The 140954-nt window shown below is 38.2% G+C and overlaps 15 protein-coding genes and 1 pseudogene across 25 annotated transcripts; 4 read left to right on the forward strand and 12 right to left on the reverse strand.

The window, feature by feature from the left end:
* Positions 1–10442: 10442 nt before the first annotated feature.
* Positions 10443–11805, reverse strand: LOC103331358 (uncharacterized; annotated as a pseudogene). The gene is made up of 2 exons (XR_016126890.1): positions 11411–11805; positions 10443–10925 (listed from the first exon to the last, which is right to left on the reverse strand). The product of XR_016126890.1 is annotated as an uncharacterized LOC103331358 (transcript).
* Positions 11806–17253: 5448 nt separating this feature from the next.
* LOC103331360 (uncharacterized) lies at positions 17254–19736 on the reverse strand. The gene is given in 4 exon segments (XM_008233979.2): positions 17254–17703; positions 18348–18408; positions 18411–18700; positions 19445–19736. Coding segments are annotated over 3 exon segments (549 nt in total). The 5' UTR covers positions 18684–18700; positions 19445–19736; the 3' UTR covers positions 17254–17488.
* Positions 19737–21005: 1269 nt separating this feature from the next.
* On the reverse strand, positions 21006–23016 carry LOC103331361 (uncharacterized). Of its 2 annotated transcripts, none has more exons than XM_016794229.2 (3): positions 22773–23016; positions 21833–22131; positions 21006–21556 (listed from the first exon to the last, which is right to left on the reverse strand). In XM_016794229.2, exons 2-3 carry the CDS (start codon positions 22092–22094, stop codon positions 21339–21341), a joined length of 480 nt encoding a protein of 159 aa, XP_016649715.2. In that variant the 5' UTR covers positions 22095–22131; positions 22773–23016; the 3' UTR covers positions 21006–21338. The 2 variants fall into 2 exon arrangements, with proteins under 2 accessions (XP_016649715.2, XP_088908116.1); XM_089051990.1 differs by having other exon boundaries at positions 21833–22135; positions 22773–22982.
* A 964-nt stretch (positions 23017–23980) lies between these two features.
* Positions 23981–26165, reverse strand: LOC103331362 (Pentatricopeptide repeat (PPR-like) superfamily protein). The gene is made up of 2 exons (XM_008233984.2): positions 24341–26165; positions 23981–24166 (listed from the first exon to the last, which is right to left on the reverse strand). The coding sequence occupies exon 1, from the start codon at positions 26109–26111 to the stop codon at positions 24417–24419; it is 1695 nt and encodes a 564-aa protein (XP_008232206.2). The 5' UTR covers positions 26112–26165; the 3' UTR covers positions 23981–24166; positions 24341–24416.
* Positions 26166–26411: 246 nt separating this feature from the next.
* Positions 26412–29833, reverse strand: LOC103331363 (tRNA (guanine-N-7) methyltransferase). The gene is made up of 8 exons (XM_008233985.3): positions 29468–29833; positions 29237–29293; positions 29060–29135; positions 28571–28650; positions 28372–28421; positions 28204–28288; positions 27999–28097; positions 26412–26952 (listed from the first exon to the last, which is right to left on the reverse strand). The coding sequence occupies exons 1-8, from the start codon at positions 29726–29728 to the stop codon at positions 26728–26730; spliced, it is 933 nt and encodes a 310-aa protein (XP_008232207.2). The 5' UTR covers positions 29729–29833; the 3' UTR covers positions 26412–26727.
* A 2494-nt stretch (positions 29834–32327) lies between these two features.
* Positions 32328–36289, forward strand: LOC103331375 (alpha/beta-Hydrolases superfamily protein). Of its 3 annotated transcripts, none has more exons than XM_089052978.1 (8): positions 32328–32597; positions 32766–32938; positions 33050–33102; positions 34155–34269; positions 34475–34597; positions 34981–35152; positions 35353–35556; positions 35865–36289. In XM_089052978.1, the coding sequence occupies exons 1-7, from the start codon at positions 32463–32465 to the stop codon at positions 35536–35538; spliced, it is 957 nt and encodes a 318-aa protein (XP_088909104.1). In that variant the 5' UTR covers positions 32328–32462; the 3' UTR covers positions 35539–35556; positions 35865–36289. The 3 variants fall into 3 exon arrangements, with proteins under 3 accessions (XP_088909104.1, XP_088909103.1, XP_088909102.1); XM_089052977.1 differs by lacking the exon at positions 35865–36289 and adding an exon at positions 35734–35836; XM_089052976.1 differs by lacking the exon at positions 35865–36289 and having other exon boundaries at positions 32330–32597; positions 35353–35735.
* A 263-nt stretch (positions 36290–36552) lies between these two features.
* LOC103331364 (protein TRI1-like) lies at positions 36553–38933 on the reverse strand. The gene is made up of 2 exons (XM_008233986.2): positions 38471–38933; positions 36553–36956 (listed from the first exon to the last, which is right to left on the reverse strand). The coding sequence occupies exons 1-2, from the start codon at positions 38792–38794 to the stop codon at positions 36831–36833; spliced, it is 450 nt and encodes a 149-aa protein (XP_008232208.1). The 5' UTR covers positions 38795–38933; the 3' UTR covers positions 36553–36830.
* A 3791-nt stretch (positions 38934–42724) lies between these two features.
* On the forward strand, positions 42725–47905 carry LOC103331365 (chromo domain-containing protein LHP1). The gene is made up of 6 exons (XM_008233987.2): positions 42725–43323; positions 43522–43547; positions 43980–44066; positions 44302–45075; positions 47400–47460; positions 47562–47905. Exons 1-6 carry the CDS (start codon positions 42967–42969, stop codon positions 47607–47609), a joined length of 1353 nt encoding a protein of 450 aa, XP_008232209.2. The 5' UTR covers positions 42725–42966; the 3' UTR covers positions 47610–47905.
* Positions 47906–50545: 2640 nt separating this feature from the next.
* On the forward strand, positions 50546–52728 carry LOC103331367 (flavonoid 3',5'-methyltransferase-like). 2 transcript variants are annotated; one of them, XM_008233989.2, is made up of 5 exons: positions 50546–50717; positions 51043–51128; positions 51633–51777; positions 51865–51996; positions 52253–52728. In XM_008233989.2, the coding sequence occupies exons 1-5, from the start codon at positions 50658–50660 to the stop codon at positions 52544–52546; spliced, it is 717 nt and encodes a 238-aa protein (XP_008232211.2). In that variant the 5' UTR covers positions 50546–50657; the 3' UTR covers positions 52547–52728. The 2 variants fall into 2 exon arrangements, with proteins under 2 accessions (XP_008232211.2, XP_008232212.2); XM_008233990.2 differs by having other exon boundaries at positions 50558–50717; positions 52256–52728.
* A 365-nt stretch (positions 52729–53093) lies between these two features.
* Positions 53094–55343, forward strand: LOC103331366 (flavonoid 3',5'-methyltransferase-like). The gene is made up of 5 exons (XM_008233988.3): positions 53094–53231; positions 53635–53720; positions 54243–54387; positions 54515–54646; positions 54901–55343. The coding sequence occupies exons 1-5, from the start codon at positions 53178–53180 to the stop codon at positions 55189–55191; spliced, it is 708 nt and encodes a 235-aa protein (XP_008232210.2). The 5' UTR covers positions 53094–53177; the 3' UTR covers positions 55192–55343.
* A 1079-nt stretch (positions 55344–56422) lies between these two features.
* On the reverse strand, positions 56423–57526 carry LOC103331369 (Ribosomal protein L3 family protein). Its single transcript, XM_008233991.2, has one exon. The coding sequence runs from the start codon at positions 57379–57381 to the stop codon at positions 56545–56547; it is 837 nt and encodes a 278-aa protein (XP_008232213.1). The 5' UTR covers positions 57382–57526; the 3' UTR covers positions 56423–56544.
* Positions 57527–59526: 2000 nt separating this feature from the next.
* LOC103331370 (UTP--glucose-1-phosphate uridylyltransferase-like) lies at positions 59527–67492 on the reverse strand. 4 transcript variants are annotated; one of them, XR_514068.3, is made up of 21 exons: positions 66800–67488; positions 66602–66690; positions 66416–66506; positions 66193–66253; positions 66012–66089; positions 65878–65928; positions 65713–65756; positions 64050–64119; positions 63829–63886; positions 63654–63700; positions 63363–63425; positions 61911–61943; positions 61669–61706; positions 61495–61570; positions 61350–61376; positions 61171–61254; positions 60955–61053; positions 60762–60866; positions 60278–60349; positions 60087–60191; positions 59527–59981 (listed from the first exon to the last, which is right to left on the reverse strand). XR_514068.3 is itself a non-coding variant. In XM_008233992.3 (20 exons), exons 1-20 carry the CDS (start codon positions 67429–67431, stop codon positions 60165–60167), a joined length of 1845 nt encoding a protein of 614 aa, XP_008232214.2. In that variant the 5' UTR covers positions 67432–67486; the 3' UTR covers positions 59527–60164. The 4 variants fall into 4 exon arrangements, 2 of the variants coding, with proteins under 2 accessions (XP_008232214.2, XP_088907853.1); XR_514067.3 differs by having other exon boundaries at positions 60081–60191; positions 66800–67487; XM_008233992.3 differs by having other exon boundaries at positions 59527–60191; positions 66800–67486.
* Positions 67493–68802: 1310 nt separating this feature from the next.
* Positions 68803–76685, reverse strand: LOC103331371 (MLO-like protein 1). Of its 3 annotated transcripts, XM_008233994.3 has the most exons (13): positions 76547–76685; positions 73953–74486; positions 73083–73199; positions 72922–72982; positions 72638–72729; positions 72250–72324; positions 72049–72137; positions 71853–71902; positions 71633–71673; positions 69908–70117; positions 69740–69807; positions 69555–69615; positions 68803–69204 (listed from the first exon to the last, which is right to left on the reverse strand). In XM_008233994.3, exons 2-13 carry the CDS (start codon positions 74376–74378, stop codon positions 69028–69030), a joined length of 1467 nt encoding a protein of 488 aa, XP_008232216.2. In that variant the 5' UTR covers positions 74379–74486; positions 76547–76685; the 3' UTR covers positions 68803–69027. The 3 variants fall into 3 exon arrangements, with proteins under 3 accessions (XP_008232216.2, XP_088907954.1, XP_088907955.1); XM_089051828.1 differs by lacking the exon at positions 76547–76685 and having other exon boundaries at positions 73953–74494; XM_089051829.1 differs by lacking the exons at positions 68803–69204; positions 69555–69615 and having other exon boundaries at positions 69736–69807.
* A 3765-nt stretch (positions 76686–80450) lies between these two features.
* On the reverse strand, positions 80451–83422 carry LOC148917097 (uncharacterized). Its single transcript, XM_089053216.1, has 2 exons — positions 82823–83422; positions 80451–81565 (listed from the first exon to the last, which is right to left on the reverse strand). The coding sequence occupies exons 1-2, from the start codon at positions 83420–83422 to the stop codon at positions 80633–80635; spliced, it is 1533 nt and encodes a 510-aa protein (XP_088909342.1). The 3' UTR covers positions 80451–80632.
* Positions 83423–116484: 33062 nt separating this feature from the next.
* Positions 116485–119258, reverse strand: LOC103331421 (uncharacterized). The gene is made up of 2 exons (XM_008234045.3): positions 118665–119258; positions 116485–117631 (listed from the first exon to the last, which is right to left on the reverse strand). Exons 1-2 carry the CDS (start codon positions 119256–119258, stop codon positions 116663–116665), a joined length of 1563 nt encoding a protein of 520 aa, XP_008232267.2. The 3' UTR covers positions 116485–116662.
* A 7328-nt stretch (positions 119259–126586) lies between these two features.
* LOC148917098 (uncharacterized) lies at positions 126587–130185 on the reverse strand. Its single transcript, XM_089052366.1, has 4 exons — positions 130119–130185; positions 129471–129677; positions 127003–127458; positions 126587–126915 (listed from the first exon to the last, which is right to left on the reverse strand). Exons 1-4 carry the CDS (start codon positions 130183–130185, stop codon positions 126587–126589), a joined length of 1059 nt encoding a protein of 352 aa, XP_088908492.1.
* Between the last annotated feature and the right edge of the window lie 10769 nt (positions 130186–140954).

The raw sequence follows: 140954 nt of genomic DNA on the forward strand, positions 1-140954 counted from the left end.
CAAAATACTTCGCTACTTAGTCCATTAACGCATAATGCTGAGATAATGTTCCAAATCCCCCAAAAATCGAAGTCCAATGCCTCTCGATTTGAAAACCCTAGAAGTGATTTTCCCTTTTGCTCAAACTGTCATTTCTGTGTAACTGTCGTTCTCTTCAAAACCAAAAGATTCATTTTAATTAACTGAAAATTCAGATTTGACCCTCACGAATCTATGAGATTCTCACAGATTCTTGCCACGTCATCATTTTAAATGGAAAAAACTAATGGACTTGATGAAAGGACTACTGGTGCAACGAAACACACAGTTGAGTAACCTCTGCAACTAATAATTGAGTTCAGTGACCCAAATGCAACTACGGGTATAGTTGAGGGACCATTGCTACGAAAAACTCTAATAAATAAAACTAAAAACAATGGGGCTGAAGATAATTATAAAAGATATAAAATTGTGACATAAATGAGAGTATATATACAAAGAGCTTCAGTTCAGGGACACTATTGTAGGGGGTCCACCACACATTATATTTTAATGATCCAAACTATCTAGTTTTTAGATATTCCTTCAAAAATCATCTCTACAAAAAATCACTTGAATCCAAAACCATTTGGCAACTTAATTAGCTGGTTGTTATTATATTCTTTTTTTGAAGTACTGTGTTTGTCTAATTTGTTGGTCTCAACTAGGTGTCTTAATGATTTTTAATTTGCTTAATTTTTCGCAATGATGATCTATGAATGAAGACTTGAAAAATAGACGGTTTGGATCATTTTTTTATATTAAAAAAAATTGTAGGGAACCCTAAAGGGTATCGCTCAAATTAAATTATTTGAGGATCACTCAATATATGATAGGACTAAATAACCTCATACACATATAAAAAGTTTACCATTTAAAGATTATCTCTTTGAAAAGCTTCAACTAAATCAACAAATGTTTACCTATTTAACTTTCAACATAAAAAGATTGAGAGTAACATAATGTAAGGACATAGAGAGTAGTTATGGGGCAGAGGAAATCATAAAAATAATAGGGGTGGGAAGATAGATATGAGATATAAGTTATAACATGGTGAGCCTAGCTAGTTGTGGGGATCATTCTCTCGCACATGAGTAGAGTCGCTCGATTAGGGTTAGGTTTTTCTTCTCACTTGGAGTAGTTGCTATCATTTGTCACTCTGACTCCAAGGTCTCGTGTGTTTTTCTTCCTCTCCTTACGCTGATTCTTGGTGTTCTCCTTCGTGCGCCGATAGAGGGGATATCATCTAGTCTCGTTGGTCTCATCTGGTTTCATTGTGACTTTCTAGAGCAACAACACCAAGGGTTTCGTCTGGTCCAATGGTTTCATCTTCTTCTTCCCCCTTTGTGTCTCGTCCTAATCATGCTTGCCTTATGGTGTTGTTGGTTCGCTTCGACAAATTGAGGATGAAGGCTAAGGTTCCTCGATTCTCTGCATGGATGTGGGGTTGGTTTTTTGAGTGGTTGTTTCGTTCTTGTATGGGAAAGGCTTTTGATGCGAGTTGCTAGTAGTGCAGGCGGTGGGTCCAAAGGTGTTTGAAATTTAGGGGTTATGGCTTCGATCCTCCTTCTCTCAATGTTGGGCAAGGTTTTTGGCCGCTCGGGTTATCGGGTATCATCTTTCTACCCATCTCTATGGCCTTGTTTGATTGCTATGCGATGGGGATTGCGAAGCTGAATGATGTTCAATTCTTTAATGACCTTGAGAGATTCCTTGTGCTCTTGTTTTCTTCTAGTGAGAGTATTGGTGATAAGGTGTAGGAGACTAGCCTTTAAGGGTCTCCCAGATCTCCGTGAGGTGTTCGTTGGAATATTTGTGGGCTTGGCATCTAATAAACGTTCCTATTATGATGACTTTCGTTGGAATTTTGTCATACTAAGAGGCTGATCTTGGTCATTCCTGCTTTGTTAAGGGCTTGGATTAAGAAATAAGGAAGCATTGTTCACCTATCTGTATATTCTTCAATTATTAGGCTACCCAAAGGACTATGGTTTTTTCATAAGAGCTTTTCTTTGACAGTTTCAGGATGTGGTAGTGTACTCATTTAGGTTTTCTTTGTTGTGTTTTTCTGGTTTGTTCGTAGCGTTTTTTTTTCTTTTGTGTTGCCTCTTTGCAAATTGTCTCACCTCTTTGCCGACTAAAGCACTATGCTTGGTCATAGGTGGTTTTTCTTTGTCTGGTTCGGGCCGAATTGGTGTGCGTTATTGAGGCTCTTCTCAGTTGTAGGCCATGTTGTCTTTCTTGCTAGTGTTCGTGTTTATGCCCTATGGAGTGCTATACAATACTTGTGATGTACAAAGGACTATGACTTCTCATAGCAAGTTTCTTTTGATAGTTGGGATGCGTTGGTGTGCTTTTCTTATGGTCTTCTTTATTGGTTCTAGTAATCATTTCCTGGTTGGGTACTTTGTAGAGGTCCAATGTGACCTAAGTCAGACTCTCTTGTTAGTCAATGGTATGTGTAGACTCTTTCCTACCCTGGGGGTTAGTCCCATGTGGTTGTCCTAAGAAGGCTTTAACGAGACTACTGTATTCGTACCAATATTTATATGCCTTTTTTATTTATAAATAAAATCTTGATCCTATTTTCAAAATTGGAAAGAAAAACAAGAAATTTAAGAAAGATGTCACGTGACAATAATGAAAAATACATGTGAAAAGCATCTGATTGGCTATTGTCAACTTCTCAAAGTTCTTATTTTCTTTTTTCGAGTAGCATTCTAGAACTTCATAAATTTTTCTTTTGTTTCGATTATCCACGTATCATTATAATCAACCCAATAAACATAGAGTTAACAGCAAATTACTTCAAATCTTTATGTGTCAACATCAAGCATTGGCACTATGAAATGATGTTCCATTCTTTTCAACTAATTTAAGGGGAGTTTTATAGCAATCCCAAGGTTTTGTTTTTGTTTTAGTATAAGCGATTGGGGAGGGAGATTTGAGTTTTTATCAAAAATAGCCAAAATTTAACTCCTAAATTCATAAATGTCAGCTTTTATAAAAACTCTCAAATATAGCCAAAACCCCACTTAAATATACTCAAATGCCCTTAAAATTAAAAATCAAATAAATCTACATAAAAAGAGGAAAGGAAAAAAAAATGCATCTATAGCTTGTATCACTGGTCATCAAATCCAACTATAAATAAAACAAATCATTTTGGTCTTCCTTGAATTGGTACAAAGAATGTCTTATCTAGAAGAAGGCACACCATTGTTCCATAGTTCCATAGTTTCATAGTTTCAACCCTAAGTTCAAAGTATAAAATGGAAAGAAAGCCTGTGGAAGAAGGCACATCATTGTTCTATCCATCACGAGAGACTATTACCTCGTGAAGGCGGCGGTGTGAGGAGGTCTAACATGGTTTGCTTCTCATTTGGGGTCAATGGAACACCTCTAACACCAGCACAAGCAGCAACCAGAAGCGGTGATACTACAAGTACAGTCTGCAGATCAAACTTTAGGGAACAAAGTACTGTCTCCCCAAACTCCATCTTCAAGTTTCTTATAAATCTCTTTGTCATTCTTCCCATCATTGAATCTCAACATGAATTAGTTTCTAAGAAAGATGGCAATATAAGCTTGTAAAGCAGATACATTGAATAAAAACTAATATGGTGTGAACAGATGGTCCTCATAGAGATGAACTATGTTTTTAGGTTATTTAAATTTTACAGGCATTTTCGTCTATTTACGTGGATTTTTGGCTATATTTGAAAGTTTTTATAAAAATTGAAATTTATAAATTTGGGAGTTAATTTTGGCTATTATTGATTAAAAAAAACTCGGGATTTACACAAATATTCATTAGCTGCATAGGGGTTTTAAACCTCTGCTCACATGAGTGGAAGTAAAAGAGCTCAATCAACTCAACTATACCCTAATAACATAATCCCAAGTTGTTGATGGCATTCCTTAAAATATTAATATAAACATAAAATTTGTCGTAACACAAAGTGATTATTAAGGATAAGGTAGTCTTTAAATATAAAATTATTTGTTGATTACATCCCCAAATTCCACTTTTGGTGACTCATAGTTCACCCATCATCTTCTTCAAGTTTACATACTCAGTTTCAAAATCATCGTCCACTGTTAAAACCCTGACAAATTCATTAGATATTGTTCAAAATCTCACAAATTGATAAATAAAAAATGTCATTTTTGACAACTTGAACAATAGATCCTCTTTTTTGAGTCTTAAAATAAAATTAAAGAAAATTTTGGGTACCGTTAGGCTGATGCACTCGATAGATTGAAGTGGTGGCAATAAAATTTCTCATTATTTAAAAGAAGAATAATTGCTATTCTTACTAAATTTGTATATTACATTTTTATACCACCTTATGTGGCAGATGAGATAGACAATATATCAATTAAAATTAATTTAACATTTGCTATGATTTATTGACACTTTTTAATTGATGTGGCTGTCCATTTTATCTACCATATAAGATGGTATGAAAATGTCATACACCAATGTGGTAAGATTAGCATTACTCCTAAAAGAATCCAACTCATCTTTCATGTCCTATTCGGGGAAAATGCCAATACATATAGCAATACTACTTGTGGCAAAATTTGTACACCCAACTCATGTTTCATGTCCTATTCAGGGAAAATGCCAATACATAAAGCAATACGGCTTGTGGCAAATTTTGTACACCCAACTCATCTTTCATGTCCAATTCAAGGAAAATGCCAATACATAAAGCAATACGGCTTGTGGCAAACTTTGTACACCCAACTCATCTTTCATGTCCTATTCAAGGACCTATCTCTATTAGAGGGGTGGTCAGCAAAATAGTCTATAAGAGCCCTTCCATCCGTTGCCTCCAACCCGGGCATGACAGGGCCCAAGGCCAAGGAAGCGCTTCCAAGGGGCCAAGCTTGCAAGGGTAAGCTATGGGACCCACACAACCGGGCCAGTCTGTAGGCCAAACAGCCTGACCTCTAGCTTGGGGTTGCTGACGTCATCGATGACGTCAGCAACAACAAAAAATACTAAAAATTTCAGAATTTTTTTAATAAATACTTAGTCATATTCTTCACTTCCCACACCAAAACTCTATACAAATTCCTCCTCATAACTCATGTGAATAATGGTTGTCATGGCAATAGGTGAAAACACCACAACCTTTTGCAATGGCTACCACTATTCACATGAATAAGTAATAGTCATTCCCTTGCCCTTACCCTTTGCCATGACAAATGGGTGGAAGTGCTCTAAATGTGGTCTAATTAGCATTATTATATTTTTATATCACATATGAAAACAAACCGGATATTGTGACAAGTGATGTATACATGCTATCCTATGTCGATTAACAAATTAACAAATCAATCTCACTAAATGTTGATTGCATCACTTGCTATGTCATCATTTGGTATTCAAATGTTGTGAAAATTATAATCTCTCTAGCATTGCCTTAATCCTAAATCTACTTATAGTGTGGAAAGAAATGCATAATCTGCAAAGGGCCATTGTCACCAAGTAGTTGAATTAACAGAACTAAATGCCCAAGTAGTCAACAAAACAAAGTACATTCAATGGTTTAAAAGTGACATGCACATAGGACAACTATAGTGCATGTGGGAGTAGGAGCAGGTGGCCCTCATGTAAACCACTCAAGTTCCAGGAACATGCAAACCAAAAAGTTGTGCAATTTTACTTTTTATTCTTATGGATAAAGAAAGGGGGAAATAAGGAAAATAAAATAAAAATATATTAAAACCAGCAACAACAACATAACAAGGGACCAAAATCCATGGGGAGCCTGTTGCAGAGTAGGTGAGCAATGAGTTATTCTACTATGGCTGGTTCTTGACTTTTGACTGCATGAGTTGTTTTTCATTTGTATTTTTTTAGATGAATTATTTTTGTGATATTTTTCTTGATTTGAGAAGATTTGCACAAGTGATCCAACAACCAAGACTTTGGCTGGAAAACTCTTTAACTAATAATATATAGCTTAATTAGATGGTTGATATGCTTCATGGTTCACGTTGGTCTGAAATGGATCCAACCAAAACGGTATCCTTCTTAGCTACTATTTAATCAAATACTAAGCTTAATTTAAGAAAATTCATAATGGCCAAAAGAAATTAAGAAGAAAAAAAATATCATAGGGCCATTCTCTTCAAAACCAACACATGTCTTGTAGATTAGAACTTCATCATTTCCGCCAACGGGAGTTTAGTCTAGGGAAAAAAGGCATTGATTGGCAAATTAGTGGTCTCAGGTTTGAACCCTTTTAACACCTTAGTGATGTATGTGTGAGAAACCCCCTCATCTTGTAGGTTAGGTTATCGCTTGTATTCTTTTTTTATAAAAAAATTCACCATTTTCAAAGGGTTCCTCCATTACTATTTTGATTATAAGGGTTAGGAAGGTGACGATTGAAATCTTTTTTTTTTTTTTTTTTTCAAGTGATTTTCCTATAAAATTCTCAGAATATGAACTTTTGGACTACAATGTCGCAGAACCAGTGGACCACCATTATGCTTTTCACATGGATGGCCCAAATTGAGAGAAAATATGTTGATCCTTTTAAGTAAGGGTGAGTACGGTCCGGATTGGATCAGTTTCACTTCAAAATTACGACTGAATTAATTACAACATAACAATTTGGTTTGATTTTGACAAAAGTTATGAAAAAAAGGGAACCGAACCAAACCAAACTAATTTAAAATGGTTTGGTTTGGTTTGGTTTGGTTCGGCTAGTTTGGGCCTAAACCCAATTCTCTTTTCTTTTGCATTTTTTCAATATTGTTAGCCCAATTACAACCAACAAATTCACAATTTGCTTCATACTTAAATCATGTTCTAGAGTACGAAACCATCTAGAGCTCAACATGTCATAAAACTTCAAATCTCAATTACTAATATAGCTCAATTCAAATATTCATATATAGTTTTTACCTAATTAGAGCATTACATATATAAAATATACACATAAACAATCCGGTTTGGTTTAAGCCAATTTACAAAAGCTCAAAATCAAATCAAACCAATCCATATACGATATGATTCGATTTTAAATCGTTTGACTTCTTCTTGGTTCGGTCGGATTGATGCCCACCCTTACTATTAAGTTGGTATCCAAAATAGCAAATCCAAGTTACAATCCAACCCCTTCTACCTAGGAAACAAAAAGTCTCAAATATGTAAACACGGTAACAGACCATCATCCTTCATTTAATTTTGCCTTCATTGCATTATCTATTACCAATATTAATTTTTGCCTTCATTACATATTTCATGGACATTGCTTATATTAACACTTTATATTTTTCTTTTTGGAACATATGAGGCCCCAAGGCCCAAAACAAACAAAACCCAAAACAACACAAAACGCACTACTTAAACATATAAACACACCCAAAACCCATCATTATACACACTCAAAACTCATTTATAAACACACCCAAAAAGTTGACTTTATGGTTGATTTTGGGTGTGTTTCTATGTTTAAATAGTACTTGGGTTTTTTTATAAATACATGTCTAGATTGGGTTTATTTATAATAATCACTATAAGCTACTATAAATTGAGGTTTCTATTGCGTTCACAAAATCGTTGGTTAATTTTCCACTTAAAAATTATTGATGTCATCAAAATAATTTCTCTAAATGACAATGTTGACTTTATAGATTAGATTGCACATATACTATGAGGTTTAATTATTAAGGTTAATATTGTCATTTGAAGAATTTTAAATTTAAAAAAATTAAATCATCAATTTTTTTCTACAGAAAATGAAAAAAATGTGTTTGGTGAAAACAATTAAAACCTCATAAAGTGATAATGTAATTTCTAAAACCTCCAGAGATTGTGTCACAACACCACAAACCTCTCATAATATATATGTGGTAAGCTTGCTTTGGGCCCCTTCTCTGCCCTCACGGTTTTGTTTCTGGGAGCTCACGAGCAACTTCCCGAGGTCACCCATTCTGGGATTGCTCTAGCCCCCAACTCACTTAACCGGAGTTCTCATGACTCAGAAGCCAGTGAGCTCCCAAAAGGCCTCGTGCTAGATGGAGGCGGGCATGTAAATATAAGGCACATCACCCCCTCTCCGTTGGTTGATGTGGGATGTTACAATACACCCCCCTTAGGGGCCCGGCGTCCTCGTCGGCACATTCGCACCACATGGCAGAGTGGCTCTAATACCAAATTGTCACATCCCGGATCGGCTCCGCTGTAGCACGATATTGTCCTCTTTGGGCCCCCTCTCTACCCTCACGATTTTGTTTATGGGAGCTCACGAGCAACTTCCCAATGGATCACCCATCCTGGGATTACTCTAGTCCCAACTCGCTTAACTTCGGAGTTCTTATAACTCCAAAGCCAGTGAGCTCCCAAAAGACCTCGTGCTAGATGGAGGCGGGCATGTACATATAAAGCACATCACCCCCTCTCCATTGGTCGATGTGGGATGTTACACACCTAACTCCATGAATCAACTTTGGTGCTTTAGTTAAAGAGTTGTATATTTATCAAAAAACATATCGTACTTGTATGTTCACATGTTCAGACATTGTTATCAACTTTCTTGACCTTTTTAACCGATAGTGATAAGAGAATAAGGGGAATGTTAGCAACCTTCTCTCTAACCTTCTTTTTGGACTTTCTGTTTTTTCCTCTTGACATGTGTTACTTTTCTTACACTTAAAACAATATCATTAATATATCACACAAGCTATTTTTTGTTTTCTAAATTTACCCTTATTAAATGTATTGACTTTTTTTTCTTTGACAACTTTCTTACCACTTTGTTAAAAAAAATTCAACAAAAACGTCAATTAGTTTTTTATTTAATTTTTTAACAAGGTAGAAACAAGTATGTAAAAAGGCTAGTTTGTTGTCCAAAAAAAAAAATCAATAGATTTAATAAGGATAAACTTGGAAAGTAGAAATTAGTTTATAAGACACATTAATGGTATTGTTTTAAGTGCAAGGAAAGTGACACATGTCATAAGGAAAATGAAGAAGGTCCAAAAGAGAAGGTTGCTAGCATTCTCCTAAGAGAATAATGCGCACACAAATGCGATAAGAGAATAAATTTTTTTAAATTAACAAGAGAATAAATTTTTTTTTTTTTCAAATGATATTTTATTCTAATGTAATCTAAATTATGCAGAGGAGTATGCGAACTTGGGTGCATAGAATAATTCTTAGGTAAGATATAAGTGTAGCATTTGTCTAAAATAAAAACGAGTTTTAATATTAAAAAAGGCAAAATTTACCCCATATTTTCATAAATGTCAGTTTTTATAAAAATTTCAAAAATAGCCTAAAACACATTAAAAAGACTTAAATACCCTTAAAACTAAAACCCACGTAAACCTAAAATCCACAACTAAGATGGACTTAGGGAATCAACAACGCAAATTTGAACTCATAATACCTCATGAATGACACCTCGACACCGCAAGAATCTCCTCTTGTTTGGCCAAATTAGTAGAGTTAAGCGACGAGAAAGCAATATGTAAATATTTTGACTACTCCCTAACACTTGTAGGAAGGAGTACGACACATCAAAGCAAAGTCTTATTATTCAATTGGACTTAAACTGACTTGAAAATTTGTTGTGAGAGAGGCATTTCAAAACCAAATCAGCCCTTATTATTCATTGGTCTTAGAAAGATTGATGTGGGATTCAAAAAAGTTACTTTGATGTGTCTTGTTCTGTTGGCTACTTTGACTTGAACATAAAAGTGTATTGCATGTGATCAGTGCTCTATGTGGACATGGAGGAGGGGCTACATCTGGGGCTGAGGACTGGAGGAATGGAATGGAAAGTTGAAGATCGAACCTACTCGTGCGATTTCCTTTTCCTAATGTTTACCAAATTCATCTAGAAAAAAAAAATATCTAAAATAAAATAGTTAGCAATTTTATGTGGATTTTAGTTTTGAGGACATTTAAGTCCATTTAAGTGGATATTGACAATTTTTGAAAGTTTTTATAAAAATTGACATTTATATTACTACGGTTGAGACGCAATAAGGTGATGGATACATTTAAATGCATTTTTACTGTTCATAGCCAAACCTTATTTCTAGGTTTCGCAATCTTATTTCTATGTCTATACACCGATATGTAAAATGCTGAACATTCAAGTTTTAGTTGCCATTGATTATAATTTAATTATGTACACGTGTGTTAAACTAGTTGGTCAAGGGAGGGGATGGGGGGCGGCACTGACAGCCTAACGACTCAGATAAATCTGCAAATTTTGGGATATTTAAGGGGAGGTTACGTTGCTCAAGCACAATCGTGCTGCCATCCCTCTTGAAAGACAGATCAAAAGGAAGAGGAACTAAGGAACAATCTGTAGCCATCCTTACTTGGGCTGTGCCACACCCACATGGTAAGAACAGGCTTGTAAAACTATATCAAACAATGCTATAGATTAAACGAAAAACCTTTACTTATTGATTATTAAATCGGAAGATATTTACGACATCAGGAAAAAAAAAACACATTATTTACAATAAAGGAACACAGGACTAAAATGACATGCACAATAGCAGCTTTCAGAAAAAAAAAAAAAAAAGAATAAAAAGAATAAAAGGCCAAGAATAAATAATGGTAGTCCAATTGTACTGCAGTATTATCAATAGAGGGAATTAGATCTTGAACTGACGATTATATTTGCCTGGATAAGCTATTAATTACTTCCATTTCTTGAACTTGCCATGCTTTCCATGCTTAAACTTGCCATGTTTGCCATGCTTGAACTTCCCATGACCAACGCCACCATGGTAACCCCCATAACCATAGCCGCCGCCACCACCTCCACGCCCATGAACAAGATGGTGAACCCCGTAACCAGCAGCCGCAGCGGCAGCACCCCCAGCTAGCATCGTTCCCATTCCCATGCCAGATCCACGCCCTGTAATATATATTTTATATATATAATTTTTTTTTTTTTAAGTCAGCACAAATTGCAACAAAGATGATATATTCAATGGTCCTTGTATTATAACTACAGAGAGGTAACATTACTTGCACTACATGACTTTCTAAGTTGATGCCTGAGAATGATGTTCTGAAACTCTAATTGATGCTTGTGATCCTCCAAAAACAAAGTGGAACAGTGTAATGTAACTCTACCAACAGCCTTTCTAACTATGCTCATATTGAATGGTCATAAGCACCTGTTTTGGATCAGTTGAAACCATATATATATATATATATATATTTTTTTTTTTTAAAACCAAATTTAACTGGACAATAATAGTAAAAAATGTCGCTCTATCAAAACCACAAAACTTTGCGTGGTTCAGTTTGGTTCTTGGACAGCCCTAATGTTAGGCAAGGTTCCAACAGGCAATTTTGTTGATTTTAGATTGAAAATAAAACAAGTGATTTGAATACCTGAATGATGTGGAGCTGATTGACCTGGATAACTGGCTGGCGGATATCCACCAGCCGCCGGATGGGCGGTTGGTGGATATCCTGCAGGGGGAGTAGGATACCCAGATGGAGGGTACCCACCTGAAGGAGAGTGTCCACCATGGGAGGGTATCCCCCTTGGGGAGGGTATCCCCCTTGGGGAGGGTACCGCCTTGGGAGGGTACCGCCGTGGGAGGGTACCCGCCTTGGGGAGGGTACCCACCTTGAGGAGGGTAACCTTGTGGGGGATATCCATTGTGTGATCCAGGCCGGGGAAAGTGTCCAGCAGCAAAGCCAGCAAGATTTGAAAATAGCCCCTGTCACTAGACTCATCATTGTTGTTTGTTCCCCCTCCCATCTTACTTCAACTTGAAACTAAAGCCTACATAAAAATTATCATTCAATAAATCAGTGGGGAAAAGAAAGTAATACGAAGGAAGCAAACACAACCAACAGCCACACCCAAATCACATCATACTGTTCCTTGGAACAATTCACTACTTTGACAGAGTCCAAATGAACAGATATTATTAAATGCAATGTGACCATTTACTTCTTAAACAGAAGTCCTTTTATCAAAATGGTTTCCACTTTGTGGGTTATAGTTAATAGCAACTATTATTCTGCTAAACTTCAAATGAATAGAGAACATCTTGGAACCAAGCTACCACAACCATGATAAAGAGAATTTCCAATCACAACCTAGCTCTACCTTGTGCACAAGTGTATATAGAAAATTGGGAAGAATATCAGCAATTCAACTCGCCAAATAAACCAAATTTAAGAGCATGCATCCATGTAGTGGACCCATGAGAATGTTAAGATGGATGATAGGAGTGACTAGAAAAGGCAGAATTAACAATCACCGTATTAGAAAAATATTGGAACACACACCTTACCCATAAACGAAGGTAAAATACTAAGATATGGACTAAGACTTATATGACATCACGAAAAATGAAAAATTCTGAAGGAAAAAAATTTCTGATTTGAAATACAACACATAATAAAAAAAAGGGTGTAAGATGGTACTTCAGATAATAGGACCGGTATGTATGAGATGAAGGCAAGCATGACGATGATGATCAGTAATTGAACTTGTCAAATGAAATCCTTTAAACATTTTTCTAATAATTTCCTTTATAGGTCTTTACAAAAACAAAGAATCCATTAAATGTGTGATGAATCTCTATTAGATTTAACAAATGAGAAATACCGAAAAGGGATGTCTTCTTTTTCCAAGGCTAATTCAACACCCTCTGGTGTCAAAAGTTCACCAGCAACTCTATGGAAAAAATATTTAAAAACCATATAGCTCTGGCAGTGAAGGGTACAACTTACAACCTATTGTTTAAACACTAATAAAATTATGGAAATGTGAAAGTGATTTTCTTTTACCATTTAAGTAAAGCCCCCCTTACTATCAAAACACCCCCTCAGTTCAAACTTTTTCAGCAGGTTCAATGAAATGAACACAATTCTAATGGAGGCTACACCACCTTGAGCCCTAAAAGGCCACGCTTTTGAACATTGAACTCTAATAAATTTGATGATCTAAAGAAAGAAAGACACATATAATACTACACCCAATTGCCACATGATACCATATGAAACACTAATTCCTAACTTTTGCTACACTTTTCTTTTGGTATGGCTTTGACCAAAGGATAATTTCATGATCATTATGTGACATTGCGACGTTTAAATTGAGCACATAATGAACAATGTACCTCAATGTCTATCAAAATGGATACTTATCACAATGAAAAATGAAATCCCAAAAGAAGCCCATGTAATTTTGTTTTTTACACAAGCGATATAGGGGAAGGGGGATATGAACACATGACTTTCGATATAGAAGTAAACCGTTTTTAACCACTCCAGCTACAAAGCCCATGTTATTAAAAGCACGGTTTTGGAAAGGATGAAGAGAAAAGCTGTTAGCAGCAATTGCATCCATAAGGAAGATGAAATTCATGAAATCACAATGCAAGAAGAAACCTCCTTTTCTAGAATTCGAAATCCATGATCTCAAATATCCCATGAACAACCCACCATTAAGATTCAAACAAGAAACCCATGTTCAATTCAGGCATAGTTTTCAGAAAAATGAAAAGAAAAGCGGTTCCATCGACTGCATTCAACAACAACGATAAGAACAAAGAAAGAAAAACAAATTCATAAATCTACATACCCAGAAGAAAATTCTTAGAGCAACAAAAGATCATCACGATTTCAACAGCAAATAATAGAATTATTCATAGTGAATAGGCGACAATTATGGGAAGAAATATTGAGACTGCTCACCAAATTGATGGATGTTGCAGACTCTTTGAAACGGTGGTTTGTGGTGTGACAATTTTTTGGAAGTGTCTCTTCTTTCTCTTGTTAAGATTGCATGCGCGGTTCCTTCGAGGCTTCGACCTTAAACAGACACACAAACAAATGCGTGTGCAAAACGCTTTTCCTTTTTCTTTTTTTGTCCGATACGTGTTTATACAACCGATATTAGAAGAAGGAAAATAGAACCTAATAAAAGAAGATTTTTTCTATTTAAATTCAACACTTCTCTTAGTTCACCCCAAAATCATTAAAAAGTTTTATTATTATGTAAAAAGACAAAAAAGGTCATTCAACTTAATACTTAACCCTAGTACATCTACACACCACACACCCCACAACTCTTCAAATTAAGTTTTAAAAAAATACAAACTCTTCTACATCCTATGCCAAATTACTTTTCTCTTTTAAAGACGTTGAACATTGACGAGCCTACCACTTTAAAATCTGCGCGAAAGCTGATGGAACGACTTGTTGATTGTTTCGCTATAATTAGGGGTGAACACGGTACGGTATGGTATTGAGCCCGTACCGTTACCGATACCGGAAATTTAAATCGGTATAGTGATGCGGTATTATGGTTTGCCAAAATTGGTACCGTACCAAATCGGTATCGATGTATCGGTACCATTTCGGTACCAAAATGATACAGCTAAAAAATGAACTAATTCAATATTCAACACCAAAATAAGTGATGCCTAAGTTACAAATTCAAAGATTCAACATATTCAATATCCATCAACATATTCAATATCCAAATCAACCAAATCAATATTTATTCATCAAATCCAAATGGTTAAAACTCATGCATTATGGCTTACAAACCAAAAGAGTTAAACTTATGCCTTATGGCTTACAAAAATACAAACACAATCCAAACATAAATGACAAAAGCGTTTGAGAAATTGAAAGGCAAGCGAGAGACAGAGAGCGAGAGAATGAAAAAAAAAAATTATATTTCAATAGAGTACTATTCGGTACGGTACGGTATTGACCGGTATCAAAATCTTGATACCGCTACCATACCATACTCGATTGGTACGGTATAGTACGGTACTGAATATCTATCGGTACCAAATGAAATGGTATAAAATCGGTATGGTACGGTGTGGTTAGGGTACGGTTTCGGTATTTCGGTTTAAGATGTCCACCCCTAGCTGTAATGATCTTAGTCTATTCCCTTTGTTGATTGCTTTTTTTTTTTTGGTACTCTTGGCTGTTGATTGCTTGATTGTTTTGATTTTTGATTTAAAATTTATACCTGATGTTTTGGTAAAACTGTTTTCTTTCTCTAGAAAGTATGGGGTAACTTGAATTTTTCTTCATATTATATTAATTGGCATACACATTCAAAAGGCACGAAACCAAGAGATTCATGGGACTGTTGTTAAGTTGGGTTTTTATTATCCTGCGGAGAAGAGGGAGAAAAGCCCAGAAATGGGTTACCTTATTGCAAATTGTTACAATGTGATCTTGATGCATTTTTCAAATGCTATATCTCTTATGTTTCTACCAACAGAAAGTCATCATTTGCCTGAATATCAACGTCTGGAAATCTATTGGATTGGTTGAAAAACACTTTGTGCAAGTATTATAATAAAATTTTTCTATTTATAGCTACCAGTTTTGCATTGTGAAATTTGCTTGTTGTTTTAACTATACATTTGATAACTTTATTTTATTTTGATAGCTACACTTGCAACCACACCATCCTATGCCAGCTGTTATCAATCGTTGGCTTGATATTTCCAACCTCAAAGCATTTGATTGGTATAGTCCATATCGAGATCGCATTGACAATTGGAAAGAGCTTACTGGTTCATTTGATGTACATCATGATGTATATTGATCTCTTACTATTAGATGTTTTGTCACAATAGTTTTATTTTCATCCGACTTACTGGGTTTTGAAAACTTTTATAAAGTAGTATCAAGTTACACCATCTTTCAGAAAATACATGATGTGTTCTCCTCACTTATTTATAAGTAGAGTTTGTTTAGCAACCAAAAGGCTAACGTATCTAGCCTTTCGGTTGGTGCTTCAACAGTAGACATGGTCTATGTATTTGTATGCATATTGGGACAGAATGATAAGGACATATATCAACTGAAACAGTAGGCTATGCTTTCATCCACATGGAGAATAGATAGCCAGAAGCAAAAATACATATACCAGTTATGTACGTCAACTAACAATGCAGGACCTATTGACACAATACATATATAATCATCAGAAAATATCAGTGACACAAGTAACACAAGTAATAAGCTTTTTCCCCCTTGGAAAACCAATTTTCCATGTCTTCAACTTTTAAACACCGAGCAGCCCCACTTTCCTAACTCATACAACCCCAAACCCACCATACAAATAAATAAACTTATTTTCTCCTCTAAAGGAAACTTATGAGGTTTAAATAGAAAATCTCTTTTATTTCTTATTTTTTTCAGCTTAGGATGTATTTAAGGATAGTTTGGGAAGATAGTGGGGTTTACTTAGAAATTGTGAAAATTTAAATTAAAAGTTGGGGAGAACTTAGAACATGGGGTGAACTAAGAAAAGTGTGAGGTTTAAATAAAAGGATAAGATGTAAAATAATTTGTGAGAAAAAGATAAAAATTGTAAAATAATTTAAAATAGGAAGTTGTTGAAAATGAGGAGAGAGGAACAGAAGTGGGAAGATGCTAATTTGTTAAGAACTACCGGATTAATTATTTTCATTTAGAATTAAATCACTCACGTGCATTTAGAGAGTGATTTACGTCGTGAACCGTTCAATGTTTAGATTCTCATTTGAAAATTATTCTTGTAAAATCATTCTAAGCGTAACAAATCGGGCCCAATTTGATTTCGTTACCACCAAGTTTTTCTATGAGAGCCGATTTGATCCGAAGTGTTCACTGATTATGGTTCGGTTAGTGATTATAGAGGTGGGTTGGATGGAACTAACTTGTGCTCGTTTGTACTTGAATATGATATCTAAACTTACAATTTCACAATTCAAGTATATGTAGCATTTATCTTACAATGTAAGTTTGGTAAGAGGTGTCATGCTACACAATGCAAATGCACATTAAATATGTTCTATTTTGTTTTTTTTTTTTTTCACAAGTAATATTAGAGAATGTAAAATCGAACTTAAGACCTCAAATACAAAGATAAATATTTTTAATCATTTAAGCTATATACCCCCTTGCATATATTATATTTTGTTTGATAAAAGGATCATAATAGCATCAACGGACCTTATTTGATGTGAAAGACAAGACTTGGGTGAAAGCTAATTGAGTCATTAGGGTCTCTTTTTGCTCGCAATTTGTAATCTGTTTTATGTCTTATACATTATTATTATTATTATTATTATTATTATTATTACTATCGAACGTAAGGCGAAAGAAACCTCGGGTCTAACCTAGTTGTTAGTAAGGGTAAAGACGAGAGGCTTAGGATTAGAATAAACCATTACCAAAACAGAACTCAAAATTAGTTGAGGATAAAAAGAAAAGACAAAAAATTATTGAAGTGGTTTTGGAACAGAAACTTCATTTACATCACACGAACGAACATAACTAGAATGGCATATATATAATAGCAGTTTTTAATAAAAGAATCCAAAAAATCCTGTCTGAAGTGATTTTCAGAAAGCCAATCGTAGAATACCATTATCAACAGAGAGACTAAGATCTTCAACCGGGCATTATATTTTGCCTAGGTCCATTATATCACTTCCATTTCTTGAACTTGCCCCCAAAGCCAAAGCGCTTGCCAAATTTCCCATGCTTGAATTTGCCATGTTTGAACTTCCCATGACCAAAGCCGTGGTGACCCCCATAACCATGGCCGTGGTGACTCCCGTGCACAAGATGGTGAGCCCCATAAGCAACAGCTGCAGCTGCAGCACCCCCAGCTAGCATCCCTCCCATATTAGGTCCATGCCCTGCAATTTTTTGTTTTTTTTAAGTTAGCAAAAATGAAACAAACATAGTGGCATAGCATATATTACTATATAACCTTTGTTAGCAAAAACTGAAACAAAAATAGTGGCATAGCATATATTACTCTACAACATTTCGGTTCTTCATATCCGATGGTCCTTAACATGTAACAGAGAGATGTAATATCACATTCAATTAACATGCTATATTCATGGTCCTTCTCATCTTACATGCAATGGAAAAATTGGTGCCCAGGAATACTGTTCTGAAAATCTATTTGAACTTTGATGCTCAGGATCTACGACAGAAAAAAGTGCAATGGTCTATGCAATTACCAACAGCTTTCTAGCTATTCCAATAATCAATGGCGTCAGCATAGGTTTAGCTATTCACATATCCAATGGTCATCTGCAACATCCCTAGGTAGCCTAGGTTCTTACAGTCAATTTGTTATGAGAGGAAAAACAAAACAAAGGATAGGATAATACATCACACTCTGGCCCTTTTAAGCTATCTGTCACAACTGAATCCACCGAGGGACCGGTCAGGTATAAGTATAACCTTACAAAGTCACGATTGAAACTAAACCCTACACAGAATCTCATGTCATATAATATAAGCAAACAAATAATGGTGATTTGGTTACCTGAATGGTGAGATGATGAACCTGGATATCCGGCTGGTGGATATCCGGCTGGTGGATATCCTGGTGGATACCAGGGGCAGGATAGGCAGATGGTGGATATCCCCCAGGGGGAGGATATCCAGATGGAGGATACCCGCCTGCAGGAGGGTACCCACCTGGAGGAGGATACCCACCAGGGGGAGGGTACCCAGGTGGTCCATGTGCTTGTGGAGGATATCCATATCCTTGTGGAGGGTATGATCCATGCTGTGGGTAGTGTCCAGCAGCATATCCAGCAAGTTGTGAAAATAGCCCTTTGTCATTAGACTCATCTTTGTTGTCTCTTCCACCGTCCATCTTAATTCAACTTGTAACTAATGCACACATAAAAATCATAATTCAAAAAATAAGTTGGGAAACCAAGAACCAAGAGTAATCAAATAGAAATAAGCACACTAACAGCCACTAAGCAACCCCACATCATATCATAGTCTGAATGGTGCCCAATATATGCAAAGTTCACTACTTTAACAGAGTCCAACCGAGAAAAACAGAGAGACTATGTTGCAGAGAAGATTCACAAAATTAGCCCAAGATATGACCTAAAGATTCTTAAATTTGGGCAACCATGATCTTTAACTTTTTAAAGAGAAATCCTGTTATCATAATGGTTTCTACTTCGTATATTATGTAGTTAATAGCATGAACTGTTTGGCAAAACTTCAAATCCAAAGAGATCATCATCATCTTGGCAAAAAGCTACAGATACCCAAATAGAGTAAAATTATCAAGCAGCAGGTTTTTACACACAGACAAGTTTATTTCTCACATATTACATGCCCAACCGATCGTTAACATTAAAAAAAGAAACCCATCTTCATCAACAGCATAGTTTTGAGAAAACCCAAAAGAAAAGGGGTTAGGAAGCTGCAACTCCCCACCCACTTCATTCAACAACAAAGAAAGCAAAAAAGAAGTAACCCAAATTCACAGATCCACAAACCCAGAAGAAAATTCTTGGGAGCAATTAAAGATTACCACGATTCAAAAGCATAGACTAGAATTATTACTATAGAAAAAGAAGCTAAAAGAAATGGAGAAAGATGGGTATTGCTCACCAACTTGATGCTCTTTTTTGTTTTCTGTGTAATTCACCAAATTGGTAGTTTATGGTGCCACAATTTTTGTTTCAAGATTGCATGCGGCTTCGGCCTTAAACACACAAACAAAGGCGTGTGGATTTTTTTTTCCTCTCTTTTTGTCAAACGCGTAGAGGGAGCTTAAAGAAGAAGCTTTGAAGTACTTCTAGGAAAATAGGAAGGGAGGAGGAAGTTGATGATAATGGGACGGAAAGGGCAAAGACCAGGTTGATTTGTATGTAAATGAGTTGAGGATACACACGTTTTGCACGCCTTCTGTCTTTGTGAGGCAATTTGAACCAATTTAATTGCTCTTTCTACTCTTTTAAAAAAAAATCTTATGGCCAATAAAGACTATTTTACTCTTATTTATAGTTTGAACTTTTATTATTTAAACATCTTTTTATTTTCTAAATAACATTCCACCTAAAAGACTAAACGGCCACCACCATGCTCCTCGCCACCAATCGCCTACTAATTCTCTTGCAACCTTAGTGACGAGCAGTGTGAAGGAGAGCACCGATAATTTCATCAACATTGAGCTGGTGTTTGATATAACAAGAATCAAATGTCTAAGCGAATACAAAATTTTATACATAAGAAATTTGATTTTAAGTTTTTTTTAAAATATGTAAGAAAAATTCGAACTTGTGATCTCTTCAAATATTAAAAAAAAAAAACAATAAACGAAGAACTAATTGATAATTTGTATTGTGTTTACACAATGAAAAATGTTTAAAGGCCCAATTTTTCTCTTATGTGTTAGTTTCCTCAAACTACAGGACTTGACATACACACTACATCGTTACATTAAAACAATATAATATTTTGGTGTAGATAAGGAACCAATTGAAAGTGTGATTGTGTACAATTAGCTTATTAGTTTTCTTAATATCCTATTGCTAGAATTATTTAAAATAAAATATTTGATACGGATTCTCATCCTCTTATCCACATGGCGTACGACGATGGACTACATTAAAGTTTAATCCACGACAAGAACTAATGGACCGCGTGACATCAAAGCGTGTGCTTTTGCTTTATTACATGTCATCCATACGATAAGAATTTTATTTAGAAAAAGGCCCAACAACTCTTATAACTTTTATGGTTGGCCCAAACATAAACTTCTAATATGGTTTGTTTTCGTGTTCAATCTTCCGAACTACCCAGTCTTAATCCAACTATGGTCAAGATAGGCGAATTTAAAAAAATAAATTGGAAAAGGAGAGGAAATAACGAATTCAGAAATTAAAGATTGCGAGATAGTATTTAAATATCAAACACGCACATTCAAATTTTTTGCTTGCAGCTAAAGTTGTGCTTCCATCATATGATGGCTACATCTCTCTTTTGATTCTCTCAATTGAGTAATCCCTTTATTGTCTCATGATTTTCTATCTTGATTTTCATGAAACAAGAGGAACGTATCTTGATCTACATACATACTTCACGTATACCGAGACGCCTTCAGACCAGAAAAAACTTGAACGTCTTTATTAACTAACTCTTGGTCTAGTAATATTCATCTTTCAAAATGTTGAAAGAAACCTCAAATTTGATTTCCTCGTCGGATCACAAAATACGTCTTTAATAAATACAGGGCTGTGCACACCCTAGGCCTTTGAGGCATTCATGATATAAGTAGCTGCCAAAACAATTGCCTAAAGGAGCATTCCACTAGCCTTCTCAAAGGAACAAAAACAACTAAATTAGACGACACACATAGTATATAGCATTATTGAAAGAAACAATAAGACAACCCGAAACAGCATGGCTGTCGTAATTATTAGAAAGCCAATTACAGTATAAGATTATCTGTAGACTTAGATCTTGAACCGACCATGATATTTTGCCCGGATCCACGCCATGATCACTTCCATTTCTTGAACTTGCCCCCAAAGGGCTTGCCATACTTCCCCTTTCCCTTAAATTTGCCATGTTTGAACTTCCCATGAGAACCACCATAGCCCTGGTAACCCCCGCCGTAACCATATCCATGGCTATGGCCCCTATGCGCAAGATGGTTAGCCCCGTAAGCAGCAGCACCCCCCGCTAACATCCCTCCCAGTCCCATGCTAGATCCATACCCTGCAGTACGTGGGATATATTACTCAGCTACTTGTCAAAAAATATATATATTTACTCTACCAAATGGCCATTTTGTGATCAACGGGACTTTGGGATTCGAACTTGAGATCTCTTCAAAAGTTAGTAAGAGAAGTACCACTTGAACAAGAGCTCAGTGAGCCAAAGAAGGAAAAGTGAGAATATATTGGTGATAAATGTAAATGAGAAAGGAGAAAACTACAACTTCTTGTTTATATTTGAAAAACTGAAACGTTACAGACGATGAGGTTCGATTACCTGAATGATATGGACCTGAGTGACCTGGATAACCGGCTGGGGGATATCCACTTGGATAGGCGACTGGTGGATATCCCCCATTGGAAGGATATCCAGGTGGAGGATACCCACCGGAGGAAGGATATCCATGATGTGCTTGTGGGGGATATCCATATCCTTGCGGAGGGTATGATCCAGGATAGTGTCCAGCACCAAATCCACCATCAAATGAAAATAACCCTTTGTCAGTAGACTCATGTTGTTTGTCCTTTCCACCTCCCATCTTAGTTACTTTAAGTTCAAGTATGTGAAATTGATGCCTAGCTGCACAAAGTTATTATTCAGAAAAACACTGAGGAAATAAAAATCCAAGTAAACCAGATAAAAATATAATAATTTCTACCTCACCAGTAATGTTTTGTTATTATCAGATATTTGGAAGGTTATGTACTTGAGAGACTATGAATGTCAACCACACATCTATACATGATTTTAGCTAATCAATGATCATAATTCATATGAAATGGCAACATGATATTAATACATCAAACTAGTAAGCAAGAGAATTTTGTTGTGCATAACAAGTATAGATAATGGCAACAATTGTGATGTTAAACATCAAATGAAAAGAGATCATCTTGGAACCAAGTACAAAGATTTGTTTGCATCTACAAGTTTAACATGACCAACTGACCTTCAAGATTCAAATAAGTAACCTTTTCATATAAAACATAGTTTAGGGAAAAAATGAAAAGAAAAACAGTTGAGAAGCAATTCCTCCATTCAACAACAAAAAAACAAATGGCGACCTAAGGGACCTTTAGTTTACATTTTTTTAATTAGAATAGGCAAAAGAAAATTATCACAACAATGAAATATTACCATTCTAGATCAAATAACAGCATTATTAACAGAGAAAGAGAATATAATGACTACAAAGAAAAAGATAGAGATGGCTCACCAAAATGATTTTACAGTCAGATGAGATGGCAGTTTGTGGTATGATGACTATCTTAATTTGGAAGTCTTTTTGTTTATCTGTTGAGGCTTTGGGCTTAAACACACAAACAAATGTGTGTATGAAACTTGAAAGAAATGAACTGTATATATATGGATGAAGAAAAGAAGTAAAGATTCTCATCATTTGATCCCAAAGACAAATACAACACATAAAGTTGATGCACTCAACGCGTGTGCTTCATTATATGCCGTCCAGACGGTGAGAATTTATCTCTGAATTTCTGAATGTGATGCTCTAGAAAAGGTCCACTAATTTTTGAGTACTTGGAGCTTTCATGGCAAAATGCACATACTCTCAAACACAGGATGAGAGAATATATAATTTTCTTTTCCCTTCTTTTTAACCTCCTTTGCACCAAAAACATGAGAGAATCTCCCATATTTAAAAGTACACCGCCTTTACTTTTTCAGAATGATGGAAGGAATAATTAAGGATCGTATAGAGGGTATCTTAATCCTATTACTATCACTCATCCATAGGTTGAAACATTTAGAAGAAAGATATTTGAATTGGAGACCTCATATCAGGAAAATAATTACCACAGGTTGGAATAACTTTTCGAAAGTAAGTCATCTTTCATTTTGAGACTTTTTTTTGGGGGTTGAAAACAATGTCTCATCTATAAAAGTGATATTATATGCTTGTGGAATTCTTCTTTTATTCTAAATATTAAAATATCTAAAGGTGAATATTATACTTACAATAATACTACACGAACTAAAACTTTTTTCAACTATTTATTCGTCTAGCAGTATTTCAAATTTTAATAGCCAATTATTGACAAGTAACATGAGAATATAAGCAAAAGTGTGTTTTATAGCACCAACAATCCCAGTCCCTTTTGATCCTCAATAAGTTGGCTCATCATGATTTAGCATTGGTGCAAGGCTAAAAAAATTAGAAGCCAGAATTTTGGATAGGCTTGGTAGTCCATGCAATGATTCCAGCAAAAATTTAAACGCTCCCTTTCTTCTTTACCATACAACTGGTTGTTAACATGAATTACAAACTAAGGAATATGACATTCGAACTCACAACACAAGACATAATCAAGATTGAACAAGCTTGGCCTAATCAAACTGAGGTGAAACAAGCAAGATCAAACGGCCAAAGTGTGCAGTATTGAGGTTGAAGAACCTATTACTCACCTCAACTTTGCTTTTGACAACTCTGTTACCATCATCAGATTTCAGCTACTTCAACTTCCACCTGTAAACACCCACAAGGAACTATTTGCATGTGCAAATTTGCCCGTGGCATTCAATGCATATTTCATCGAATTGCACAAGAACCTTCGTGCACCCAAATCACAAATGGTGCCTGCTCACAGAAACCTAATCAAATTGCACCCATAAATCAGAACAAGCTTTATACAAAGGTAATAGCAATCCTTTCTTACTTTAAAAATCAAACTCTACATCATTCATAAAGAAAAAAAGGTGAATGTTCTCTCTTTCCACAAGGAAAACTACATACATAGACAAATTAACAACATGAATATTGTTTACCTCAGAAACCTTGTGCATGAGATTATATAAATGCATTCCACTCTCACGAGGTCTGGGTTATATGTTGAAAAGGCCTCTAATTAACATTCTCCACAAGTATTTTGTCCATAACAGCTCCCCCAGTATCCAAATCACCTACAAACTTAGTAAGCAAAAGATCCCACGAAGCACTCTCAATGTCTCCATTTGACATTGCCAATGAAATCACTTTTGTGACTTCAGCTTCCTTCCCCAAGTCACAGAGCCCCTCAATCAACATGCCATAAGTAGACTTGTTGGGCAAACAACCTTTATCCAGCATCTCCTCTAAAATCCTAATCCCCTCCTCTGCTTTTCCAATTTTACAAAATCCTTTGATCAACATATTATATGTAAAAGCATTCGGAGCACATCCTTTCTCAACCATGTCATCCCACAACCTCCCTGCCTCGCACAGCTCCCCCACTTCACACAGTCCCGCGATAAGCATGTTGTACGTCATGACACTGGGAATCAAATCCGTCTTAAACTGATTAAACAATTTCTTGGCTTCCCATACTTTCCCCTCCTTACAAAGCCAGTATATGACCGTGCTCGAGATTGCATTATCGGGTGTGCAGTTGTTCTTCAAAAGCCTCTTCCACAATTCACAACCGTCCTCCGCCTTCCCTTCATGACACAAAATATCAATCACCTTACAGCAAAGCGCCGAACTCGGTATATACCTTTTCTCAAGCATATCATTAAGCAAATTAACCGCTTCACCCGACTTCTTTGCCTTACAATAAGCTTCAATCATAACCCCATAAGTCACCTCATTTGGGCCAACCTTATTTTCCTCCATCTCATCCATGACCCTCACAGCATCAACCAACTTCCCTTGCTTAACAAACCCATCCATCAAAATGGTGTAAGTAGTCGCATCCGGATGCCACCCTCTATCCAAAACCTCCCCGAAAACCCTCTTGGCGCCAACCATGTCACCCCGTAAAACATACCCTCCTAAAACCGTGGTATAAGTCACCACATCCGGGACAAACCCCATTGCAGGCATTTCGTCAAGCACCTTGAGTGCAGTCTCAACATCACCCTTTTGGCAGAGCGCCTTGATCAGTATATTACAAGTGAACACGTTGGGCCTAACCCCAAATCTTTGCCCACAATTTTTAAACACGGAGTGGACCAAACCATACTCATGGTTCTGAACCAAAGCGTTCAACAAGGCGTTCAGGGACTTGGCAGAGCGTTGAGCTCCAAGCTTTGGAATGTCGAGGAAGGTCTTGAAGGAGAGCTTGGGACGACCCAAGACGCCGAAATTGCGAATGAGGGTGATGAAGAGGTCTTCAGAGCATTTGATGCCGGAGTTGCTGAGGTCTGAGAGGAGCGGGTCGATTTTGGGGTGAAAAGCGCGGGAACGAGAGAGGCGGTTGAGGATGGCGTGGTAGGTGTGGTAGTTATGGGAAAAGCCAGGGTGGAATTTGGAGGCGTGGTGGAAGATTTGGAGGGCGAGGTCGAGGTTGGGTTCGCGAGCGATGAGGGAGATGAGGCGCTTTGGGTGGAGGCGTCTGGGCCAGGGTTGGATTGGTGGGGTCACGGTGTAGGAGTCGAGGAGATCGACGGTGGAGATGGAAGGGGAGGCGGAGGCAGAAGTGGAGAAGGAGACAGTGGTGATTGAGTGCAGATGAGGGCAGACTTTGGCTGAGATCTTCAGACGCAGCATGAGCATGGTTGAAGAGTTGAAGACAGGCATTGGCAGATGGCCTCCAAGTCTCCTGTGGAGTGGAGAAATCATTCAGTAGTACTGTAACTGTAGTACAGCTGATGTGGAGCTACGGCCTAGTAGTTTTCTGACACGTTGCAAACAATTTGACACATCGGACGTTAAACTCAAATGCATTTAACCCCGTTATCGAACTTGTGTAAGAGAATAAACACACTACCTTAATTTAACCTGTGCACGCTCATGATTATTGATTTTAATAGTAAAAAATGGGAGTTGATTTTCCCGCTTATCTTTTGTTCGCGTACACTCTCAGTTGTTATAATAAAAAGTATTAAAAAAACAAAAGGAATTGTAAGTGCACAAAAGAGATTGGGAAAATCAACACTCTAGAAAACGTATCAAATTGTTTTAAGAGATACATCCCGTGGAGGATAACAATTCCGCTAATAAAATATTGAGATGCATTGTGTTTCACCTAAAAGCTACATTTTAATGAAAAGGGTTACATTACAAAATTTTGATTTTCCATGCTAAAATTTGAAGCATGAACATCCTTCACACGATGTTGCCGACGTTACCCATTAACGGGTAAGAAACCCTAATTTCTACAGGATACATGGACGCAATCAAAGCTCTCACTTGATTCTTCATTTGCTTCATCCAAGAACCTTCTACTTCTAGTTAATTACATTTGCTTCTGGTAGATCCTTCTGTAAATTTTTGCACCTTCAAATTCTGCATGAATTTCTCTCTCTGTCCTTATCCCCATTGGATTGCTTAACACCCATCCCTCACTGTCACACAGCACACTCGAGTCGATTTCATGGATGTGTTTCAGAACCTGGGGTTGAGAATCAAATTGATTTCTCATGTCAAGTGCCACTTCAAGTACATCTGACTGTATAAACACCTGCTCATAAACATAACATTAGATAATTGGATCATGCCTGCAGGTCAATTACTCATGCAACAATCATACTTGTTCATCCAAAATCAAGCCATTATTTCAACAGGGGCCAAAATCATTGAAAGAATTCATATAGAAGGCACGCACTCAATTTTTAAGATGAATCTAACACCACAATCTCCCACCGAAATCTCTAATGAGGCAAGATGAAATTCCTGACTTCTTTGTTAGGGCCTATACTTATCATACTGAATTACTCCAAACCTACATGGCAGTATTGAATTGACTCTGATATCATTTATCATGATCAAAACATCACAAAATACCCACAAGGGAAGGTCACTGATGGAGCTCCTTGTAATCGATTATATAACCTAAATCGACACAGCGCATAACCACTGTGAGACCCAACACACAAACAAATTTGCTTGGAATTCCTGTTTTTGATAAAAGCAATAATCTTGCTCCACTCTGTCTTTCTAAACAGTGTGGTCTTTCTTTTTATTTCCCATTCATGTGGGTTGGCAAGACTTCATCCTAAAGATCCACCCCAACCCGAGCCTAACCCTTGCAACCAGAGCCATATCTTTGTATCCAGACAGATCTATTTTAAGAATAGGCAACAATCAATAGGAAGAAAAGGTTCATCCTTTTCGTCGTGATTGATCCCTGCATGAAAAATAAACCCCACCTAAGGTATATGTCGCGTAGCAAGAAACTGATGGGTTAGATTTCATGTGGAACAAACATAATGAAAGGACGCATATTTTCACCAAAGCAAAGTGCAAAAGCTGCTCATCTACTTGACCAGCTGCATCAGGGTTTGATATTAGTAAGGCCATTTTCTGGAATTGAAAGATTAGGCTTCAAGCTCTTGATACTATTAAATCTACAACATGTCTAGTGAGTCACTCATAGCAGGGACCAAAGCTAAACAAAAATGACAACCTTTTAATAATCAATCATAGTCGCTTTCAATCCCCAAAAAAGAGGTCATCTTCACTTCATTATTTTGTAATGAGTAATTATACTTAGTTATTTAATCAAACCTGGCCGCTGGGCATTAAATTGCTCGCAATGGAATCTACTAAAGGCTTCTGTACAACCCGTCTCTTATGATGCCTTTTCTTGAAATAAGGATCTGGGCACTGCACATGAACATGAGCAAAGAATCCACTTAGATAAAGGTGTTTCAGCCTTATGATTGGAAACATAATGAGAATGTCCTGAAAATTTCATGAGAGATTAACTCACCAGGATTGAAACAAGCATCAATGGTCCAGGGTATGTAGACACTAGTTGTTGAAAGGAAGTTGTGGCATTAGCAAACATGAAATATCTGCCATTTAATTCAATATAATATATCACTTGCTTGCCAATAATATACAAAAGGTTTCACCATCTAATGATTAAAGGTCTTACATATTACTAAGAGCCAGGTCCTTAACCCAGAATTCAGCACGCTTGACCAGCTGCATCAGGGGCAAAACATAAGTACATGAGAAACAAAACCATATTATTCTCTTGAAACAAGAAGGAATGAGTACCAAGTAATAATACACTGACTCAATCAGAAGAACTATCAAGTGTATCAAAAATAGCCCAAGGAGTTGTCCCATACTTTCTTCCGTATTTCCAGTCCCAAATAATTTCTCATAACTAAATTTCTTTTTGCAAGCCATATGAGAAATCTGCCACTACCTGAGAATGTTTACATAGTTAGATTGACAAATGATAATTGACGATTACATCAGATACCTATAATTGTTGAAGCAAAATTTGGAAGTATATACCTATAATATGAGCAAGGATTATGACAAATATCACAAAAGATGCAAAACCAGCCAAGTATTTTTGCTTAGTTTCAGTGCACGAGACCAGGGACCGCACACAAAGGCAATTACTGGGTTCTAAAGGACTGAACTAGATAAGTCCCAAGAAGTTAGCAAGTAATGGCTGGTTCTATATGCAAAAATATCATCCTTGTCATGGTATTAAACAACCATGACATATATGCAATGCTGAATCGCTTATAATTATGAAGCACTAGGACTACAAAAATAGATTGCATGTAAGAGGGAGTTCATAAGAAAAGGAAATAAAATGGTACCACATCCAATATCCACCATGAGTGGCAATGTTGGGTCCCTGAAGACTTGATTCCAATCAGGTACTTCCACAGGCACCTAACAAAAAGATGACCAAAGAATCAGAAGGTAACCAGAACAAAAAATTATATTGTATTATGTAAGAGAGAAAAAGAAAGAACACCCTTCAAGTCACATACAGAGAGAGAGGAACTTAGAGGGTTGACATGTTGCCTGATTCTGACATGACCCAGTTCCTGCAATTGCGAAAATACAACCCAAAATGAGCTTTACATCAAAGATATAATAAGTTTCTTTTTCTTACAGAACAAAATTTTAAATTTTTTAAAAAATAAGAAAACCCAGAACACCAACATAACAATTCTTTCTACCCAGAACGAAAAAGATGATGAAATAACAAAAACAAAGACCTCGGAAATTTTGTGGGTGAGATTAAGGTCAGCATATTCCAACGCCACAAGGTCTGGGCTCCTCAGATACTGTTGCTGTTGTAATTCCTTTGCACCAGAAGAAGCAGAGGCACAAACTCTTCTTCTGTTGTTGTGAAATTGATAAGAAGGTAAGAGTGAAATTGGATTTTGTAGTAGAAGAGCAGAAAGAGCCCTTCGTGGCAATGCACCAGAGACAGTGACACTACCAACACCACTGGGTAAGCAAACCCAAGAACCCATCTTCGCCGCTATACCAATTATTTGGGTTTTGGGTAAACCCCTCCCCTCTCTCACTTCAGTCTCTCTTTGCGAAACTAATGCAAATGGAGAGGACAAGTCAAGACCGTCGGATTCTAATTCCACGGCTAGAATAATAACACATATAAAGAGGACATTTCATCTTTTTCCTTTTTCTTGTTTGCTAAATTGTGATTTTGTCTTTATAATTTAGGCCCAGTTTCACTTTAGTATTTCTAGTTTCATTACTTCTTGTTCACTGATGTTGCAATTGAGCTTAGTTTTGTTGACTTTCTCAACAAGATTAGCACATGAGTGGCATATGGTAAAGTGAGGGTAAATTTGGCTTCTTTAACATACAATTTTGTTGAAAATAAGTTATTGTTACTAATTCTTGGCACTTGCTCATGTAAATACTAATTGATTTTTTTTTTTAACGAGCGATATTTAGGAAGAGAGAATTCGAACAAAGGACCTAACGTGTAGAGATAATCGCTTTTAACCACCAAAGCAAATATGGGCTTAAAATAGAGCGGTTGTGCTCCTCCCTGCATCAGAATTCAAATCTCATTTTTGTAATTTAGATGAATTAAAGTAAAACATCATTTGTATCAATAATTAATTTGTGTCTTTAATTCAGTTTGCTTATGCTTTTATTTGGGCTTGCTTGATGATGATATGATGACATGTCTAGTAACTTCTGTTATTCCATATTCCATTTGAAAAGCTTACTTCTTCAAACTTCATTGTATGCGTTCGGAAGGGGGCACGGGGCATCTTTGTTTCAACAGAAAAGTACGAGCCAGTTAATACAATGGGTCACATTACAAAGTTTGATTTTCCATACTAAAATTTGAAGCATGAACGTCCTTCACACGATGTTGCCGTCATTACCCATCAACAGGTAAGAAACCCTACTTTCTACAGGCTAATAGACGCAATCAAAGCTCTCACTTGATTATTCATTTGCTTCATCCATGAACCTTCTACTTCTAGTTAAATTACATTTGCTTCTGGTAGATCCTTCTGTAAATTTTTGCACCTTCAAATTCTGCATGAATTTCTCTCTCAGTCCGTATTTCCATTGGATTGCTTAACACCCATCCCTCACTGTCACACAGCACACTCTCAAGTCGATTTCATGGAAGTGTTTCAAAACATGGGGTTGAGAATCAAATTGATTTCTCATGTCCAGTGCCACTTCAAGTACATCCGGACTGCACGAACACCAGCTCTCACACAATAATCATAAACATAACATTAGATATATGGCTCAAGCCTGCAGGTCAATTATTTCAAGAGGAGCCATTATTTATTATCAGTCTATAAGTTATGCAAAATTCTTGATGCATCTAATGTCTATGTGCAGGACAAGGTCACAAAGACTCTACTTTTCAAGGGAAAGAGTCATAAGGGATTGTATCCAATTCCTCAACCTGTATCTTCCATCCATTGCTATTCCAAGACAACCTTCCTCTGTAATTTCCAAGCAAGCTTTTCTCCGGTAGCAAGTTTATTCCACCTTGTGGCATCAACGGTTTGGTCATGTTTCCAATGACATTCTTCAGCATATGCTCAAACAATCACAACTTTCTGTTCACCCTGATCATCACCAAGTATATGTAGTTTTTGTTTGAATGGTAAAATGCATTAACATTTTCCCCTTCTCAATCTGTATCTCTTCTTCCTTTTCAAAAATTGCACACAAATGTATAAGGTCCAGCTCCTTGTGTTGCTTATGGAGGATACCATGACTATGTTTCTATCAGAAATGACTCTACAAGATACGTGTGGATTTTTCCACTCTTCAATAAATCAGCACCACTGGGTTAGCAAACCCAAGAACCCATCTTTGCTGCTACATCAATATTGGGTTTTGGGTAAACCCCTCACTCTCTCACTTCAGTTTCTCCCTGTGAAACTAATACAAATGGAGAGGACAAGTCAAGAAGGTCGGATTAAAATTCCACGGCTAGAATAATAACACATATAAAAAGGACATTTCATCTTTTTTCTTTTTCTTTTCTGTTTTGCTAAATTATGATTTTTGTAATTATAATTTAGGCGCAGTTCACTTTAGTATTTCTAGTTTCATTTTTCGTGAGTTTACTAATTGTTGCAATTGAGCTTAATTTTGTTAATTCTCTCAACAAGATTAGCACATGAGTGGCATAGGTAAAGTGAGGGTAAATTTGGCTTCTTGGAAGTGCATGTATCATACAATTTTGTTGAAAGTTTTGAGGAAATAAGTTAGTGTTATTATTTCTTAGCACGTAACGAAATAAGTTATTACTTCTTTTCAGTTTGATACGAGCGATATTTAAGAAGAGAGAATTCGAATATGGGATCACGGTGCAAAGGTAAGCTTTTAACGACCAAAGCAAACATGTGTTTAGCTAAATTAGCTCAAACGCATGTGCTCCCTCTTTGCACCCGAGTTCAAATTCCCTCCTTATAATTTAGATAAATTTAAAATAAAATATCGTTTGTATCAATAATTAGATTATGTCCTTGAATCAGTTTGCTCTTGATTTTATTTGGGCTTGATGATGATCTGATCTGATGGTCTTTGTTCTTGTTGGGATTACAAATGAAGCCTATTGGAGCTGGAGGATTGCAAAAGCAAAAGGCAACGTGTCCTTCACCTTAACCTCAACTCTCAAAAGTACCAAAACCAACTGGTGTGACCCTCCATTTTGGTGGCTTTTGGTACAGGCTACAAATTGCCAAGCCCAACATGCCCCTTTCCCATGGTGTGGGTATGGGAATGGCTATGCTTTTATCTCCTTTGAAACCACTGGCCTTCTCCTCCTCTGCATTCTCTCAGGACCCATCAACATCATCATCATATCGACCTGCTGTTGTTCTTCCAGTTAAGCTTATAATTTCTCTCTTAAGTTTTCCTCATCTGGGTTTCACTTGTTCTATCAAACTGCAATATGTGTGCATAACTTTTGGGACTTTGGCATTTTGCAGGACTTTGGCATTTTGCAAATATCTCAGTTTCTGTTTCCTGGGTTTTTATATATATTTATTTCAGGGTTTGGGGAACAATTCAGCTGACTACCAGAAGTTGGAGCTTACTTTGGGTGAGTATGGAGTGGCCACAGTAGTTGCTAAGGTGTCAAGACTTGATTGGCTGAGGAATGCCGCCGGTTTGGTTGACCCAAATTACTGGCGGGGAACTCTCAGTCCTCGCCCTGTACTTGATTGGTATGCCCAGTAATTCAAGTTTGTTTATTTTTTAGTACCCTTTGGGGTTTTAATGGCATTATAATAGGTTGGGTTAAATTTATCTAACGATGAATGACCATGCTTTGGCAGGTATTTGAAGAGGGTGGATGAGGCCGTACAAGAGGCAAAGGAGCTGGCACAAGGTTGATCAACTCCATCTGTTTAGAAATTTGAAATGTATATCAATTGCTTCAATTCAATATCTATGTATTTTTTGTTTTCTTTCTGTAATTCGGAGCACTTTAGATATTGTGAATTGGGCTAAGTTGAAACAAAATCTATCTCGAGTGTTGTATGGTTAGGATGAAGTTGAGAAACGGTGAGAGAATGAGTTGTTACATGGTGGCCAACCTATCTGTTGCAGACGATTGAGCCGAAAACATGGAGACCCCTTGCTCTCTAACTTCTGGACATTAGTAATCTTTGAAAGTTGAGAAAGATAGGTGAAATCTAATACTAGAGTTAGTATTAGAGTAGTCGAACATGTGTAAGTCAATTCTCTTTAGCCAACTTAGATGATGCTAAAAGATAATTAGTTTCATTTCTGTTAATAGGGATGGGCAATGTGTTACTCTTGTGGTGGTGGTGATAGTGCTGGTGGTTTTGGTAGTAATGGTGATGGTGGTTGATACCCATGGCATATCCCTATCTGTTAACTTCTTAGTGTGTTATTACATCTTTGAAAATGGCATTGCTTGATTTTAAAATTCTCATGCTTTAGCAGCTTTTCTAGTGCAATGATATCACTTTAGCAGTTTCAGCTATGCTTGAAAGGGAAATTAACCTACCGATTTAATGAAAATACTTTAGCTTGAGTGGTTTGATCCAATATAACCTTATTGTTAAATTTTTGGAAGCCCAGTAATTGGTTATTGTACAATTTGTAATTGCTTTGCATCTTAATGATGATCTCCCCTCCCCTAGACCCCTCAGTGTGAGAGGTGGGGTTGAGGAGGGTGAGTTAAAGTATAATACGGGTTAGATAATGTGCCCAAAAAAGCCATAAGAAATGTCCGTCCTTCCTTCACTTGTGAATCTTCCTTGTGGCCATGGCAAAATTCAACACTATATTTGTTCCCTTTTGTTCATGGGGTCTCTCCTTCCTTGCCATCCTCTGTCATTGACTCATTGAACATGTGAGTTCTCTATCAAACACAGCAATTGACTTATTTGCTTCATTTCTTATGGTTTTTAGGTGGGAAATTATCCCTGATTGGACACTCAGCAGGAGGATGGCTTGCACGTCTCTACATTGAAGAATTTGGGCTGTCCGATATATCCTTGTTGTTGACTCTTGGAACCCCCCACCTGTAGGTCATCAAACTTTTTCATGTTAATTTCCTGCTGATGACTATTGGATCTCTTTTACATATGTGAATCAACGTTTATCATATCTGAGGGCTGTTTGGTGATGACATGACATGTCTAGTAACTTCTGTTATTCCATATTCCATTTGAAAAGCTTACTTCTTCAAACTTCATTGGGAGAATAACTGACACCTATATTTTGTTCAGGCCACCACCAAAAGGTGTGTCGGGGGTTATTGATCAAACAAGAGGTCTCCTGGATTACGTTGATAAGAATTGCTCAAAAGCTGTTTACACTCCTGAAGTGAAATATGTATGTATAGCAGGGAGGTAAAACTCATAATTTGATTCTGTTTTTTTGTTCTTACTCTATATTGCTTCTGTTATTATTTGAATGTATTTACTTTATGTAGACATTTTTATTTATTTGAATAAATTAATTGGTGTGAAATTCTTGTTGAATTTTCAATTTTGAGTTCAGTTATATTGCTAAGGTGCATCAAGAGGGTTACTTGCAACACTATAAAATGAACGTAGTAAAAAGTAGATAGGTTGAACAGGACACCACACCACATCCATATATGAAATTAACAAAGAAGCATCAGAAGAGCTTGACATTAATAGACCCCACAGATATTATATAACACCATACTCTAACAAATATAAGTGTAAAATCCTATAATCTAAATGAGTTATGTATACGGAAACTGCAGGTATCTCCAAGGTGCTCGTTTGTTTGGGAACTCAAATGAAAGTATTGATTCTGCACTTCCAATAGCGAGTGTAGAACCTTCATCAGAGGTTGCTGTCATAAATGATATCAGCACTTCAACATCAACCACAATCACCTTGCGTGCGCGCTTTGTCGGGCAAGGGTACAAGCAGGTAAAACCCCAACTGTCTCAGCAGAATAAACAGTTACTTCCAGTCAGAATAAAATTATCATTGTCATTTGAGAGTTCAATTCAATTTCTATGAGATTTTATTATAGTTATGTTTCCTGGTGTTATGTGTTGTCATATCTTTTAAGCCGGACACCATGGTTGCAGACCGAATTCTGACAATGAGACTAGCATGTATTTCAGGTCTGTGGGCAGGCAGATGTTTGGGGAGATGGGGTTGTACCAGAAGTATCAGCCCATCTTGAGGGTGCATTCAATATTAGCTTAGATGGTGTTTACCACTCACCAGTTGGTTCAGATGATATCTTGAGACCATGGTATGGGTCTCCTGCTATTGTAGAGCAATGGATACATCACCTCCTTACTTAATGATTTCCAACTTCTAAGGTACTGCAAAGAAAAGAATAATTTAATTGATGCCATAGTAATTTGTCAACTGTCCATTCGTAAGAATTTTTTTGATGTCTTGCCAAGTTATAAACTGTAATCTTTTTTCGAATATTTTGCATTCTTCTAGTTATTTGTTTGTAATTAATTATAATTTTATTTGACTTGGACAAGCAGAAGAACTCATAATACTGGTGGAAGATGTAGTGATCATGCAATTTGACTTGAAACTTGTTCTTTCTCATCTTTGGGAATTTTAATCATCTGCACTGTAATCCAATTGCACAAGTCTTGTTCTGCCTCTGTAGGTCAAATTATCTTTCTATCATCCCCAGTCCCAGCTACTGTCTGTACATTTGTGCATGCAAGTGATGGTATTCTTCTTGCTAATGGTGGAGGATAGTCAGCTTAGTCCCAGCTTACTTTTGCCTTAATCCGCCATGACTACTCGTGTAACGACAAAGAGTGGCGGGGAGTTTTGGGGGATTTCGGCATGGGTTTTGTGTAAAGCAACCTCATTAGGTTTTTATTTTTAATTTTTATACAAGCAATATTGCCGGAGATTAGAATGGAATCCAAATGTTGTTAACCACTCCTTAGGTTTTAGATGGATTCAGATGTGTCCCTATTAGGTGTAGGGCAAATCAAAACGATCAGACCGAGCACAAGCGCGTTTACTGCATGGTGAAGTCAATGCAATCCACGACAATAAGATGCACCTTGTGTTATTAAATCATGCACACATTTTATCAAGGATAAGAATAGCATCTACAGTAACACGGTCATTAAATCGAACCCACGACGCCATAATTAACAATGAGATATTACCAATTATTCTACTGAGACAGTGATGAAATATATTGCCCTTTTTCTTTTGCAAAAGTTAGGAAAGAGGACAAGTCACACACCTGGGGGCTGTCCTTCCAATCCTTTACACTACGATCTGCCAACCTCTTTTGATAAAATTTTAAGAGGGAGAAATTAAGATCAATGATATGATATTCACCACAGCTAAAAGCAACATGTGAAACTGAAATAAGAGAAAATGATCTACATAAAAGTCATTTCATGATCCTACGTACTTTTTACACATCCAAAACCAAAAGGCATTCCAGCTAAAATTCAATTATCAAACCCCAAGCCTACATAATATGGTCTCAAACATAAGTGTGAAACTTACACTATCTCCAAATGGATTTGCTTTTTCTTTTTTAAACAGGGGTTAGGGACATCGATTCAAAGCAAAATGCATCAATTAGAGATTGAATGAGCATTCATTCAGTCTTCACAAAGTGGCGCGAAAGAAGCTTCCCAATTTCCAAAAAGCCGACTTTTTCCTTCCCTTCAAAAATTGCCTTGAGCTTGTCATCACAGTGGATCTCCTTCTTATTAGCAGGATTCTGCAGGCAGAGAAAAGCATACATATTTGATTAATACCACTCAACTCAACTTCATATGTCAACTATTAATACCACTCGACTTGACTTCATATGTCAATTACAAGTATTTAACTAGCATGTGCAAGATTCATATTAGAAACAACCACTAGATAAAGACATCAGGATGCACATCCCTGCTGTACTTTCCTAAACAACAACAGAAAAAGTAGCAATCACACCTTTGGAGTAGACAAAACAAAACCCTTACGATTACAAAGTCCTAGACCAACTGGCTTTACAGGCAAACTCAGCCCACAGATATACAGGGGCGAGACTGATTTGAATTTCATGGGCAGCTTCAAACCTAAACATTTCTATCCCTTTGATGAGACATTGTTCCAAGTACTAAGGCCACTGGGCCGCACCTTGCCATCTGCATCTAGTTTGTCAGGTCAAAAGAAAAATCATGTGTTGTTCCATGCAACTCAAACATTTAAAAGTCTTCCAACCTTTTTGCTAATTGCCAGTGTTTACACTGTTACTTGCTTCTTCATATCGTCTATGCTCATTCCTTTGGAGATCAGAATTTTGTATAGCAAAATTTACTTTATCCCCCAGCAGATATGCTTATGTCAAGAAAAAAAGACCTAACATAACATTTCTTAGCTGTAATAGCCACTCACTATCCGTCAAGCTTGTTAAAACATAGCACCCCTCTAACTTAATGGACAACTACCTAATTGCAAACAAGGCATTCTCAAAAAGGATGTGATAACATGCTGATGAAAAAGAAACAGACATTAAAACATCAAATGGAATCCAAAGTGACTACTGAGAACCGTGAATTATCCAAACTGTACATCAAAGTTAAAGATCAAGAACCCATATTCCGTCAACATATACAGAAAACCATGAAAATTTGAAAAGGTGATCTTAATGGTTATTACAATAAGATATGTATATCAGATGCGAACAGACATGAGCCAACATAATATGAGTCTACGTGATGTGGAGGGCAATGCATATATTGGGATGAGTACTTGACATGACTCCTGGAACAGTCTATAACCCAGCCACACTAAACTAGATTAAAGGCAACCAGTAGCTATAGAAATACAGAGCAGTAACTCAGTTAACATAAGAAAACGCAGCTTGTTTAAACATGGAAAGCTTCATCCAAAGCAGAAACAACCTGTTTGGCTTTAATCAACTTCGAAAATAATAAAATGATAAGAAAATAGATAAATAACTTTATCATAAGTAAATCTGCATTGAGCCAAGCTCCCATCAGCTAAGTCAGACTGAGGTGTCCAGATATCCCTTTGTTTGCAACAGACAACAGCTTTTTTTTTTTTTTTGGGTGCAATTTAGGGCTTAGGGTTTAGGGCTTGGTTTCCTTTTTATTCTCTTTCATTTCCCAAATATATTCTTGTAGTTATAAAGAAATTTGAAGCAAAACCCATAAATAACGAAAAACAAAGCATTTTATTGGAACCCACTAGCAAAAACCACAAAAAGGAAAGGAGGATGAGGACCTGCAGGTTGTGGAGCTTGATGTGGGCCCAGATCTGCTTGACGGCCTCAGCGCGAGAGGACTCAGAGGCGCCAAGGAAGCTACCAAGAGCTGGTGAGATCGGCATTGGCTTCATAATCCCGAGGCTCCTGTTAGGGATTTTGGGTTTGGTCGAGTCAGCTGCTGCCTTGGCCTTGGCCTTGGTCTTGGCCTTTGGCTTTGGTTCGGCAGCAGTGGCGGCCTTTGAGGCAGAAACAGCAGCTCCAGCAGTGGAGCTGGAGGATCTGGCCGGTGCCATGAGAGCCCTGCATCCTCTGAAAACCCTAAACACATTGGAAGACGACATTGTTCTCAGCCTCTCTCTCTCACACAAGTCACAGCAACACAATTTTCTGCTCTCTACTCTCACTCTCTCTTTGATCTCTGTGCCCTAATATTTAGAAGACCCACTTCTGCCTATTTTCAAACGCTTCCTCTCCCCCTCTCCTCCTATTAGCTTCATTTTATTTTATTTTTTAAATTAAATATCCAATAAACCATTGGATTTTCATTTTATTTTGTTGGGCTTGGGCTTGGGCCTAGCCATGCAGGCTTGCAGGATCCAACTCAGAATATACAAGAGAAATGGAAAATTTAACCAAACTGCTGCGTTCGGCTAGTTTTGCCTAAGCCCAATATTTTTTTATTTTGTATTTCTACAATGTCTTTAGCCCAATTACAACAACAAAAAATTATGACTTGATACATATTTTTTATTTTGTAGCACATTAAATCATCTTAAAATTCAACATAACATAAAACTTCAAAGTTCAATAATAATATTGTTAAAATTTAAAGATAAATATGTACAACTAGTAACTATATTATTATTGGAAATATAAAAATATAAATAGGTGAAGAAGAAGAGAAATAGGATGTATAGAAAAATTGGATAAAAACAAAAATATATACAATGGATAAAGAGAGAAAGACGGAAAGGGAAAACAATTGGGCTAGAGTAGTTATTTAGTTGAGTATAAATTGGAATTAAGACTTTTTGGTATTAATTGGGCTAAAATATCTAGTTATTACTTGGGTTACTAATGTTCTAAATGAATAAATAAACTTAACATAACCATTCCGGTTCGGTTTACACCGGTTTTCCCAAGACAATAACAGAGATGGAAACTGATCCAATATGATCTGGTTTGGTTTTTAGCCTAGTTTGACTATTTTAGTCAACATGATTTTTTTTCCGGTTTTTCTCAACTCAGTTCGGCTCGATTCACTTGTTCAAATGCCCATCACTATTGCTCATTATTAGGTCAACCGAACACTCTAATGATCGGGTTGACATGAAATTATGCCCACCCCTATAGTAGGTTAGCCCAAATACCATCACAATAGGAGTAATCAAATATAAAAGCTAATTTATGGATATTTTGATTTAACCGAACTTTAATTATCCCATGGAACTACATGCTTAGTGGCAAGAAAATACTTACAAGATGACCAAGTTTTTTTTACTCCTTATTGAACGATGACCAAGTCGATTAGAGCCCATTACTCCCAAGGCTAGCCTAAGGGCTAGTTTGGAATTACTGTCACTTAAAAAAAAAAAGTTGCATGTGCTTTGAAAATAATTAGTTATAAAGTAATGCAGCTCCATGTTTGGTAAACAATATTTTTAAAGTGTTGTTAGTACAAAAAGCAATGTCAAAACCATTTGGTAAATTTTAATATAAAAGTGTTGTAAATGTGAATAATGACTAAAAGAGACATGATGTTGAAAGTGTTATGCGCTAATCATGTGGTGGTAGTGGTGGTGGTGGGGATGGTGGTTGTGGTGGAGGTGGAGGTGGAGGTGGAGGTGGAGGTAGTGGTGGTGGGTGGAGGTGGAGGTGGAGGTGGAGGTGGAGGTGGTGGTGGTGGAGGTGAGGAGGAGGTGGTGGTGGTGGGGCGGTAGTGGCTGTCAATTGTGGTGGTGGAGGTGGTTGAGTTGGATGAGGACGTGGAGGTGATGTCATTTTAAAAAATTAATGATGGTATTTTGGGAAATAAAAAATTCATTGAAGGCTCATCTATGTTTCTTTTGAAAAGCAATTCCAAAGCCTGCTTTTAAAAATTGTTGTCAAAGGCCATTGCTTTTAAAATAATCGGAATATTTTATTTTTATCAAACACCTTCAACTACTTAACTTTAAAGTGAAGTGGGTTTTTGGTGAAAAAAAGTGATCCCAAACGATGCCTAAAAAGTATCACTAGGCCAGATCCATTAGCATCCATTTATAATGCTATAAACTTCAGCATTGTTCTCGATCCTAACACCAACAAGACTTCTTAGTCCCAACTTCTTTGTCCTTCCCCCAAAATTGTTATTGTCAATTTAAACTTTTATTGAATTAACACAAAATGTAGGGAAGTCACAAAAATAAATAATAATGTCTAAAGTCACAAAATTTACTCATCAAATTTGCTCACCAAATATTTTACCTTTTAAAAATAAATTTGATTCAAAGTTAATTTTAACTTCAAACCAATCAATCAACACTATGTGATGGGATGAAAGAAACTTGGTTTCAATAATCATTTAACTATACAGACTCATAAATTTGTTTGGGCTCCAATCGTTCACCAATTTTGTTTTTTTTGTTGTTGTAAAATTTGCTATTACTCTTCTTTTTAAACCTTTCCCAAGTGCAAGGGGCTTGTAGATTAAGTGGTTAAAAGCATTTACCCATGCATTTGAGGTCCTATGTTCGATTCCTCCCTTCCTCCATATTGCTTGTATAAACAAAAAAAGCATTCGTCAAGCATTCCCCAACATGTTTTGAAATGAATTTGGACACTTGCAATTCCCCCCGAAAATTAAAATTTTGCTTAGATCTTTCTTAAAAAATGCCTTTTTACTAGGGAACATTTGGTTAGATTTTTCTCTATCCATCATTATTGCCTCTTATATCATAATGATGTTGAACATATTAATAATATTTTCTTGGAATCCTTTTTGCCAGTCAAATTTGAAATTAATTTGGTAATTTCATTGAATTGCTGTGCCAAAAACAATTCATATTGTCTACAAATTTGGAAAAAGTTCTAACAATTTGCTGGCAAATTTGGCTACAAATAAATAATTTGATTTTAAAAATAAATTACCTAATGTGCACTCATGTTAAAACATTTCTTTATGATATTTGGCATAAGAAAATTAAGAAGAAGAAACAATGATTTCATTCAAAAGTTACGTTAAAATGGGATGCACCTCTTTTATCTAATTGGAAACTTCAGTTTGACGGTTTAGTTAAATCATATGGCACATATGCTGCCGGTTTTATTATTAGAAATAGTAGTGGCTACACAAAAATTGTAGGTTCTCTACCTCTGGTTTTTTTTTTTGTTGTTGAGAAAAGATGGTATGTCATTAAACCCATAAGAAACATTGCATGGTAAGAATTATTAGCATGTTAACGGCAGTCTCGTTAAAACCTTCCCAGAGAAAATAGAACCACGAGTAGGAAACCATCCATGTTATTGACTAAAGAGTCAAACAACTTATACAAAAAAGAAACTTATCAAAGAAGTCATCTTATGATCCAGAGAAAGCATCATAGTTCTTAGTACAAAGTCAAAATCGTACTACGGGTATTAGAACAAATCTAGACAAACACCAACCTCAAAACCATTAAAGCACATCCCATCACTACGCAAGTACATCAAAAAAAGCCTCATATCATCTAAAGAAAGCATCGTAAATCTTCATACATACTAAAAAAAACGTATTGTGACTATGGGCATCAGAAGAACAGATCCAAACAAACACCAACCGCCACCTCCAATTCTCTACCTATGTTTTGGAAGCTGAAGCTTTTGATCTTACATTTGGTTGAGCTAAGCGTTTTGGTAATTCCAATCTTGTTATTGAAGGCGATTCCCAAATACTTATTAAACTTTTGCAGCAAAAATGGTTCTCCACTGTGACAAATTTATTGTATCTTATTGAATATTCAAGACCTTTTACAGCACCTTGAGATCTCTAAAATCCGAATATTGTTGCTAATGCTTTAGCTAATGTGGGTCACCATCAACATAACTTCTTTATTTAGTTTCATAATCTTTCTCACTAATGGCTATGAGACTTTTGTATGATCAAAAGAATTTAGGAATTACTCGGAATCCTCTTTGTAATTTACTTTTGTACTTCCGGAAAAAAAAAAGAAAAAAAAGAGAGGCCAAATCACCTAATTAACTTGACCATTACTCCCAAGAAAAAGAAAATAAACGAATGAGAGAGAGAGCGAGGAAGAGAGAGAAATAGGGGTAAGGACAAAGGAGTTGGGAGAAAACGCTTGAAAAGGAAGTGGTGGCCAGGTTAACATATTTGGGGGGAATTGGGGTTCTGCACTGTAGAGAAGGAGAGAGAGAGAGGGAGAGAGACAGAGAGAGAGTTTTGTGGGATTTTAATTTAGCTGTAGATTTAATCGTTTAAGAAGAATCCTATCACTAGTACAAGTAGTAGCTGTGCCATTTGATTTGGGCACAAATGAAAGTGAAGGGAGGAGGAAGAAGGAAGAGTTGGGAAGCAATGCCTCTTGATGTTGTTCTTCAAGATACCAGCAACAACCCAAATGCTCCTTTTGCTTCTCTTCTTCAGCTGCAAGGTAACGCAGCCGCTCTAGAGCAACCCCAAGAGCAACAGCAAGAGCTTCAAGAGCCTCAAGCTCTCGAAGAAGCTGACGATGGTGAGGCCGAGGGCGAGGGTGAAGATGATGGTGAGGTTGGGGGTGATGGTGATCGTGAGGCTGATGGTGTTGTTGATGACGATGAGAATAGAGAGCGCAACAAGCTTGCCGAGGGCTACTACGAAATCGAAGCCATACGCCGAAAAAGGGTCCGCAAGGTACTACTCTCCCCCCAATTTTTTGTGGGTTATATTATTGCTTTAGAGAATTAAACTGGGTTCTTTTAGTTTTGCTGTTTTGTTGAAGTTTTGATAAGAAAATGATGGGTTTTTGTGTTTGTTTACATATTTCTTCTGATTACTAAGTGTTTTGTTTCCTTATGTTCTCGTTGGAATGTGGGAAAATCAACAATATAGGGTGAGCTCCAGTATCTCATCAAATGGTGCGTGAACCTCTCTCTCATCATTTTTTTCTTGTTGTTTCTTAACTTACTTTATGCACATACACTGCTTCATTATATCAAATCAAATCATGCAAGTCTTGTTGATGTCAGACAGAGAATAGATAGGGAATAGAAGGGAGTGGGGAGAAGATTAAGGCCTTTTATAGACATTCCTAACTCGATAAAGAAACCCTAAATAGTGATAAGCAAATAAATCCTCAACCCCTACGTAATATATAATCCCAATCTTAAAATATGATACGACATCCAAAGATGGGAGAAATTATTATATGGTACTAGAAAACAGCCATACTCTCGTACTACATTATAAAAACTCCAAAGTTGGTACTAATAAAGTTTTTTTTCTTCCATATAATCGGGATCTCTTGTTAATTAATTCTGTATATTTATTGCTATTGGCTCATTATACAGGCGTGGTTGGCCAGAGACTGACAATACATGGGAGCCCTTGGATAATCTCCATTCAATTGCTGATGTTATCGAAGCATTTGAGGAAAGGTATTATTTTGTTTAGTTTTCTTCCATTTCCCTCTAGTTATTCATTTGGTTTTCCAAAAACAGGAGTAAAGGACACTAACAATTCGCAGTGCTTGAGCTTACAAAGATATTAAAAACTGACTCATTTTAAAATTCTGGTTATGCTGATTGGGTTCATTTTTTTATAGGTAGCTTGAGCAACAAATGCAAAGTTTTAAGTTTCATTTTTATTATTTTTATTATGTCTTTTTTAAAGCTTGCGTGCTGGAAAGCATCGGAAGCGCAAGCGCAAGTCCGGGACTCCTCATTCTCAACCCAAGAAGAGGCAGCAGCGTTCTACTGATCCTATCTACAACGTGACAGATGTGGAAATCAGCATGGTTGATAAAGTTCTGTCCTCCGCTGCTCTCACCTGCCCGAGCCTTGTTGATCTTCCGCCCCCTCAGCAGTCTGTGGGCGTAGCATTTGAAGGAGAGAATGATGGGCATGTCAATAATACTGAAACCACCAAGAAAGTTGATGCTGAGAATTGGTGTTCAAATGCTTCCCAAGAAATTGGTGAAAGGAGAGAGGAAAATGAGTATGATCCAAAGCTTAGTGAGCTCAGAGCAACAATATCTACTAATATTGTCAATTCAGATAAACTTTCTGTACATTTCCAAGAAGCAAAGGCATCTGAAGTTAATGGTCTTTCCAAGGTCGACTGTGCAGAACCAGTACAGAGCAATCGCAATACTGGAGCTAAGAGAAGGAAGTCTGGTTCTGTGAAGAGGTTTAAACAAGAGACGCAATTGTCTGAAGTGGGTGCTACACCAAATGCAACAAGCAGAGTCAGTGTTAGATATGGTGGCAGAGTTAATCAATCAGGGGCAGAAAATCTTGATTATGCTGGGGAAAATTCAAGTCGCAGGAATAAGATTGATGAATCCAAAAGTGCAGTGCGTATCACCAAGATTATCAAGCCAATAGGGTATTCAACTTCCGTGTCAAATGATGTCCAGGATGTGTCAGTCACCTTTAAGGCAATGAGGTCTGTCTTAAACTTCAATTTATATTTCTATTCCATCTTTGAGGATAACTTTACGTATATATTCTGACTGGATTTACGAATAGTTTATGTTTTGAATAGGTTAAATAAAATGCATACCCCATTAGTACCTTTTTTCTTCCTCTGGTTCATAAAAAGAAAATGCATACTCCCTTCGGTGGAAATTGCCGTCCCTTTATAATAACCATCTCCAATGTCCGCTACCAAATTGTGCCATGACTGGGTTATATGTGCCTACCAGTGATACATATCAGTTACTGTTAGCATTTCAATGAGCTATTTATTTTCCTAATTCATTATTCATCTAAAAGATGCCAAGCATACAACTAAAAGATTCTTATATATACATACAGTTTTGTGGTAATCATCTACAAATTAGTTCTTCTTCTCATATGTCTAGATGGCTTATTAAGAGCATTCTCCTTGAATACTAGTTTCTCTAATATCATACATAGAGCAATGTTGTGCAGAAAATATTACTGAAATTATGATGTTAAAACATTTGATATTTTTCAAATTGCATTGATCATTCATACCATCTTTTTCTAGCAGGAGTTCTGAATTTGGAATTGTTACTATGTTGCTGATTAATGCACCTCGATCATTTTTAGATATTTGATAAGAGCATGAGGAATTTCCCTTGTGAAAATCCATTATGCCTCCCACGCAAACTACAGGCTCTATGACACCAACTCATATTTGGAAATAGACATGATTCCAGTCATGTACCAAATTAATCACATATATAGTCCTGAATGATAATAATACAATTGTCTTGGGAATTAGATACGAATTAGGTAAGGCTTTAGACTTCATAAAGGCAGCAAAAATGTGCACTTAAAACATACTGGGTCCAATACTGAAGACTTTGGACTAAAGGGCATCACCTCTCCCTTGAACTAAGGTGGTGTGAGGGGTTGGTGGAGTGGGTGAGATCATCTCTTAAACTATTACACATTGGAAAGGTTGTCAAACTTGGAGAGAGAGAGAGAGAGAGAGAGAGAGAGAGAATCTGATATGAATATGACTCTTGTAGAAGCACTCGTAAGCCCTACCTCATAGCTTTTTCTTATGCTTCACCGTTGTTCCTTTTGGAATTTGGATCACTTGGGAAGCACAGTTTTGTATGTGAATTAAGATTCTTCCTCTGATATAATACAAAGCTACACTCTGCATGCAAGGAGTATTGCCCAATCCTCTTATCCTTTTCTGCACCATTCTTTGTGACACGTGTGCCAAGCATGATTTATTTGTTTGTGTTACGTTGTTCGATTTTATTGTGGTCACAAGTCAGACCTAAAAATGTATTTATACTTTTATAATTTAGTTCTTGTGGTCTAATCAAAAGAATTTAGTTCTAATAGGTCTTCCATCTTTGGTTGAAACAGTCTATTTGTTTGACTGTTTTCATGCTTTTAGTAAGTTCTGGCACGTGTTGCATGTTTTAATTGGACCATCACTCTGTATGTGGGCTAGAATAGAACATTCTTGGTGGATCTTCAGACTAATCCTTTGACCACTATCACCCCATTGTAGTTGAAGTGAGAAAATGTGTAGTTTACTTGTAGTAAAAGTTCTTGAGTAATTTATTGCTTAGGAGCAGTAACATATGATATCAGAGTAGCTGCACATGCTTTGTTCCTGATGGCTTCTGAGTCTGGGCAGTTCTATAGAGTCATTGCACAGGCACATTTGGCAATCTGCAACTTTTTTACATTTCTTCAAATGTTATCAAAGCTTATATTTTAAGCAATTTGTTCTGAAAGCTTATGATTTACTTAAATTACATTCTTAATATTAATGTTCAGCGGAAGATGACTTATTTCCTAGTCTTCTTGTGATAACTTGTGCAAACTACAGTATTTGAGGATTCGTGTGATTCTGATGTTTGGACATGTTGTTGGTTGACATGCCTGACATCCATTGCATTAACTGCGAAAGTCTTTAATGGCTTAAACTATATATCTTTTTGATGACCTTCATCAGAGAAATTGGCTGGCTGAAAATTAGATCCTGTGGGAGTTGATTGTTTATGGACTATTCAGTGTTTGAGCTATCTTAGCATGTAATGCAGTCCTATTTAACGCTACTACTACAGTATTTTCCTAGAAAATTGCAATTTGGCATTTTATTGTCAACATGTTTGGCTGCTGCTTCTTTATTGTTTTTATTTGTATAGAAATGAAATCTGGAAAGTCCAGCCATTCCAGATCCTTCAATTGCTTACAGATCCAACTTTTAACCTGTATCACATAGTTCTCTTCACCTGCTTCATGACGTTTTTATATGTGGTTGCCTTGTTATAGGTCTGACGGAACAGAAGTGGTAGTGGATAACAAGTTTCTCAAGGTTAATCATCCACTTTTGGTAAGTGATTATTGTGAAACAGGATATACATTCTTTATTGACAACATTGCAATGGCGCCAGTAGCTAACAATTATTGGCTAATCTCTCTCCTCTTTTCCAGTTGATCGATTTTTACGAGCAACATCTCCGGTACAATTCTACATTGTAATTCAAGGTGTAAACGGAGAATAGCTAAATCTGCATCTCTTAGTTGTCAGCTGTACACAGTGTTGGAAATATTGTAGTTGCAGAGAGAGTGCAGGTTAACAAACGTAGTTTGGTGAACTTAGTCATATACCAGTAGCTGATCAGCGTGTTTCTCCTATTTCTCACTCATCTATTGACCACAAAAGTTTACTGTATTATTAGGTAATATGGAGATCACTAAAAGGCCATCTCTTTTTTTATCTACATATTTGTTGTATCTGGATCTTTAACATGGAAATGAACACATCTCGTCAGTAACTCTCTCTCTCTCTCTCTCTCTCTCTCTGTCTACACACACAGAATATTTGAAAAGGTTGACTCCTTTTAGCTGTTATATTATGTGAGCAGAATGAAACATTTATCCATTTCCAGATTTCGTTCGTGTGAATCTTGAATTTCTCGTTAGTGTTGTCATCAAAGCGCCCTTTCTTGAAGGCATTGGAAAACATGTCCTATTGTCAGTATTATTTAACTCAACTAAACTTTGACCAAGGAAAGAGAAAATAAATAGTTAAGAAGCTGTTTCCTATACTATACTAATCCATGTAAATTAAATAGTATATGTTCATGAAAAATCCTGTGGTTGGCTGCCAAGGCTCAGCTACATCCTATACGTCAAATAACAACAATTAAAAAAGAACACAGATTCCTGTAGAGACGTTGGCTTCGCTCAACAAACCATCAGATATGCAACAAAAAAGAGTGATTTTGTTTTAGAAGTGATCTGCTTCTGCTACTAACAAACAAGCCTTCCTCTCCAATATCTCCTCCTTTGCTTGCTTTGAGCTTCTTAAAACAAGTAAATAGAGAGCAACTGAGCTTGAAGACTGCAATGGGGAGCAGAGGGCCTTCACCACTTGTTCCTTCTCTAATGGTAGGAGCATTGGGCTTGATCATCTGCAAACCTACCTTAGTATCCCTCTTGGAAATCTCAGTGTCGTTGTTCCAATTAGGGGCAGATACAGAGGGGAGAGCCACCTTTGCTTTTGTGATGCTTCTTCTTCTTTTAGTTTTGCTAGCTTTACAAGTTGTTTCTTATTTTTTTCCCGCATTTGGGATGTCTTCTCCGGTTACAGTTCATCAAACAAGTAGCTCTGACCAGGGTGGTGATGGGTTTGGGTTCGGTGTGGGATCGTTTCTTCTACTTGTTCTCTTCCTTGTCCTGTATCATCTGGTGTGAGCTCGTTTATTACATAACCAGCAACAGCTGGCTTGTATGGCATGTTTTTGTTAGCACATTCATGCATGTTATACTCTCTCTCTCACCCCTTTTCTTTTCCTCTAGAACTTTTTTCTTTTCTTTTTTTTTTTGCATCAACAATTTTTCTAAACACACCCCTAAGTTTTATAATGTCCATTTTACACTTGTTCAGCCATTTTTATTTTCTTGTTCTAGACATGTGAATGGATCGGATTTTGATCCGAATTCGATGTAAATAATAGAATATAGATTGAGACTTTTAATCTACTGTGACTGTAATAGAATATAGATTTAGATTTTTAATCTGATGTGAGATAATTCTTTAACATAACAAATCAAATATGGATTAAAGCTTAATCCGACTACCTACAATATAGAACTTACTTTTTTATTATTATATAGTTTTATAAATATTACTTGTGTGAGTAATTTGATTTTTTTATGCATTGAAAGTACACTAAATTATTTACTTATTTAAGTTAATAATGAAAATTTAAATAAAATAAATTCGAACTATCGGATATGCATTGATAGAGTAAAAAAAAGCTTTGCAATAAAAATTGAGTTAAAATGATCCACAACACGTATTTGGAATTTAAAAAAAGAAAAAGAAAAGAACATATGTTGAATTTGAGGTCACCACGTCACCATGTCAGGAGGAATTCTCCCCTCAATTATCAAGAGCCAAGCTATGTGGTAAATGCTTATTAGGACAACATTTTAGGTTGAAGCATGTAAGAAATTGTCCTTAAAAAGTATATTTCGCACTTTAGAAACTATATGGTTATTGTATTCCTACAAACAACTTTTTTTTTTATTTACATAAGTGAGGAGTGAGAAGCTCTTAAAGAGGACATGGCTTCACATTGATTTTAAGCATTGAAGTGTTTTTATTTTTTTTTTTTTGTCAAAATTTATTATACAAGTGATATTAAAGGAGGTGAGTTTTAACTTGAGATCCCAGATCCGTAAGTCAAGACTCTTTCCACTAGATGGATAAATGTTTTTGTCAAAATTTTGAGCATTGAAGTTAGAGAGAACGTTTAATATTTTCATCTCAACGTTGATCAAGGCCAATTTATTATGAAGTAAAAAGCACATAAAGGTCGGGGAATATTTAATTGCGTAACTGGCTTATATAAGACGTTAGTTGCCATTAGAAGAGTTTAATTTTTGAGATTTTTGTAACAATTACATTAAATCACACATGCAACGACAATTAACGGAGTTCAATTTTCCTATTACCATTTGTCCTTCCACTTAACTCTAAGTTAACAGTGTTAAGTTTAATTAAATTAACGGAGTTTGATTTCTAACACCCAGTAACGTTGTTTGCTGGAATACTCCATTGATCCATGCTCCATGAATACCTAGCTCAGAGTCAGACCAACCAAATCCTTTCTTCATTCCTAAGTCCTGTGGACTAGTGGATCAACAGATCTCAATCAAAATTACTGCAAGACAAGGCAGAGGCTCTGAAGCCATGTTTGGGGCTAGGATAAGAAATAACTTCTGCTAAAAAATATAAATATAAATATAAATAAAAAAACCCAACATCGAACTCCCATCCACACCCAATCCGTGAACAACTCCCACCCACCGTTAAGTTAGAGTTAAGTGGAAGAACAGATGTGAAAACGTCAGATGGGTAACGGTGGGCACAGGGCAAATGGTAACAGAAAAATTAAATATGCTGTCAGAAATGGTTTCAAAACAACCAAAGAATTTGTAAAAGAAAGCAACGGACACAAAAATATAGAAGCATCAAAGTTTTCTCACATTTTGGAGATAGAGCTGTTGTTGTTGAGCATGGCAGAAGAAGGCAAACAAGAGCAGAAGATCATCCTCAAAAGCCCTGCTCTTCTAAAGGTTCATTTTCTTTTCCTCTCTGTGTACCAATCTGGTTAACACAGATCATAGACCGTTGAGCTTATATTTTTAAAGCTTTTAGCATGTTAATTTGTTGTCCGCTTGGGATTTGTACGTTAAATGTCATGTTGATGTCTGTGATTGCATTGTTGAAATTTATCTAACGAAGTTTCTCTGTGATTAAAAATAAATAAATAATTACTACAAGCATAGAGCAGAAAGCTAAAACTAGTAGGGTGTAAAATCAAATTACTAAATTAACCTTAACTTTTAGATTTACTTTCCCCTCCATTGATGGCCATTGACCTTTCTTGTGTTATTGCAGTACATCCTCGACACAAGCTGCTACCCAAGGGAACATGAGCAGTTGAAACTACTAAGGGAAGCCACTGTCGAGAAATACAAGTTCTGGTATGTTGAATATTTGCATTTATATTAACTAAATAAGCGATCGAGCGCTAGTCAATTAGTAACTCAATATGGCGCTAAGCACTCGTTTCGACCCACTTCACAATTTATCTAATGATTCAAATTGTTTACTTTTTAGATCATCAATGAAAAACCATTATTGCAAAAATTCACTCAAATTAAAACGCGTTTAGTTATCTAACTCTAATCAAATAAATAGACGAACACAATGTTTTCGATAAATATTGACAATAATAATTAAGTGGTTAAATGATTTCGGATTTGGATGAAATTTTTACAGACAATCTTTGAATGATGATAAAAAAATTTGAATGGTTCTGATTATTAGATTACATCATAAAGTAGGCCCAAACAAGCAGTTAGTACCATATTAACTTACTAGTTGATTACAGCTGAGCCTCCTTTGTGTATTCCTTTGTGTGTGTGTATATATAAGCAAAAAATTAAACCAAGGTCTTACAAGAATGAGCCCTATACCAACTTCAGGAGCATTATGAATGTGCCTGTTGATGAAGGGCTGCTGATCTCCATGCTTCTGAAGATCATGAATGCAAAGAAGACATTAGAGCTCGGAGTATTTACTGGCTATTCTCTTCTTACTACTGCTCTTGCACTGCCTCATGATGGAAAAGTATTCTTATTCTTCTTTCTTTCTTTTTGTTGTCAATTTTCATTAACATTAGTAATTAGTTATGGAATTTCAACATGAATTTTTCAGATTATAGCAATCGATCCAGACAAAGAAGCCTACGAGTTTGGATTGCCGTTCATTCGGAAGGCTGGTGTGGACCATAAAATTAATTTCTTTCACTCGGATGCCCTCTCAGTCCTAAATGATCTCATTACTAATGTAAGTTTGTACATTACACACGTACGTATTTTTGTTTAACAAACAACGTACAAGTAGTTTGAAAATTAATCTCTTATCGAACTATCGTATGTTGCCAAACGATCAATTTAGGGTAGTGATGATAAGTTGACTCTTTACTTGAACATGTAGTCCAAATTTTCAGTCTAGCAACATAAGTCTACGAGAGAACATTATCCGGAATTTGTGGTTCATATGGATAGAATTGTATTTTGATTTGGAGTTCTAAACAAGCAAGCAGGGGAAGGAAGAAGGGAGCTTCGATTATGCATTTGTGGATGCTAACAAGGACAACTACATTGAATATCATGAGCTGATGCTGAAGCTTGTTAAAGTTGGCGGAATAATAGCATACGACAACACATTGTTGTTTGGCTCAGTGACAGAGCCTGAGGAGACGGTGGGGGAAACGTTAAGGCTACCCAGAAAACATACGAGGGATTTGAACAGCTTTCTAGCCACTGACTCCCGTATCGAACTGGCTCATGTTACCACCGGTGATGGCCTCGCCCTCTGCCGGCGCCTCGAGTAGGAAGTAATAACAACTTCAACTTCAGTGTGCTCAGTTGAACTTCTCTAATGAATCAAGCTGTTGTCTTCAAATAATGTGGTTGATGATGTATTGGTATACATATTCTCCTCACTTGATGAGATGAGCTTTGTATGATGTTGGAATCTTTTTTATTTATTGGTTTCTAATTTTGATTTGTGCTACTATATCCTTTATCTCTATAATTTAGCCGTCTCTAGTCCTTTTTTTGGGGAATAAATTCTCTAACAAAATTGACCCTTAAACAAAACAATTTCAACACTTGTGATTTGATATACGGACACAAAAATTTAACCGAAGGGTGTGTGTGAGGTTTCTTTTATATAACTACATGTTCGTTGGTCAAGTGATTTATCACGTGATAAGAGAGATACATGAACTCGTAGTAATGTAGTATATGATATTAATTAAAACCAGTTGGTTGTAGGAAAGATGAATTAATCCAGGCAGAATAGGTTCTTTACATTCGAAATCACATGACATGAAGTTCTTAATGGTATTCGCAGTTGCTTTATGCTGAGATTCGCAATAAAAGGTAAGATGGAGAGTTATTAAGAATTGATTCTTTTTTCACAAAAACTTACAGAATAGTTTAGTTTTTGTTGAGAAGAGGATGGAAGCAAGAAAACAAGAGAAGATCATCCTCAAAACCCCAGCTCTTCTAAAGGTTCATTTTCTTTTCCTCAATTTCAAATGCTGTTGACAAGGCCATAGACGATTGAATTTTTATTTTTATTTTTTTTTTCAATTTTTTTTTTCGTGTGGACGATTGAGTGATTAAAGAAGCAGTTTTGCTAGGACTGAAATTATTTCTTGTTTTCCTTGCAATTTTCATTTGTTTAATTATTTATAAACTGTGGGTGTGAAGAGCTATAGTGTTTCTTCATAAACTTGTTTCAGCTGGTTCATGATTTTATATTTATTTTTCTTTAGAGTTTAAACCACAACAGTAACCAAATGGAGACAAGAAACGACATAGTTGCAGTGTGACAAGTGAAATTAAATTACTAGCCTTAAACTTTTAGGTTTACTTTCCCTCACAAGATAACCATTGGCCTTTCTTGTGATAGTACATCCTTGAAACAAGCTGTCATCCAAGAGAACATGAGCAGTTGAAGCATCTAAGGGAAGCCACTGTTGAGAAATACCAGTTCAGGTATGTTGAATATTTGCATTTACATTAACTGAGTATATATGTATATACAAGAGCGTTTAAGCACTAGCTGGTTAATAAGTTCATTTGGGCCTACTCCACGATGTCATCTCATGATCCAAACTGTTCATTTTCTAGGTCATCATTCCAATATCACGCTTGCGAAAAATTAGCCAAATTTTTACTAGTTGAATGATCGTTAATATTTTATTGTTTACCGAAAGTATTGTGTTCATCTGTTTATTTGATTATAGTTTGATGAGTGAATGTCGTCTAATACGTATATTTAATTTAATTTAAGACTATTGCTTCTAATAAATTAATTAATACAAGGTCTTATCATAAAGATAATTTTTTTTAGTAATATTGGTAAGTTATTTTGATTTTTTTTTTTAATCAACTAATAAATTCCTTGATTTTTTTTTTCCAGAACTAATAAATTTCTTGATCAAGTAAACTAATATAACTTTTCAGAAAATACCAACTTTAACCTCAATAATTACAGTTTGATCTAATTAATTGCAGGAGCATTATGAATGTGCCTGTTGATGAAGGGCTGTTGCTCTCCATGCTTCTGAAGCTCATGAATGCAAAGAAGACACTGGAGCTCGGAGTATTTACTGGCTATTCTCTTCTTACTACAGCTCTTGCACTGCCTTCTGACGGAAAAGTATTCTTCCTTTTTCATTCTTTTTTATTTTAATTTTAAATTTTCATTAAAATAATATATAAATAAAACTTTTCATCTTGACTTACATTAGTAATTAGTTTTGGAGTTTCAACATGAATTTTTTCAGATTACAGCAATCGATCTGAATAAAGAACCCTATGAGTTCGGATTGCCGTTCATTCGGAAGGCTGGGGTGGAGCATAAGATTAACTTCTTTCAGTCGGATGCCTTCTCCGTCCTAAATGATCTCATTACCAATGTAAGTTTGTACCTTATACATGTGCCCGTTTTTTTCAAAGAAGGATTTCTGAAAAAGCATTCATCGTTGTATGTTGCCAGACCATCAATCTATGTTATTGATTAAGTTGACACTTTACTTGAAGGTGTAGTTCGGATTCACAATCTAGCAACATAAACCTACGAGAAAACGTTAGCCTGAAATAGTTTTAGTTTTATCATTGGTTCATATAGATAGAATTGTATTTTGATTTGGAGTTTCAAACAAGCAAGCAGGGGAACGAAGAAGGGAGCTTTGATTTTGCATTTGTGGATGCTAACAAGGACACGTACATTGAATATTATGAGCTGCTGATAAAGCTTGTTAAGGTTGGTGGGATAATAGCATTCGATAACACATTGTGGTTTGGCTCAGTTGCGGAGCCTGAGGAAATGGTAGAGGAACATTTAAGGCCATCCAGAAAACATACGAGGGAATTGAACAGCTTTCTAGCTGCTGATTCCCGTATCGAATTGGCTCATGTTTCCATCGGCGATGGCCTCACCCTCTGCAGGCGCCTCTATTAGGAAGAAAAACTACTTCAGTGTACTCTGTTGAAGTTCTGTGTAAAATGGTCAACATTTGTCTTCAAATAATGTGGTTGACGATGTATTGGTAAACATAATCTCCTCAATTGATGAGATGAGCCTTGTATGATGGAAGATTAGTCCTTTTTCCATTTTTTTCCTTCTCTCTTTTATTTTCTAACAAAGTTGGTCAAAGGGGAGGGGAAGGATTTTGACCGCCGAGGATATTATACAAGAGAAGAGACCATAAAAGATAAACGTTTAGGCACTACATTAGGGTATAGGCCATCTTGTTTCCTTTTTGGCTTGAAATCTTAAATTCCAGTTTGTATATTACAAAGAAAACCTTTCAGCTCTTCCACTCTCTACCTGCAAAAGCCCCTAGGACTCGTTCAGGTGGTGAGGGAGTAAGGAAATGGGTTAGGGTTAGAATACGTCACGAGTCTAATCCGATCCCAATGCACCCAAAAAATGTAGCTGTAACCCAGAAAGCTTTCATCTCAGGGGATGATTGCAGTTTTATCTTGACCCAAAGACCTTCGCTGATGTACTTGGGTTTTGATTAAATGTCTCTCTCATCCCCAACTTCATAATTTATCTTGACCCAACTATGAACGCTAAATGAGTGCAAACATAATTTACAAAAAGTGACAAAGGGCAAGGTGAACCCAGCCTAACAGCTACCCAGCAAAGCATAGAAATTGCAATACAATAATAAACAGCCCTGCCACATTATCTACTCTGCATATATATAACAAAGCAGGGTAACTCAACTCTGTAGAAACCAAAGCCCACCAAATGATTGGTATCGACACCTTATGACTTATCCCGTCTAATCCCCACAAAATGAAAAATTCTTCAACTCTACTTGCATCTAGTCTCATGAGTTACCAAACCCAATCTAATTTTAAGCACCAAACATGACCATAAGCTATTAACAAACACGACAAAAGATCTCTCATTGTATGGAACCAGATCATGGAGTGATGATACAGAAAAATCAGACAGACAGAATACAGATCATGCTTCTACTCAATTGATTTCCTAGTTTTGAGGAGACGAGACAATTCATCCTTGGGCCCTATCACACATTGCCCTCATATTTGCCGCTTAAATCAAACATAATTTATCTTGTTCACAACACACTAATTGAATTTAAGATGACATAAAAAGTGAAGTCAAGTGAAGTGCTTCCAAATATCATACCAAGCAAACATTCACAAAGCACTAATTAAAGGAGAAGTAAGACATTCATATGAGAGAGTCAATGACAATACAAAATTCACAAAACCAAATAAACTAAAGAAAAATTCAAAAAAAAAAAAGAAAGAAAGAAAAAATTCCAAAATAGAACTAACTCTTAGGAATGTTCTTGCCCACAATCTTAGCTGGAGCTATGCGAAGAAGATTGCCAGGCTTACCAGGAAGAGCACCTTTGATCATAACAACATTGAGGTCCTTATCAATCTTCACAATCTTGAGCTTCCTGATCTTGGTCTTGGTCCCTCCCATTCTTCCAGGCATCTTCTTCCCCTTGTAAACCCGCCCTGGCGTCGTTCCAGCCCCAATTGACCCAAGAGCTCTGTGACTTTTGGACCCATGAGTCATTTGCCCTCTCTTGAAATTGTGCCTCTTAATCCCACCCTGAAACCCTTTCCCGATTGTGGTTCCAGAGACATCAACAATGTCTCCTTCGTTGAAGAGCTCGTCGAACGAAAGCTTCTGGTTTGGCTCGAACCCATCAATGCTCTGGAGCCGAAACTCCTGGAGATGGCGCAGGGGGATTGAACCGGCCTTCTGGAGATGACCCATTTCGGGTTTCGTTAGTTTTCGGTCCCTGACTCTGCGGTAGCCCACCTGAACGGCATCGTATCCGTCTGTGGCCTCGGTTTTGACCTGGGTCACTATGTTGCCTTCTTTGAAACCCACCACTGTGACTGGGACAACTTTGCCGTTGGGTTCGAAGAAGCTCATCATGCCGAGCTTCGTGGCCATAACTCCTATGCCTGCCTCCACGCTCATGGTCACGCCCACTGGTTTCTTCTTCTTGGATTTCACAATGGGCAGAAATGGGTTGCTGTTGGTGTGGGTTGGTGGGGTGAGAAATGAAGAGCAGCATTTTGAGGAGGAGAATGAGACATTGGGAAGAAGGGAAGAAGAAGATGAAGCTGAAATTGAAAGGATTGACATCTCTCTTTGCTTCTGGCTATGCACTCAAACGCATAGCATGAGTTGCTCAATTGCACACTTCAGACACATAGAGAGAGCGAGGAAGAAGAGTGAGAGGGTTTTCTTATCCTTTTGGAATTGGGTTTTGGGAGAGGATACTGGCATTTGGGACCACCCAAACTGACTTGGGCTTTAGAAAGAGTGACTTTTTGTGTAATTTTTTCCTTGGCAGTTCTTATTTCTACTTACGCCTCACAACAAGACCCAAAAGAAAATTTTATGATGTCCTTTTTTTTTTTTTTCCTTCTTCAAATTATCCCTTCCACTGCGTCTTCAAAAGGATCAATTGCGCGATAATTTCCATCCATGGTGTCATGGCAAAAAGTAAGGGTGAATAGTGTTTGTCATAGCAATTATTTTTTGGCTTTTTCATTTATTGTCATGGCAACCCATAGTAGATACTATTCACATAAGATTAATTTTATTTTTATGTATGAGGTTAATGATTAAAAAATTGCTAGGTGTGTATAAAAAAAGATTATGAATTTTTTTGTATTTTTTCAAATTTTTAATATTTTTTTTCTTCACTGTCGTTAGCGCCCTCAGGCAACAGCTTGGGCTATTCTTGCCTTTAGACCTGCCCAGACTTCATGGAGCCCACTATTTATTCGGGCTGGATTTGTGCAGTGGAGTGGGTTTCTTCAACCTAGGGGACTTTTGCCCAGACTGAACTTTGCAGTGGAAGTGCTCTTACTAATATTTGGCACTTACTGCAGAAATTGTCTCAAGTATCCCTTTGTCATATTTATCAAAAAGCCAATCTGGATGCGGGATAGTCTTGCTATATTAGGACATCAGTTTTCAACAACCTTGTATTTGGTTTGAATTTTTTTCCTTTCATGTGTATTATAAAATTATGTTTGAAATGTATGGTTTTAAGATATGGAAACGAGTTTAAATAAAAAAAGAATAAAAAAGTTTGAGTCAAACGTTATTCAATCCTCACACTGGAAACGAGTGTGTTTTACTAGGAAAAATTTCTCTAAAAGAAAAAGAATAGAACCATGCAAGGTCATTTCTTGTTTGGCAAAATAGGTATTTTTGGTCCTGGTAGGCTTTTGTCTTTTACCACTTTGATCATTGTAGTTTGAATTTTGTCTTTGTATTTTTCAATTCAGAGTAATTCAATGGCATGTTTCAGTTTTTGTCGAATTCCTCCCAATTTCGTTACTCAATCCTCACATTGGAAACGAGTGTGTTTTATCTAGGACGAATTTCTCTAACAGAAAAAGAAATCATGCAAGGCCATTTCTTAGAGCCCATTTCTTGTTTGGCAAATAATTATTTTTGGTCTATGTAGGCTTTTGGTTTTACCACTTTGGTCATTGTAGTTTGAATTTTGTCAATTGTCCTTGTATTTTTCAATTATGAGCAATTCAAGGACACTTCAGTTTTTGTCAAATCCCTCCCAACTTCGTTAAGTTTTGACCACATGCCCCTGACGTGAAAATGGTATTCCAATCCACTAGAGCCATATTTAATTGTAAAACACAAGTTAGAGCTCTTCCCATTCACTTTGGGTGCAATTTTAGGACTTAGGGTTTCCAAAAGGGATTTTTGTAGAAATGTCACATGAACTTTTACTTCAGTTTCAATTTGTTCACCGTAAAGAAAAATTTAAAAGAAATGTCATCTTAATTTTTCAAAATCCACGATTTGTCACCTTACCCCATCCCATGTGCTCCACCGGTAGCTCCAACCAACACCACCCACCTTGAAATCCATTCCCCCTTCGATGTGTTTTGTGGGCGAGTGAGGTTGGGGACTCTTTTTTCTCTTCTTTTTCCTTAAAAATGGAAATGCTAAAATACCCTTAAAATAGATAGAAAATTGGAAGTTGTTAAAGTGACAAATAATGAATTTTGAAAAATTAAGGTGTTATTTCCCTAAAATTTTCCTTTAAGGTGACAAATTAAAACTAATGTATAAGTTTAAGTGACATTTCTACAAAAATTCCTTTCAAAAATATTTGCATCTCTAGGTTAAAATTTGAGTGAATTAGGAGGAATTTTGAAAGAATTGGCTCGAGTGGACTATAATACCCCTCCATATAAGAGACACATGGCCAAAATGTAACGTAATTGCTAGTGAATTAAAAGGATACAATTGACAAAAATTGAAACTACATATACCAAATTAGTAAAACCAGCAAACTACAAGAACCAAAAGTGACTTTTTCCCTTCTTGTTTTATATGCAACAATCAAAAATAAAAATTGCTACTTTCCTTTTCTCCTTTCAAGTGGTAAGGCATTGGTTTGGCAGCCAAAGCCTTTAAGCCTACAGAGCATGAACATAGAAGAAAACTTGGAAAGTGTAGGAATTGCTATTCCAATTTACAACCAAAAATCAAATGGTAAACCCAAAGGAACTATTCTATAACATTTACTGTGATGCTCTTCTAATAAACAATTTAACAAGAAACTTATTTGGTCATGCAGACCTCTACTCCTCTGCCAAAATAAAAAAATCTTGCGCCTGCGAACAGCTCCTCTCTCTCTCTCTCTCTCTCTCTCAGCAAATATTAATGGAAGCCGAATATCTCTCTTTCTCTAGCCTAGCCTGCAATAAATGTATAGGAACCTTTATTCCAATGGAGGAGGATCAGGAAAAAATGATAGAAAGTATGGAAAGATATCATTATCAAGGCCAGCTAGGTACAATTACGATGACAACTCCAGAGGAAGTTGTTAGTCAGGTTAACCCTCATTTTCGTCAACATTCTCCAAGCAACTCATCTCATTATCAAATGTCAGAAGGGCCATTGATGTCCTGGGAAAAGTAGCAGAACATAGAACATTTTAGCAGATAAGTGAAATCACCGATGCGAAAAGTATAAATAAATTAAAGAGACCTACCTTATTCTCTATTACCACTCCATCAGGAATTTCCAATTTCAGCCCGGGTTTTGCAGCAATAGTTACTCTCCCCTAGAGAAGTAAATCAACCATAAGAAAAATGAAATACTGTTGAATCAACAAATAACTGAGAGATCCTTTTGAAAGATTGATGGCAATACGTTGCTCCAACAAATCATCTTATATGTACGAGCAAATGAATATCCCAGTCTGATGCATATTACAAAGCTTTCTGCACTAATATCAAAATGTGATGTGGACATTCTTAGATACTGCCAGCGCAAGAAATTTGTTTCCAGTAAAAGAATTTTACTGAGCGTTATTAACTGCTGATATCAGAAGATAACAAAATTCCCTAAAGCTCACGAACTATAATGCAGACTATGATTGGGTGAAAATTGCAAACAAATTAAAAAGGGATGAAAGAAGCAACAGTTACAAGTTAACAAATTTGAAACAGATTCCAGGAGAACAATAGCAATACCTTGAGAGTTATACCAGCTCCAAACCACACATCACCTGTGACCTTCAAGCTATCCAGGCCAATAATGTCAGGCATGGACTTAAAGCGGCTTAGGAGGTCACTAACCTGAAAGGAGATAAAACACATAAAAACGTTAAAGAAGACAAATGCAAATAGATAAAGGCAAGGCAATTGTGACCAAACAAATCTTTACCTTTTCAAATTCAGGTCCTAATTCAATTACAGGATTTTCGGGATTAGTTCTAGCTATATTCCGAACTAGAACCCCTTCATCACAGGTGTAGAGATCTGACTGTAGAAGCACATAAATGAGATATAACAAAAAACAATAAATTCAAGGTTCTAAAGAGCATCATTTCTTCTCAATTGTCAAAATAAAAGTAATGGGTTAGAAAAGTGTCAACATCACCTTTAGAAGAAGTAGGTCTGATGTTTTATTCAGTGAAAGAGATCGAGAATGGGGAACATTGACACCAATGGCACGATCAAAGAACTGTACAAGCCATAAAAAGTGAAATAACAAAAAAACCTAGAAACAATAACTGTAAAAATAAACATTACAACTATTTTGTATAATATGAAAAATACCCGTATGGCTGAACCAGCCACCGTTTCCTGCAAAAGAACTTGATCACTTTCTATTCTACATTATAAAGTAATAATAATAAACAGTATTTTTGTTAATTACTAGTCAATATACAGAAGTTTCTCAACAGATGACAAGGTATGGTACCTTAGAAACAGAGATATCTTCAATCTTTAGTGTATCTGTATCCAAAAGCCTTTTAATGGCCCTCAAATTCACCCACCTGTACAATGTAGCACAAAGTGAAGATAAGCAGTTATTTCATAGGAAACAAGACTGAAAGTTAAGCATATTATTGAGTTTGAGAAGCAATCAACTTACAAGCTGCCAGTATCAACAAGTTTGAAATTTTCCGTTGACTTCAATGTAACGAGCACATAAAACCAAGGAAAGTGAGTAACCATGTAATAAAAAGATCATAAGTCAAGTAACTGATCAAAATCTACCAAGTATACTCAGCATGACATAAAATTTCAAACCTAAGCATACATATATAAATGCAAAATAGCCAATACAGGAGAAAACAAAGGAAAGAAAAAAAAAAAAACCAAACCGAAACTTACATGTTTGACAGAACTCTGTGCTATTTCTGCAAGCTGCATCATATTATGGCACAAAACGTTAATCACCTATGGATTAACATATAAAGAATATAGGAAAATCCATTCATCAATACTTAGTATCATATTAAATTAACTACACCTCAAGTTTTAGACCAAGCCAGATTAACAAAAACAAGTTCACTTCTAGAAATCACAGAGCATTTTAGATTAACATATTTGCATAAACAAGTTCACTTAAAAGTTTTTTTTTGTTGTTGTTGTCAATATGCTATTTGGATTAGGGAAATTAATAGAAATGTCACATGAACTTATACACCAGTTCCAATTTTTTATAAAAATTTAACAAAGATGCCACCTTGATTCGTCAAAATCGCTATATAAAAACAACCCACCGACCACTCATTCCAACCACAACCCACCCCACCGACAAGCACTTTATTATTTCTTATTGTTGATAATGTTAATGTTAAATTGATAGTTAACTACCCCTGAAAAGGGGTCACGTGTGGAAAGTTGAACAGCATTAGTCAGGTCACATATGAGGGATTTCAACGAATCGAGGTGGCGTTCTCTTAAAGTTTTCTTCCACGTGACAAATCAAAAATATTTTATAATGTCAGGTGACATTTCTAACATTTCCCTTTGGATTATTGACAGCTCGCCTTTTCCAAAATTAGATTGGGCTTGATGATTAAGTTCATCATCAATATATAGTTGTTACAACCAACTATAAGCTGTCAATTTTATGCCAATCTACAACATAACTCATATCAAAATGCATAGCTAGGGTCTTTTGGTAAAAAAAATTATATAGCTAAATTACTTTGTCTTGTACAAAAAGAAAAAATTATATCTTCAAATCTATCTCCCCGCCCACTTGAAGGATGATAATCATAGCAGTAGGACTAATGGAAGCCTTGGAAGGTTTCCAACTGCTATTTTTAACTCAAATACCCCAAAAGCTTGCTGAAATCTCATCAATCAGCCTAAGGCTTTTCATCACACACTCAATCAATTGGATTAATATGAAAATGTAGTTATGAAAATAGCTTTTCAATTGTTTAATCTAGAACCCAAGATTATGATTAATTTTTGGCAAGACTTCCAATTTCATGAATAGATTTCCACATTATCTAAGCAGTCACTTCATTTCAAGGAAGACCCAAAATGTGAAGGTTACTAACCAATTCGAATAAGGAGAAGTAGGACACATACAAGATGTGGATTTATTGAAGAATCTTGAGTCATTCAAAAGTTCAAAACATTTATAAACTGTATCACTAAACTGAATTTATATAAAAAGATGGAAATTATAGCCACCTTTCAAGATACTAACACAGGGCATCCCAACCACAATTTTAAAGGATTGGAGATAAGGGAGGGCGTTATAGTAGTACAGTACCATATATATATATATATATATATATATATATATATATCAATACTACCTACCTCAAACTTCTGTAGGCGTGAACCAATGTTACTAAAATCTGCATCATGTGCGGTAGGCACAACCTGATGGGAGAGAAAAGTCAGACTTACAAAATCTACCACACAAGATGGAGAAAACTGAAGAAAATAAAAGGAAGGGGGTTAAGATACACACACACACACACACAGAGGCAGCTCAGGAGTGGAATCCAATTTTGCAGGACCCCACTTCCTGAAGATTTTCTAATATGTAAATGTACAGACACACACAGAGAGAAAGAGGAGAACATCCTAAGCTCTCATTTTGTTTACCTCTATACAGTATTCAATCTTGTTTTCAATCAAATGATTCAAAATTTCTACACATTGACTTAAGGGACACAATGATCTAAGGATTGATCCCCAACAAAGGACAAAAAAGGCAATAATAAATGGAAGTATCGCAGAGAGCTACAATAATAAAAATAAAAATATATGACAAGGATACTTGGGTCAATTGTAGCAGCCACGTTATCTGAGTCAACCACAAGGATATACTCCTTACCCTGAAAAGGAAAGCTGAAGAAGTTTAGCCAAGTTTACCTTTAAATACCTCCTCTCAACAGGTCTCTCTTCTTTTGTTTGGTTCAAATTCATGTTTCTTGGTAATTTAAATGAAAAAGAAACAAAACCATAAGGACACCTCCAGAAGTGCATTAAGATACAAACCCGTGATAATTGGACATCAAGAGTTCCACTTTTCATAATGGAAAGGAACACTGCACCATGGCCAGGATACCTTCACATAAGCACAAAAGTGGGGTAATTGATCAGCAAAGTTATGTTCACTGTCAAAGGAAATCAATTTGTGATTGTGCAGAACCAACATATGAGAATTATTGGACAGTATATTTAGAAAAGGCATTTCTTAAAAAACAGACAAAATTAGAATGCAGAAAAAAAAATTCATGATGGTTATCACTGAAATCATGAACAATGCATGTTCTTGACAGATAGCTGCAAGAAGGTCAACATGATTCTTGACATACATCTTATTAGTATCTTAAAATGGCAGCATTTATGAGCTTAGCCTTAGGTCCAATATTGTATCACAAAATAACTCAAGGAACATTGTAACCACCAAAAGAAATGGTGTACTATTGAACCATTAAAAGAAATAACAGAGGGATTTACTCTCAATCACAAGTTAATTGACTCAGATTTAAAAGAAACATTTATATGAAACATATTCCTCTAATCAGATTAGAAGTCGGAAAAACACAACTTAAGTAATTATTCTTACTCCTGTAAATTAACTGAGTTACAAGGGAGAAAAAGGACATGCAGGCACTGTCCAGCAGCTAAACCAGACTATTGAGAAATTCAAACAATTTTTTACTTTTTAGTTTCTCTAGAAGTTAGTTCTTATGAGCCTGCTCTAAAGTTTTCACCAACAATTTTTTCAAAGGACAGCATGGTTGTTACATAATGCTTCACAAACTCTCACTTTCAACAGACAACTCAAATAGATCAGAAATATAGGAAACTGAAAATAATTAACTTGAGGAAACAGGACTACAACACTGCAGTCAAATCATAAAGCAATTACAGTACCCTCACATGAGTCATGAAGCTCTCAAATCTTAAGACAATCACATCCTCAAAAAATTAATTCTATAAATAAAAAAGATCCATCATAATCATATAGTAAAAAGCACATAACCACGCTGTTAGATTTTCTACCAAACAAAGACAATTTCAAGTAATAACTACACGACACCACATATTGAAGTGAATTACAATCTCCAATGGGTACTAGGAATTATAAATCAAACCATGCATTCAACTCAGATTATTTACCTGTTCTCATGATACAGGGAACTTAACTATTCATGGAGTAAAAGGGTGAAAATTTTATTTAAACACTTTGGTCAAAGAATTTGGTGGGCCTGGGCAAAAACTGTCCAATACACTTTTTGTTATCCATTGTTTTCTATATTACAACCGAAGGAACAAGCATTATTTGCCTGTAACCATCCAACTTTATGCTTTTAGATTTCATCCTTTTCAAACACAGTGGAGGACTGAGTTTTTTGGTTTGAACATGTGTGAAGCTAAACCCTCTTAATGGAGGCCCAGAATCTGAAGGAGTTTGACTTAATTTGAAATTGGGGTTAACTAGGTATTCTAAAAGTTGCGATTATAATCTGTTAGTTATTAAATATGGATACATCCCTAAAAAGAAAAATAGAAGGAAAAAAAAAAAAAAATCCTATCAGCACTTAATAGATTCTGAAAATAAGTCATGTCTGCTTTCAACATCATACAGATTATGCGTGTATTAGTTAAAAAATAAACAATGTCAAGAATTCAGATAGGAAAGATGACATACAGTTCGTCCTCACTGCTCTGTCCTCCAGATGACTTGTGCTGTGGCTGTTGGGTCCACATAAATGAGAACATACATTCACAAGTAAGTCCTAATCCAAGCTTCCAATAACCAAAACAAGAAAAAGAAAACATAAGCTAATAAAAAATACGCCTTAGAATCATAAACCTGTTTAAGAGAATGAATATCAACGTTTGACTTGGTGTATTTCTCCAAGACCTACATTACACAAGCTAATATGAGTAGAAAAACATAGGATCTAAAAGTAAGAACTTCATGGGGAAATGGCAAAAGCAATTCACCTTGACCGTATCTTCATGTGTTGTTGTTGTGTTCATAAGGAGCAAAGGAACACTGCATCTGTACTTAGAATGGAGGGCCTGCAATAGTAATATTAGGATATGTGACGGGGTGATTATAGAATACGTGCAATTTTTAAAAAACAACTGAGAGAGAGAGAGATAAAGAGAGGTAAAATTTGACCTCAATTTGATTAACAATTAAGTCTAGAGATGTCAACCCATCACAGATTTGAATAGTGGACCTGCATCAAAGTTATAAAGAATTTGAGTAATATAGCTACAAAACAAAACCAAGAAATCAATACGCAACAAAATACTTGCACAAAACAAGTACAAGAATTTAGCCTACAAATGCAATAAGTGAGAACACAAAAGAATTCTGGTCATTGAGTATGAGTGCATACTTGGGGCCATGGAATCCCATGTTTGTACCCAAAGCTCCATTGAACTTGAGCACAACAAGCTTGTCCAGGAGCTCCTCAATTCTATCTACACCTACACTCTCATGCATGCACCAAAATAAGTACATTCAAATTTTATCACTTTTGTTGAGATTGATTAAACAAGAAAAACAATTTATCCAATATTACCAGGAGAAATGGGTAACAAGCTGTAAGGAAGCACAAGCAACTCATCCTTGTTGACGCTCTTACCCTCCTCTATACGCTCCACTTGCTCCCTTCAACAAAACACACGCAGAGCACATCGAATTCAACACTCAATTTCACTGAAGAAAAATATCAAGCGCCTAGAGCTCAACTTAAGAAACACAAACAACCAAAACCCACCTCGTATCCTCCGGTTGTGCAACAGAAGAAGCAGTGCTCTTCTGGTGAAGAAGGAAAGTCTTGGTGATCAAATTGCAGACCAAGTACACGAACTGAACCGAGTCGTTGGCCGGAATCGGATACGTAATCTTCTTATAGTATTCCAACGGCATGGCCGAATCAACAAGCGAAACAATGGGAATCTGCAACCGATCCGCCTCGAGAATCACAGAAGATTTCCGATCAGTATCGAAAACAACCAGGCAATCAGGAGGTTGGGTGGGCCCGAAGCAAATCTTCTTACGGCGGGACTTGAACTTCTTGGGGCTGTGGCTGTTGGTGAGGAACCCACCAGTGCGCCACAGCAAGTTCATGGAGGGGCTGTAGCAGCCGATCTTCTTCGTCATCTGCTCGATGATCTCATCCCAGAGGGAGTTGGTGTTGACGAACATGAAGCGGGCCTTCTGCTGGGCGAGGGCGGCGATGAACTCGGTGGCGGTGCGGAGGCAGATGAGGGTTCTATCAGAGTCGATGATGGCCATGCCATTGCGGGTTCCATAGGTGAACTGCTTGAAGTGGTGGGCTGCTACTCGACGACCCAAATGGGCGTTGGTGCTCAGTAGCTTCTGTATCACTATGGAGTGGAGGGTCATGGCGTTTGTTAGGGTTTAGCTGGGTTTTTCCAGAGTGAAAATGGTGAAATGAAAATTGAGTTGGGGGTGGAGAAATGGGTCGGGTTGGTCAGGTGACCCGTGATCCATGGGCCGTGGGTCAAACATTTTAATTTCTTTTTCTTCTTTTGGTTGAGATAAGAGTCAGATTGCTCATTAGTTCCATGAAATAAAAGAATTAGTTGGAACTTGTGATGTGAATCGTGATCCGGCAATTTTTTTTTTTTTGTTGGTAATATGTCATATTACACTAAAATTTTCAAAATGATTGTTTTTTAAATTTTGTCATGCTACTCTATAATTTCTTATTTGGGTAATCCAAGATGTAGCGATTTCAATACGCAATTAAAGTAGTTCTAATAAGGGGAAGTTGGTAATGGTCATAGTTGCAGGGCGGTGATGGTAGAGGTGCTTCGTAGGAGTCAAGTGGTGGCGGCATGAGAGTGGTGATGGTAACGGTGATAGTGGCAATGTGGGAAGAGGGGGTTTTGCGATGTGATGGTCAAGGTGGTAGTTGTGGTGGTAAGGTGGTGGTTGTGTGGTTGTGTGGCAGTAGTGATGGTGATGGCATGGTTGTAACATTTTTCTTATAATTTTCACTTTTGTCTTTGAATTATAGAATTAACACATATTTTGGAGAAATTCACAGTTGAGATTTATCACTCCATTGTTCTAAGTTTGTATCCACATAGAATATATAAAATATCTTCATATATAAACGTCAAACAAGGAAATTAGAATATGTATAGGTATAGAAATCTTGAGTTTTGTCTAAATTACAATTTATTTCTCCATCCAAACACCATTTTTTTAACATTTGTTTGTAATTTCTAACGTATACTTTTCAAGTATATGAAAATATCAAATAAACCACATTGCATTGGATTGGACTTTTGACGAAATTCATAAATAGAACAAAATATGTTCGTTTATGAAATTGGAGATGCAGGCCAAGTTGTCAGAATCATCAAAAGTGACCAAATTAGTGCATTTGGACATATTGGATTGAATTTTATGTTGATGAAGACAAAAAAAAGTGATAGTAATTAGTAGAAAAAATTGTATTATTATACTTGCTTCTTATCACATGAATCAGTTACAAGCACTAAAGTTTCCATGTTTTTCGGGGTGATGAAAAACCTCAGGACCTTCCTTCTCACTCGGAAATCACACGTATCAAATTTACAACTTGTTCCATGCTCGCCCATGTTCCATGAAGAACTATTGCGTTTGTTACAGTGATTTCTGAATAAGCATTGTGCAGATGTTACAAAGTGTCTGTTGGTGCAAGCAATCATGCACTGCAAACATTGAACTCTCCAGAAGAACTCAGCAATAACTCAACTGGTGTGCTAGACAAATGCTTATGCATGCAGAAATAGGCAAAGCTGCATAGCATAATGCATATATAATAATTTGATTAATTCCTGAATATAATCCTACATCCCGAGCCCAAAAGATATCGTAATTCGTAGTAATATACGATTGATTTTTAGTTCTTCATGCCTTATGCCTCACCACTGCTATATTTAACATTGACTCTACAAAAAGTACACATATCTTGTCATGAAGAGCTGCTCAGCCCTTCGTAGTGGTCTTTTGGTTAACTTTGCCAAGCTGAACTCCCACATCAGAACCAGTGCCAGAGCCGGAGCCATCCATGCTTGCCTTCCTTCTCTTAGCTTTTTTAGCCCAACCAACGAGTCCCAAGCGTATGTCTTCTTCAAATATAGCTTTCTTGAAATTGGTTCCCATCTTCATTGCATTGCAGAAACAGAAATATGTTAGCATATAGAGAAGAATATAGGCTGGAGAACTCAGACAAAAAAAAAAGAACAAAAAAAAGAACAAAGAATGGGAAACTTAAATGACAATCCCCAAAGACAAAGAGGTTTTCTTCTGAAACCGATAGACCCCTTTTAGTTGAAGTCAAACCCTCTTTGAGTCTTCCTCGAAAGGGCTTCGAGCACTTCGAGCAAGGGGAGTTTTTGTCCATCAGTTACAAATTTTGACCAAATTTAAGCATTTCTTTGAAGGTGGCGAAATTTGCCAACTCCCCCACTCCCCAAAATAGAAGGTAACATGTAGTTTTAAACTCAACAAACCTGTGTCACAATGGCATAAAGTGGAAGTGTACTGTAACTACAGAGCACCTGAATGAACACCCTAAAAGAACATGAAAAGGAGAGAGGTATCAGCTGTAAGACAAGTTAAAAACCTGATGTGGTTTGAAGGGCTTTCTAACCATAAGTTCATTAGAATGAAGGAACAAAGGTTTCTGGTTTTTTACCCAATAACAATCCTGGGGATAATGTACTTCACTTTTCCCATTATGCAAGATGTAAAACCATATTGAACCTGCAAAGTTGTATAATCAGATTAAAGATTATGTCAATCTCTCAATACTCAATTTGAGTTTTACTCATATGGTACGTAGTGGATCAAAGAATCAGCCTACCCATATCCAGAAAAAAAATGCCATCTCGAAAGCATTTTGGAAAAGGATGAAATGGATCAAGAAGAGAACAAGTTTGGGCTTGCCAAACCAAAAGTGTTCGTCTGATGGTTGAACTATTAGTTCCCCTTCTATGGCTATATGTTTCTCGGCAACCTCATGAGCCAACTGGGTGATTACATGCTGCAGCTTAGCGCCGACAGCAAGAAGAAGCTGGAGAAAGAAAATAAGAAAAGATGGAGTACATGAAAAGAAACTGAAAATATAATGAGCAATGATACAGAAACTAGATTTTATTTCTTCATGAGACATAACTCAAATGACATGGTGACTGAAATGTAATGAAAAAGTTATTCCGCTTATACACTGCTTAACAAACGACATGACACTAGTGAAGTAAGTACTTGAATTTAGAGTGTATAAGAATTTTCAGCTCAGCATTTCCTGTGCAAGCTCTCTCGATTTTACTTGAATTTTATAAAGTTCTTTGTGAGATCGTATCGTATCTAGATACTTCATAGCTGAAATCTGACCCAGCTTAACGTTCCAACTAAGTGGCTGACACAATTAGCGGGTAATTGTTTCATCCAACTCACAATGAAATCAAGAAGAAGCTGGAGAAAGAAAATAAGAAAAGATGGAGTACATGAAAAGAAACTGAAAATATAATGAGCAATGATACAGAAACTAGATTTTCTTTTTTCATGAGACATAACTCAAATGACATGGTGACTGAAATGTAATGAAAAAGTTATTCTGCTTATACACTGCTTAACAAACAATGTGACACTAGTGAAGCAAGTACTTGAATTTAGAGTGTATAAGAATTTTCAGCTCAGCATTTCCTTTGCAAGCTCTCTCAATTTTACTTGAATTTTATAAAGTTCTTTGTGAGATCGTATCGTATCTAGATACTTCATAGCTGAAATCTGACCCAGCTTAACGTTCCAACTAAGTGGCTGACACAATTAGCAGGTAATTGTTTCATCCAACTCACAATGAAATCAAGCCAACTCTTTTAAACATAAGAACAAGATATATCCAAAGATTAAAATTCATATCGTCCTGTTTTTATCTTGAAAGTGGCCATCATCTCATATATGGTTTCATCATGCATTCTGTTTAGCTATGAAATCAAATGGAAGTGTCAAATACATAAACAAAGACAGAATAAATGGTTTGGGGTTGAAAAATTATCTTAAGTTTATTTGTTCGGGGATAGTTCTAGACTTCATTTTTAGCTTTTCTTGTAAAGAAGAAATCAATGGTACTAGGTCTAGCCTTAACTTCATCTTTCATGTCACAAAGAAATTGATCAACAATGCAACACTGAATCAAGAGGTGAACTAGTTGTCACAATAACAAAGACCAAAATGAGCCACGGTTTAACATGCGATCCTATTGGCATGAGAGAATATGCAAGTGCCAAGCCCAAAGAACCTCCAAGCAACCCCCCTTTTTTTTTCCCAAACATGTGATATACAACTTTGAGCAAGTAAAATCAGCTTCAGCTTTCAATAGTCAATATCTGATGGAAATTAAGACCAATCGAATTGAATAATATAGATACCAATGCTCTGGATTTAGTGTTGCATGGTTTCACTGAAGTATGATAAGTGGAGAGTGAAATGAATGCTGATTTTGCAAGCATAGCAGATTAAATGCAATAAAATGCAAATGTGAATGGGTCACAAAATCTGATAGCAAGGTTATGTTAAGATTACTAACAAAGAAAGGAACGAATGCAATCCAGAAGTATGCGTGCCAGCCTGCGCAAGAAAAAGAGAAGAATGTCATTGTTTATAGTGATAGTGTTCTTCATGAAAGTGGGCAAAGTAATCTATGCCATAACCACAAAACTGCCTGGAAATGTTTAAAAGAACACCACATATATGTAAAAAAATTCTCCATAACTGCAAAACTGGTTTGTTCAAAACAAGAATCATACCATCAACATTCATAAGCATGAAGAGGACCACAAATATCCACAGATACCAACTGCAGCCAAGGAAATGATACGGTGAATCAAAACGAATCATAACCAAAAAGAACAGATTGGCCAGAGCATTAAAGTGTGCGGAAATCTGCCCAATGAATACTCAGAAAAATTCAATATGGCAAAAAATACATCAGACATAACTTGCCTGATACCAACGACTCTTTTAAAATCATCTTCAAGGGCGCGAACCATGTACGTGTGAAAATTAAACTTGGGGTTACCCCTGCAATGGGTCTGCAGTAGAAATAATAAACCCAAAAAGTAAAAATAAGAGTTCAGGCTAGGAGCCAATTGAGAACATACTGAAAATTTGGAATATGCAAGAGTTCCCTGTTAGCTGCCTTACCGTAATGAAACCCAGTCGCAAAGTCAAGTAGTCTGATCTGGTCACCGATCCATAAAACTGATTGAGAAAAGAATGCTGGACATAGGAGAAAGAACAAACAAAACAAAACAAAAAAGAGTAATTAGCATTGCAGTTCATTCCACTTGGAAAAAAAAAAAACAGAGGTTTAACTTCTTAAATGTCTTAACGGGTCCTATCCCAGAAATTTATATGATCAGTTGGAAACAATAATAATTATTGTTTCTTTCCTTTTCTTAAAAATATACAGACATGGAATCATATAAAGGTAAAAGAAATGCACTAAACTCAGGCATAACTTTATCATATTTCAGGTTGAGTCTATAGTTAAAAATTATATGTAGATCGATTCCATTGAAGAGTAACTTACTAGCCAACCCATCAGATGATAATTTTTACCAATACCCCAAAAATGGTCCTTGACAAAATCATGCTCCTGGACATGGGTGATCTTTACTTGAACTGCACCAACACAATTCGCAAATTGGAAAATATACAAGCAACAATAAACAGCTAAAGCATTTCCAAATGAGAAAGTAGTTCTGCAGTCAGCCGGAAAGCTTAAAGATGATAAAGTTTTACACTAGACGTTCTACCAGCGGTCGTAATCTCATTGTAACAAATACAAAAAAGAAACATAGAAAGAATGCATACCTTCATCTGCCTCATTAATCTCTTTTGAATTTTCATCCTCCCACTTTTTCCATTGATGTATCTAAAGCATGATAAGGATGTTACTAAAATCGTATCTAAAACACTAACAGTAAAAGTCAAAGTGAAGGTTTAAGAAGCATGTTAGATGTTCTCATGCTCACCTTTAACCCTCCGAAAACAATAGTGAGAGCACAGAAGGTCACATGGACAATGGCTAGGACAAAGATAAAGATGTGCAGGTGGTGGAATGCCTCAACTGATAACAGAGGTACCTTGTGCTGTGGGGGGGAAATGAAAATAGTTAGACCACTTAATTTGAAATTGAAACATTACAAAATCATTGGATTCCAAAACAACATAAAGATTCATTCATGGGATACTCAATGAGGTCCTCTGGTCCTGTTAAATTTTGAAACTTATGTCTAACAATCTGTGTTGTAGTTGTATCTCTCTTTTGGCGTAAATGGAATTGTATCTTTTTCAAGTATACACCAATCTATCATAAGGTCTAATCTCCATGAAAAATTAACACAGAAAAAATGTCTTCAAGAAAGAAAGATCAGTGTTTACCATAAAAACAAAATAATTAGTTAATTTGTTCTAAACTGCTCAATTGCTATAAATGATGATCAAGAGCACACATTTCCAAATCAAACCAAATCCCCTCCAGTTTAATTTGAAGGTGTTCAATTTAGCTCAAATGAGTTTCGGTTTTGATCCATATTCCTTGATTCTATAATTGAAAACCCTTTCAATCTTAACCAAAGAGGCTTTGATTTCACAACGAAAACCTCTTCGAACTCAACCAAAGGGGTTTCGATTTAGTATGCAAGTTTGCGAACCTGATAGACTCTAGGCACTAACTACATATCAAACAAATAGGAAATAAACCGTCTCAAACCGGATACCAATCTACAGCACCTGATGCATTAGCTGACATGTTATCTGGTACTAGTCAATCATTCAACATCAAAACTTTCATAAGAACACAAAAAGAGGAAAATGGGCAAGTGGGTTTTGATTGAGATTACCTTTTTTCCACAGTACCCCTGTTGAGCCTCACCTCCTGCAGCAAGAAGCCTCCTGGTTTGCCCAGCAATGCCCCCAAACAAGGAGGTGGAAAAATGGGCATCATACATTTCCTCATTTGTTTGATCATTATGTTGGAGACTGCATGGCAGCCACTTGTCCATAATCCCAGGCTTCACACAGATTTTGGTGATCCTGTTTTGGAAAACAGTGAGGAGGAGAGAGATGAAGCCCAGCAACATAAGCTCTTCTTTAACCTTGAGCAAGGCCTCATACAGAGGCTTCTGCTTCTTCCTCTTCAAGTACTTGCCTCCTGAATGTAGGGCTCGCTCGGCGGCGAGAGAAATGCCTACGATCACAGTGCAAACCACAGCCACAACCCATGTTGGTGTGAACTCTAGAGTTGGACCTTCCCCACCTCCAGCCATTTTCTTCTTGGATTATTTTTTCTTCCCTTCTCTCTTCTTCTTCTTCTTCTTCTTCTTCTTCTTCTTCTTCTTCTTTTTCTTCTACTGGTTTCTGCTGAGTCTCCTCCCCTGCTTTTCACATTCAGTGCTTTTTATGAGTTGATGTGTTGGTAATACAACAGAAATTTATATGGTAATACGAATTCGCGTTATAATCTCAAAAAGAAATTCATATAAATTTGAGCTATGTCCTTAAAAATGCTATGATTAATCTAACCGCGTTGCATTCAAATGAGGCAAGAAACTGTTTCCTTTCTTTTTTTTGTTGCTTGATGGCAAAGAAAGGCAAAAGATTGATTACCCATAATTTCATGGGATTTAATAGGATTAAATAGTAAATACCATAAAAAAGTTGGCACTAATTGAACTCTGTTATAGTCATTGGTGGTATTTTGAGACTTGATATGTGGATTAATTTCCTAAAAGGCTGAGGAAATTACTTAAAACAACAACAAAAAATACTAACATTATTGTAGAATCGAGTGTAAAACATTAGGAGAAAATATTGATAGAATTGCACAATGAACTCAATAATCTACTCTCCTACATGATTTCTAATTTTCTACGTGTGCTAAATCAGAGAAGATATCGTTTCAATCACTTCATGACATTAATAAGTCAGGAAATGATCTCACTAAATCATGGATTTCAAGCGTGAGATACAAGTTTTAATACGTATTTCAATATATTCTTCCTTTGAAGATCCCGTCAAGGCATTAATACGAGAAGTAATTATTGTGTGGTATTGAAATAAAATCACGTGGTATAACCAATTTGCATATTGTAACGTGACCGTATTGCAATATCAATTTTTTTTTTTCTAATATAATAACACATCTTCCAATAAAATAGAAGCTGAATACCCGCTAAACAAAATGACTATTGACCCAAAAGAAAATAAAACCTTTTGTGTTCTGTAAATGAAGACCCAAAAGTCATTCATAAGAATGACTTGAGCCACATTTCCCTTAGTTGCCTAGAATCATCGAAGCATGTTGAACGCGTGGAAGACTGATTAGTTATCCTTTTAGAAAGCATTCTAAGCCGCATATGGTGGTGAAGATTGGGACACAGTTGTCCTTTGTCACTGACATAAAAGTCATAAAATTCAAGACAATCATGTCACAAAAGTTTTGCAAGCGATCACACTATAACTGACTGTCAACCGTTGATACAAGTGCGTTTCACAATATATCAATAGCTTACAGCCATTCACGCGCACATGAATGAATGATCTTAAACTCACTCCAATCAACATCAGTATATGCATACCCATGTTTTCTTGAACTCAAAAGTCAAAAGTGGTACTTGGAAGTAGGCAGTGGACAATGGGCAATGCTTATGTTTTCTTCTGATTTGTATGCTGATTTGTATGGAGAGGTCACGTTTTCATGTCTTGTTTTATTAAAATAAGAAAACAAAACGATAATAACTCTCTAAGTATGCATTCCTTGACTTAACATTATCTGATTATAGCCCAAGCTTGCTACATCCTTATATTATAAATCCAAAAGCTACCTGAACTGTCACCTCATGTCACATGTTCTTATGAAAAGAAAACAATACACTGCACCCATAAGAGTTTATGTTATGATAAAATAAATAAATGGAACTATTTTGCACATGAAACAATACATTCTTTTCTGCCAGGGGAGTTGAAACAATTGGTAATGTTCATCCGTGTACAAAAAAATTACACAATTGCAATTGTTCTTTTAGGAAAGGTCCTGAGTTTGAGTCATAGCATTTGTGTAGTGTGTGTGAGTTTAGTATACTATCGCATCTCTCAATAGAAATCCTGAAAAAAAAGTATAATGCAATACTTAGCTGGGAAAAGTTTATAAACTAATGCTTGCCGAAGATTACTGATCATGGAGAAGATCTATTCACATTTGCCATTTAAAAAAAAAAAAAAATTGTGATACATATGCATGGGTGTCTCATTCATTCGAACATTGTGATTAAACAATTTATCTACACCTTTGGATTAATTGTTGTTTTCTTTGCTGAGTTTACAGCTTCTGGTTGTGAAAGGAAAAAAAATATGCATATGCATTAGCAGATAATTTATTGAACAATATATACGAAGCAAGGAAATGCTATAACAAGAGCAAAGGGATTAGTGTAACCTGGTTTCTGGCTTGTGAAACCAAGAGAGGGATCAAAATCCGCTCACAAGCAAGGCACGGCCTGATCGTCGTTGTTCTTAAAGCCGTAGCCGCCTCCTCCTATACGAATGTTAGAATGGCCTACGTCTTTAAAAACAACCCCTACTCTACGAAAGATTTTGATCCGCTATGCACGCCATCCTTCTTTTTTTCTTTTTTGGTCTCAACCATCCTTCTATTTATGCTCCAGAAAACAAACATTCCCACTTTCTCTCCAACAGTAGGAATTTTTATTTTTACTTTTGGTTTACTGTGCCAGCTGAGGCAAAAAAGTATGGAAATTTTTTCATCTTCTTTGGGTTAAGGAAATATAACTCTTAATTTTTGTGATGAATATGGAAGTTATTCTCCGTTTGGATGAATGAATTGAAAATTACATAGAATTCTAAAATGATTGGATTTAGATTTCCATCATTTCAATTTTTGGCAATTGAAGATTTCAGTATTCGGATTTATGTATGACGAATTTTGTAAATGTCATAATTTTGTAAAGAATAATGCCACTCTTACCACATTTTCATACCACCTTCTATGATAGATGAGGTGGATAGCACATTAATTAAAATTAATTATATATTTTCTTTTCTTTTATGATTTATTGACAGTTTTTAATTGATGTGGTTGTCCATTCATCTGCCACATAAGGTGGTACGGAAATGTGTGTAACTATAGAAATTGTGAAATGATGCTTATTTTGATGGAAATTAAACTCGAGAATTTGATGCCCAAGTTTCCACGATTTTTTCATCACGTCATTTAATAAATTCCGAGCTTAAGTTGCCAAACAAGGGAATTGTCAATTTCTCTTCTTAAATTTCCAAATTTTAGCTAAATTCCGAGTTATTTTCCCTCATCCAAACGGAGGGAAATGTGGTATACATATGTGTCACTATAGAAATTGTGAAATGACGCTTATTTTGGTGGAAATTAAACTCGAGAATTTGATGCCCAAATTTTCACGATTTTTTCATCACGTCATTTAATAAATTCCACGCTTAAGTTGCCAAACAAGGTGTCAAATTCTCCTCTTAAATTCTCGAATTTTACCTAAATTCTGGGTTATTTTCCTTCATCCAAACGGAGGGAGTTATAGATTTTCGCATTTTCATTGACTATAGTGCATGCAACTGGAAAATTTTTGAACAAAATTTCAATTATAACTTATATATATATATCGATGTGCCAATGGGGTCTAGCCGAGTAAAAAATAACTTCAATTTGTAAGTTAGTGATCTCAGGTGTGAACCTCGATGACACCTTCGTAGTGTATGTGAGAAACTCAAACTTATATCCATGTACATATGTACATACACATGTATACACCCATGCACTAAGGCATGTACATAACTATCCGTATATGTACATTAGAAAAAGTTTACAAATTTTTTTTTTCTTTCCGGGGAAAAAAATGTCTAGCTGACCCCTTCAGATAAATTTGGTTGGTGTACCATTTTTCTCGCAAAAGCTTAAGGATGTATGACATTTGTTGAGAAGTGTTTGAACGAATTTAGCTGAATAAACCAAGGATTCGATATGAAATTGTGTTTGGGGGCGAATTTGGTTAAGAATAAACTAGGGATTCTGTTCGGATTTAAGATTTGGAAATGAATGGGTAAGTGTGGCCCATTAATTAAGAATTTGTGTCTTTGAGACAATTTGGAGATGTTGAAATTTTCATAGGTAGATGATCCATGAGAAAAATTGGAAATTAATGGGTAAGTGCGGCCCACTAACTGAGAATTTGTGTTTGAGAGATTTGAATTTAATCTCATTGAAATTTGCATGGGCAGATGACCCGTGGGAAAAGTTGGATGGTTTTGTACCATTTTTCCTATTGTCAATGTCCAAGAAAAATAATGAGAAATTTCGATTAACTCACTAATTTTCTAAAATTGACATTTGGACTTGGAAAAGTGTTCTGACGAATTTGGGTAGAATAAACCAAGGATTCAAATTTGGTTGCGGTTGCGTCTAATGGGATGCTAGACTTCCTACATATCCTTGACGGGATCAAACCGATGTAGTTCCAAATTTAGAAATTAATGGGTAAGTGTGGCTCACTAATTTAGAATTTGTGTCTTTGAGGCAATTTGGAGATTTTAAGATTTTCATAGGTAAATGACCCATGAGAAAAATTGGAAATTAATGGGTAAGTGTGGCCCAATAATTTAGAATTTGTGTCCTTGAGATAATGTTGAGATTTTAAGATTTTCATTGGTAAATTATCCATAAGAAAAATTGAAAATTAATGGGAAAGTGTGGCCCACTAATTGAGAATTTGTGTTCAGATTTATGTACGTCAAATTTTGTAAATGACATAAGTTTGTAAAGAATAATACTACTCTTACCACACTCGCATAACACCTTGTGCGTAGGGGCAGAACCAGGAATTTTTCAACGGGTGAGCTAGCTAAAGTTATTAGCTTAAAATTTAATGATTATTTTTTTTGGTACTTACAATTTCTATAGTCTTTCTATAAATAAAATTAAACATTAAATCATATAAACCAAGCTAGTTCATAGCTCAATGGACTAATTTTCAATAAGTTTCAACATAAACCAAATAGGGTTTAACACCATAGTGGATTGAATATCTAAGGCTTTTTTCTTAGATTGACCTTTAGGGCCGGTCCTGAGTTTTCAAAGGCCCAGGGCGAAAATCTAAAGTGTGTCTTACACATATTAATCACTAATACTAGTATACTTCTTGTTTTATCAACTAAGCATTGGGGTTTTTTGAGAAAGTATTTATTTGAAAATATTTTAAAGACTTTGAGCAATGTCTTCCATATTCCTAAATAATGAAAACAAATGTCCAACTATGGATACCATACTAGTGAGTCAAAGAATTTCAAGAATGCAAGTCAGGCCAATATCAAAGAATTTCTTTTAAAACTCTTGTCATGGATCATTTGTTCCAAAATTTCAGATTCATCTCAACATCCTATTTTTAAAAATTATGGAAAAATATTAAATCAATCTATAATAATATAATATAACACTTATTATAATAAAAAAAATTTGGGGCCCCCTTGAATAATGGGCCTAGGCGATCACTGGCAGGGCCAGGACTATTGACCTTAGGTTCTTTCATGCATTCATATCATACATGAAATGTTGTTTTATGTATAAATATTGACTAAGTATGAAAAATGGGTTTTCAGAATAATCATTTTCTCAAGATAATTTTTGGCGGCTTTTATTCCTCACACATCAAATAAGAAACTTGATTTTATGAGATTTTAGTATGAAGTATATATTGACTTAATAAGCCATCATTTTTAGCCTAAATCGTATTTTGCACTAAAACCAATTTTTCATATTTTGATTTGGTGCGAATTTGATTTTCTAGTATTTTTATTTGAATCCAAATGGGGGGTACTTCCTTATTTACATTGTAAACTTAAGTAAATGGAAATAAGGTAATCTGTATAGTGTCACTGACTGGGCTAATGTTGAAAATAAGTTAAATATATAGGTTTTATATTTTTTTCCTTAAAAAACCACATTGGGCTACAACCCACTGTAGCCCTTATAGTGTGGTTCCGCCCTTGCTTGTGCGGCAGATGAGGTGGATAGCACATGAATTAAAATTAATTGCATATTTTCTTTTCTTTTATGATTTATTGACACTTTTTAATTGACGTGGTTGTCCATTCATCTGCCACATAAGGTGGTATGGAAATGTGCATTATTATAGAAATTGTAAGATGACGCTTATTTCGGTGGAAATCAAACTCGAGAATTTGATGCCCAAATTTTCACACTTTTAAAATATGTTTTGATTAATATAATGCAATAATATTGGAAAAAGAACTTTATTTATGTAAGTACTGTTAAATTATATAACAAACTGGGTCTTAAAATTGCACATATTTTATAACCACATAAATTTCACAGTACTAGAAAGTCATGTAGGTAATCAGTTATCAAGACAAGCAGCACAAACATGAATTAATAATGGAGAAAATGGACAGTCCTCCAACACATGAAATCACACAAGCTATAATAGGTGCGGATAATACAAATACTGATTAATTGGTCCTCTTAAACACCCGCAGCCGCATTCTCCTCGGAATCTTTTGCAGCATTACGTGAAAAGGAGCGACTGCTGATGATTTTCTGGAGACCTGATTTTGACCTAATGAAGGCGGGCCGCAACTTCTTCACCACCCAGATGAGAAAGTGAATAGTGTTCATCACACTGACCATCACCAGCAACCCAATCCAAAGATTAAAGCAGTTTGTGTATATTTTCCGAGATGTTCTGAAAACATTGCCGAAAGGGACCACCAACAACAGAGCCTCTAGGTAGGTAAGCCCCATGAATGAGAGGGTGACGCACATGGACGCTGACAAGAGCCACATACATATCCGATTATTGAGAGGAATTCCGCTAACTAGCAAAAGGGTGACGCTCACAGAAGCAAGGAACGAGATGGTATTGAACTTTATGAATTTGAGGAATTCAGATTCAAGAACGTCGCCTAACACTGCAGTTCCAGCTATACATACATCTTCTTCGCTGCAAAATGTCAAGGTTTTATTTTCTTGCGAAATGGAAGCATTTGTGTTATTTTCTTGCCAAACACCACCAGGTGGGTTAACTACAGCTTGGAAAGTCATGGTTGAGATCACGGTTGCCACAACCATCAGAAGGGCACGCGACTCTTCCAACCATTTGTTGGGAAATTTGAAGAATTTCATCAATTTCTTCTTCCACCCCTTTGCTCCTTTTTTCGGTAATCTCTGACGGGGTCGAACCTTTTTCTTCTTTGCAATTGGATTTGGTGATGGTTCAGCAGGAGGAGGAGGAGGGACGTGATCATTTTCGTTATTAATTTCTGATCTTCTGATTATTCCTGAGTCCTCTCTTGCAATACTACTGTGCTCTAAAACATCTAACATGATCGAACACATCTCATTAACAGCATTCGCTTCTGCTCTTATAACAGCCAAGGAGAGCAGGTAACGTATGGTCTGCACAAGCATGTACACTTTCTGTGTTAATTTGGTGAAAATTATCCTCTTTTACATACAAAAAATAGATATTGTGTGCACATTAACATATATATGGGTCAGGATCCAAAAAATCACATAATTTGACACACAGTTTTAATCTTTGGATGAATAATAATCTAAAGATTGAAAATCATTCAGCATGTAAGAGTATTGTATTTCTTTTATTACTTTATTGGAAACGCAAAATACATTTAATTGTGTGAACTATCTCTCTCCTTTAATTTATTAAATCATTTTATTCAAAAGGTTTTTTTTTTTTTTTTTGGTCAACATTTTATTCAAAAGTTGAAAAATAAAAAAAGACACCCTTTATTTCTTCACCGTCTACCTTCACCCTATGACATGGCAGTTTAGCCATGGTTTCTTCATCCCCACCATTCCTTTCTCTACCTTCACCACCCACACCTACTCTTTCTTGATATTATTTATCTTATAATACGTTAGAACCTAGAAAAAAAGACACCCATCTCCCCTCCCCTATCTAGAACAGAATCATACACATAAGATAACGTGCGTACATTCAGAATCATACACATAAGATAACGTGCGTACATTCGAATTAGAGTTAGTTAACTATATATATGTGTACCTGTTCACCAAGGACCAGGGGAAGAGCATGGTCCAAGCCTCAATTTAAAGAAAAACGATTATATATATTTTTTTAAACTGCCTGAAAGTTCAATTGTATCGAAAAATAATTAATGTCTAATCCCACCCACCCCGTCTCTAAACAGTTAGTCTTTTTCTTTTTCTTTTATGAGATAGGGGGGACAAACCCCAAAAAGAAACAACAACTGCTTTCTTCCCTTTTTTTTTTTTTTTCATTAAATTTTTTATTCTTCTGCTCAAGACCTCTGTTCTCTTCTTAATTTCTGGGTTTAAGGTTTCTGATTTCCTTTGTCACAAGGTAGATAACTACTTAAGATATCAAGAGTGAAATTAACATCATCAGGATGTAAAAAAATTATAATATAAAAATAAAACTTTCTAGAAAACCATAATGAAGTTGAAAAGAAAGAAAAATCATAAAACTTTTACAAGTACAAGAAATCACCAAAGACTATCTCAACTATTTTCCGTAAGTAAGCATGTCATAAAAGGAAAACTGTAATCGTAAGTGAAAAAAAACCCACATAGACAACTATATACACACATACATATATGTACACACACACGCACATATATATATATATATATATATATATATATTGATACCTGAACTTGCCCTCGCATCCAAGCTAACTGCAGGATGGTCATACCAGCATCAGAGCCATCTTTTGAGTTGAGGAACTCACCATTGTCTCTCACCAGTTGAACCAGAAATTTCAAGCACTCTAACTGGTTATATTTAACACACAAGTGCAAAACAGTTGATCTATTATCAACCCTAACGTAAATGGAATCATGATTTGCATGTGTCAACTTCTTGAGGACCTCAACATCTCCTCTCATGGCAGCATAGTGAAGAGGGATTCTTCCCTTCTCATCAAAACAAAAACACGCGCTAGGATATACAAGGAGCAAAGCCTGGACGATCTCCTTGTGCCCCTCAGAAGAAGCCAAGTGCAAAGGTGTGCTTCTAACGGAGTTCAACGCTTCTGCAAGTTCTGGAATATATGTGAGATAGGTTTTGGTAATTTCAAGGTGGCCTAACGAAGCCGATATATGTAAGGGTGTTAGAGTTTTGGAGGTCAGTACTGGTGCAAGATTTCTAAGAATATGTGGGTCTTTTTCGATCAATGCGTTTAAGGATTCTACACACCCAGACCATGCTGCCTCATACGCTTTATCTTCACCATGTCTAATGATCTCCATTCTCTCTCTCTCTCTCTCTCTCTCTCTCTCTCTCTCTCTCTCTCACCTAAATTGAAATTAAGAGTGCACTTATATAGTCGTGATCAAGGTCTAAAATATCGGGAGTTTCGGAAATATCGGTGGTCCAAAAACACGGATATATCGATGGAAATATCGAGAAAATATCGATATCGATAAAAATTGAATAAATATCACGGAAATTATGAGAAAAACTTGGAAATTTTTATTGAAACTTTAGATGATGTTTACTTAATCAATTCTCTATTATTTTATCACAAAAAATTGAAAGGAAATGCATGACATGGTGGGTTTGAGTGATTTAAGTTGATTATGCAGCTCACTGTGGCTTTAGAAAATATGTAATAATTAGTGAAAGAAAATTAAACACACCATAATTTTTTAGTTATAATAATTTACTTCAATATATTACACTTGATACATATGATAAAATATATGAGCTTAACCAAAAAAACAAAGATAAAATGTATGAGTAACTTAGTACCACATAGAAAGAATTCCTATTAAAATTCAAACTTAGTATCACATATAATGAACAATATTAAAACTCGAAGTGAATAATAATAAAACTCCATAATATATAACAACAACAAAATACTACTCCATTATAAAATAATAAATAACATTAAATATATGCTTAAATTTATTCTTAAGGAATTTTTTTAATATGGAAATTTATCTTAGATAATATTAGCTTGCAGACATTTTTAAAGACCTTATAAATATTACAAGCTGAAGGTATTAACACAAACTCAGCTGCAGCTGAGTTGGATAAGGCGCTGTGGCTTTGATGAGAAAGGGAGGGTTTGTATCCCTTTGTGCGCAATATGGAGACTTTTCAGCATTTTTCTTATCTTTTTCGGTTTCATATCGCGATATTATCGATAATATCGCGATATATTGCCCAAATAAAGCATCAAAAATGTTGAAATTATCGTCCACGACATTATCACGATAATATCGACGAAATTATCGATATATTGACGATATATATATGGAAAGATGCCAAAATATCGTTGCCCAAAAAAAAACGATATTTTCGCCGAAATATCGGCGAAAATATCGATTTTTCATACAAAGGTCGTGATCAATGCGCGTCAATTCTAAAGTCTTCCAAGCTGGGACTTTTTGGAATATTATCTTTTTCCAATATCAAGAAGTACATTCGACGAAGAAAAGTACAATTATTTTTAAGGCACATTAAATTGAATATTCAAGCAAACAAGCAGTAAATCTCTGATTTTTTTAAAATTGTTTGGTTACGTTTTGTATCCCTAAAGTTTATGTGAAATTCGGTTTGATCCATAACCTTCAAAACATTTGCAAAAAATTAGATAAATCGGAAACCATTTAGATATCTAAGAGCAACTCCACCCGTTTGCCCTTTACCATGGCAAGGGGGACTAGGCAGCTATTATTCAAGTGAATAGTTGCTGCCCTTGCAAAAGGTTGTGGTGTTACCACCAATTGTCATGGCAACAACTATTTACATAAGATATTAAGAGAGAAATTTGTATAGAGTTTTGGTGTAAGAAGTGAAAACTACAACTAAGTATTTATTTTAAATTTTTTATATTTTTTTGTAGATTTTTTTAAATTTTTTTTGTTGCCGACAGAACTCTGAAACTAAGGCAAATCTTGCCGAGGGCTAGCCTGGTTTCGTGAGCCCCATCTCCTGTCGGGCTAGCCCTTGCTGTTTGAAACAGGTTTTGGGCCTAAACCCCACCCCCCAGCCCTTGTTGCTGGAACTACTTTAATTGTGTCCTACAAAATCAATAAACACGGTACTTTAAGAAAGTTTTAAATTTTCAATAATTTAATTCAGTGATCAAATGATATCAAATTCAAGTATTTTTTATAGAGATAATCTTTGAACGAATATCTACAAAATAGATGGTTTGGATTAGTGAAATACAGTCTGGAGTATGCCTTATAAGAGTGTCCCTCACAGTGGCAGAGCTAGGAATTGATGTTAAAGGGGACCCTCTTGCAAAATATAAAAATAAAGGGAATGAGAACATAAACACTACAGGTTCTCATAGAGCTTCTTGAAAATCATTTTTAGACCCCTGGACTAATATCCCCTAAAGTAAAAATTAAGAAATTAGCTTTAAATTATAACTTTTACACATCAAGTTCTGATTGTTGTATATATAAAACCTTGTATCCTCTTTCACTATTCATTTCAATTCATACACACAACATTAAATTGTTTACACAGAGAGAGAGAGAGAAACAGAGAGACAGAGAGAGTTGAGTAAGGGCCCGAGACCCCTCTGGTCCCTACGTGGCTCCACCACTGCCTCAAATAAAATTATTATGATAGTCAAGATTTTTCAAAATATAAATAAATGCATGATCTCTAAATATAGAGACTCGAGATCCTAAAATATTACAACAAAACTTTCTGAAATATTGAAGAAGAGATATTACATCATTTTAACCTTATAAATGTTGGATCAAGAATAATTGAACGGTTAAACGTGTTTGGTACTTTAAGGTGGTGTCTTGACTGAGTCTTTTTTTGTTTTGGTGTCTTAACGAGTTCAGTGGGCCCGCGATACAACAGCAGCCACACAACGCCGAAAAGATGAATGTAACAGTTTGGAATATCGATAACCAAAAGAAACAAGTGGGAATATTATTTAAATTTTGGTGGCCGGGAAAAGTTTGATTTATTTTTGTGATCAATATAGATGCATGGGCAAGAAAGAGACAAATAGATATGATAATTATAGAACCTTCATCTGCCTCATTAATCTGTTTTGAATGTTCATCCTCCCACTTTTTCCATTGATGTATCTAAAGCATGATAAGGATGTTACTAAAATCCTATCTAAAACACTAGATGTTCTCATTGTTGGAGAACAATCAGAATATAACCAAATAACAGAATAAAAACAGCACGTAATATATTATGTATATACATATAATCAAATCAATACAACATTAGAATAAATTACAAAATACTGACTTGGATAGATGATAGAGTAGTGTGGAGTTGCAGTGTCCTTTAGACAATATTTCTCCTCTACCCTTGTGCTTGTAGTCCAATAGGAGTCTGCCCACCAGGATTAAACTATCAGAAATCAAAGCCTAAGCATTGTGGCTTTGATTTCTAACGAACAGTGATATGCTCTCTTAGGAAGTATTTATGTGTGTGAGAATGATAATGCAATTCCAAAGTCTATATCTTCTAGTTTGGACGAATTGTCAATATATAGAGGTCTGATACCTCTTCATCCAATAGTTAGAATAATTGTTTAAATAGATTCGAATTTCAAATAATGATTTTATCTTAAAACTGTTCACCCGTTTTGGTGTTTATTCCTGAGATGGAAGGGCAAGGTTCCCCACTGCCTTGGAAACAATTGACTGGTCAACAAGTCAGTTTTCTTTGGTGTATGAGCTTGCCACTACAAGCAATGAAGATTCCAATAGACCTCTTCTAGAATAGATAACTTGCGCCCCAAGTTACTGATTTCTAAAACAAACGATTGTGAATTTGGGTGAGGAATATCTCCCAAGTAAGTTCTTTTCATGCCTCAGACTGGTGAGGACTCTTGTAATTTATCTCAAAGATAAAAACGGTTGTTCGCCAAAATGGTTAATAGAAATTGGACTGTTTTAGGCAGAACTGCCCTTTACATAACTATAAACATACATATCAACGCTAGAAATATTTAAAAGACAATTGGAACTCCATTTCTGCCTAGATAGAAGGCTCTGATCCGGGCGGGCTGGATATGTCTGGACTGAATCACAACAACTTCAATTGCTAAGCTTTAGCTGTAAATCGATACCAAAGTTCAATTTTGGCAGAGCTTTAATATACTTCAAGCTTTGTGAGGCTTTTGAGTGGGCAGAACTGCGGCTTCTTCAGTTTGAAGGGGTAGAAGTGGCTGTTCTTGAGGACTCAGTGAGCTAAGGACTGCATTGTGAGATTTGTTGAGGTTTTCATCTTTGAGAAAAAACTCAAACCCTGCTTGTTTTGGCTTTTGCTGAACCAAATTTGTAACGAGAGAGATCTCGTTTTAAATGACTTATTTTCTAAGTCTGAACTTTGAGAATTTTGATCTAAAGCCGGTTTCTCTTGGAGTTTGAGTGAGCTTTTGGTTGATTTTTGTTGTTTGTTTGATTGATGAATTGAGTGTAAAATTGATTGTGTCTTTTGCCCTGTTCTCTCCCTCTTGTATTTATAAGAAATGCATAGGGGCAGGGTTTCTTTCTTTAAAATAATGGGCGGCAAGTCTTCTCAAAGATCCACAAAGAGATACAAGAGGGGGAAAGATTCTAATTTAATTCTATCAAATAGGCTTTCATCAATCAGTTCTTGAGATCACTTCTCTGTTTTTTTCTTTAAAAGAAAACCTAATTCCTTTTCCCAATTTTAACTGCCCCTTGTGAGATTTCAACTGTGATGGTTAGTTTGATTTCTTCAGTTTGAACAACTCCTCGCTTTCGCTTATCCAGATCTGTAGCAAGTCTACTTCCCAATCGAGGTTCCTGCATATAGTTTTGCTCAAGATCAAGTTCTGGCTTAGCCTTTGATGTCGGCCGAAGTGCCCAAGTGCTCCCTTGAAGAATATATGATGTTCTTCCGGCACTGCACTAAAAGATTAGCAGCTCAGTGGCAGTTGGTGATCGAAGGACCTATCCTTGGTTCCAGCATGGATACCGTTTGTTCAAGAAAGAGCCGGAAGGAGAAGAACTCAGAATTGACTTCAGGAAGAAGTTCCTGAGTGTGACCTTGCCAAGAGACCTGCCCCATGGAGGTGGGAAGCCTCCTAATTATCATCTGGGGGCGAAGTGTATCACCCCAACTTTTGTGCAAGGCAGCTTGGCTGCCCACAGCTCATTCCACTCAAATCCTATACGAGCTGCAATCGGGCTTCTTCTTGGAGGGACTTGGATAGCCTGGAGGTGCATAAGGACGCTAGGTGCGCGGTGAATAAGATCAACAATAGTGCAGATGCTCTCTATCCATCCTGGGAGCCTAATTCCTGCAATTCTGCTGATTTTGACGCTTGGTGGAAGGCTCTATTTCAAAATTTGCTCGCTTCCAAAGACTGTATCTGGCAAGTGCTTTTGATGGTTGGGATGCCTGGGCCGTTTACACATGAGAGGAGACTCATAAATTTGTGGTGTAGACCATAAAGGACATCAATGCCCAAGTTCTGGAAGGTAGTGTCTCAATTATGTCTATTTTGCTTATTCTGTTTTGTAGTGGTGATGTCTAACACTTTGTTCTATCTGCAACAGATCCCTCTTTGACACGTAACGTTGGTGGACACCAGCTGGAGAAGTATTTGGTGAATTTTCTATCCTTTCGTTCCTTCTATCTTTTCCTGCTGGATTGGCTTCGACATTGTCATTTCTGTGTAGTTACTTCTGTCATTACACTGGGACCTGGAGCTTCCTTCCGGAAAGGAGGAGGATGAAATCCTGGCGAACAACCAGCTATGGAGGCTACTCCTTCGCCAGAAAGAAAAGGAAAGAAACTGCTCCTCCCTAGGACAGCATTGTGCAACTGAAACTTTTGGTAAGATTATGACAATTTTGAGCTTGTGATAATTCTGTTCTGTCTGTTTTGCTATTTTTCACATATGTTCTAATGGTTTGTTGTTCTGTGCAGCTGAAAGTTCTCCTCCTCTTACTAGGTCAAAATGTCCTAAAAAGAGGGCTGTGGTGGAGTACGTGGCCGTGGAAGGAACTGAGGTAGTTCCTACCACCACTTCTGGCACAGATGATGAGTTGAGAGAGGCCTTTGAGGCAGTGGAGCAAGAGAAGGAGTTAGAAGCGTTAGAAGAGGTCGGAGAGGGACCTCAAGAAAAAACAAAGACAGTAGAAGAAGAAGTGAGTCTTTTGGTTTTCTATCCATTTCTGTCTTTTATTTCTTTTATTTCTTAACTTCATGTCTGTCTTGCATGAGGAAATTCCTCTGAAGTGATTGCAGAGAGCATCGCTTGGCGTATGTAAGGGAAGACAGGCGGACTGACTAGCTCAACTGGCCCTTTTGAAGATGCAGAAGCATAACATTCTACTACCGTCCTAGCAGCTGAGGAGCAAGCAGAGTAGGCTCATAGGCCCCAGACGGAAGTCAAAAGTATTGCTGGCAGAGTTCCAGAAGCATAAAGCAGCAGCCAGCAAATTCTCATCCCTATTGACGGAATTCTTGGACAAAAGAATTGCATCATATATCCCAGCCTTCTTCTAGTGAGCTCCATGCCTCGGGAGAAGTCTGTCAATCCAATCAGACCACTTCATGGCACTATTCCTCACTTCACTCGAGGGATAAGAATAGCTCAGGTTCTTGCTGACCTAGGTGTAAGAAGACAGGGCCGTAGAGCTTTGAAGGCACAAAGGGGCCTCAGCATCTTCCTTGAACAAATCCGCCATCTCTTTTGGCACGGAGCCAAACCAATGAGGACCTAGCACCAGGGTGTTCTAAAAAAGATGAAGAACATTCTCGTCCAGGTTTTTCTTAGCAAAGGGGTGAAGCTTACTTCTAACCGCAATCGCATGATTGTCCACTCTAGCCCCGGTGATATAATCAGGAGGAATTGAGGAAGACGAATTCTTAGCACGAGTGTTTGGAGAAGCCATGTTCTTTATCTCTCTCGAAAAATCAGATAAACACAGGAAAGGATGAAAGAAGGCAGAATCGAAGGAACAAGGAATTTCGAAAGAAATAGAGAGCCAAAGACAGGGATTAGGTTTTTTTGGTAAAAAGAGGAGAGAAATCGGCAGGAATCTTAAACTCAAGCAAATAGATCGTGGGGAAAATGAAAAATGGAGGGTTCTTTACAAATAAAATTAATTAGCCATTAGAACCCATTTCCCCACGAAGTCTAGATGAAAAGACAGATGTGCGCTAGTGCAACGGCAGGAAATGGCGAGCATCATTGATTGGCCAAAATCATTTAAGTCTGAAAACCGTTTAAAAACGATTCATACTTAAAGGGGGCATTGTTTGGGCCAAAAGCAAAAACACACAGGCCCACTTCTCAGAAGGCCCGTAGAGCAAAGGACCTGGGCTTCAAAAATCAAACAGGAAAAGAACCCAGCCCACATTTTTTCAAAAGGATGGCAGAAATGTACAAATACACAAAAGAGGGGCAAAATTCGTTCTAGGCAGATCAAAGAGAGAAGAAATCAGGCTGGGCCTAGATCATTACCATCTCTCAAAAAGGGCCCAAAAGAAACAAAATTCTGGAAAGAAATACTTTTAGAAGAAACCCCAAGTGAAGTTCTTTTCTCGGACTTTGAAAAGTCAAAAAAATCAACTGCGACAGAGTTGATAAATGGAAGGGTCAGTTGGCAAAACTAGGAAGGGACATCTCTGAAATTCATAAAGATCAAAATCCCCTTACATATTAATATATTTTAGAGATATTTTTTCTATAAGTGATTCTCCCAAAGAGATAAGCAAACTTTGGAAGAGATAAGCAGGAAACAAGGAGCTGTCCAGAAAAAATCAACTAACAATCACGGATTTTTAGCTCTCACAAAAGGGGCAGTTGAAATTAAAAGAAAAGATTAGGTTCTCTTTCAAGAAAAATGGGGAAGTGATTGCCTAGTGAGAACCTATCTACCATAAAACGGATGAAATCCTATTTTCTTTCTTTCCATTTCTTAAAGGGATATCTTTTTGAAAGGATTTGCCATCCATTATTAAAAGAATCACCCTACTCCAGAAAACATTTGCTATAAATACAAGAAGGAGTGAACAGGGCAGAGGACAATAAAAAAAAAAAAACAATCAATCTTACACAAAAAAAATCATCACACAAACAAACAACTCAAAAATCAACCAAAAGCCCACTTGAATTCCAAGTGAAACCAGCTTTAGATCAAAATTCCCAAGGTTCAGACTTAGAAAATAAGTCAATTAAAACGAGATTTCTCTCGTTACAAATTTGGTTCAGCAAAGAACCAAGACAGGTAGAGCTTGAGCTTTTCTCAAACATGAAAACCTCAACAAACTTCATAGTGCAGTCTCTAGCCCACTGAAGCCCTCGAGAACAGCCACTTCGCCACTTGAAGATCAAGAAACCGCAGCTCGCCACTCAAAGGCCTCACAAAAGCTTGAAGTACATTAAAGCTCTGCATTAACCTTTGGTATCGATTTACAAAGCTTAGCAGTTGAAGTTGTCAATCCACCCACTTGCATTTCAAATTAACCCGGATCAAAGCCTCCTATCCAGACAAAAATGAATTTTCAGCTGTCCTTTCATCTTTCTAGCATGGATATTTATTTTTATAGTTCTGTAAAAGGCGATTCTGCCCGAGACAGTTTAAATTCCATCAACTATTCTGGCCAGAACAACCTCTTTATACTGAGATAAATTGTTAAAGTCCTCATCAGTCTGATGCAAGAAAAAGAACTTACTTGGGAGATATTCCTCACCCAAATTCACAATCGTTTGTTTGTAGAAATTAGTAACTTGGGGCGCAAGTTATCCATTCTAAACTAAGTCTACTAGAATCTTCATTGCTAGCAGTGGCACGCTCGCACGCCAAAGAAAGTTGACTTGTTGACCAGTCAATGGTTCACGAGGCAATGGGGAACTTTGCCTTTCCACCACAGGAGTAAACGCAAAATGGGTGAACAATTACCACTAGGAGAAAGAAATCCAGCCCCTCCGCATCGCCTTCTACACTGGCACAGAGGATCCTCTCACCCACATACGTTCTTTCCATGCCTGGGTGCAAGGGCTTAATCGACGAAGGCATGTGCCTCCTCTTCCCTTCCACCTCAGTGGCGCGGCCTTGAATTGGTTCTACAGGCTGAACCCCACATCATCAACACGCTTGACATCTAAAGCAAGCCTTCCTGGACCATTTCATGATCCAAACTGGTCGCCTATACTCCGCGGACGACATGTACATGCTTTGGCAAGGTGAGGACGAGCCACTCCGGGAGTATGCAGCCCGGTCCAGCCACGAATACTCCCGCGCCTGAGACTGATGACCGTGTTGCCTTCAAGAGCTTTAAAAGTGGCCTCGAGAGTCCAACTTCCGGTACTGTGCACAAGAACCCTTGGAACACATGTGCTGAGCTAATGAAGCAGCAGCAGCTCATGCCAAGGCCGAGTACTTCAACTCCAAGCGTAGGCCAGCCACCCCGGCGCGTAATCCTTTTGTTGATCCTCCACCTGCTTTAGTACCCATCCCAGCCTCACCTCAATATTCTGCCCCCACTCCAAGTACCTAGGGTGCCCAACACCCCAAGAGGAAGGACAACTACCAGCATACCTTCAGTAATAACAAGGGGCAGACATGGCAACCACCACCAATCCTGCGGGAGCAACCCACACATGACAGGTGATTGGGCTCCACTCCCCTTCTCACCCAAGCCTAGGTTTGAGGTCTTCACCACCCTGAACACTACCTACGAGAATGTCCTGGTGCACGAAGCACTTATCATACCCAAGCCTCCCCAAGACCAGCAAGAAGCCTATGCCCAACACAGTGTCTTCTGCGCTTTCATTAGTTCGGTGGCCACAATGCCGAATCTTCTGTTGCCTTGCACAACATCATTGAAGGACTTATTTGTGAGGGGAAGCTGGATAAATACGTGCACAACCTCCTACCCCCACCTAACCCTCACCAACGACAGATCAACATGATCTCAACCATCAGTAGTGGTCCTACCATGGCTGGAACCTCCAACAACTCCATCAAACATTATGTCCGCTCCACCTATGCATACCAGGTCTTCAGCAATGAGCAGGGATGCTTGCGGAAGACACAAAAATCAGGCTGAGCTCCCATCACCTTATGCGAGGAGGAGGAGCGTGGTGTCATCCTCCCCCATGATGACCCAATCATTATCCACGCTGACATTTTTAACTTCGACGTTAGGCGTATCTTGTTGGACACCGACAGCTCGATCAGTGTGATGTTTGCTGATGCTTTCAACGAGCTCCAGGTTCCGTCTCACTTGCTCGACCGAAGCATCACACCTCTGGTGAGCTTCTCCGGTGAGGTTGTCTAGCCCATTGGAAGTATTCATTCCCCTATCTCTATTGGAGCCGCACCCCAGCGAGCGATGATCACCACTCCCTTCCTCATTATTGACTACCCAACAGCCTACAACGTCATTCTTGGGTGCCCTGCCATGGCCTAAATGAAGGTTTTCATTTCCACACATATGCTGCTGCTGAAATTCCCTACACCCTTCGGCACAAGCATGGTGCGCGGCGACTAACTTGGCGCCCGGAGTTGCTATGCTTCAGCAGTAAGGTCCACCAATCGCCAACATAGGGGTGAGGCATTCGTGGTTACCTAGGCACCAGCCCCACCACAAGCTAGCACGAGCGCCCAGAAGACCCTAAGGAGGAATCTGTCACCCAACAGCCGAACCTGTGGAGGACCTCGAACTAGTTACTCTCCATGAGGACATCCTGCATCGGTAGGTCCGGATCGCACCTCCCTATCATAAGAGCTTCGCTTGATCTTGTCGCCTTCCTCTGCCTTAACTCTGAGGTCTTCGCTTGGTCATACAATGACATGCCTGGCATATCACCATACATCATCTCCCATCCGACCCGCTCGGCGAAGCGCCGTGCTTATGACCCAGAGTGGTATGAGGGCAGAGGTGGATCAGCTAAGTACCATTGATTTATAAAGCAAGTGGACTATCCCACTTGGTGGCTAATGTGGTGATGGTCCGCAAACCAAAAAAGGGCGCGCATGTGCGTGGACTACACCAATATTAATTGGGCTGGCCCGGGATAGCTTCCCCGCCCGCATTGACCAATTGATTGACGCCACATGGCCAAGCCCTCCTCAGCTTCATGGATGCTTACTCTGGGTACAACCAGATCTTCATGGACCTTGAGGACCAAGTCCACACCTCATTCATTACAAATCGTGGTCTATACTGCTACAAGGTGATGCCCTTCGGGCTCAAGAATGCTAGGGCTACTTATCAGCGCCTGGTGAACAGTCTCTTCGCCCCACTAATTGACAACACCATGGAGGTTTATGTTGATGACATGCTGGTCAAGAGTCGCACTGCTGACCAGCACATCCCTAACCTCTTTACCATGTTCACCATCTTGAAAAAGTATAAAATGAGGCTCAACCCCACAAAGTGTGCATTCGGGGTGGCTTCAGGCAAATTCCTTGGCTTCATGATCAGCCAGAGAGGTATTGAGGCCAATCCAGAGAAAATCCAGGCCATCTTAGACATGACGATACCCAAGACAGTCAAGGACATTCAGAGCCTTACGGGCGTGTCGTAGCCCTGACTGATTCATCTCCAAGGCTACTGATCGCTGTGTCTCATTCTTCAAGGCACTTAAGGGTAGCAAGCGGAGCATTACCTGGACCGCTAAGTGTGACAAGGCTTTCAACGAGCTCAAGGAGTATATGAGCCAGGCTCCTTTATTGTCAACACCTGAGCTTGGGGACACCCTCATGATTTATCTCTGTCTCGCCACGCGTTAGCTCTGTCCTCATCCACCAAAGGAAGGTGCCTGAGCACCCAGTGCATTATGTCAGCAAAGCATTACAAGATGCCGAGGTTCGGTACCTGACATTGAGAAATTAGCATTCGGTGGTTTCGGCTAGACGCCTCAGACAAGTGTTGCAGAAGTCGAGACTTCTGGGAGGTTAGTTAAGTGGGCCATTGAACTTGGTGAGTTTGATATCCACTACAAACCCCGCCCAGCCACAAAGGGCCAAGCCGTGGCTGACTTCATATCCGAATTTACCGAACCCCATGCTTTGGCTAGTCCACAGATTACAATCGAGCCTACTCTAACTCGAGCCAGGTCCACGTTGCCGGCACCTAGACCGACTCAGCCCTTATGGACCTTATATGTGGAAGGCTCTTCCAATGCCCAGGGATGTAGAGCTGGCCTCGTTCTCATCTCCCTAGACAAGGTTGTCCTTGAGTACGCCCTCCGCTTCAAATTCCACGCCTCCAACAATGAGGCTGGCACACTCACAACAAGACGGACACCACCACACCCGGCACCCGAAACCTCACCTTGATCACCGAGCCGACGAGGCGGGTCATACCCAAAATTCGGTTGGCAACAGCTTCCAAGGTAACATAGTTCCTCTGCTTCTCTCGATAAGCCTCCCCTCCAAAGCTAATGTGAAGACTACCGTTTGGCGACTCCGTGCCAAACGTGCAAGGGTCTTGCGTTCGACTCAGACGACGCGTCAAGCCTATCGTTCGGCGGACACCGTGCGAACATGCAAGGGTCTCGCGTTCAACTCGTACGCTAACGTGAAGCCTACCATTCGGCACACTCCATGCCGAACGTGCAAAGGTCTCGCATTCGACTCGTGACGTTGACGTGAAGCCTACCGTTTGGCAGACACCATGCCGAAAGTGCAAGGGTCTTGCGTTCGACTCGCACGACGTGAAGCCTACCGTTCGGTAGACACCATGCCGAACATGCAAGGGTCTCGCGTTCGACTCGTATGCGACGTCAAGCCTACCGTTCAGCAGACACCGTGCCGAACGTGCAAGGGTCTCGCATTCGACTCAGACGCCGACGTCAAGCCTACCGTTCGGCAGACACCATGCCGAACGTGCAAGGGTCTCGCGTGCGACTTGTACGCTGACGCCAAGCCTACCGAAGGCCTATCGCTCGAAGACTCGCGTCGAACGCAAGGGATTCACGTGCGACACATACACTGAGGTCAACCTTACCGTTTGGCACCCTCCTTGCCGAACGTGCGAGGATCTCCCGAGTGACACTATCATGCCAAGTCCACCCTTACCGATCGGGAAAACCCCCTTGCCAAACTAGTGTTGGTAAGTTTTAACAACAATATTTAAACCTTGCAAGTGCACAAATCAAATGATAGTATAGTAAGCAAGCAAGGGTCATTCCCACAGAGATTGTAATCTAGAGAGATGTTTATCAACGTCACGCAATGAAAACACAAGGACTTCCACACACACGCCAACACCAAGGGGGGTTTTGATTTGATTTTGTGAATAAAACAAAATAAGGAAAACAAAACAAAACAAAATTTAAATTAGAGTTTAAGAGAAATTGGTTTATAATCAATCAAGAACAATAGCTAGGACTCACTATCCACTTCTAACCAATCAATCAATCCATAAACAACAACAAATAATCAATTTTTAGCAAGCATATGATGACGACACTCACAACAAGATCATGGCATTTTACTCGAGTTGTATGATTCTCTCTTAAGTGCATGTAAAGTGTATGGCATTTACATCAATACGTGTATTCTTAATTGAAATCTAGTATGACATTTACTCAAATTAACAATCAAGAATCCATTAAGATCAAAGAGAATATGAGTGTCACAAAAACCCTAAAACATGGCATTTGTTATTAGGAATTCAAGAATCGATTTCTCATAACTAGTTCTTAACCCAATTATTCGTTGCAAACAAGAACACATTCAATATGGCAATTGACCTATGTTCTACAACAATTTAATTCCAATACATGCTTCGAAGTTAGCTACTCAAAGAAACAAAATATCAGAATTCATATAACAAAGAGAAACCGAAATCATCACGCTTGTAGAAACTGAAAATCCATTCAAACTTGTTTATAAAATTGAAATCATGTTTAGGGCTACAAGATTAAGCCCTAACTAACAAGAAATTATTTACTCATGCTCTTGGATGAACTCAAAAATAAATACATAAGAACTGAAACTTAAAAGAAGAAAGGAAAAGAAAGAACTCGTTGGCAGCTTTCTCCTCTTACGCGGTTGATCCCTTTTGGATGTGAATCCTCTGTATCGGGGCCTTGGTTGGCCTTTTATATCACTTATATCAAAGTTGTAAACCCTAAAATTGACTGAGAGTCGTCCAAGAAGTCTTGGTAAACAAGGAATCCAAATAGGAAAGTAAAAATCACAATTCCTAACTCCACAGGGAAATACAGCTCAGCCCAATTGTCACACAATCCAAATAGAAAAATTATTAAAAATATATTTTAGAAAGATAAATGTCTTATCTTTCCAACCATATATACCAGACCTTGCTCCCAATCCCCTTCGGTACAGAACTTCTCTTCGCCACCTCACCCTCGGCACCCGTCATGCCAAAGCCCTATTTATAAATTTAAAAAAAGAAAAAAAAAGAAAAAAGGGAGAGGTGCCTTCTAGCTTCTGAACTTGGGGACTAGGGACGCCTACGGCACCCGTCAGGCCGACATTCTTGATTTAATTATGCAACCCTTTTACAAGTTCCCAAACCAGAAGCCACTTCTTGATTGACAACTTGGGGGACTACTGTTGACACCATAATCAACCAAGCGCGTCTAGCGTTAAAGCGGCTAGCACCAAGGCAGACACTCCTCTTCCCCGCCAAAGGAGGACATTCTTCCAAGGTGCCGACACCTACCGAAACTCTCGATTTGCCGAACCTAATCTCTGAAGACTCGTGTCACCACCACAACGACTTGCACAAATTCCCACATCGAAATTCTACACAAACCTCCCACTTTCACTTCCCTATAAACAGGGAACAATACCCTAGTAAAAAAGCTAACTACTTTCTTACCTTTTACTGATACTCTACCAAAGTTACAACTCTTAGTTGATTTAGGCATCGGAGAGCCTTCGGCCGGCACCACACCGGTGTCCGAAGCTTAACGATTGCTTCTCCTACTTTGTCTTCTGTAGGCTCAACCCCTACAGAAGGTCCTCACCTTCTCCACTGCTGGAGACAAACCCCTTTTTCTCTAAGTTGACCCTCCGAAAAAGGGCATCAACAGACCGCACCAAGTTGTTCGTGAAGCCCAGCTCCTAGCCCCGGGCCCAGCTTCAATCTAGAATCCCAGCTTCCAATCTTCTATTCCTGGTCTACCAAAGCGACAAAGAAATATCATCGTAATGTATAAACAAAAATACCTGCCGAACGGTAGGCACCATGTAGAAGCAAATGGAGGGTCACGGAGCACTAAGGCATATTCCGAATATCACAACATATTACTAGTCCTCTTGCCGAATGACGACGCTAAAGGCCACTCACGGCGCGCTCTTGACTATCCTTGCCGAACGGCACACCTTGTGTCACAAATGGGGACTCCAAATTCTATAACACCAAAATCATGAAAAGACCAAAGATCTGGTTTTTCCAAGTCAAACCCAAACATTATCGAAGTTCTCCAAGAGGCCTCGTAGTTTGCCCAAGAAAATATCACAAAACATCCTTTCCCAACTATTGCCGAAGCCCAACCTATCGGCAAAACCCCCATGGACCCAGCCCAAAACGCTCGAAACTCTAATTTTGCTAAACGGCAAGGATTACAAGCAAGCCATGCAAACCGCCAAAATCCTGCCATGCTTCCTTGCCGAAGGCATCAGATTATAACAGACCTTTCTTGCTGAAGCCCAGAGGCCCACCTCAATAAGCATTCAAAAAATATATATCTGTTATTATTATTATTTCTTAAAATAATAATAAAAATGCATACTTGCATTTCTTCCCTTCAAGCACTCTCGTGCCTTTGGCATCCCCTTTGCCTCCGGCACCCGTGCCTAACTATATTTCATTGTGACATGCAAACCTTGTGTCGCCTTCGGTACCCCCGTGCCTATCCATATTGCCTTGCGACATGTAAGCTTTGTGCTGCCTTCAGCACCCATATGCCTAGGCACATCGCCTTGCGACATGCAAGCTTTATGCCTTCGACATCTTTTTGTCTCCGGCACCTCGTGTCTAGCCACATCGCCTTGAGACATGCAAGCTTTGTGTCGCTTTCGGCACGATCGTGTCTAGGCACATCGCCTTACGACATGCAAGCTTTATGCCTTCGGCATCCTTTTGCCTTTGGCACTCCCGTGCCTAGCCACATCACCTTGTAACATGCAAGCATTGTGTCACTTTCGGCACTCACATGCCTAGGAACATCGCTTTGCGACATGCAAGCTTTATGCCTTCGACATCATTTTGCTTTCGGCACCCTCGTGTCTAGCGACATCGCCTTGCGACACCCAAGCTTTGTGTCGCTTTCGGCACCCTCGTGCCTAGGCACATCGCCTTGCGACATGCAAACTTTATGCCTTCGACATCCTTTTGCCTTCGGCACCCCCGTGCCTAGCCATATCGCCTTGCGGCATGCAAGCTTTGTGTCGCTTTTAGCACCCTCGTGCCTAGGCACATCGCCTTGCGACATGCAAGCTTTATGCCTTCGACATCCTTTTGCCTTCAGAACTTTCAGACTTCTACAATATGCAGAAATAGGGAAAATGAATTAATTCACATGCAAGAAGGATCGAAAACACAAGAACACAAAACGGATGGCACGCCTACATGCTCTTTGATCTAGAAGCATACATTCAACAAGTTCATCTCAAGGTTCAAGGTGTTCATCATGTTTGTACTCATATTCAAGGTGTTCATCCTAATCTTCAACGTGTTTATATCAAAGACAGAATTTCAATTCAAAAGTTCAAAGGAAAGGAGGTCTAACCTTGTTTACACCACCACGGAAAATCGCTGGAAATCACCTTGGCCCAGCACCACCACGAGGTATTTTGCCGGAAATCTCCCTTTTCTCCTTCTCACTTTCTAGAAATTTTTCTCAGAAAACTCAAGTGTGATGCCTTCGTCACTCTAAGTTCCTATTTATAAAGTCCCAAGGGTACACAAGAAACCCTAGCACCCTTTTCACCTTCCCTCCCAACTCCCGTGTACCTGCAGCAATTTGAAATTCAAATTTCATATTAAAATTTAAAAAAAAAAAACCGATCAAGGAATTTGGAAGGACCTTGTCGAACAGCAAGGCCCGTGAAAAAACAATGGGAGGCCTTGAGGCCTTGCAAGAAAGTCTTACCAAGTCTAAAGATTGATCCGCTTGCCCAAGCCCTTGACAAACACCCAAAGGTCTTAGCTATAAGCCTAGCCCCAAGTCTACAAGGATTGCCCAAAGCCTAAGTCCTCAAGTCTCTTCTCAGGTCACTCAGCTCCTGCCGAACATTCAAGAGGCCCAGCTCCAAATTAGGCTCAGCTCTTGCCCGAACTCCGAGTGCCTACCCGCCGAAGGTTTAAAGGACATAACAAGAAGAAATTGATGTCAAAATCGATCGTTCCAGCAAGGCCCATGCAAAGTCAATCAAGGCGTCACAAAATTCTAACATTGCCAAACCATAAGCCCATCACCTTGACTTTGGTACGCACAACACCTGTTGAACGACAAGGGGCTAGGGAAATCACTTTTCCTCTTCTGAGCCCAAAAAGCCCCAACACAAGTATGGTTCAGCTGTCCAATTTTCCCCAGGATTGTGCAGAAAGTCCTAGGTCCCTCTTGCCGAAGCTTGCGACAAGGCCCTCAACAAATGCTCCTTGCCGAACCAATAAGGACCTAGACCCTTGTAGCCCAGCTCAACAAAATTGATCAAGACACTCATAGTATACACAAGCGGCCCAACCCGTATACCCCAAACTTCTGAAGATACAAACAAAAAAAAAACAGCAAACTAAATCCCTCAACCCACCCTTGCCGAATGGCAAGGGATGAGCAAACAAAAAGGGGGACTCCACTTCTAATCCAACGCTTACCATCTACAAGGGGACTTGCGAAGCCACAGACGACCTCAAGAGTCTGCACTCGGGCTCATGAGACCTTCCAACCAACCCTTTGCCGATCAGCGTGATCTTTGAAAGAACTCCAAAACTTGCCGAACCTTGACAAAGAGAGGTGTCAAAAGTTTGACCAAAAGCACCCTTACCGAACGGCAAGGGTTGATCGAAGGCCATATTGGGACTTGACAAAGTACTCACCTCGAATGGCCCAATGGAGAACTTCCTCAATCACGGACCGATCCGAGGCTCCTTACCGAAAGCGCCCGAAGCCAAGCTGAGGGTACTTCTCCTTGCTATTACAGGTGAGGCCCAACTCTCCCTCACCAAGTCTTGATCCAAATCAAAAGGTGCGAAGAGCACACTTTGAAGCCTCCAAAAACTTTCGGTTCATAATTTGCTAAACGCAAAGGGCCTTGACAAGCGATCAGCCACCTTTGCGAAAGCAAGGGTTGCGAGGAAGATAATGGGGTTTCACAAAGCACCAGCTCCAACTCCAAGATCACGAAAATACTGCTGAAATCATGCGGACCCGGTGTGCTACCAAAATAGCTCCGGCTCTTGCCGAAGACAGATTAGCCCCTCACCAAAATCCCTTCAAATGTCTATTGCCGATCGGCACCTCCTCAGTGAACCACGGACCTACCGCGAAAGTCTCCTCTTGCGAAATTCACAGTCACGACACCGTCCAGCTCGGCACCTGCGAGACCAAAGGACCCAGTTCCTTGTTGAAGCAACCTTGCCAAATCAACATTTCAGGTGCCTAGCCCCTTTTGCTAAAAATCACCTACTTAAGCCCAACTTGGGCTATCTTAGCCCCTATTGCTGAACGGCAAAAGCCATGTACATGGCCCACAAGCCTCACCAAAAATCCTTGGAGCATATATTTCTAGGACACTTACGAAGCCCGGCTACTATTCAAGATAGGCCAAACCTTGATCGCTTTCCTGTCTCGTGCATTAAATGCTTCTTGCAACTAGTGGGTTTGCTGCAGCAATCGGAGAGCACTACTTCATTAAATGGGGTGTGGGACCACGAGGCCACGTGATGATTTAACCACAGTATCTTTGGCCGTGTTTCTTACGGCCTTGGCTTCGGCCTATAATACGCGATCGCTTTTGTGTTTCCGGGAAGACAAAATGGGGCGTGGGACCCCGAGGCCACGTGAAGATTCGCGCTGCGACTTTTGTGTTTCCCGGAAGACAAAATGCCTTAGCAACGTGGCGTTTGGTTCATAGTGGGTGCCATGGCGAGAGGAAGTCCCTTGGTCGGTGTATGACCGTGATTTATTAGGCACAAACATTGCCCCACATCCTGGATTCTTGATGCCTTTGGCAGAGGTGAATGGATTCCACAGGATGGACCCTTGCATTCCTCACGAAGTGATTGACATTGGCGTCTTAGATCGTGAGGTCGGTTGGCGTATTTAATGCGCGAAGCGTCGCTTGAGCCATCATTGCCTTGATTCACACGAGGCGACGCTTCGTTTCATCAAATGAAGCGATGGCCTCGAACCGCCACATCATCGCGCTCTCGAACATCTTTGCCCGGATCGTTCGTCTTCCGAGAGCCACACCCATTTTCGAAGAGCCCATTTTAGAGAGACACGCTCATTCTCGAGAGAGTCGCGCCCATTTGTTTCGAATTCTAGCGCCAATATAAAAGCCCTGCCTTCTTCATTCATTTCTTATGCTTTCAGAATTCTCAAGTCCATGCTCCTCAAAAGCTCTCTCTTTTTAGCCAAAAACCCCTCTTGTTCGGTGGCCTCTTCACTTGCTTGAGCTTTCCGTTGATTCCTGGGCCTCGTTCTTCTTTTAACCTTTTCTCCTCTATTCTACTGTGATAGCCCCACACTTCTCTAAAAGCGAGGTCGACCGTATCCGCCGATCATGGCTTGATCGGATGGTTTTCTCTCCTGTTGTCCACAGCTATTCTTCGTTTTGGAAAGTCGGCGTGGGCCAAGGCCCTAGTGTGGCCGAGATTCCTTCCCGACCCTGGGGGAGGATGACCCTCCTCCTTATGAGGCCGTGGACAAACTGTAATGCAATTGATGAGGATGGGAGGGCCTGGTATGGTGATTCCAATCTGGCCTTGTTTGTTTGGCTCGGCACCTCGGTTGCACCCATGTCGAGTGGCGCCCCTTCTGTGGCGGCGGCGGCCGTTCCCATGTCAGTGGCGCCCCTTCCTGCAGGCTGAAGCGGCGGCTTTGGCTTCAACTCAGCCGGCCCCATGTCTAGAGTGGCGCCCCTTGCCGAGGTCGGTGAAGATGTAGGCGGTGGAGGCACCGCCTAGGAAGAATCATCTACCGCCTTGCCGAGGGGACCAAGATGTAGGCGGTGGAGGCACCGCCTAGGGAAGAATCATCTACCTGCTCCAAATCTTCCAACTCCTGAGCCATGGCTTGCGCATAGTCCTTCTCTTCTGCCCGGTCGCTCGGTCTGCGGAGGCGAACCTTTAACTCCATCGGGACAATGGCATCATGGCCGTAGGTTAAGGCATAAGGGGATGTCCTAGTTGTAACAACCCGGCCCTTAATTAATATTTAATTATTAATTTATTACAGTAAAAGACTCTTATACCCCTAGATTTTTATTTATTTTAAAGTTGACTTTTTGATTGGAAAGGAATTTGGGAATTTCAGTTGCACCGTTGCGTAAGCGCGATGAAACGAGTCCGCAGACACGTAGTGGACTCAAATCGTAGCGAAGGAGTTACGTTCAAAAGAAGTTCAGTGGCATAACCAGTAAATACTTGGACTTGATCTTTAAAACCCGATTTTCTTCCTCCTCCTCTCAATTCGACCGGCCCGACTTTAGGAGAGGTTTCTCTCAGCTCCGACCACCAAATTGAGCAAGACCAGCGCCAAACGAACCACCTCACCCCCCTCTTTCAGTCTTAACCCATCCCAGCCGTGATCCGCCGGAGTGGTTGCCGAAAATCGCCGCGAAACAGTGGCGGTTTGGATAGTTTTTGATGGAATTTCACGGAGCTCGATCGGACACCTCCGGCCACCAAATCGGACGAGTGAGGTATGATTTTCAAGCTATTTTCCAGGCTCTAGCTGCTGGTTGGGTAGGATTTCAGAGATTTCAAGCGTAGATCGTTCGATTTTTAAGTTAGGTTTCAGAGACTTTGGGTCACTGTTTTGGCTACTTCCGGCTAGTTTTTGGGGTAGGTCCAAGAACAAAAGTGGTTCCAAATATGGTGTTTTACCTAGGATAGGAGTCTTGAGCCGAGATGTTGAGATTTTCCGGCGGCGTTATCGCTTAGCGCCACGCGCGATGGCGCGTGGCGCGCTGCGTGAGTGATGGGGTGGGGACCACAGTCAGTCCTAGAATAATCTCCTAGTCCCCATGAGCGCGTATGATTTCACGGATCTTAATTCGGATAACGTTTGAACCCCGAACGGATCTCGCCTAGTGTGTGATTTTCGGGTTCGATACGTTTGAACCGTTGGATCGCATCAATTTCAAGTATGTTGATCTAGGTAATTTCAGGATCGTATAGCATTTGACGGATCGTAAAATGCAGTCTCGGATACTCAGAAATGTCAGCCCTAGAGTAGAGGTTTCTGATAAAACAAACGATTCACAGTCGGAGAACAGAGGAAAGAACTTCGTGTGGCTTGATCCTCGATAAAGAGTGTACGTAATAGGCAGCCTACGATTATCAAAGCAGCCGCGAGTTAGGGCTCAAGGTTTATGTTACTTGTTTTGAGGTATTTTGGTATTTTACAACCTCGACGGTCACTAGGTGTCGCTTTAGATAGGATTGGCCGGTTTCAAAGTGGAATTTGGGTCGCGGCGTTTTCACCAGATGGCGATCGCTTTGAAACTTCGATAAGCCCAAAAGGCTTCGGAGAGTAAGTCGTGCCATGCCTTAGGTTTTTCCTCAATCATTTTCTCGAGAATGCCCTTGATTACCTTGTTGCCTGCCTCGCCTGTCCGTAGATTGTGGGTAGTAGGGTGTCGAGTGGACCAATTTGATCCCTATCCTTTGGCGTACTCGAGTCTCGGTGATCTGGCGAAATGGGCCTTTATCGGCCGTGATAGTTTCGGGTATACCGAATCTGTGGACGATGTGATTTTCGAAGAACCTAATCACCTGTGTGCTAGAAATGGACCGATAGGACTCTGCCTCAACCCATTTAGTGAAATAATCAGTTGCCACTAAAATCCAGCGTGTTGGTTGGACGCGTGGTGGGTAGATCTGCGGATGATGTCCACGGCCCATCCTCTGAACGACCATGGTTTAATGCTTAACCGGGTGGATGGTTGGTTGGTACCCTTGTATGGGCCGTAGATTTGACATGATACACCCTTAGCATACTCTATGCAGTTCTTTAAAATGGTCGTGCCTCCGGACCAACCATCTCATCTTGACGCCAGACTGGTGAGCGCCGCAAATCCCTTTGTGAGATTCGGTCATGATAACTTTAATATCTTGGCTGGGGCATAGGAGCAATAAGTCGTCTGATCCTTTTCGATCACTCATTACGATAAATCAAATAACAGGGCTCGGAAACGAGTAGTCCTTTCATGGTTGCCGGAAGGATCGCGCAAATACTTCACTATGGCGTAGCGCCAATCGGCCTCGGCCGTTTTGACCTCGTCGGTAATTTCAGCCGATGATACTTGCGTCGTCATTCTTCACTCGGTCAAAGCCGACAGGGTACGCTTCTCGATTCTTATCACGCGGTCATGGTCGCTGTCGAATGTTCCTCTGATGCTACTTGGCCCTCATTGGCCTCATGGTTTTTCGGCGCGGCACGTGAGCGAAGGAGATCCTAAAAAATTCATCGGCCGTATTGAGGGTCGTTACATAATCATGGTCAAATTCTCGCTCGTGCATTGGTAATCTCCGCTTGGTTAATCACCAGTTGAGAATCACGGTAGACCAAGACACGGGTTGCCTTCATCTCTTTTAGAATTTCAAGACCGATGATGAGTGCTTCATACTCGGCCTGATTATTGGTGCATTTGAAATCCAGTTGGAACGCGAACTGCCACCTTTGTCCTTGGGGGGACTCGATCACGACCCCGCCCCAGATCTGGTCTCTGATACGAGCCATCGAAGTACATGGTCAAGTAGTTCTTCTCTATGCGGGCCATGCCGATCTCGACCTCTAACTCTTCTTCTTGCCCCTGAGCCGGGTGGTGAACCAAGAAATCGGCCAATGCCTGACCCTTAACCGACTTCTGAGCCACATATTGGAAGGTGAATTCGGATAATGTCATCGTCCATTTCCCAATTCGGCCCCGTATGATCGGCCGAGTGAACATATATTTGATGAGGTCGGTCTTGGAAATGATCGAACGACCGAAGAAAGCATATAGTGGTGCAACTTGGTAGCCGCGAAATAAAGTGCCAAGCATAATTTCTCGATCGGTGAATAGTTCAACTCGCCACGTTAAGGGTGCGGTGCAGATAGTGCACTGCTTGTTCTCGTTCCGACTCAAGGGTTTTCCTCTTTTTGGGGGCATAAGGACCGGTGATTGAGATAAATATTTCTTGATGTCGTCGAGGACCGCTTGATGTTCTGCCCCCCACTCGAATCGCTCCGCGTCCTTTAGTTTGAGCAGAGGAGTCAGCGGCCGGATTTTCCCAAATTGGATATGAACTGTCTTAAAAGTTGCCTTACCAAGGAAGGGACTGGAGTTCCTTCTTGGTCCTTGGCGGAGGTGCTGCCATAATGGCGTGGCTTTATTTTTATCTATCTCGATCCTCGTTGGTGGAGCAGAGGAGAAAGTTCGGCGGTGGCCGTGAAAGCACATTTCTTAGGGTTCATCTTTAGGCCGTGTGCCCGCATTCAAGTGAAAGCCTGCGGAGATGCCCCGTGTGGTCGGCTTTGGATGGGGACTTGACCACCACGTCGTCGATGTAGACTTCAACGGTTCGGCCAATCAGGTCGTGGAAAATAAGGTTCATGGCTCGTTGGTATGTCACGATGGCGTTCTTCAGGCCGAATGGCATGACCACCCATTCATAAGTCCCGATTGCGCCTGCACATCTGAATGTCGTCTTGTGGACATCTTCCTCGGCTATGAAGATTTGGTTGTAACGTGTGGTCCCATGAATAGCGAGAGCTTCGTGCCGCGGCCCGTCCACGAGAAGGTCGGACATAGGCATAGGATCTTTGGTCGCCCAGGGTCGCGAGGTTTAGATTTTGTAGTCGGTGCAAACCCTCAAGCCCCATCTTTTTAGAAGCTGGCTACGATGTTGGCCAACCATTCAACGTGCCGAGCCCGTGCTAGATGAAGCCGGCTCTAAGGAGTCGTTCAATTTCCTCTTTGACCTTAAGTCGCATGCTTCGGTCGAGAATCGCCTCAGATCGGTTGGAAAGGCCTAAACCCCTCCTTAATCTTTAGTTCGTACTCAACCAAACTTCTTGGCAATCCAGGCATCTCATGATAATCCCAAGCAAAACAATCCTTATATTCATGGAGCGGGCCGATAATCTCAGCCGCTCTTTCGGGATTCAAGGCGGCTTACAAAAGAGTCGTGGTTGGCCTCGGTCCCGACATTTATTTCTAATAACGGGTCCTGGACTTCGGGGTAGTCATCCTTCATTTCGGCGGGCGCCGTTTCTAAATCATCAATGGTTAAAGTGTCCGCCTATATGATTCATGGAGGAATTCGATAAGGTTGATCGACAAGTTTGCTGTAAGATTCCTCCGCCCAATGTTCGGTGAGCTTTTCAGCGGTAGTCGGTCCACAAATCGTTGCACCTCTTCCTTAGTGGCTTTATGCATCATCTAAAGGCTAGTGAGTCGATCAATACGTGCATCGAATCCTGTCGAACATTCTCGGTGCCTAACTCTAGCACTTTCTGGGCCGTCGTCTGGTCGGCAGCTTGCATCGTGGCCGGTGAGGACAACCCATCCAACGTTGTCGTCTTAAATCCATGCTTGCACAACATTGGTTTCGAAGGGTTTTTTGTCGGTCGGGTGTATGGATACCCTCTGGCCGTCCCAAAGAACAATAGTTGGAAGAGGAAGGATAGTAAGCATCCGGACTGATGGATCCGATCCGCGTCGGGTCGGCCACGGTGATTTTTAGGCAGACTTCGATGGGCTTAGATTTATTGCCGACAAAGCTGCTCATGACCACGTCACGGGGATGAGGTCATCTCTTGACTTATCCAGCTTCTTCATTAGGGAATAGGGCCGAGATATACAATGGCTTGAGGTGTCGTTATTTGTTTAGCTCGTCTCTAGGTATTACCTCGTTGAAAGCCACGGCCAAGAACTCTTCCTTTGTTTTCGGCCTTTGACCAAGCTACTCCTCGGCCACGTCATTATCCAGAGCCTTTAGTCTAGCCTCCTGGGGCTGAAAATTCAAACAGTAACACCAAGACCATGTTCATGGTGACCTCCTTTGGCTCCTGCAGGTTTTCCTCACCGAGCTTCCTTTTCGATCTTATGGCGCCCACGGCAAGCTTCCTCAACCATCCCGATTATCCCCTCGTATTCCTCGTCGGAGGTTCCCAGCGTGGTCGTCTTGACTTCATGTCCTGAAGAAAGGTCGCCCACGGCCTCGACCATAGCCTCGCGCCTCGAGGGGTACCGCTTTGCGCTTTGATCTTAGGGGTCCGAGGCCTCGACCTCCTCCTCGAGGGCTCGCCTAGCCTTAGCTAACGCATCCTTGGCCGTTAAATAGTCATCCGGGACGACTCACTTGGGCCCTCTCGCGGTCGTCGGACCAAAGATAGCGTCAGCAACAGCGGGGTCACAATAAAATCTTGGCGGAGGTATTCTAGGTCGCTCCTGCTTGAAAAGGGCCTTGTCCTCCAGTCTTCCCGATCGGGCGGTAACCTAGCATCCCTCTTGCCTTGGCCTCTGTTCGCTGATATACGGCCTTAATGGCCGCCAAGTCAGATCCTAGTAATGAGAGCCCTTCCGCTTTGGCGTTTTAGACCGGCTCCACGATTTCCACGGTTCTCGAGGTCATCTGTATAGATCGATGGCGAGTGGTCCTTATGGAATTCCATGAGAAAGGACAAACCGTTGGCGAAAAGGAGGTCCCTTCACGGTGACGTCGATGATACCCTCATCATTTGCTGGATCGCAGAATGCATGGGGCTGCTTTGCCCCAATGATCTGACAAAGCATGGAGTGGGCGTACATCATTTATGTCAGGCGGGTCCTTCCGGGATTTACCCATGCTTCTTTGGGACTATCCTAGCTATTTCGTCGGCGATCTGAGAATACTTGGCCGTAGCTCGATGGTTGGAGTGCGGGCAGAGAGTGCCGAGTGCCTTTGCTTTCTCTGTAGGGCTCAAACCTCTCGCGCTCTTGGCTTCTCATCGGCTCTCGGGAGGTGTCACGTCTGGCGTTACAGACATTCTTTCCTAGAAGAGCGTCCGTTGCTCGAGGAGAATCTGTCCATTGCGGCCATAAAGGATGTTTCTATCACTGTAGGCCTGCTTATCCATCAAATTCTCCACTACCGCTTGCTCTTGCGGACTCGGCCGTCGATCTGTCGTTATTGAATTGCGGCGGGATTACGGACCGTGTGTTCGATCTCGATGTGATGATTGGCGAAGTGGACTCAGGAGACTCAGAAGTCATTTGATTGTTTTGTTCTTGAGCTTTGCATGTGCCCCAGATCTCCATCATGAGTTTTTGCGAGTCCCAATAGGCGTGCGTCGAGATGGTGATGAGGTTCGGGTAGAAGATGTTCAAGTGATGCGCCTGTTTTGAGTTGGACTTCTAATCAAACGATTGTGGCTGAGAGAGGAACTTATCTCGGCCGTCAGGTTCACGGCCTAAGCTACAAGGCCGTTTAGTGGTGGTGTTGGTGGTGGGTTTTGGGCGGTGCTCCGGCACGTTGCTCAGAGAGCGACGGTCGTATGATATATGGGGTGAATGAGACAATAACAGGGATGGTACTCGGTGCCTTGAAAAATCAAGGGTCGTATGATATATTGATGAATGGATTTTCCTTACAATCTATCACTACTCCTAGGAAAACATTTAAAGGTATTGAAAGTGCATTACATGAAAAGATAATTTGCTCCGTGGGAGGCTTTTGGTTTGGTGTTGGACCCTTTGAACGTGGTCTTGAGCTTAATATTTATAGGAGGAGTCCTGGAGGGACAATCGAGGCTGAAAAGACCTGCATGGTGGAGTCTGATCGGGGCAAGTGGGTAGTCCAATCGACATTTGGGATCGTGAAGCATGGTGGTGTGACCCCCATAAATCTCAGCAAATCTACATACGATCGCGGTTCTGCGCCCTTGGCGTAGTAACGCATTTAATGCCCTAGTCTGGTGGTTGGTGATCGACCTCAAGTTGTAAGAATACTTGTGAGAATGTTTGCGCCTAACCACTCGATTAACAAATCCTGACTTGTCGCTTTTCGCCCTCGTGCATTAAATGCTTCTTGCAACGATGGGTTTGCTGCGTGATCGAGGCACTACTTCATTAAATGGGGTGTGGGACCACGAGGCCACATGATGATTTAACCACAGTATCTTGGCCATGTTTCTTACGGCCCGGCTTCGGCCTATAATACGGATCGTGAGGCCGAGAAGATTCTGCCTTTGCAACTTTTGTGTTTTCGGAAGACAAAATGCCTTAGCGAAACGTGGCGTGTTCAGTTCATGAGTGGGTGCCATGGCGAGAGGAAGTCCCGGTCAGTGTATGGCCGTGATTTATTAGGCACAAACAATAGCTCGGACTCTTCTTGAAGACATATAGCCCCTCACCAAATCCCTTCAAATGTCTCTTGCCGATCAGCACCTCCTCGAGCTGAACCACGTACCTACCCGCAGAAAGTCTGCTCTTGCGAAATTAATAGTCACACGACACCGTCCCAGCTCTAGCACCGCGAGACCAAAGGACCCAGTTCCTTGTTGAAGCAACCTTGCCAAATCAACCTTCCACAGGTGCCTAGCCCCTTTTTGCTAAAAATCACCTACTTAAGCCCAACTTGGGCTACCTTTGCCCCTATTCTTTGAACAGCAGAAGCCATGTACATGGCCCACAAGCCTCACCAAAAATCCTTGGAGCATATATTTCTAGGGACCCTTACCGAAGCCCAAATACTTTTCAAGATAGGTCAAACCTTGCTGACATGCCCCAGAGGCCCAAACCTCGAAATTCTTGCTTTTCCCAAGCCTTGTCGGCTCAGCTTGAGCCCATCTTGGTCCCTTGTCGAACGGCCCGACCATGCCAACTTTCTTGGAGGCCTTAAGCTATATATAAAAATAAAAAAAATAGAAAAAGAGAACCTGCGAGCGGCAAGGGGCTATAAAAGGAAAACTAAGGCCACACTTTGTTCTTCTCCAAGCTTATTACCTTTTTGGACCCACGTCCCCCTTCCTAATGGCGGATCAGGTCATAGGTACCATGGGCCCGCAAATTTGCCTGCTGAAGCTTCAAGACCCAAGTCTACTTTTCTTTCAAAAGTACCCAGCTACCAAAAATCCCAGAGGCTAACATAACTTTTATCATACCTTCCAAGTATTAACGCAACTTCTAGCTTGCCAACTTGGGGGACTAAGGAATGCCCTCGTCTTCTACTGAACCTGGAATGCTCAGTCATGATTACACAAAAATCTAACAAGTTCCCAACCCAGAAGTTACTTCTTGATCGTGAACTTGGGGGACTGTGTTTACACCATAATCAACCAAGCATATCCAACCTCAAGCGACTAGCACCAAGCGACACGCCTTCTTCCTTACCGAAGGAAGACATTCTTCAGTGCCAAGCACTTGCGAAGCTCCCGACTGTTGAAAGTCCTAATTGCTGAACTTAATCTCAAGGACACATGTCACCACCACAACGACTTGCACAAAGTCCCACATCAAAAATCTACACGAACCTCCCACTTTCACTTCCCTATAAATAGGGAACAGTACCCTAGTAAAAAGAGGTAACTACTTTCTTACCTTTTACTATTACTCTGCTCAATTTACTACTCTTAGCTGACTTAAGTATCGGAGAGCCTTCGGCCGGCACCACACCGATGTCCGAAGCTTAATGATTGCTTCTCCTATTTTGTCTTCTGCAGGCTCAACCCTTACAGAAGGTCCTCACCTTCTCTACTGCTAAAGGCAAACCCCTTTTTTCTAAGTTGACCCTCTCCCAAAAAGAGCATCAACACCTCTCATGGCAGCATAGTGAAAATGGACTTTTCCCTTCTCATCAAGACACAATCACGTGCCACGATATACAAGGAGCAAAGCCTAGATGATCTCCTTGTGCCCCTTAGCAGAAGCCAAGCGCAAAGGTGTGCTTCTAAAGGAGTTCAAAGCTTCTGCAAGTTTTGGAATATGAGTGAGAAGGGTTTTGGTAATTTCAAGGTGGCCTAACGAAGCCGATATATGTAAGGGTGTTAGAGTTTTGGTGGTCAGTACTGGTGCAAGGTTTCTAAGAATATGTGGGTTTTTTTCGATCAATGCGTTTAAGGATTCTACACACCCAAACCATGCTGCCTCATACACTTTATCTTCACCATGTCTAATGGCCTATATTCTCTCTCTCTCTCTCTCTCTCTCTCTCTCTCTCTCTCTCTCTCTAATTTGCTCACCTAAATTGAAATTAAGAGAGTGCACTTATATAGTCGTGATCAATGCTCGTCAACTCTGAAGTCTTCCAAGTCTTCTTGATTCCTGGGCCCTGGCAGCTGGGACTTTTCGGACATATTATCTTTTTCCAATATCAAGAAGTACATTCGACGAAGAAAAATACAATTATTTTTAAGGCACATTAAATTGAATATTCAAGCAAACAAGCAGTAAATCTCTTATTTAAAATAAAAAAAAATTGTTCGATTACGTTTTGTATCCAGGGCCGGTCTTAAGATTTTGAAAGCCTTGTGCGAATCTTAAACTGGGGCCTTACATAAGCTAACACAAACTTACACCATTACGTAATGCCACACAATAAATGTTTTTTTTCTTAAAGTGACCAAAGTACCCCTACTCCCAAGGGCAAAATTGAAATTTCATAAAAGAATTAAATTCAATTAAATCGATTAAATTGGGTCAGGGATGTTACACCTTTTGAATAATCACCATGATTGTGGCAATGAGTCTTTGTCATCATAGATCATATTCAGATATTAAATATTTTTTAATACCATATTTATTTTGTATCAATTTCCAAGAACATCATTAATTGGATGCAATTTTTTTGGTTGAGTTAGTTGGATGCATTATTTTTGCAAAATTGAATATTTGAGCATATATAAAAATAATTGTGTACCACTTTACTAACCACATTTTTAATCGAGGTGAGCTGTCACACCCTGGATCAACTCTGCCATAGCACGATATTGTCTACTTTGGGCCCCTCCTTGCCCTCACGGTTTTGTTTCTGGGAACTCACGAGCAACTTTCCAGTGGGTCACCCATCCTGCAATTTCTCTAGCCCAAACTCGCTTAACTTCAGAGTTGCGGATATCGGCTTAGCCTTGCTCTAGGTGACGATCCCAACAGAATCCCCGCTTGGAAAGGAGGCCCTCACGCTTTTCCCTTTCGCTGCAGGAACGGTTTGAATCTTCTTAGAGGCCATCGTTTTTGGCGTGTTGGTTGATTTTGGAATTGGAAAAAGAGATGAGAGGTAGAGATTGTTCCACTGGGCGTGCCAAATTTGTAAACACGAATTTCCTGCGACGAAATGAGACAAGAACACGTGTATAAAATAATATTTGTATTTATGAAATTTAGGGTTACAATCTCTGTATTGAATCCTCTGATTCGATCTCCAAAGTGTTTAAAGAAAATTTGTGTTCAATACAAGGGTCGTAGAGACTTGATCTTGATCAAATGGGTAGCACGAAGCTTGTTTGGTGTTTGGGATTTTTCTAGAGTGGAGGAACCGACACATATTCCTTGTGCTTGGTGGCTCTTCTAACATAGGGTGAAGAATGCATAGAGTTTTATGTTTCTTCTGAATGCTAGGTTTTTTCTGAACCCCTTCTTTCGTCTTGATGCCTCCTATTTGTAGGCTCTTGTAGGATGCTTGACCTAAATAACTTTCCCTATTTAAAACTTTGTTTTGTGGGATTTTGATTTGATTTAAATCAATTCCCATAATCTGGCAATTTAACCAGATTATCTTCAATTGATTGACCTGGTTAATATTTGATTTAAATCAAAATCAATCACAGAAGATTCTTTCCCTTAATTTTGTCTTCATCTTGAACCGTTTGATGCACTCCGTCGGATGTCGACACGTGTCACTTTTGACAACTAATCCGATTTTGATGAGTCATATGCCATATGGGCGAATTATGGGGCCCATAATTTAATCCACCAAATCCTAATTATTTTCTTATTTAGTGGAATTTAATTCTCCAAAATTTCTTTATCTACACTATTAAACAAGGATGGAGACGTGGTAGGGTTGGGAATCGAGAGCAGGGTTGGCATATAACCGACCCGTTGTCATCACTGCAAATAATCACAAAAAATTGAAATAATAAAAAATTTATGCAAGGGATGTAAATGGACTTGGAAAATGGGTGAGGGGGAGGGTTGCGGTTTGTGAGGTGGAGGGGTTCTCACGTTGTGGCTTTGTTTATTTTTTTTGTTTCAATTTTGAATTTAAGTTAACAGTGTTATGTTGAAGTTAAGGGTTGGACACATGTCAAAAAACTTATGCAAGAAAACAAAGAGACGTGGAAAGTGGTAACAGCGGATCTTGTCCTGTGCACATGTGTTGATAGGTAATTGGCTTTAATGTCGCTTGACAATGACAAATATTTGGCGTTTGACAGCGTTCGGGAAATTTGCGTTTAATTTACATTTCAAAACCCCTTATCAGTAGGCCATGTGGCTTTGTCAATTCATGCGAGAGAGAGAGAGAGAGAGAGAGAGAGAGAGAACGGAGATCATCTCTAAACAAAGTGAAGATGAAGTGTGGAAATTAAACAGGTCGTGTATGTACATTTGGAAATTAAGAATCCACACATGAATCAGACACATACTGCCAAATGCCATATCATGTCAAGTCCCATGTTGGTGTTGTTTGATTATAAAATTATTATTGACGTTCTTAAAAAGTCATTATGCACTTCTTGTCACTTTGTTTAAAATCTTAATGGGAATGCATATCTTTCCACCTAATATGTTTTTTTTGACCTCTCCAAATTTTCTATTTTATTGACCATATTTAGAGGTGTTAAACAAGTCGTGTCGGGTCCACCCAGTTATGCTAAAAAAAAAGTCAAAGTCAAAAGAGAGGTCTTAAATTCGATTTCTCATTTTCATTGATAATAAAGAGTAGTTTAAGAAAAAAACATACAATTCTAAATATTAAAACAAAACAAAAAAGGATACAATGAATGAATTATAGAAACTAAACGTCAATTAAGATCGGGTGCCATCTCAACCATCTAACTGTTGATTTTAACGGTCGGTCAAGATCGGCTTAGGTCCATATTTCATGTCTTAGTCCATCTCCAGTTATGGGCCATAGGCCAAATGCAGAGCTACAATTTAGTCCTCCAAAATATTATTATTTTAAAGAATAGTATATAGCTAAATGTTTCCATATCCAGCCATACATGACTATATTTTAAGGTCCTACATATTTTATTATTTTGGAAAAATTATGGTACAAACACTCATATATTAAAGGGAGACTTTGGAAAAACACAAAGGAGAGAGAAATTTTGTAAAAGAAGCCAAAATGAACAAAATTGCCCTTATTTATTTTTGGATTTTCCAAGGAATCCTTTACATTTGCATGTCTTTAATTTGAAAGTTGAGAGGTTTTTCTGTCTTTTTTGAAAAAGCTTTGGCTTTTTCCAAAAGTGAAATTTTTTTTTTTGCTAAAACCTAAATTTACTATATTTTAAACTACTATATATTGTTTAAATTAATTAAACTAATATTTAGGTTCTTTAGATAAATGAGTGTGGAAAGTTGTGAATAAGTAGAGAAAGTGACCAAATTTGTAAGAAATGAGTAAATTTTTTTTGAAGATATTTGAAGATATTTATAAACATATTTTAGGTTTTTTTAAAAGAAAAAGAAAAAAAAAGAAAGCCCAACGGCTATGTGTGAAAATGTTAAACTTTCCAAATGTTATGACCCCAAAACGGTTAGAACAAGTTTATTTTTAATAACATTTTTAAAAGAAAAAGCCAAATTTAAAACATTCCAAAACTTCAAAAAGAAAAAAAAAACAGTAAAATCAATCTCCCGTTGTTTTCAGTTGCATTAAGTCCTTCCTTGCTCAGACCTACACCTGATTCATCCTCTAGTTGGCAGCACATGAACTCGGGCCACTACAAAAATTTGGCAAATAGGGAAAACCTTTTGTCTCTAAAAATGAGGGAAGAAGAGAGGGAGGAAGAGAAGAGGGGAGAGGGGAAAAGAACAGTGGCTTCCTCCCACCTCAAAGTGAAAACGGCTCTAGGAGGGTCTTTTGGGAGAAATGGGGCTAGAGTTGGGTATTAAGAATAAAAGCATGTGTGCAAAACAGATTGATTCTTTACTTTAATATAATGCAATAATATTGGAAAAAGAACTTTATTTATGTAAGTACTGGGTCTTAAAATTGCACATATTTTATAACCACATAAATTTCACAATACTAGACAAGAAGCACTTGGTACATAGTAGATGGATTAATAATGCAGAAAATGGAGAGTCCTCCAACACATGAAATCACACAAGCTAATAGGTGCGGATAATACAAATACTGATTAATTGGTCCTCTTAACCACCTGCAGGCGCATTCTCCTTGGAATTTATTGAAGCATTACGTGAAAAGGGGAGACAACTGATGATATTCTGGAGACGTGATTTTGATCTAGAGTAGGCGGGCGGCAACTTCTCCACCACCCAGATGAGAAAGTGAGTAGTGTTCATCACACTGATCATCACCAGCAACCCAATCCAAAGCTTAAAGGATTTTTTGTATATTTTAAAAGATGAATTGAAAAGGTCGCCGAAAGGGACCACCAACAACAGAACCTTTAGGTAGGTAAGCGCCATGCATGTGAGGGTGACGCACATGGCCATTAACAAGAGCCACATACATATCCGATTATGGAGAGGAAATCCGCTAACTAGCATAAGGGTGACGCTCACAGAAGCAAGGAACGAGACGGTATTGAACTTTATAAAGTCGAGGAAGTCACCTGGAAAGGTGTAGCCTAACACTGCAGTTCCAGCTACACATACATTGTCTTCGCTGCAAAATATGATGGATTGATCGTTAGATACAATGGAAGAGTTTGTGTTATTTTCTTGCCAAACACCACCTGGTGGGCTAACTATAGCTTGGAAAGTCATGGTTGAGATCACGGTTGCCACAACCATCAGAAGGCCACGCATCTCTTCCAACCATTGGTTGGGATATTTAAACCATTCCATCAATCTCTGAAGGATTCGAACACTTGGATTTGGTGATGGTTCAGCAGCAGCAGCATCAGCTGGAGGAGGAGGAGGAGGGGCGTGATCATTGTCAATATTAAGTTCTGATTCAGCAGCAGCTGGAGGAGGGGCGTGATCATTGTCAATATTAAGTTCTGATTCAGCAGCAGCTGGAGGAGGGGCGTGATCATTTTCATTATTAAGTTCTGAACTACTGTGCTCTAAGACATCTAACATGAGCTTAGACATCCCATTTACAGCATTCGCTTCTGTTCTTATATCAGGCAAGGAGAGCAGGTAATGTGCGGTCTGCACAAGCATGTACACTTTCTGTGTTAATTTGGTGAAAATTATGCTCTTTAACCATACAAAAAATGGATATTGAAAATCATTCAGCATTTAAGAGTATTGTATTTCTTTTATTACTTTATTGGAAACACAAATACATTTAATTTGTGTGAACTATCTCTCTCCTTTAATTTATTAAATCATTTTATTCGAAAGTTTTTTTTGTTTTTTTTTTTGTCAACATTTTATTCAAAAGTTGAAAAATAAAAAAAGACGCCCTTTATTTCTTCATCGCCTTCCTTCACCCTATGACAGGTTAGCCATGGTTTCTTCATCCCCACCATTCCTTTCTCTACCTTCACCACCCACATATACTCTTTCTTGATATTATTTATCTTATAATACGTTAGAACCTAGAAAAATGGAAGAGAAAAGGAAAAACTAAACCCAGTAACTACACACCCGTTTCCTCTCACCTGTCTAGAACGGAGTCATACACATAGGATAACGTGATTACATTCGAATTAGAGAATAAGTTAACTTTATATATGTATATATATATATATATATATATATATATCAGTCCCGTTAACAACCTGGTCACCAAGGACCAAGGGAATAGCATGGTCCAAGCCTCAATTTAAAGAAACGATTATATATTTTTTTTAAACTGCCTGAAAGTTCAAATGTATCGAAAAATAATTAATGTCTAATCCCATCCACCCCGTCTCTAAACAGTTAGTCTTTCACTCTACAGATTAGACTGCTTTCTGCCTTTTTTTGATTTATAATTCTTCTGCTCAAGACCTCTGTTCCCTTCGTAATTTCTGGGGTAGATAACTACTAAAGATTTCAAGAGTGAAATTAACATCATCAGGATGTAAAAAAATTATAATATAAAAATAAAACTTTCCAGAAAACCATAATGAAGTTGAAAAGAAAGAAAAATCATAAAACTTTTACAGTACAAGAAATCACCAAAAGAAAACTGTAATCGTAAGTGAAAAAAAACACACATACAGATATGTATGTGTGTGTATATATATATTCATACCTGAACTTGCCCTCGCATCCAAGCTGACTGCAGGATGGTAGCATCAGAGCCATCTTTTGAGTTGAGGAACTCACCATTGTCTCTCACCAGTTGAACCAGAAATTTCAAGCACTCTAACTGGTTATATTCAACACACAAGTGCAAAACAGTTGAGCTATTATCAACCCTAACGTAAATGGAATCATGATTTGCATGTGTCAACTTCTTGAGGACCTCAACATCTCCTCTCATGGCAGCATAGTGAAGAGGGATTCTTCCCTTCTCATCAAGACACAAGCACGCGCCAGGATATACAAGGAGCAAAGCCTGGACGATCTCCTTGTGCCCCTCAGCAGAAGCCAAGTGCAAAGGTGTGCTTCTACAGGAGTTCAACGCTTCTGCAAGTTCTGGAATATGAGTGAGAAGGGTTTTGGTAATTTCAAGGTGGCCTAACGAAGCCGATATATGTAAGGGTGTTGGAGTTTTGGTGGTCAGTACTGGTGCAAGGTTTCTAAGAATATGTGGATCTTTTTCGATCAATGCGTTTAAGGATTCTACACACCCAGAACATGCTGCCTCATACACTTTATCTTCACCATGTCTAATGATCTCCATTCTCTCTCTCTCTCTCATTTGCTCACCTAAATTGAAATTAAGAGTGCACTTATATAGTCGTGATCAATGCGCGTCAATTCTGAAGTCTTCCAAGTCTTCTTGATTCCCGGGCCCTGGCAGCTGGGACTTTTTGGACATATTATCTTTTTCCAATATCAAGAAGTACATTCGACGAAGAAAAGTACAATTATTTTTAAGACACATTAAATTAAATATTCAAGCAAACAAGCAGTAAATTTCTGATTTTTAAAAAATTGTTTGATTACGTTTTGTATCCCTAAAGTTTATGTGAAATTCGGTTTGATCCATAACCTTCAAAACATTTGCAAAAAATTAGATAAATCGGAAACCATTTAGATATCTAAGAGCAACTCCACCTGTTTGCCCTTTGCCATGCAAGGAGGGACTAGCAGCTACTATTCACGTGAATAGTTGCTGCCCTTGCAAAAGGTTGTGGTGTTGCCACCAATTGTCATGGCAACAACTATTCACATGAGAAATTTGTATAGAGTTTTGGTGTGGGAAGTGAAAACTACAACTAAGTATTTATTTTAAAATTTTTGTAGATTTTTTCAATTTTTTTAATTTTTTTGTTCTTGCGTCAACAAACTCAATGAAACTAAAGCAAATCTTGCACGAGGCTAGCCTGGTTTCGTGAGCCCCATCTCTGTCAGGCTAGCCCTTCTTTGTTCGAAACAGTTTTGGGCCCTAAACCCCACCCCAGAGCCCTTGTTGTGGAACTACTCTAATTGTGTCCTATAAAATCAATAAACACGGTACTTTAAGAAAGTTTTAAATTTTCAATAATTTAATTCAGTAATCAAATGATATCGAATTCAAGTGATTTTTTTATAGAGATGATCTTTGAATGAATATCTACAAAATAGATTGTTTGGATTAGTGAAATACAGTCCGGAGTAGGCCTTACAAGAGTGTCCCTCACAATGGCGGAGCTAGGAATTGATGTTAAAGGGGACCCTCTTGCAAAATATAAAAATAAAGGGAATGAGAACATAAACACTGCAGGTTCTCATAGAGCTTCTTGAAAATCATTTTTAGACCCCTGGACTAATATCCCCTAAAGTAAAAATTAAGAAATAAGCTTTAAATTACAACTTTTACACATCAAGTTCTGATTGTTGTATATATAAAACCCTTGTATCCTCTTTCACTTTTCATTTCAATTCATACACACAACATTAAATTGTTTACACAGAGAGAGAAAAAGAGAAACAAAGAGACAGAGAGAGTTGAGTAGGGGCCTGAGACCCCTCTTGTTCCTACGTGGCTCCGCCGCTGCCTCAAATAAGATTATTATGATAGTCAAGATTTTTCAAAATATAGATAAATGCATGATCTTTAAATATAGAGACTCGAGATCCTAAAATATTACAACAAAACTTTCTGAAATATTGAAGAAGAGATATTACATCATTTTAACCTTATAAATGTTGGATCAAGAATAATTGAACGGTTAAACGTGTTTGGTACTTTAAGGTGGTGTCTTGACTGAGTCTTTTTTTGTTTTGGTGTCTTCACGAGTTCAGTGGGCCCGCGATACAACAGCAGCCACACAACGCCGAAAAGATGAATGTAACAGTTTGGAATTCGATAACCAAAAGAAACAAGTGGGAATATTATTTAAATTTTGGTGGCCGGGAAAAGTTTGATTTATTTTTGTGATCAATATAGATGCATGGGCAAGAAAGAGACAAATAGATATGATAATTATAGAACCTTCATCTGCCTCATTAATCTGTTTTGAATGTTCATCCTCCCACTTTTTCCATTGATGTATCTAAAGCATGATAAGGATGTTACTAAAATCCTATCTAAGACACTAGATGTTCTCATTGTTGGAGAACAATCAGAATATAACCAAATAACAGAATAAAAACAGTATGTAATATATTATATATATACATATAATCAAATCAATACAACATTAGAATAAATTATAAAATACTGACTTGGATAGATGATAGAGTAGTGTGGAGTTGCAATGTCCTTTAGACAGTATTTCTCCTCTACCCTTGTGCTTGTAGTTCAATAGAAGTCTGCCCACCAGGATTAAACTATCACAAATCAAAGCCTAAGCATTGTGGCTTTGATTTCTAACGAACAGTGATATGCTCTCTCAGGAAGTATTTATGTGTGTGAGAATGATAATGCAATTCCAAAGTCTATATCTTCTAGTTTGGACGAATTGTCAATATATAGAGGTCTGATACCTCTTCATCCAATAGTTAGAATAATTGTTTAAATAGATTCGAATTTCAGATAATGATTTTATCTTAAAACTGTTCACCCGTTTTGGTGTTTATTCCTGAGATGGAAGGGCAAGGTTCCCCACTGCCTTGGAAATCATTGAGTGGTCAACAAGTCAGCTTTCTTTGGTGTATGAGTATGCCACTACTAGCAATGAAGATTCCAGTAGACCTCTTCTAGAATAGATAACTTGCGCCCCAAGTTATTGATTTCTAAAACAAACGATTGTGAATTTGGGTGAGGAATATCTCCCAAGTAAGTTCTTTTCATGCCTCAGACTGGTGAGGACTCTCGTAATTTATCTCAGCATAAAAACGGTTGTTCGGCCAGAATGGTTGATAGAAATTGGATTGTTTTAGGCAGAACTACCCTTTACATAACTATAAACATACATATCAACGCTAGAAAGATTTAAAAGACAATTGGAACTCCATTTTTGCCTAGATAGAAGGCTCTGATCCAGCTGGGCTGGATATATCTGGGCTGGACTGAACTGTTAACAACTTCAACTTCTAAGCTTCAGCTGTAAATCGATACCAAAGTTCAATTTTGGCAGAGCTTTAATCTACTTCAAGCTTTGTGAGGCTTTTGAGTGGGAGAACTGCGGCTTCTTCATTTGAAGGCGAAGTGAATTGAGGCGATTTTTATGATTATACTAGAGAGAAGAGAGAAGGAAAAGAAAGAAAAAAAGAGAGATACGGAAAAGAAAGTCTATATTTTCTTCATTTTTTCGTGGGTTGGCAGGTATTACATGGGTTGACACGACCGTGACACGACCCGTTTAATAAGCGGGTTAAGCAGTATTTTAAGCGGGTTCATGGGTTGACGAAACCCACCCGTTTATAAGCAAGTCGAACGGATTGACCGAAAATTACCCAATTATTAATCGTGTAGGTTGGTCGTGTTTTTTCCATGCAGTTTGAGTCGTGTAACGGGTCGTATAGGAAATTGCCACCCTACTCAAAATGCATATGGGACACGATTTTATATTGGGCGCAAAAAATCGTGGCACAGTAATTATATATTTAGTATCTGATATTTTCTTTTAAAGAAAAGTAAGTGATTATATGTATAGACACAAAAAAATTGTGTCTTTATAAAAAAACCATTTTGTGCCATACCAGACAAAAAGTAAGTGATTTTAGATCTCAGTTAGCTATATAATTTAGGTTTAATTGTTACAGTACCCTGTGAAATAATGGTTAAATCTCACATTACCCCCTGAAAGTTCAAATGACCCACTTTCCCCCTTGACTAAGGTTTGATGTGTCACTTTCCCCTTACCACACCATCCTACTTACAAATGAAATTGGTTACTCACTCTCTTGCTCATTTGGCTAGTGAGGTGTTGTGGCATGTTCAAGATGCTGAGCAGCTATAAATTTAGTTTGGCTATTTATTTGATAAATCAAGGTCCTTTATATTATTTGATAAATTTAGTTTGGTGCACTACTTTAACTAATTGTGATTGTGTTGTAGGAAGCAATGACAAGGTAGAATGAATGTGGCGAAATTGGAGGGGCGGCACAGAAACCGCATTTTGCAATTTGGGAAGGAAAAGGTGGGTCTTTGGGCTAGACATTGTTTACACACTTACAACTTAGTTGCTTTACAAACTTTCTGCGTTACCTTGACCACGATGTACTTGGCAAACAATGATTCACTAATAGCTTAGCAGAACCTAATAACAATTGTACTGATCAAAGTGATGACTATACATACAGCATCTCAGAGTCATAATTAATTCTTTCTTTCCTTCTTATTTTGTTTTATTTGATAAGCTTTCGCAGAAAAAGAAGAAAAAAGCTAGCAATCTAGTCTATATATGCATGCAGGAGTGACATCTGCAGCTGGCTTAGAGAAACACTTGTGTGCAATGGAGATAACATTGTTTTGTTATTTTTGACTAATCACCAGGGGCGGAGCTAGAATTGTAAAGTTAGGGGAGCTAAAGTAGAAAATACAAGTATTCAATAATTACATGTTTAGAGCAAAATGTCTTTAATTTAGTCATGTCTAATTTGTTTTAGAGGGAACTTTAACTTAAATTATAAGTAGTTTATTACAAATTCTATATCCCTTGCATCTGGGCTTCCATCAAAGGTATGAAAATCTCAACTTGTATTTGAGTGTTTTTGATTTAAAGTTTAACATTTTTTATAAAATTTGTGGGTATTTGATATTGTCACTGTTTTTTTATTTTCGGTTGATGTGTTTTTGGTTTTCTTTTGGTTATATTGTGAATTTATTGTGTTTTGATTTGGTTATATTGTGTTTTTGTTTATGATTTGGTCATAGGGTTTGAAATGTGCTCCCTCCACCTTTTGTGTTTGTAAATACGAGATTTCACTATTAGGTAGACAACTTGTTCAATTAGGCTAAAGTATGTGATATAGTTTTGTGCGATTGAATGCTAACAGAGCATGATTTCTCTAAGAAGAGAGAGAGAGAGAGAGAGAGAGAGAGGAGATGGGTCTTTTCTTGATAAAGTTTTTTTTTCCCTTCTTTTACTGGGTTTCAGATTTGAAAAGGGCTCAATTTGTATTGAGAAGCAGAACAGATAAAGGAGAAAGCCTTCTTTCCCAAGTATCATATTTCAGTTGAATCAATTAATTTTCATTATATGTATATATTTATGCTTTTATTTTTATACAAAATTATTGGGTGTGGCTTAATTTTAACAGTCCTCGTGCTTGGTGAGTAAAGGTCCAAGCTTTTTAAGATATAGACTGAATTGAGTGAGTTTTATGATGATGCATATTATCAAATCATTTAACTGACATGATGATAGCCTTACCGCTCATCATATGAATAATTAATCAATTATTCATCGATCCTTCATTTCCCTCACAACTTACTTCTTGTGCAGATAGCATCTATTTTGAATGGACTGACAGTTGGAGACCCACTCCCTGAGAATCTCATGGAATCTCCAGCAAGCTCTGAGGGTATGTTTTATCCAAGGAAGTCAAGAATAAATGTATCCTTGTGTATTGTATGCAAGGTGTGGTAGCTGGGTTGTGGAGATGGGCCTCACCCAACTCTTCAATAAGCTTCGTTCTACTTTGCCATGAAACAAGCTTATAGTTTGCAATCTCTCTCTCTCTTTGTAAATCTTTTTAGGGAGTAGATTTGTAGAAAAAGTTCAAATTTTTATTTGATAATTTTACGTTCTCTCTCTCTCTCTCTCTCTCTGTGTAAAAAAAAATGATGTTGTGAATGGTACAATATATTCTAATTTGTTAGTGGCAATTAAAAATTGGCGTGCCTACAATATTTCTAGGGTTTTAATTTTGTATAGAACATCTCCACCCCATCCAATGTAAGCACGGGCAAGAGCTGAACGTATAATTTTTTTTAATTTAAAGAATTGGCATTGAGCACGGTTTTCAAATTGTGTTTATATTTTTTTTATAAGAAATATATACTCTATTGAGCACGATTTTGAAACTGTGCTCAGCTCAAAGCTACCAAATCAGTCTATCTAACACTTCAGTCATTTGTCAAAATAAAAGCACAAATGCTTCATTCGTGCTCTAAATACCTGTCACAAAGTAAGACATTTGTGCTTTATAATCAATGATAACGACTATTGAGGAGACCGAGCATTTTATCCGTGCTGTTTGAAACAAAGAGCACAAATAAAATCAGTGAATTTAGTCCAGTTTTTTAGTAGTGAACTGTTGGGAATATCGTTGACCAAAAGAAAACAAGTGAGAATATTTGGTGACCGTGAGAAGTTGAATTATTTTTATGGTCAATAAGGATGCATGGACAGAGAGAGATAAATAGATATGATAATATAGAAGCTTATTATTGTTAATTTGCGTTTCGTATTTGGATTTTATGGGCTTATCATATATAGGAAAATGCCAGGGAGATCTACTTTAGATATCAACTTGTGTACGATCTCTCTAATAGAGCGTGAGACCCATTATATTGGTGAGCTCCACCTTTATTAAAGAGATGGTACAAGTTATTATTTAAAGTTGGCCTCCCTAGCATGACCCCTATCATATAATTTTGTGCTTTTCTGTGAGTGGAGAAGATACATGGCCACTTCGGTCCTTGTTGTTCTGATTACTTCTTTTGGATCCATCGTGTTTCTCATCAAATACTTGAATCACAATTCATGACTCATGATTTCAATCCAAAATAGTTGTTCTGCTTTTTAGCATCATGGGTTGATGTTTGTAGTTCTTTAGAAACTGACAAGACTAACACTAACAACCATTTCCGCTAGTGGCACGGTGCTGGCACCTAATCTCGACTTTATTAGAGCATGTTCACCCCAAAAAGCCAAGGCTAAGGCTAAGACAAAGGCAAGGCAAGGGCTGCTACTATTCACGTGAATAGTGGCAGCCTAGCCTTTTTTGGTTCCACCCCAAAAGGTTAGGGCAAGGGCAAGAAAAAAAAAAATTTTATGCAAGAAATTAAATGATTATGCAAGAAAAAAAAAATTACAATTTACAAATATTGGAAGGAGAAGAGTTTGTATGAGGATTTGGTGTGGAAAGTGAATAAAATTGTTATGTATTTATAGGGAAAATATCCATAATTTTTTGGTATTTTCTTTTTAAAAAATTGAATTTTTTTCGATTTTTTCTAAATTTTTTTTTCACTCACTGACGTCAGCGCCTTCGAGCTTGAGCCCAGGCAGATCTTGCCCATGGGCTTGCCCGGGCTGCTTGGCACGCACTAGAGGTCCAAACCCCTGAAAAGGGGCCTCTTGCCCTGGCAAAATAGGCGGCGCTGGAGGTGGCCTTAGAGGAGGTAAAAAGTTCAAGTCTCATGTCCCTCTCAAGTTAGTGTCTTTATGGCTCACGTGACTCTGCTGCAACATCTTCACCATAGCCAAGCAACAAAAGCCAAACATTTAAAATACAGATAAAAACTATATTGTTCATATGAGGATCAAATTATCCATGAATGACCTTGGCCGAAATAGGAAATCATACCTAGGGTACCCGATCATGGAGACGAAAGCCGCTCCTAAGCAAAAGGGTGACAGTGCATTACGGTATTGCCTCTCCACTTACTGTCAATTGATTTTGGATTAGCTATTCTAAATTTATGAAACAATTTAAACGTTTGGACACCGTAGAAATGAGAATGCAAAGAATGTGGATGGCACTGACCATGGCAAGCAACAAGAACCAATAGTTTCTGTTGAACCAAACGTAAGGGGCAGAACTGGTGACAATAGATAGAGCATAGAAATAGGTCACCATCAAGAATGTGAGAGCAACACACATGTCCATGGATAAGAGCCACACACTTACCGGATTATGGAGAGGAAATCTGCTAACAAGTAGAAGTGTCACGCTGAGAGAAGCAAGGAAAGCTGTTGTATTCGAAGCCACGAATAGCCTGAAAAAATAATCGGAGACTTGGCTTCTTGCCACCGCTGTCCCGGCCATGCATGGTGTTTGGTTGCAATAAGATTTCAGTCCTAAGGAACGGTCTTGCCAAACACCATCCGGTGGGTTCGTTGCAGCTTGGAAGGTGATAGTTGAGATCATGGTTGCCACAACCATCAGCATGCCACGTGTCGCCACCACCCAATCACGCTGGTATTCCAAGCATCTCATCACTTTTCTCAACCAGTACCTGCTATTGCCTGCTTTGCTGACGATCCATTTTTTTTCATTTCTGCTGCTTCTTCTTTTTTTAGCAATCCTAGTTGTGTAATTATTTGGGAGATCATGATGACTAATGTTGTTGTTGCTTCTGATGCCTGCATCCATCAAAATTTGTTCAATTTCGAGGCTTCGGCAGTCTCTTGGACTCTGCAGTAAGACATAGAAAGTCGTCGTAGCATTTTCTTCTGCTCTTATAATAGGCAGTGAAAGCAGGTATTTAATGGTCTGCATTTCATGAACAACAAGAAATTGCAGAATTATGGGAATTTTGCTGCTGAAAATTGAACCAGCTGGATTAATGAACAGCCTAATTTACAAATGAATGCAGGTGTGTTGAAATAATTAAAGTACTTGAGAGATGATGCAGGGGGGTTGCCATTTGAGTAGGAAAAAAAGGTGTTGATGGTTGGCAACGGGTTAAACTCAAAGTGTGCGGGAGAGAGAGAGAGAGAGAGAGAGAGAATATATTTTGGCGTTGGGGAGAGGTGGCTAGGCTGGCTTGGATGAGGTGGCTGGGTAGAGGTCGGGGATGTAAGGATGGTGTGGGGTTTTTATTTTTTTATTTTTTATGCGATGGGCGTCACTCTCGAGGGGTTTGGAGCTGCTGGTTTGTGTAAAATGCTCATCTTTAATTATTGGGGCACTTTCATTCCCACTAAGTTACAGATTACAGTTTTCACAAATTAATTTGTTAATATAAAATTAGGATTAGGAACAATTATAATTTATATATCAAACAAGTCCGGGTGTCCACTTTAGGAACCATTTGTTAATATATAGCTTTCCTATATATTTTTCTTCTCTTCTCATCCATCCTTAATTAATTGGTTTTAATTTTTTTTTTCTTTTCAAACCATTTTTCTAACATATATATACTTTTCTAATATATATAAATCTTCCTCTCGTACATATAATGTAAATTTGACTTTTCCCCTTCATATTAATAGTTTCTTACCTACAACACATCGTTTAATTTTTCTATAAATAAAACCCAATGACTAGGATCCAACTCATCAAGTTTCCTAACCAACCTTAATGTGTTAAATGTTATATTTTTAAAATTCCTATAATACCCTTGATTACATTTTTAACTTGATTTGTTTAAGAAATTAGCTGCAATTCAATGTCGATTAATTGTGTTCCAATTTTGTATAGATTCTAATCGGATTTAATGGGTCAGTTTTTTTGTTATTAAAACAAAAAAAAGCAATTAAAGTTTGGTGTAATTACTGCCGTATGGTTTGGATATACTTATTGTTCCTATAAAAAAAACAAGAATATACTCCCCCTTTTTTTTTTTTTTTTTTTCAAATTTGACTACTTGATCATTTAGTATTTTAATTTTCAAATTAATAGCTTATTTATTTCCTTTTATTTATACCAATTTCCAAATTTAATAATTGTTATGGTTTGAAATTAATTTGTTCAAAGGAAAATAACATGTTGCTCTCTATACGTCTTGACCCCTATGTGTTTAGGTACATGAATTTACCTATATTTTTTCTTAGCAACCTATGCCTCTAGGTAGGTAAATTAAAATACAACCAACTAAGGTGCTACAGTTTTTCTTAATATGCAACAAACTAAGGTAAATCCTTACCCAAAAAAAAAAAAAACCTGTTGGTAAATAATTTACCTATATGCATTTATAGATATATTGTAAAATAATTTACCTATACTTATTTATAGGTATATATTATATATATTGTAGGTATATTGAACCTCGCACATTTATAGGTATATTTCAAAATTAATGATACTTATAATACAAAAAAGGGAAAGTATTGTTCTTTAAAAGAGGCACATTTTATAAAAATAATATTAATACAAAACACCAACAACAAAAAAAGGACATACCATACTTATTTTCTGCCCCAATTTTTGTGTGCGTAAATAGTGTACTTATATATAAATATATTTGCTTTTATAAATAATGTACCTATATTTTTTTATTATAAATTATTGTGTAATATACGAAAATTTCAATTACAAAGTAACTGACTTATTTTTTTTATTTTTTTTATAAACAATATACCTATATTTTATATAAATAATATACTTATATTTTTATATATGTGTGTGTGTGTATATATTTAAATTTTTTATACGTACATTATTGGATATGTAATTTACAAAAATAAATTGGTTTGCAATCTTAGGGGGTGATGTGTTAGAGGGAATGGCAACCAAAAGAAATGAGGCAATTGATATGCTATTAATAGGAAGTATACTTATAATTATGATAGTTAATAAAATATTTGAAATAAATTATAAATAAAATATGAAGGTAAATGGCATATACTGTGTTGCCCTCGACAGAAGCCAAGTGGAGGGCTGATGTCCACCTCTGGCGCAAATTTGGGATTATTGGTGAGAAGAGTTTTGCTAAACTCAAGGTGGCCAAGCAAAGCTGATACATGTAAGGGTGTTTCAGTGAAGGTAGTGAGCGAAACTTTGTTAAGAATAAGTGGGTCTTTTTGGATCAATGTGTTTAAGGTTAATACACACCCTTGTTGAAGTTAGCTCATCATAGATGCGAAAGGAGGAAAAAGAAACGGTAGAAAAAGGAGTTTTAGACCAGTTCTCTGGATTCAGCGCTAGCAGAAGTCAGACGCTCGAGCGGACGTCGTGAATCCAGCACGGATCCTTGGCATTTTAGGATAGTTTTTCTTATTATTTTGGGTTTTTCTAGCATAATTTAATAGGGTTTTAGTTTCCTTTTCCTAGTTAATTTGTAGCAAAAGTCATATGCATTATAAATAGGACTTTTAGGGCTAGGTTAAATCAAGAGAGAAGAATTCAAGAGAGAGACACAAGAGAATTCAAGGGTGAATTCTAACGTGTTTTTCAAGGGCATCAATGGTTTGAGCAAGAGTGAGAGAGAAGAGAGTTAGGGTTCTTGTAAGAGCTAAGAGAGTTCAAGATTGTAACCAAAGTTGGTCTTACATACTAGTGAATTTCTCTGGTGGATTACCAAGAGGGCATAGGCACGAGGCCGAACCTCTATAAATCTTCATATTCTTATGTGTTTGCTTTCTCTCTTTGGTGTGTGTGTGTTTTATTCTCAAGGGGTTTGTGTGCACAAAGTCCATCAACGATAAAGTCTTAGAGTATTTTTGCACAACAAGTGATATCAGAGCCTAAGTCAGCAATAGGTATTGGTTTATGCCTAAGTGCTCTTACAATTTTAAGAGCGGTGGTGGGTTGACAATGGCAGGCGACAAAGAGGCAATGGGAGAAAGCTCCCGAACGAAGACACCACAACATGTGTCAAGTACGAAGGTCAAGTTGAAGTCGTTCAATGTCAACGAAACTTCGCGCTTTGGCAAAATAGGATGAAGCACATCCTTAAGCAGCAAGGTCTCAACTTCATTTTGGTAAGCAATTAGAAGAAGTCGTACACCCTGACGAATGCGGATTGGGAGTACCAAGATGAGCTTGCTAGAGGATTTATTGAACAACACCTCTCTGATGGAGTGTTGTGTAATGCGATAGAAGATACTGCAAAGCAAACATGGGAGAAGCTTGAAGAGTTGTTTCTGTCAAAAGTGTTGTCCAACAAGCTCTTCTTGAAGGAGGAGCTCCACTCTCTAAAGATGGAGGAGGGCGTAAACATGATGGAGGATGTTAGTGCGTTTAATAGGTGTATTGCGGATTTGTAAAGAATGGATGAGGTTTATAAGTCATAAGATAGGGCCGTGATGTTGTTATCATCCCTGCCTCCGTCTTACAAGCACTTCCGCATGACGCTTATGTTCGACAAGTGGATTTTGAAGTATGAAGCGATCATGGAAGACATCTTGACGCATGACAAGATGCTTTAATGTTCCAAAGATAGCTCTCAAAGTGAAGGTCTCATGGCAAGAACCAGAGGGCGAGGTCGTTCAAACAAGAAATTGTGGGAATTCTAGATTTAAGGATGATGAACGGTGCTTCAAGTGTAGGTCTAAGGACCATTGGAAGCGGTGTATGGTACGAAAGGAGAAGCAAAACAAGATGAAGGATGCCGAAATTTAGGCGCAATAAACGTGTCAACTGGTTATGACATCGATGACGAACTTTTGACGGTTACGGATGAAGAGTGTAATAAGAAAGTTATGGAAAAATTTTCGAGTGAGGGTTCTACTTTAATTTGGATTCTAGATTCTAGTTGTTTGTTCCATGTGTATTCAAATAGGAAGGAGTTTGATACATACGAAGAAAGGAAGGGTAGCATGATTTCGTTAGGAGACAAAATGAGTTGTGATGTTTTGGGCATGGGAACAGTGAAGATCAAAATGCATGATGGTGTTGTTATGAGCCTTAGTGAGGTAAGACATGTAGCGGAACTAAGAAGGAATCTTATTTCCATTTGCATTCTAGATAGAGAAGATTATTTGTACAAGGCCAAAGAAAGGAAGCTCTTAGTCACACAAGGTTTAGTGGTGATTATGAGGGGGAAGATTCAACCTAACAATGTTTATCAGCTTTTGGGGGTACAATTGCAAGTAGAGCAAAAAATTCTACCAATGAGGTGCTTTATACCAAAGAAAAGCAAGCAAGGGATCTCACTATTAAGGAGCCGGTGCAACGGAATGAAGCTACAAGCGTGCTCATGACTAGTTGGGCAAGGAAGGTTAATCAAGGTTGTATGATTAATAGTTCATCATCAAGGGTGCTTGATTTCAAAGGTGTATAATTGGCTAAGTCTAAGGACAAGGTCCATTAGGGTGAAGTCAAGACAAGGGATGATAGGGAGAATATTGTTGGGTCAGTGTCAACTGAAAAGATGCTTCTTATCAAGGTGGTTATGGAATGGACTCAAAGGCAGGCAGAGCTTGACACAAGTTTAAAGAAGATGGACATCAACAACAAACTCATAAAAAGGTTCTAGTTGAGATAGAGCCTTCATCACAAGTAAGGTCCGAGATTAAGGAATCCATCAAACCGTTCCCAGGTTTTTGATGGATTGACAAAGAAGATTCAACTGCATTTCAAAGTGTTTTAGGGAGTATGAAGCAGGAAGGTTGGATGTGTGCTTTGTTGAAAGGAAAGAGTTAGTTCATAAATCTAAGAGTAAGGTTGGTGGCTGCGTAGGGATTTATAAAACAAGGGTTGATATGTGGTTTGCATATCAAGACATGTCTAGAATTCAAGGTTCTAAGAAGGCAAAGAGTAAGGAGTTTGACATGGGGGATCTCTCTTTTACACAAGAGGTCTGAATGGTCCAAGTTTATCATTGGGTAGAGCACCTTCTCACCTAAGGTGTTGAGGCAAGGGGTTTCTTGCCATGGTGGAGCTCTTGGGAATTACTAAAACAATTTCCAAGAGGTTGAAGATGTTATAGGTGTCAACAATTGTTCATAGGTGATTAATAGTTCACCAAGGTGGAGATTGTTGAAGTTAGCTCACCATAGATGCAAAATAAGGAAGAAGAAATGGCAGAAAAAGGAGTTTTAGACCAGTTCTCGGGGGGTTCTGATGCTCGAGCAGCAAAAAGATGTTTTTTTGCTCAGTCCTAGGCACTCGAGCGGAAGCACAAGCGCTCAAGTGGACGTTGCAAATCTAGAGCGGATTCCTGGCGTTTTAAGATAGTTTTTCCTATACTTTGGGGTTTTCTAGCCTAATTTAATAAGGTTTTAGTTTCCTATTGCTAGTTAACTTGTAGCAAAAGTCCTATGCATCATAAATAGGACTTTTAGGGTTAGGTAAATCAAGAGAAGAAAATTCAAGAGAAAGACACAAGAGAATTCAAAGGTGAATTCTATGGTGCTTTTCAAGGGTATCAAGGGTTTGAGAAAGGGTGAGAGAAAAGAGAGTTAGGGTTCTTGTGAGAGCTAATGGAGTTCAAGATTGAAACCAAAGTTTGTCTTTACATACTAGTGAATTTCTTGGGTGGATCACCAAGATGACATAGGCACGAGGCCGAACCTCTATAACTCTTCGTGTTCTTGTGTGTTTGCTTTCTCTTTTCGGTGTGTGTGTTTTATTATCAAGAGGTTTATGTGTGTGTCATCTTCCTTGGAGATGCTCTAAGTTGAATTAATTCAATAATGTTTTATCTCTCATTTTGCTTTTATTAAAGAAAACAACAACAACAAAAGTATGGGAATCTGTGGGATGAACTCTATTGGTTTCTTTTCTTTTATGTAGGGATGTTTTGGCATTGTTGCTTCTGTTGGCGGCGCAAATCTCACGGCCTGGTGCTCCAGACCAAGGGGATGTGCGTTAACACGTGACGTCCTTCTTTTGGATGCGGTGTGGTTGTGCGCGGGCGTGCCAGCACAGTCTACCATGCATCGAGATGGTGATGAGGTTTGGGTAGAAGATGGTTAAATGATGCGCCTGTTTCGAGTTCGACTCATGATCAAACAATTGTGGCCGAGAGAGGAACTGATCTCGGCCGTCAGGTTCACGGCCTGAGCTACAAGGCCGTTTAATGGTGGTGTTGGTGGCGGATTTTAGGCGGTGCTCCGGCGCGTTGCTCAGAGAGCGACGGTCATATGATATATGGGGTGAATGAGATGACAACAGAGATGATGCTCTAGCGCCTTGAAAATCAAGAGTCGTATGATATATTGATGAATGAATTTTCCTTACAATCTACCACTACTCATAGGAAAGCAAATAAAGGTATTAAAAGTGCATTACAGGAAAATATAATTTGCTCCGTGAGAGGCTTTTGGTTTGGTGTTTGAACCCCTTGAATGTAGTTTTGAGCTTAGTATTTATAGGGGGAGTCCTGGAGGGACAATCAAGACTGAAAAGATCTGCGTGGTGGAGCCTGATCGGGGCAAGTGGGTAGTCAAATCGGCATTTGGGATCATGACGCATGGTGGTGTAACCCCCATGGATCCGGGTAAATCTCGGCCATCGCCCTGATCGTGGGTTACGCCCCTTGGGCCTGAGAATGCATTAAATGCCCTGGTCTGGTAGTTGGTGATCTGACCTCAAGTTGTAAGCATACTTGTGAGAATGTTTGTGCCTAACCACTCTGATTTCTATTACCAAATCCTGACTTGGTCACTTCCCCTCTCCCCTCGTGCATTAAATGCTTCTTGCGACTAGTGGGCTTGCTACGATAATCAGAGGCATTACTTTATTAAATGGGGCATGGGACCCTGAGGCCACGTAGCGATTTGACCACAGTATCTTCGGCCGTGTCTTTTATGGCCTCGGCTTTGGCCCATAATACCGCATGGTCGCGAGGCCGAGAGGATTCTGCCTTCATAGCTTTTTTTTTGTTTTCAGGAAGGCAAATGCCTAACGAAACGTGGCCGTTCAGTTCATGAGTAGGTGCTAGGGCCAAGAGGAGGTCCCTTCGATCAGTTTATGACCGTGATTTATTAGGCACAAACAGCTTCCAATCTTTGTCTAATTGTATTTTTTTTTTTTTTGTAATATAAGCTATCGTCTACAAGAGGAAGGGCGTTTCTCACACACAATGAATCAATGTTTAATTGGGGTTCAAACCTGATACCATTGTTTGCAAGTCAATGCTCTTTTTCCATTGGATTAGATCTTGTTGGCTGTCTAGTTGTATTTCTTGTTCACTTGTTCTCCTTTCTAAAAAAAAATAAGGATCAATTACAGGAAACCCCCCAAAATATGGGGGCCATTACAAATTCATCTCAACCTTTAAAGACCCATTTGACTAGTGCCCCAACTTTACGGAACCTTTCAAAATACACCATATGTTAGAAAAACTATTATAAATTCTGTTAACTGTTGATGTTGCAAAACAGGGTTCCATACAGGTAAAAAAAGTAATAAAAAATCATCTTTAAAATAACTAAAAAATCAAATCAAATAAAAAACCAACAAAAAAAAAAGAGAAAAATCAAAATAAAAAAGATAAAGTAAAGAAATAAAAAACGCAAACCCAACTACCCAACCCCGCCACCCAAACACCGAGCCCTTCGATACTTTCCCACCATAACCACCGTCAATGCCAACTCGCCTATTGTTCCGGAATCCCATCTCTCCCTCTCTCTCTCTCTCTCTCTCTCTCTCTCTCTCTCTCTCTCTCCCCTCTTTCTCTGCCTCTAAATTTGCCCATCTAACACCCAAGTCCAGCACCTAGAATTTATGAGCCAACCCCAACCTCCTTTTTGTTTTTTTGGTTGAAATATGATAATATTAAAGCCCACCTAAAAAAACCTCCTCTAATCTCTATTGCAATACCCACCTATCTCTTCACCCTTTTGCCATGGCTCTAAGATCCACCTCCCCATCCTTTTTGTTTTTTGGTTGAAAGATGATAATATTATAGCCTGACACCCCACACCCACCCTCCTCTAGGCACCTACAGCCTACACACAACCGGCCCTCCACATTGTCGACCCCATCACCCTAGATCCTAACCCCAAATCGTACAAAATCAATCAACACTAGATCCACCCTCACCGATCGATTTCTCACCACACCCAGATGTCGGCGTTGTTGTGAACCTAACCCCTACAACCTTTTCGACGACGTGCAAATCTCCTCCTCGAATTGCCCAACCCCACATAGAAATGAAGATAGATGAAGACATAGAGAAAGATGAGGGGCAGAGTGCGCCAATGGGGCTAAGGTGGGTTTGGGAAAGACGGAGAAAGGGATGGAGGAGATACTGAGATGAGCATAGAAGAGGGTGAGTCTGGGTTCTTGGGGTTGTTGGTGTTGAGGCTAGGTTTAGATGGAGGAAGGAAGAGAGGGGAAGAAAAAAGAGAGAGAGAGAGAGAGAGAGAGAGAGAGAGAGAGAGAGAGAGAGAGCAATGTTGAGTTTTTATTTTTATTTTTAAAGTTGTGTTATTTTATTAATCTTTAAAGTTTTGTTATTTAATTAATTTTTTAATATTTTGTTTTTTGTTTTTTTTTTACTTAGTTTATTAAAAAAATTGAGATTTTTAATTAATTTTTTGTGCCACATCAGCTTAAAATTTTTACTTAGTTGATCCAAAAGATAATGGTTCTTCATAAATATGTGCTAAATTAAAGAATTTAGGCCAAAAGTCATTTTTGGTTTATGTAGTTTGGCACTTCAACCACTTTTGACCTTATAGTTTCAATTCCGTCAATTTTTCCATTGTAGTTTCATATTTGTAACAATTTAAGGATATATTAGTATTCTTGTCAGTTTCTTTAACGATGCAATGGACAATTTCGTCAACCCAAAACCCTTGAATATAAAACCTTGTCTAAAATTCTCCCCATTTCATATTAGGGCTCGAAATTCAACCACTAATCCTAATTTTTTAAAGAACCCTAAATTCAAATGACCAATTTCAAGCCCTAATATGAAATTAGGGGAGTTTCAGACTAGCTTTTATGCTCAAGGATTTTTGGTTGACAAAATTGCCCTTTGCATTGTTAAAGAAATTGATAGGAATACTAACTTGTCCTTGAATTGCTACAAATCTGAAATTACAAGGTCAAAATTGACGGAATTGAAACTACAGTGCCAAACTATAAGGACCAAAAGTGACCTTTTCCCAAGAATTTAATTATTTATTGACATTAATGTCTCGTAGTTCTAAGTACATGTGATATATCAATAGAAAAGTACTATTTGAAAAAAGAAACAAGACTAACTGGTATTTTTCAAACAACTATCAAGACAAGGACTAATTCATAGCTAGACTAATCATTAGTAATTATGGAAAATAATTTATTATTTTAAGCACCAATCCTTTTCAAATTCTGCATAACCTAATTAGCTATGACCTAAAAAAAGTTTATATAAAATTATGAATACATTCCAAGGTCAGGTTTTCGTTTTTAAAAGTGAAAGTACATTCTAATATAGTATCACATTTATCTCAAAAATCCATAATTTCAAAACGTCAATCACCTTTGTGTCAATGGCAATTGTGTAATAACTTGAAGATTCAATATTTTTTTTAGGGAAAAATAATATTATATTGAAGAATGATTATGAGTATTTTATTAAGTACTTTTGGATTAAAAATAATGAATTTAAATATATTTAAAAGCAATTTGGACCAAAAATATTTAGTTTCAAAACGTCAAACACCTTCTTTTCAATGACAATTGTGTTAGGTTAGTCACCCAAGCGTGCCAATTCGATTGAGTTTAACATTCATGTTTGAACAAACCAACTTTATTTTGTTCTAGGTTGTATAATTAAAATGTAAAGAGAGTTGAAGTGACAGGAACAATGATGAGATTGGAACACAAACTAGATATCAGAGTGTTCTAGGAAAATTCTCCATTAAGAACTCACATTTGATTTGAATATTTTTATAACCTATAGACTAATGAATTTAGCTTATAGTAAGGTTTAGATTTATCAAAAATTGGATTGAGAAGCGAATCCCTGGTTGAGAGAAAGCTTAAAATCCGAGAGATTTTAACCCATATCCCATAAGATCCTCAGTGTTCTTCGGTTTTTGGTGGACCTATGTAGAGATGCTATTCCTTTGGCACATATATTGTCTCTGCCACAGTCTAGGAGGGTTTGGTTTTACCTCATCTTGTTTGGCTACTCTTTCAGGTGTTGCGGCTTAGTCATGGTAGATCCACTACTTATTGGCGAGAAGAAGATAAATTGCTAATTATATTATGGATTAGGATTTGGCTTAGGACTGTTTGTTGTTCATTATACTAAAAGCAATAATGAGGTGTGTTTATATAGGAATAGGATGATGAATTTTCTTCATTCACCCTCTTTCTATGTGCACCTATTCTCAACCTAAACCCTAAACCCTGCATCCATGTCCGTGCAAAGATTTATTTCATATCATCAAGAGATATAAAAACCGTTTATCTAGGCCCAAAGCCTCATGTAGCTTTTCAGGATGGACGCCTATCATGTTCTTATTGAACCTAAGGCTTTGCCAGCGTCACTCTCTTGGTGACACTATATCAAGGTTTTATCCAACTAGTAAAAAAGAATGGTCAAACACCATATTACTATATCAAGGCTTCTTTTATGGTTGATTATTACAATTTGTGAATCCTTTCAAATTTCTGGTAAGGTGCTCGTAAAAATTTATTGAACATTAAGCAACAAAGGTTTATCCAACAAACAAAAAGGAGTGGTCAAGTACCACATTACTATATCAAGGTTTTTTTTTGTTTGTTTTTATTTTTTATTTTTATGGTTGATTATTGCAATTTCTGAATCCCTTCAAATTTCCAATAAGGTGCTCGTAAAAATTTATCATAAATGTTAATTCATTCTATATCATAGGTTTCATGACTGACTTATTCTTCACACTAAAAAAGGATTTGCTTACCCAACTTCTTAATGAATGCGGAAAAAGTGGTAAAAACAAGCTTTTGGAGTTCCCCCAATTGAAATAAGTGATAAAACATGGTTAGATAAAGGTTGTATGTCCACGTGGTCCATGTACTCCAAACAGGGTTTTGACTTGTGAATGGCCGTATCGCTTCCGCCCTGGCGAAATAAGAGGAATTGTTTTTCCTCCACTGACTACACAAAAGCAACAAAGCTCAACAAATCCAGGTCTGAAAAGAAGATAAATCAATATTTGTACTATGGCTTACGATTTGGTTTATGACTTCTTGTTGTTGAATATAATTTAAGCAATGAGTAACGATGTGTTTATAGAGGACGAGGATGATGAATGTTCTTCTTCATTCACTCAATTCTCTACTCACCTAGCCTAAACCTAAACTCTAAACGCATGTCTATGCATGGACCAATATATTTAAATTGTTTATCTAAGTCTAAAGCCGTACATAGCTTTTCATGATAGAAACTTGTCGGTCGTGTTTTTATTGGACCTAAGGCTTTGCTACAATAGAGAGGTGACACCAACAAAGCCTTGGGCAACAAGGATTTATTCAACAAACAATAAAAAGCAGTAAAACACCACACTACTATATAAAGTTTTTTAAAGGTTGATTGTTGCAATTTTTGAATATTTCACATTTTCGACTAGGTGCTAGAAATTTTTTTAGGTATACTATTTCAACCTATTAGTTGGATTCCACCACTGACTTAGTGTTCAAGCTAAAAAATGATTTATTTAAACAACTTCTTGATGAATGCAATAAAGAAATGCGGTCAAAATATTCCTATGATTGAAGTTTCGCCAACTAAAATAATTGGTAAAGTCAGACGAAAAATTGTTGGATTACCCAAGTTGTACATTCAGAAGGCATGTTTGGACTTGTTACCATATTCGCACAGTTTTAGGTTACTCTCATATCAAGATTGGATGTATATCACTAGTCCATTACATATGACTCTTCTGGATAAGATGAAAATGAGTGAGGTTGGCAACGTATAACCCTTGCCCTCGCCGTGTAAGGGTCACAGTGCTGGATCAACCACTCTCCCACGCACAACCCATGCTTGGTTAGCAAGGGAGTTGGAGTCCACTCCTTCAGACATATGTCATGTTGAATGGCCCGCTCTTTTGCAATCGGCTGCATGTTCTTCTCGAGTGGAAAAGTACGTGGCTCCATGAGAGTAAGCTCGGCTCTCTATGTTGGTGCATCCCGTTGAGTTGTGGATGTTGTGCATGGGGTCGAATAAACGAATTTGGATAGTAACAGGTCTTGGTCAAATAAAAGGTGGCATGGAGGATGGGTCATAGGAAAAGGGATTGGAGTCTATCTGGTAGTCAGCTTCCACTTCAGCTTTAATGTCCTCCACTTGATATTGGACTTCAAACCAGTTTGGTCTAACCCTTATGTTCTCCATTTCTCTATGTATCAAGGTGTCTCTACGAATTGCCCTAGGGTTTGGCTTTCGATATTTATGATAAAAATAGGTTATACTCGTTCTACTTTGAATAAAGTATTCTACAAACAGATGGGGCACCTTAATATTAAGCTTTTCCAAATTCCCTCCATTAGAGCAGTCCCCCCCCAACTACTCACACATCAAAGACGAAGAAGAACCAGATAACGAAAGAAAGCACTCTGGTGAGGGATAAAAGTCCGACGAAGTGTCAGAGTAAACATTTGAAGAATGCATTAAATACAAGAGTAGGGAAAAGTTCATTTATGGCGCCACAAGCCCTAGTTGAAGGAACGATCGGTGACGGATGAAAATCCCGTGACTAAAGCTGAAACATGGTCTTTTGTGCTTGATGACTGGAGCTTTGGCATAAAACTGTTTAAACCCACTAAGCTTTTTGGTGGCCTAATACTAAAACTCTATGTGCCTTTTGATTTAATTCACTGTGATAAAATGAAAGAAGATTACTACTCTAGGTGAGGAAACGAAAATCCCAAACCAAATCAGAAAATTAAAACTAGAAATTAATGCCCTGCTTATTAAAGATGAGTGCATTAAGGTACATGTTTAGACAATGTCTTCACTAAACTACATGTTCAGTGTGTTCGGAGTACACTAACTGGGAGGACACCCCATAGCATGCCATGCCTTGCCATATTCAACGTAAGTGAGGCTATTTGAGCCTTGTCCTGCCATGCCTTGCCATATTCAATGGTGCATCGATCCTCGACTGGTTTTTTAGTCGGGATTGGGCAAACACTGTGCCAAACATATCTTTACATATATATAAAGAAACTTTATTGACGGGTTTGGGACTAGGGCTCTCATGCAACAAATATTACACAGGAACTTGCCATGAGCATTTCGGAAATGCTAGGCCAGTGCTATTATATTGCTATAGCAGCCCTCCCCACATATGTCACACTTGTTCTCGTTCTCTATATTCTCTATGAAAAACAAACAATTTCATTAATAATTGCATAGATTGACATATAGGGGGGAGATAACTAAAATGACTAAGATGGCAAGGTTACAAGCCGCGATAAATTTTATACTATCCTAAAAGAAGTCATAATAATAAGAAACAGA

Source organism: Prunus mume, linkage group LG5, assembly GCF_029339155.1.
Source record: "Prunus mume cultivar Tortuosa linkage group LG5, ASM2933915v1, whole genome shotgun sequence".
Classification (NCBI taxonomy): domain Eukaryota; kingdom Viridiplantae; phylum Streptophyta; class Magnoliopsida; order Rosales; family Rosaceae; genus Prunus; species Prunus mume.

Coding starts and splice junctions, on each gene's coding strand:
- LOC103331361 (XM_016794229.2), bottom strand. CDS start 22,094: ATGGGAGGTGGAAAGGACAAACAACATGAGTCTACTGACAAAGGGTTA. Junction 21,557..21,832: donor CTCAGGTCCATATCATTCAG/GTAATCGAACCT, acceptor CACGTACTGCAG/GGTATGGATCTAGCATGGGA.
- LOC103331375 (XM_089052978.1), top strand. CDS start 32,463: ATGCCCCTTTCCCATGGTGTGGGTATGGGAATGGCTATGCTTTTATCT. Junction 34,598..34,980: donor TATGTATGTATAGCAGGGAG/GTAAAACTCATA, acceptor CGGAAACTGCAG/GTATCTCCAAGGTGCTCGTT. Junction 35,153..35,352: donor TCGGGCAAGGGTACAAGCAG/GTAAAACCCCAA, acceptor CATGTATTTCAG/GTCTGTGGGCAGGCAGATGT.
- LOC103331363 (XM_008233985.3), bottom strand. CDS start 29,728: ATGGGTTCTTGGGTTTGCTTACCCAGTGGTGTTGGTAGTGTCACTGTC. Junction 29,294..29,467: donor TCACCCACAAAATTTCCGAG/GTCTTTGTTTTT, acceptor TCGCAATTGCAG/GAACTGGGTCATGTCAGAAT. Junction 29,136..29,236: donor CTCTAAGTTCCTCTCTCTCT/GTATGTGACTTG, acceptor TCTTTTTGTTAG/GTGCCTGTGGAAGTACCTGA.
- LOC103331366 (XM_008233988.3), top strand. CDS start 53,178: ATGGAAGCAAGAAAACAAGAGAAGATCATCCTCAAAACCCCAGCTCTT. Junction 53,721..54,242: donor GTTGAGAAATACCAGTTCAG/GTATGTTGAATA, acceptor AATTAATTGCAG/GAGCATTATGAATGTGCCTG. Junction 54,388..54,514: donor CACTGCCTTCTGACGGAAAA/GTATTCTTCCTT, acceptor GAATTTTTTCAG/ATTACAGCAATCGATCTGAA.
- LOC103331367 (XM_008233989.2), top strand. CDS start 50,658: ATGGCAGAAGAAGGCAAACAAGAGCAGAAGATCATCCTCAAAAGCCCT. Junction 51,129..51,632: donor GTCGAGAAATACAAGTTCTG/GTATGTTGAATA, acceptor TACCAACTTCAG/GAGCATTATGAATGTGCCTG. Junction 51,778..51,864: donor CACTGCCTCATGATGGAAAA/GTATTCTTATTC, acceptor TGAATTTTTCAG/ATTATAGCAATCGATCCAGA.
- LOC103331421 (XM_008234045.3), bottom strand. CDS start 119,258: ATGGAGATCATTAGACATGGTGAAGATAAAGTGTATGAGGCAGCATGT. Junction 117,632..118,664: donor GGATGCGAGGGCAAGTTCAG/GTATGAATATAT, acceptor ATGCTTGTGCAG/ACCGCACATTACCTGCTCTC.
- LOC148917097 (XM_089053216.1), bottom strand. CDS start 83,422: ATGGAGATCATTAGACATGGTGAAGATAAAGCGTATGAGGCAGCATGG. Junction 81,566..82,822: donor GGATGCGAGGGCAAGTTCAG/GTATCAATATAT, acceptor ATGCTTGTGCAG/ACCATACGTTACCTGCTCTC.
- LOC148917098 (XM_089052366.1), bottom strand. CDS start 130,185: ATGAAGATTTATAGAGGTTCGGCCTCGTGCCTATGCCCTCTTGGTAAT. Junction 127,459..129,470: donor CTTCTGTCGAGGGCAACACA/GTATATGCCATT, acceptor TCATTAATCCAG/CTGGTTCAATTTTCAGCAGC. Junction 126,916..127,002: donor TGCAACGAACCCACCGGATG/GTGTTTGGCAAG, acceptor CAAGAAGCCAAG/TCTCCGATTATTTTTTCAGG.
- LOC103331370 (XM_008233992.3), bottom strand. CDS start 67,431: ATGACCCTCCACTCCATAGTGATACAGAAGCTACTGAGCACCAACGCC. Junction 64,120..65,712: donor CAGAGCAGTGAGGACGAACT/GTATGTCATCTT, acceptor GCTTATGTGAAG/GTATCCTGGCCATGGTGCAG. Junction 61,255..61,349: donor TGGCTGGTTCAGCCATACGG/GTATTTTTCATA, acceptor TGGCTTGTACAG/TTCTTTGATCGTGCCATTGG.
- LOC103331365 (XM_008233987.2), top strand. CDS start 42,967: ATGAAAGTGAAGGGAGGAGGAAGAAGGAAGAGTTGGGAAGCAATGCCT. Junction 43,324..43,521: donor GCCGAAAAAGGGTCCGCAAG/GTACTACTCTCC, acceptor TCAACAATATAG/GGTGAGCTCCAGTATCTCAT. Junction 45,076..47,399: donor GTCACCTTTAAGGCAATGAG/GTCTGTCTTAAA, acceptor GCCTTGTTATAG/GTCTGACGGAACAGAAGTGG.
- LOC103331362 (XM_008233984.2), bottom strand. CDS start 26,111: ATGATTTCTCCACTCCACAGGAGACTTGGAGGCCATCTGCCAATGCCT.
- LOC103331364 (XM_008233986.2), bottom strand. CDS start 38,794: ATGTCGTCTTCCAATGTGTTTAGGGTTTTCAGAGGATGCAGGGCTCTC. Junction 36,957..38,470: donor TCAAGCTCCACAACCTGCAG/GTCCTCATCCTC, acceptor CTCTGCCTGCAG/AATCCTGCTAATAAGAAGGA.
- LOC103331369 (XM_008233991.2), bottom strand. CDS start 57,381: ATGTCAATCCTTTCAATTTCAGCTTCATCTTCTTCTTCCCTTCTTCCC.
- LOC103331371 (XM_008233994.3), bottom strand. CDS start 74,378: ATGGCTGGAGGTGGGGAAGGTCCAACTCTAGAGTTCACACCAACATGG. Junction 70,118..71,632: donor TTGCATTCGTTCCTTTCTTT/GTTAGTAATCTT, acceptor TTCTTTCTCCAG/CTTCTTCTTGCTGTCGGCGC. Junction 69,808..69,907: donor CATTTTTTTTCTGGATATGG/GTAGGCTGATTC, acceptor ACAACTTTGCAG/GTTCAATATGGTTTTACATC.